We start from the raw sequence: 144179 nt of genomic DNA, 5'->3' as shown, positions 1-144179 counted from the left end.
TCTTTAACCAATTTTAGAACCCCACTTGAAAGTAGTCACAAAATTTCACCTCTATACATGGTGTTACTGCAAAAAGAAGACACACAGAGGAATCAGGCAGACACATTCATAAAACATAGAGAATTCAAGGGTTCCAATTTCAGTGGTTCATAGTCAGAGAAAAAAGGTTTGTAGAAACAACCAGAGGATGTACATGAAGGAAGTGGTTTGAGCAGTGCAAAGTTGCAATGATGTTGTAATGGGATGGCACAACGACGTCAAGCTAAGGGACAATGCAATGGCGGTGCAGCGGGATGGCGCAACAACGAGCAAAGGAACGGTGGTGAGTGTGCTATATAGGAGTTGGTGTGCATTTAGGTAGTGGTAGACCCACGTGTATCCCAGGGTGGGCAGGCGCACTCCCTGAATAAAAAAAGAGACTTATGGCTTCTATGTTGGTGATGATGATTAGTGAACTTTATTTGTTTCTCTTTCTTTATTATTATTTTTATCTAACCAAAGTAATTTGTTGTCTTTTTCTACCCTTTCATCCCTTCTCCCACACATTTCTTGTTTCTCTTTCATTATTTTAAATTATTTGTCTCTTCCACTTCTACTTTCACGTTTTCTAGTGAGTTATTCCGCTTTTACTTTAAACTCTCTCATATGTTTGCATAGCGGAGTTAGAAAAATGGAGAGCTCATGAGCAGATGAGGGTTATATGAGGCTGCAACTCTACAAGTCTACAAGAGCAAGGAAAATCACAACAATTCAACAAGCAAAGAAAGATTTAGGTACCAAATTACCGATAATTGTTATAACTTATAAACATGTCTCTCAAGTTATGCGTTTTTTCACAAATCCTTTTCTTTTTTCCCCTTAAGTTTGATATATAAATAATATAATTATATATTAATTATGTTTCATGAATTTATAGATTTTTAATTTTTATTAATATTTTAAATTTAGAATTATTAATTTCTTTTAAATTATAAATAGATCGTGGATAGATTTTTGAAGAGGAAATTACCATCAAATGAGCAATAATCTTCATCAAAATCTTGTGAATCAAGTCTCCAACATCAACGAATTGAAATTAATTTGGAAGACTTTCCATCAGATCTAGGAAAGCGAATTAAAATTTCAGTATATCATCCTAATGATCGAGATAAGATATGAAGAGCATATTTACAAAGAGGACCATGCCAACCTACTCAACATAATTTTCCCCAAAGAAAAATTGGAAAGTCTTTAAGAAGATTTTGTCCTTCTTGGTTTAATGAATTTGGCAACTGGTTGGAGTATAGCATAGAAAAAGATGTTGCATTTTGCTTGTGTTGTTATCTTTTTAGGCATGATTTTGGAAAGCAATCAGGTGGTGATACATTTGTGATAGAGGGATTCACAAATTGGAATAAGAAAGAAAGACTTTCATCTCATGTTGGAGGTCCTAATAGTGCTCATAACATTGCTTGGAGGAAGTGTCAAGATTTAATGAATCAAAATCAACATATTGAAGTTGTTATATCTAAGCAATCTGAATAAGTTCATGACTTGTATCGAAGGCGTTTGACAGCGTCAATTGATTGTATTCATTTTCTATTAAAGCAAGGATTAGCTTTCCGTGGTCATGATGAATCAACCAATTCTGCTAACCAAGGTAATTTCCTATAACTTCTTAGATTTCTTGTTGAACACAATGAATCAATAAATCATGTTGTCTTGGAAAATGCTTCTGAAAATCATCAATTAATTGCTCCAAAAATCCAAAAAGATATTGTTAATGCTGCTGCATTAGAAACCACTAATGTTATTATTACTGATCTTGGAGATGAATTATTTGCTATCATTGTTGATGAAGCACGTGACATATCAAACAAGGAGCAAATGACTATTGCTTTGCGTTATGTTAACAAAAAGGGAAGTATTGTTGAGCATTTTTTTGGTATGGTTCACGTTAAAGATACTACGGTTTTATTACTGAAAATGACAATTGATGAATTATTTTGTAAACATGGGCTTAGTATATCAAGAATTTGTGGACAAGGTTATGATGGTGCTAGCAACATGCAAGGGGAATTTTCTGGTCACAAAAGTTTGATCTTAAAGGAGAATTCATCTGTTTTTTATGTACATTGTTTTGCTCATCAATTACAACTCACAATAGTTGTTGTTGCAAAAAATCACATTCAGGTTGCCTCTCTTTTTAATTTGATGTCCACTTTATTAAATGTTGTTGGGGGATCTTGCAAACGACATGGCGTGCTTCGTGAAAAACAAATAAATTATGTTAGAGAGGCATTGGGAAAAGGAGAAATTCCTAGTGGACAAGGTTTGAATCAAGAAACTAGTCTTAAACGAGTTGTTGATACTCGTTGGGGTTCACATTATGCAACTTTGATCAATTTGATATTGATGTATTCTTCTATAATTGATGTTCTTGAAATTATAAAAGAAGATGGATCAAATGCACATCAAAGAGCTGAAGCAAATGGTCTTTTACATTTGCTAAAAGATTTTGATTTTGCATTCACATTGCATTTGATGAAAAATGTCTTGGGTATTTCAAATGAATTGTCACAAGCATTGCAAAGGAAAGATCAAGACATCATCAATGCTATGAACTTGGTTAACATCACAAAGCTACGATTGCAAACTATGAGGTATAATGGATGGGAGTCTTTACTGTAGGAAGTAAATTCATTTTGTGATAAGCATTTCATTAACATTCCTAATATGTAAGACATATTTTTTTCTAAGGGAAGATCACGACGTGGAGGTAAAGCTCAAGCTATCACAACTGAGCATCATTATCGTGTTGAATTATTTTATACTGTTGTGGACATGCAACTTCATGAACTTAATGATCATTTTATAGAGACAAATACTCAGTTGCTTCTTTGCATGAATTGTTTGAATTCAACCAATTTATTATCTACTTTTGATAAGACAAGGCTAATTGAATTTGCAAAGTAGATGCTTGATAATCAACTTGAGACTTACATCATTGATATGCGTAGCAATGTAGAATTTTTATCTTTGAAAGGAATCAAAAATCTTTCAGAGAAGTTGGTTGAAACTGGAAGACATATTGTTTATCCATTAGTTTACCTTCTTTTGAAGTTAGCAATGATTTTTCCTGTTGTCACATCAACTGTGGAAAAAGCCTTTTCTACCATGAAAATTGTGAAAAATAGGTTGTGTAATCGGTTGAGAGATGCATGGATGAATGATTGTCTAATAACTTATATTGAGAAAGATGTGTTCAATAAGATTGACAATGAACTGATCATTTAGCGATTTCAAAACATGAAATCACGTAGAGGACAACTATAAGGTATGTAATTTATTTGAATAAATACATTAAAATTTTATGATTTTGGTACTTATGTCTTTATCTTCATATGCATAATGATAATTATTATTAATTTATATTATTTGAAAAATAAATTGTCCCCATTAACCCAGGGTCTTAGATCTGCCACTGTGTTTAGGGTTGTGAAGAGAGAAGATAAGTGAAAACGCACGGGTAAATTGTGAGAGTTGTAAAATATAAATTGTTTTCAAGCACAAAAGCGTGAATGATCACGTTGGAGCAGTTACATCTTCAAGTGTAAAATAAGAAGAAGAAAAATGTGTAAAAGAGTTGCTTAGCAATTGATGGTAGGACCATGGAGGAGTTAAAAAAATGGAGAGGAAAAGATGGATATGCCCTTTCCCTCTTCATGTGTTTGATTACATCCATAGTTGTTAATATTTTGTTAATTAAGGGCATAATGGTCTAATAAAAGTGGAGACCAAAAGGTGGTTATCAAAAGAAGTATTTCCTTTATCTATTGGTATAGATATTCTAACAAGCTTTTCGTATATTATACAAATATTTTTAAAATTTCAAGTAAAATTTATACAAAAAAATAACTTAAAGAGATATTAGACATTAAAATTGCGAACTTTTTAAAAGTGAATGATAAAATATCTTAGTTAAAATATGGTGACTAAAATTGCATATTTGAGAAAATAGAGGGACGGAAATTATATTTTAGTCTATTTATTAATATGATGTATTAAAATTCAAATTGAAGAACTAAATTTAAATTTGAATTAATTAATAACATCGTAATTTTCAAATTTAGTTTATCTAAAAAAGAGACGTCTAAAAAAATTTCAATATTCAAAATTAATAAATAATTCTAATTTAAACTGAAATTGAATTTAAGTAATACTGTTTAAAAATATAAAAATATAAATAAAAATAAAATCAGATACAAAATACAAGAAAAGTCAATGACATAATGAGAAAGATTTTTCTAAAAAAAATTCAATTTTTAATATTTATTATATTATAATTAAAAGTTACAAATAATAAATATATTAAAATATAGATTATATTTTATATTTATAATTTTCAATTTAAATTAATCATGATATCAACTATAGAAAATTATTTTAGAAAAACTATTAACATTCAACTTAGTGATAGATATAAAGAAATTAAGGTAGATTGTTTATAATGTGACATAAGTTTATTTTTAATTATTAAAAATTTGTTTTAAAAATTAATTGAGAACAAGAAATATATTTTTTTAAAGAAATAAAAAAAGCTACATGTTTAATATATAGGATAGGATGAGACATGCGTTTCAATGAATGTAAAAATAATTCTTAAAAATAATTTTATTCAAGAATAACTTTTAAAAAATACTTTCATTGGAGTATAAAAGTTAATTGGCAGATAAAGTGGGAAAATGGATTAGTGGCTAGTGCTCTTTTAGGGATTTTTTTAAATAGAAAGAATGAAATCACTTATTCCTTTTACATGTTGCTTTTCTTGTTTTTTCAATTACCGAATAATATTTTCAAAAAATAAAATTTAATGCTTTAGTTAGGTGCCAATTTTTAAATCAGGGAGAGAGAACCAAAGGAAAAGGTGATTGAATCCTGAATCAAACTGATTTAGACAGTGTTAGGTTTTGAATATTTCCACTAAGTAGTGGTCATTAGATTCAAGAGGAGTATTATTGAATTGGAAACAAGATTCTATTTTACTGCTCAACATAGTCTTAATGGATTCCCCAACCCAAAAAATATTTGTACGGAACCTATCATATGTATCCGCATTCCATTTTATTGTAAAAGCTAATGTTTCATAAAAACAAAAGCAAAACAATTAAAATAGAAAAAGAAGTAAGAAAAATGTTAGCATGATACAAAATGATATTAGTTTATTACACTTTTTTAGGGTTAGTTGATTACACAAATTTAAAAATAAATTTATAACGATATATTTTTTAAATTTTTAATTAAGAGTCATCTACGTATATTATATATGAAATAAAATCATACACAAAAAAAATACTTATTAGGAATTTAGGCTTGTCTTTATAGTGAAATAGTTTTTGTTAAAAAAACTTTATTAATATAGACATAATGTGCCTATTCTAATTAACAATATGATATTAATTATATTAATAACAAGTTTGTTGACATTGATAAATTTATAGATGCCACTAGTATAGTATGTATGATATCATATTGGTAGTGTAAACTCACAATATCTATTAAATTTATGTTAGTTAAAGATTATATAATTTATATAATGACAATAAAACTAAACAATACTAACACTAACAGTTTTTTTTTTGTAAGTATATACTAACATTGTTTTATTGTCATATCAATCATTCACGGCTTTTTAATTGAATATTACAGTAGTTATGAACATTTCTAAAAGATAAATAAAAAAGGACAAAAAGAGAAGAAAGAAAATTGATGAATTCAATGCTAATGTTAGTTACATCAACCCAATGCAAATGTTCCAAGGCATGCGAGAGCTGTAATCTGTGCAACATGATCACATAAAGAGAAGTCTTACCTTATTGCTAAGATTCGTGGTGGCCAAGTTGCTTCCCACGTACTCGTCACACATGCTTGTTTGATTCCTTTCATCTTCACCTTCTTGTTTGTCTCTTGAAAAAAGAATTAACTAACGCATGCTTTATTAGGGTCAAAGAAGAAATAAGGAAGTTAAGCATGGCTTGTCCATAATAGCCTCTTACAACGACTTTTTGGAACGCGTTATGATTGTACTTATAAAAATAATGTTACTAACTTGGGTCCTAATCGTGATTATTTGGTCTGTGGATGGATGTTTTGGGTGAGCAAGCTGATTAATTGTCCCCTTGATAGATAGATGCGACACTTACTGGAATGTTTGGCAAATAATGAAATTTCCAAGGAGATAAGGGTATGGTTATTCGGTGAACCTCTGAAATACTAACAAATTTTCCTTTTAGATCTTTCAAAATTCCAATCACCAACATCCAAGAATATGCCCTAATTATAGTAAGATCTTGTATTGAGGTTCTTGTCGTTGGTGCATGTTTTGGAGTATCACGTAGATATAGGTACCTGTGCGTACGTGACAGCAATGCCTTCACAACAATCCAGTTGGGGGAAACAGCAAAATAGATGTATATTAAAGTTAGGATAAACTATGCTTTTTATAAATCAAAATACGTTTAAATTTAAATTTAATTTTTTTAAAAAAAATTAATATATTTTTAGTGTTTATATATATTTATTAAAAGGGACTTGATTTTAGTCCTTCACCGAGGACTGAAAACACATGTTTAGTAAGCTTTGACATTCTAACTTGTTTTGAAGGTTTGGTTAAACTTAAAAGTTTTTTTTTTATGGATAAATGCTTACGAGTCTACTTACATGATCTAGTTGATTTGAAGGCTTAATAATAATGAGATCATGATTTTTTATTTTTCTAAATATTCATTATAGACTTAATTTATGGTGTCATCTTTAACTTACCATCACTTATGACTATCACCCAAAAAATTATAACCAAGATTATATTACATATTACTTTTCATCAAATCATGTTTGACTTGAATAAGCCTCACTTGTTAAAAAAATCTAAAATCAAAGACCATCAAGTATTTATCATATATTTCACTTGTTAGGCTTGACTTAATCATTCTTAGCTTATATAGTTATGTATGTCAAACTACTTGTTAGGGGTTGGACTTTCAAATAGGACAAATCATTAAAGTAAGCTTTAACTTCCACTTGTCAAGAGTGAATTCCAATTGTTTTCATTATAAATATGATTATCAACACTAGTATCACTCAATATTATTGTTGTCACTACTAATGTCATTGTTATCACTGTTATTGTCACTACCACATCATTATATTATCATCAACATAATCTTGTCATTGTTACTGAAATCACTATTGATGTCATCACCACCTTTATTATCTCTATTGTAGTTGTTATCACCATCACAATTGTTATTTTTTACTATTATCATTATTATTGTTATTAGTGTCATTATCACTTGTTAAGGCAAAACAATTAAATAAACATGTCCTTAAACTAATTTTAACATGATAGGAAACTTTCAAAGTGAGTTTATTTTAAAATTAAAAATTAGAAGAAAGAAACTAGAGAAATGTTATAAACATACTTTTAGGCACACACTTTTTTAAACACATCATCTCTTAATTTAAATTTGTTGAAAATCACAAAAAATTGTGAGTACTTAATGAGCCTCTCTCTCCTAATTTTGTAATTGTAAATACTTGTAAGCTTGAACAATAATAGAGTGTGTTAAAAAGATAGTGACAAAAAATGTGTTCTTAGCACTGCTAAAAAAACTAAACTACAGTCATTTTTAAAAAAACTAAAAACAAATGTAATTCTTAATTTTTTGAAACTTACAACTAAAAACCAGTGCAAATAACTCACATTAAATTTAAGTTAATATGAATTATAAATATACAAATACATATCACATTACATTCCTCTCCCTCTCTTATCATCTCATCTCATTATTATACTTCTTCCATTTCAATTTTTTGGTTGTTTTACAATTTATGTTTCTGCAATTTTTTTTTTCAATTTTACTCTTATATTTTTTTGAGTAGTTAAGATTGTTTTTTTAGTAGAATTTTGATTTTTACAGGATACTTATAATTAAGTATTAGTGCTATTTCTTAGTACAAAATAGTTAAAAAATTGTTCCATGGGAATATAAATGAAGTAATTAGAAATAATATAAAAAAATAGTATAAAACAATAATTAAGTGAAGGTAATTTAATCTAAATTTATATAAATTAAGAATTTCTCAAATTTTGTGATATAACCTTAAACCCTTTAAAACATCAAAGTTTTGGAAGGGGAGACTAAAGATTTAGGGTATTTATAACTGGTGTCATTAAGATATTGATTAAGAAAATAAATTTTTTTATTATTAAAAATATCATAGAAAAATATAAAAAAATCATAAAAAATATAATTTTGCACATCTCAATTTGAGACCAAAGTGAGTAGTAATAAACTAAGCGATTTTTCTAAGTTGTGCAACTTTTCACAAGTTAAGCTTTATTAATAATCCACTTTCAATAAACTTTAATTAACTAATTAATTATACAATTCTTTGGAAAAAATAACTATCTCTCTTATTTATTTTATAAGACCCACTTCAATGTAATCTCTCTCTTCTCATTAAAAAAATAATAATCATTAACCGTATTTAAGTAAATTTACAAAATAAATAACAAATATAATTGTTTTAAAATAATCATGATTAATATTTGTTTGATAAAATGCAGAAAGCAAATTTTAGATAAATTATATATAGAATACTGCAATTATTAATCAAATTGTTATAAAAATTGTATAACAAAAAAATAGTATAACAGTGGTAGTATTATAAAAATCGAAAAAAAGATAGAAAGCATAACAATCGTAGTATATATTATCATCACTTCTTTTTTTTTTTGCTGGATTAAAACAAAATACTTTCTTGGTAAAAAAAAAAGACATTTTATGTAACAAATATTAATTGAGGCCTCTTATGCAATGGTTGCTACGTACACTTCGGTTGAGGCAAAAAAAATATTATATAAAATTTTTATTTAGAATTTGTTTTCTGCATTTTAAGTAACAAATATTAATAACGATTTATCATACAAAAATTAATTATTATTGTTATTTATTTTGTAAATTTACTTAAAAAATATTAGTAATTGTTATTAGTTTAATGGAAAGTGAGATTACAAACGGGTCTATAAAATAAATAGAAGAAAAATAATTACTGTTCCCTAAAAATTTAACCTGTACATGTGCAAGTTTACATTAGTTAGAAAAATTGTAAATTCTAAATACCGAACTCAGGATTTATGATCATTAAAACAGATTGATATGTTTAATGCAAAATGTACTATTGCATGATGTGACCACTTTACAGCCAAACAAACAAACAAGTATGGAGACATAGCAGAGTAGAGGCCAATACAAACGTGGAAAACCCACAAACCATTGTTTAGGTAATGGCCGACCAAGCACAAGTTAGTGGGAGACAATCAAAACTTTACCCAATTCTCTTTCCCTCTCTCACACACTCACCTTCTTTTCTTTGCCTTTCTTTTGCAAGATGTAGTTTGCCTTTGTCTTTGCATATATAAATACTACTACTAAAAAAGATGCTTTTATATGTGAAAGTGTATTGAATTTTAATTTAGTTTCAAATTGTAGTATATATTCTCATTTGTGCACTTTATATAATACATTCGCCTGCTAATTAACTAACGAGTGGTTAACTTATTAGTAGTTGTAATATTCAATTGTATTGAATCAAAAGTTTAAAATGTATCACTACATTAGTAATTATATCTTATTTTATATGTGTAATTTGGCAATTGTATGCATTAAGTAATTCATAAAGCTTCTTATTCCTATATATATATATCCTTCCATTTATAATTCATGTACTACATACTTTTTATTTTTAGTTTACGGCATATATGGGTACTCAGACTCTGTTCATACTTTATACTCCCAAGCGCATATATTTGTTTTCTTTTTTGTTTGTTATACTTTTGCAACTTTAATTTTATACTACACCTTTTTTTATTGATTCAAACAAAACTTCAGAAGAACTCTTCAAAATTTGGATATGGATTCTCTATATAATTGAAAAGCAAAAAAGGAAGAATAAGTGAATATATTGTACTTTCTGAAAAAAAGTGAGTTAAATGTTCTCTTCTTTTCTCTATATGACATGCTTGCAATTTACATCCAAACCTTTAAATCTTGATCATTATATATGTTTATATATGTGTTTGTCAAACTGAATAGATCGACTACCCTGAATTATGTTCAAATCATGTATTAGAGGCTACCAAAATTTCACCTTAAATAAATCATATATACACACACTTCATATTTAATTAGGCTACATTTGGCGATTGGAAAACTAATTTCTTTTTCTCCTATTCAAAACACAAAGAATTTAATAATAGAGGAAATATATAATTCTAGCTTAAATAGCAGAAACATTATTTTTCTTTCCTTATTTTTTCTTCCATATATATTACATTATATATATTACATTTATGAGAATATGATTTGATTCCATTTTATCCTCTTAGATTCTAGATCATTCTATTACTATAAATAATGTAATCATTGATATATTGAATAAAGAATTTTATACCAATTTTATTTGCCTCATTTCCTTTAGTTTTCTGTTACTTAATTTAATTTATTATTAGTTTAAATGATTATTTACATTATATATGATCATTTGCTTATTTGTTTCAAATGATCAACTGCTACTGTCTCTGCTAATAAAGTTTTTTCTCTATATGTACAGGAAAAGAACCAAATCCCTAGCAGCTATCTACCACGTATCTATCGGTTATATTGTACGTTGTTGGTATTAAATTAGCAGTTTAGAAATTATATTTACTAAAATATTTTTTTCTGGTCGTACAAAATTTATTCTTAAATTCAATCTATCGCTAGTCAGAAAATAATATTTTTCTTAATCAGCAAACAAAAGAAATATTACTATATATGGGCACAAAAGGGGTGCCCAAAACCCATTACAAAATGAGCGGCAGTGATAACAAAAAGGAGGCTTAATTACAAAACTTTAAAATTAGAATAACTTCATTTTAAAATTTTAAACTTTTATTGTGTAAGGGCTTAACTAAAGTTCTCTAAATAGTATAAGATATACAAATAATTTAACTTTTTCAAAACAAATTAAATTAGTTTTCACCTTTGATAAATAAATAAAAAATAAGCATTTGGAAAAAGCAAGATTAGTTATGGTAGTTAAATTATCTGAAGCGACCGAGTGTAGTGCTTCAAAACAATGATAATAATTTTAATTAAGATAACTAATAATTAAAAATATGTGGGACATACGATATTAATGACATTCATAATGACGTAATTAAAGTTGTTTCTTAGTGCCTATTGACAAAAGCTTAAGCATTTTAACTTGTTCCTTAAAAGTGAGAGATTTGGATGAAAAGAAATAATCACAACAGGAATGATAAAATATAATTAACATTGTCAAAAAAATAAAATATAATTAACCAAGTAAAATGAGAATCATCTGAAAGAAGAAAGTTATGTTACACGTATGTGTTATTCTTCTGCATGGATAGATCACTAGCTTCAAAACCTTTGTCGTTTTCTCATCAAGCCATTATATATATATATTTATATATATATGCCAGTGAAAAATAAAAGTTATCTACCATTCTGGCTTTATATGTACACATTTCTCTTTAATTTTTGTCGTCGTTCACATCTAGTGCGTATAGTTAATTAGTTCCCTTTAATTTCCCAAGTTTTAAGGTTTCTAATTAGTTCTGTTACATGTGGAATAATGGAAACAAATTTTATAATTATTTATGGGACACAGATTTTGAGTTCATTGCAAAATTAATAAACAAATACATGTAGCTAGCCAAGGTTGGTGGGTTTAGCTTAGCTAAAGAGAAGATATCAAAGTGTTATCCGTTATGCTATATTATTTATTTATTTGGTTATAGCCCACAATATCTCTGTTTGAAGGCATCGAAATAATATGATGATTTCAAAATAATGAAAGTCATAATAAATCATAGAGAAAAAGCCTTTTTGATCATACGAAACCATTAATTAGGAATACCCACTAAATATCAGGTGGACCACTACTCATCAGTCATCACTTTACTAATGGCACATCACTATACATATATAACATGATTCACTGCCAAAGAAAAAAAAATATTTATGGAAGTGCGTATTTTTTTTTCTTTTTGAAAATGAATATGGATAACTATAATTAATGTATTCATATACACACACAAAAAATTAACGCATTTTGACAATTTAAGAAAATAATTCTGTAATATAATTTTTAAGAATTTTTATAAGCCTATAATTTATCATTTAAAATATAATAAATCATTTTTAAAATATTCAATTAATGTAAAGTTTCTCAGACATATTTCTATAAACTAACTATCAATTAATTCAAGTGGTACATCTTTATTTTATTTTATTTATATAAAATAAGGCATTAATAAAATATGGTGTTTAGCGTGAATCACTCAATCAATCGTTACATCTTTTTTTTTATTTTAAAAAAGGCATTCTCATTAGTAATTTGAAAAGGCCAATCTCACCATATTACATGTTAAGAATAATAGAATATACAAATTTTTGATAAAAAAAATATTTCTAATGTATTTTTTTTTTGTGCAAATTTATAATGTAATTTAAAAAAGAATAAAATTGCCTGAATTCACATATTATATGGATGTGTTATGTATTATGATAAGCTTTTTACAGTATATCTCATTGATAAATGATTGATTCGAGGAAGCTGTTTTGGTGTGGAAACATTACATTCACATCTATACTACTTTTGTTTGCCTTCCTTTTTGTGCGCATGATTTACAAAGCCCAAACAAAACAAAATTATCGTAATTTTTTTTTACAATGCTGACAATAACGTATAATGAGTATTGTTGCTTAAAATTAGTAAATACTACGATTTTGTATATTACATTATATACTTATATAGACACAACCTAGCACATAACTTTTAGACACATCTAATTAGAAATTTATAAATCATTAAAATATAAAAAATAGTTAATATGATAATTAAAAATAAATTCTAAAAACACACTTCTATCCAAGAGTGAGTACCAAATTATAAAGAGGTGGATGTGTTTACCAAATATTCTAATGGCAAACCAATTATCCAACATCCTGAATTTCCTATTCAAACATGGTTTTAATTATGAAAAATTACTATATAATATAAAGTAAGTTTTATAATCTTCAAATGTAAATTTGGTGTTCCAAGTGTTATTGGTTTCATTGCGAAAATAAGGTCAACAAACAATATTAAAAAATTTATTTGTAGCAAACATAAATTAAAACTTATAACCAAGTTGCATTTTAACGTTGCTTAATTTCCCATAATACCCTACTGATAGTGTTTTGTATACATTATGCACAGTATTCTTCATAGCTTTAATTTCATTCAGTGCAGGGAATGACTGGTACAATAAATATACAAAGCATTATTAATTAATTTGGAATAGTTGATGGTTTTAGACTTTGGCTAATTTTCTTTGAAATAATTATTAGTATCTACTATGTAGATTCTATAAACCTAACCATGGAATCAAAATTTTGAGGCATGTGCTTGTTATTTTCCATCCCGACACGTTGTGTCACTATATATATCCAATACCTGGACCAGACAGACGTGTATCCATTGGAAGGCTCCTTTGATTAATTTTCTATCTTAAACTTGATACTTATTTTGATTTCTTACAAATTCGTCAAATGAATCATTAATAGTGCGCACTGCATGCTTTTACATGTTTACATGCCTGTGAAAATGTAGACTACTCATAAAAGTGACTGAATCTTGGGAGCTATATGTCAAATTCAATAAAAGCAAATTGCACCAATAATATTGTCTATGTACATGTGCTTCGCCATATCTAGTACTCATTTGATGGAAGATTTTAAAAAATGATGTGATTTTTTATTTTAGAAAGAAACTACCATATATATCTTATATGGCTTATATAAAATTTGATGTGAATCATCCTTATGTATATTGTTTCGGTAAATTAATTTCAGTTTTTTTTAATCTCTTTCCAAATAGTTTTTTGTTAAATAAAATCTCTTCATACCCCGATTCATCAATTTGTAAACTTTTATAATAGGGAATTTTATTTACTATAAGTAAAATTTGTTTATATATATTAACACCAGTTGACATAAGTTATAACAATTGATATAAATAATTAAGTCTTTTTACAAAATACTTAATGCAAATGCATATGCAAATTCAAATTTAATACATTGCCTCTTTCTCGTATCTTTTAATGTTTTAGTTTTTTATTTTTGTTTTCAAAATATTTGATGAATTTAAGTAATGTATTTTTCTCAAATATATCTTTATTTAATATTTACTAGTGGTACAAATATCAAAGATCAATATACTAAATAAAGTCATTTTAATCAAATATAACAATTTTTAGTTTCATTAAATATTTCTTAATTTATCTATAATAACTTTAAACGTGAAAAGATATGAGAAGAATGCATTACATTACATTATACATAAAAAAATCAATACATTATAGTACTAACATTTTTCTAATCAATATTTTTTATAACAGAGTAGTTAACAAAAACCATTTTGTTTTTGTTTTGAAAATCTTAGCTTAACAATATGTTGTGAGGAAGTTGAATAATAAGATTTAGGTAATTATATATATATGGAATGGCAATGGAGAGGGGTCTTGACTTTGATGGAATGGGAATATATTTGAGGAGATATGGTAGGGGACTAGGGAGGTGAAACAAAGGGACAAAAGCAATAATAATGCAGTGAGAAATGCACAAAGAAGGGGTGACATGGTTATAAATGCATGGTTCCACTCCACTCCCATGCTATTGGCAGCCGAGTCATCACCCCCATCAAAGAAGCTTCTATGTCTCTCCCAGTGGGGACTGTATTCGATCACCATTCAATTCTAACATGTCATTAGCCTCAGTAACTTAACATAACATAACATTAACAGCCACCAACTCATCAACACCATCCATCTCTCTCTCTCTCTCTCTCTTTGTGTGACATTAGCTTCGATATGACAGGTATTAATTCACATCTATTTGGCCATCATCCCGGTCAAAAAGAGAGAATAAATGACCCATTATCATTTATTATTTATTAATCTACTTTAATTCTATAGCAGTACTAGTATTCCTATAGAGCTCTCAACTTGATATTTAGAGAGCAACGTCACTGGTAAATCTTTTCCTTTATCAATTCTTTTTTGGGTGGGTAGGTATTTCTGGTGGAAAGTTAGACATTCATTTTTTAAATTACAGAAATTCTTCATAGAACTGGTTTTCTTAAAAGATATTATATAGTAATATGTATATATAAATTATATTTTACCCCACATATTTAAAAGATATAATTATTCGTCAATTATATTACACAATATATAAAAATATCTTTTCCTTTACCATGTTTGCAAATTGCAATAAGCTAATTTCAGCGAGGTTTTAAAGATACTTAGACCTCTAAAAGAAAGTGCGTAGTATGTACTGTAATATATAACTATTAGAGTGTTTCATCCAGGAGAATATTTTAATTTATGCAAGCACTATCATTTATTTTTAAAATAAAATAACATTTGTTATGTGTACACTTTTTTTTCAGTTTTTAAAGATAGGTGTACTTATGATACTATACTTTTTTTTGTTAACTTGTGCATGAATAGGAGCACGTGATAAGAAATAAAAATAAAAGAAAAATGTTGAAAAAGAAAATCTTTCTCTTATTATATATTAAAGTGTACACGTAACAAATGTTATTTTAATTTTCAAAACAAATAATAATTCTTTAACATTAGTAAAAAAATATAAAAAAATATTAAATATAGAAAATATATTAAATAAAATAATATAAAAAAATATAGATAATATTAAAAAAATATAGAAAATATATCAAATAAAATAATATAAAAAATATAGATAATATTAAAAAAATATAAAAAATATATCAAATAAAACAATATTAAAAAAATATAAAAATATATACAAAATATTAAATAAAATTAAAAAAGTATTTATTTATTAAATAATTAAATTAAAAAATTATTTACAATTTTTTTAAAAAAATATAAAAAATATAGAAGTCATAAATGAATTTATGACTTCTAAAAAAAAAAAAATGGCTTTAGACTTGTAAAAATAAAAAACAAAAAAATGACCTAGTACATAAAAGTCATAAAATATTATATGACTTCAGTTAAAAAAATAGAAGTTGTAATATCAATTACAACTCACCTTCTTTTAGATAATAATTCAAAATTAACCCTAATAATAATTAACAAAAAAATTATCATTTAATCGTTTAGCTGTGTCATATAAATGTTTCATGTGATTAAGAATTGACAATTATAAATAATTAATCCCCTAAAAAATCAAAATAAATAACAACTTTTAAATTGACAATTACCTTAACAGTAAGGGCCAAGGGGGTATTTATAGATAATAATTAAGAAGAGTTTAAATTTGCTGTACTTTTAATATACATATTTTTGCCTTATGATGAATGTTATCAATAATATTAACATACTTTTCTTTTATCGTTTTCCATCACACTATTCATTATTGGAAATGTCATGCATTTGTTCAATGATTAAAAAAAAAAAAAATTTAGTAACTGTGAAACGCGATTTTTTTAAAAAATGCACGAAATGCGCCTCAATGTGTTGAAAACATTATTAAAAACTATATTATTAATGTCTCGCTTTACACTATCATTTAAAAGAGTGGTGGTAATGTGATACATTATTAAAAATAAGTAGTTATCAAAGTAAAACTTTTTCAATGATTAGACCATAAAATATGATGATATAAAAATAACTTTATAGTTATAAAATGTATAAAAATTAAATCTAAAAATCAAGATTTGAAAAATGTCATTACTTAATAAGTAACCCAAGCTTTGTACTCTATTGGTTAGATTAGACGCCTCGTTTAACTAAATCCCATATTTAAACTCACACGTAACACTTTAATAACTGTAGTTTTTTTACCACACAATTTGAATTGCCTTTATTTTTTTTTCCGTATTCTTGCTTTACTTTCCTTTTATATCTAACTTTACAACTGTCCTAGGTCCTAACAAAACCCATGTGATTAATAACAACTCATTCCAATTCCCATTTTAAAGGAGAACTCACCCTCTTGACTTGTACAAACAAGTATTATACCAACTAGAATTAGTAGAAATTGGTTGAAATATGTTAACTGATTTATTGGGGGGGGGGCAGGGTTTGCTTGGGAACATCCCCTCATAGGCTTCCATTGTAGTTTACAGGGCTAGAAAAAGATGTCATGCAAAGGCAGCAAACAGAACCGATCAGTTAAAAGGAAAGGGGTGACAAAAAGGTAATGTGTGTAGAGCTAAAAGAATATAGATGAAGAAAGGAGCAAGAAGAAGAGAGTGAGAGAAAAGGGAGGAGAAACTTTGGATTATGAATGTTGTCTCCCAATATTCCAAAGCTGTCCATATCACATCAAACCCCTATCTTGTAACCAGGGGTCCCTTCTTGTACTACATCAATGTTTATATAGAAAGCATAAGATATTTAGCTTAAGTTTCATCCTCATTATGTTAATTTCACATTTATTTAGAACGAATTTACTGTTAAAAAAACTCTCAATTTGATCTTAAAAACTTTTATTTGATCTAATTTGTTCTTTACAAAAAAAGTATACTAAATAATTCTTTTCTATTTTTAATATATGGTTAGTTTCTTAAAAAGCAAATGTGTATCAATTTACTCTAAAAATTAATGACTTAAAAATATTATTTAAAATAAATGAAATGTCTAACAATTTTTGTCTTATAAAATAAATATGTATAGAGTTTCAAACCAAAAGATAAGGTGCATGCATATTGAAAATTGAATTGTTAGTGATAAAATTATTTTACTAAAATTATTTTACTAGATGAAGATTATTTGAATGGATGCATTGAAAATTATTTTTGTTTTAACTTCCAAGAAAATTTATTTATTATAATTGGTGACAATCTTTACTATAAATAGAGAAGATAATTAGTGGAGAAACAACACATGAAGATAAAGTGTGTGAGAAAAGAGATTGTGAAACAAAATCACTTTATTGAGAGAAAAGTGTCAACAAAGTGACTTTGTGTGAAAGTGTTATCATTTCTCGTAATCATTAAGTGGAGTACTCGGATTTGTAAAGTAATACGCTATTTGGGATGAGTTACAATCTTGTAATCATTTTTATGATAGTAAAATACTTTTTGAGACGATTTCGTGGACATAAGCAAGAGGTGTCGAACCACATTAAATTCTTATGTTTGATATTATTTATCCTACAATGTAATCTTTATTGTGTCTCATAATCCTTTGTTGATGTGCGTAATTTTATTCGTGGGAGAATGGACTATCCAACAATAGTTTATGTAATTTTTTCACAAATTGAATGAAATATTTATTCATAACAAATTAAATATGTTAATCAAGTACATCAAATCAATATTAAGAGTGTTTTATAAAATCATTCTAAAGATTAGAAGTTAGTTTCTATTAAGCTAATTCAAAGAAATATTAAAATTTTGTAGGGTCTTTCTATTTAGACTTAGTAGTCCGTATCTTCATAAACATATCTATTTTATCAAATCTTTCTTTGAGATAATGTCCAAATCATCTTTAGGGTGGATCAAAACTTATACGATAAGAGATTTTGCTACCTTAAGACCATTCCAAGAAACATTGAAATTTTGTAGGATCTTTTTGTTTAGATTTAGATAATTCGTATCTTCATAAACATATCTATTTTATCAAATCTTTCTTTGATATAGTATCCAGATCGTCTAAGGCCGGATCAAAACTTATACAATAAGAAATTTTGCTAGCTTAAGACTATTATAATTATGATCACCATTTATTGGAATTTCGGTCATTGGTTTCCTAGTCATCAAGTCACCAATTTTCTTAGTCTCTTCCGACAAGTGTTGACCTCCGTACATGGTCTTAGGGCTTTAAGAATACCTGTATAATCATCCGAGCCAACAGAAAAAAAAGGGGAAGTATTTTTAAGGATACCGTTTTTTTCCTCCTCTATTCTTTAAATAATCTATCTCTCAAATTTAACGAAAAACATCATTCCCTGACTTGAATCAACTTCGTCGTCGGAATCACCTTCTTTTATTTAGTTAGAAACTAGCATTATTATTATACTAACAAGATTAGTTTTTGTTGTTTGTTTAGTTTTTATAATTTTTAAATTTCAAGGTTTGGAGTTTAGCCTTCTTCTAAGCTAAACGTTTTTCCTTTTCACCATAACTTTGATGCTAATTGGTAAATAGTGAAAGAAAAAACCAATAGGAATTTTAATATTATATTGGGAAAAATGATCATAGCACTATCATTTTCATCAACTAAGTTTCCCATGCTTTCCTATCCTTCAATTGATGAGTGACATGGAATCCGAAGAAAAATAATCCCCCTAAAATACCTTTTCCACATTTAAATTTATTTTGTTTCAAATTATCTATCTATATAGATATCTATTTTATGTTTAGTATTTTAAAATAGAACTTTGATGCTAATTGGTAAATAGTGAAAGAAAAAGCAATATGAAGTTTAATATTATATTGGGAAAAATGATCATAGCACTACCATTTTCATCAACTAAGTTTCTCATGCTTTCTTATCCTTCAATTGATGAGTGACATGGAATCCGAGGTCATTATAATATAAAATTTTAACGAGATAATCATTTTGTAAATTAGCTACATCATGATTTTACATTAATTTTCACTAAGAAAGGGCAATTCATTCAAAAAAGAAAAAGAAAACAAATAAATAAAAAAAACTGATCCTGGGGTTCTTCTTCCTATCCAAATTCTCGTGATGCTTCTTTTCTATTGTTGCTTTATGACCTTTTTTTTCTCTCATTCTCAACAACCTCAACCAAGCTTTGCATGGATGCCACACGTGAATCTTCTGTATCATCCATCATTTCTTTCATTCACAACCCCAACAAGATGTAGTACACTAGAGTTATGGGCAAAGCAATCAGCATCCCAAAAATAACACTGCATTGGGTTAAAGAAGAAGCTCCATTGGTTAGGATTAAAAGAGAAAGTAATTGAATGAAAAGGAAAAAGGAATGGAGGGGAGAGAAAGTTCTAATTGAGCCATATAAGAATTAGATTTGAATACTCACGCTGTGCTGAGAATATCAGGATGTACATTATATTCCTTAGCAAAGACAAATGGGACAATTCCTTGGGGAAGAGCTGCCTATATTTTTTTGACATTCAGTTGCCAAACAAACAGGACAAGCAAACAAACAAACATGTCAACTGCAGTTTCAAATCCTTGTTGTACAATCACAAACATGATCATTTGAATCCTCACTACTAGTACTAAGATCTTCAATTTTTATATTATTCTTTTCAAACAGGACTTATAGTGAGTTTGTTAATTCTGTGTTCATAGCCAATTTAATGCTTCCTTTTCCACTCTATGAAACATTTTTATTATGGTTGTACTAGTAAAACTTAAATTCACCCAATTAGAATTTAGTTAGATCAATTATTCATCAACTAGACATCATCCTTAATATGATTTTTAGTGTAATTATTTTTATAAAAAATAATGATATACAAACATCTCATTATTTTAAATTTCTTTTCAAACATTTTCATTTCTCTTTATCTTTTTCTTCTTATCCATCATAAATTCCATCTTGTTTATATTTTTTTTCTCCTTTTTCTTCCTCTCTAGGTGTTAAATAGCCCCCTAAATGTGCATGTACCATTTTTCTTTTATAAATTAAAAATAATAATTTATAATTAAACGACATAAGTGCAAAAGACTATCTTGGGCCCTAGGCATAGGTGGATGTAAATGTTGTTGTAAATTTAAAATAAAGTAGTTTTTGGAACTTATGCAATGAATGATGTTGTATTGTAATTGTACTGGTGAGTGGCTTTGTGAGAAGGGAACAAAGAGAGAGACATACCTGAACAATGGCAACGTGTAGGAGAACACCTTTGAGTCCAACAGCAATGGAAGCAGCTGCCATGACAGCTGGACCTGTAAGGAATCTCACAGCCATGGCAAAAGCTGCTGTGGAATTTCCACATGCTATGACCCTCGGTTGCAAAGCCATGAAGAGACCTGTCACAAATTCATATAAAAAAAGCAAAGCATGCCCCCATCAGTATCACCACTACTACTACTACTAATCTCTCAGTCAATCACACCCCTTTGTGATGAATGACCATTCATCATCACCACCACCAACCCCACATCATCACAAAACTTGGCAAATAAAGTTATCATAAAAAGAGTGCAGACATTATCATAACATTACACAGTTTGCTTTCTTTGCTTTTTTCTCTAGTTATAACGCCTCCTCCTCCTTGTTGCTTGTTTAATTTAAAATAATAATCATTAATCAAAGTAAAGAACAGCAACATGGAATCACAAAAGTTTTTCTGCTTTTTCTTTTTTTCTCTCTCAAGTAAGCAAAGAAGATGTCAGAACAAGTTATTTTCTGAGCTAAAAAAAGCATTTTTTTTGTAAGGTAACAAGGAGAGAATTGTCCTGACCAAGACTGAACATGGCCATGCCAAGCCCTGCGTCTGACAATATGGAGATAGACTTTGCTATTATGGCAGGCATCTCAACATTCCACCTGCACACAAGGAACAACAACACAACACTCAACCACAAACCAATCAAAATGGAAAGGCAAAAAAAAAAAAAAAAAAACAACAAAGAGTGGTACAACTACATATGAAATGTTGCATAATAAAACATGGAGAAAGAATTTATTTATTTTCCTACTTGAATGAAACAAGAGACCAAGTGAGACCAATTAGGCTAGAGTAGGTGTTGGGGTTTCTGATGAGTTTTCTCCACACCATAATCAATATAAGCCTTGTCATCACACTTGCTGGAGGCATGGTTTTTGGTTTCCCATCTCCAACCTTCTCACCTTCAAGCTGATTCATCTCCCTGTCCATTTCTCTATTACCAAAGCTGAACTCATCTTTCTCTAGGTAGTCTTCTTGAGTGTCTCTATGATTATTCTCCACTGGTTACCAAACACCACAAGTAAACAAACAAATAAAGACTAATATTATTGTGTTTGGTTCTACATCTTAGATATAATTTTTCACATTTACTAAGAAGCTAGTAGTTTTAACTTACTTCTGAACAGATTTCTCAAAAAATCCAACCTAGAAAGAACAAAAACAAAAATAAAACCTTTTCCTGGAGATACATTCAATTTGACTTCTTTCTGATCATGACCTCCTCCATACTCATGGGCACCAAACACATCAGAAACTGGTGAAGCACTTGAACTCCAAACAAACATATGAAGGTCCCTATTCCCATCCTCAGGCTTCAGCTGAGCCTGCCCATTAGGCCTCTTGGCATTAGCATTAGCAGCAACACTTTTGGACCCATTAGAGGGAGAGAACATGCCAGGGTTAGGTGCAGGGTAGTGCCCAGTTCCACCAGCAGCATGGTAATGAAACTTTGGCTTCCCACCATCTTCATCATAGTTAGAAGGCCTTGGAGTTGGCCCTCTTGAAGCTGAAAGGCCATAAACATCAGAGGCACCAAAGTTTGAGTTCCTGCCACCAGCAGCCATCATGGAGTAGAAATCAGTGTGGTTGAAACTAGAGCCTCTCGGCGTAGGGTTCCTAGAGGATTGCAAAGAGTATATCTCAGCATTGGTAAGGTTGGAAGGGCGTGGAGTGGTGGAAGAGAGACCCTGAGACCTTCTAGAGAAGATGTCTGATCTTGAAGCATTGGATTTCCTCACAGTGACATGGAGTTTACCATCTTCCTTGATCTCAGCTTCAGTCTCAAGTGGTTGTCTTCCATCCAATGACATGACATCAGAGTCCACATGGATGGAGACAATGGAGGCAGCAGTGTCAGGGAACTGCTCAGAGATGAGCATTCTGGCACCTCTAAACTCAAACAAGAAGAGCATCAAGGTGTACCAAATGATGCACTGGAGGACCACAATTTGCACCATGAGGCTCCCTGAGAAGTCACCATACATCCCTTTGAGCAAAGGGATGCCCATAACCAAAGTGTTTGGGAGGGTGGAGAGAGAGAACAAGGTTATGGCCCATTCCAAACAACCCCTTTTGGTGATGTTGCTCCAAACTGCAAGGAGGACTAGTATTATGATCTTTTGAAGGGTGTCAGCAGCTAGGAACCTCAGGTTCATCTCATAAGGGTTGTTGGAGGCTATGAAGTGGAAGGAGAGAAGAGGCACTGCAAAGAGTGCCACAAAACGGTTGATGCCAGAGCATTGATCAGGGGAGAAAATCTTCCACCACTTCACTGAGCCATAGGCTAGTATCATGGCCACATAGAGTGGCACCATTGCAGTCATCACATGGTAGAAGTCTGTTAAGGTGATCATTTTTTGTGTGTCAACAAGCCTCTCAGAAAGATGATAGAAGCAGAAGAGAGTGAGGGAAGGAATATATAGGAAGGTTGAAGTGGCAGGTTTTGGAGAGTTTGAGTTGGAGTTGGTGGTGATGATGATGATTATGAAGATTGAAAAGATTTTATATAGGGATGTGGAAGAGCATGTGGTTTTGGGGCAGTGAGTGAGTGAATGGTGCTAATGTGCAGCAGAGAATACAGCAAATATTTTTTCAGCTTTGAGAGCTGCAAGCAAGGTTGCACTTGCAGTCTCCAAAGCACAAGGCAGAGTGGGGGGAGTTTTGTTGCCTTTTTATTTAGTTTTTTTTTCTTAGTTTTGTTTTTTTTTTCTTTTTTTGAAGTGTGTTTGGATTTGGGGTTTGGGAAGGGATTTGATGGCTTTGGAAACTTGGGTGGGTGGGTGTGTGAGGCTCTCTCCCTCCCTACCTTCTATTCTATGGGTCCTAAATTTGTCACAAAAAGCTTAGGAAAAGTATTTTGGGTTGAGGTGGGAATGTCTCCAAGAACACTTGTTTTGGGGGAGTGCTTTAAGCTTTGTAAAGGGACTCTTTCTCTCTGGATCCACGGTTTCTTTATGAAGGGTTTTAAGATAAAAAGAAACATATATAGAAGAAAAAAAATTGTGTTGTTTAATCATACTAGTTGAGCATAATATGTCTGTTTGAATAATTATGTCTAGTTCAATATTGTGTCTGTTGAAAGATTCAAATCTACTGGGTTTTTTTTTCCTTTGTTTTTCTAGTTAGCAATAACAAATAGATTTGGAATTTGAAATTTGCAATGCTGAAATTTGGAATTGAAAAAAAATAGATTTAACTTGCATATTTATTAAATAAGTTTAGTTTTGATATATTCTCTGTATAAAGATCATTATATTGTCAACAATTTAAATTATATGACAATTTATTATTTGATGATAGTGTAAATTTTCTTATAAAATATTCTAAATATATTCTTATTAAATTTTAGATTTAACATGTAATGAGGACAATGTAACAAAGTCTTTTACACCATTTTTTAATTACAAACTATATGTATTGTAAGTTAATTTATTAATTTTTATAACAATTTTTTTTACCTGAGCATGGAGTGACAACCGAAGACACCACTTTACTCCAAAATTGAATTGACCAGGTGGGAGGAAGAATACACATCTTAGTTATAAAAAAATAATGACTAAATTTTATATAAAAATAATTTATAATATATTAAAAATATAAAAAACTCTTCAATTAAACTCGCTTTCCAATTATATTCTTTTTTTTGTTTAACCCATTTCGAGGTAAAATTATATGTCTAATTGCGACTACATACGCTTAAGTTGGAAAACCTGAAATCTTAATTAAAAAACCCAAATTTCAAATCACTTATTTCAACAACTTTTCATATTATATTCTTATTACCTATACAAGATAATTGATTTATTCCTACTAGTATAATATTATTAAAATCAAATAAGTGGTTAGAGAAACATTTCAATAGGGTTAGATGAATTAAGATGGGAAACTCCTCGATCTAAGAAGATAGATAGATAAGGCTATACATGACTTCCAAGGAGTGGAGGATACAGAAAACAGAGGACAAATAGAAGAGATGAAGAGGGTGAAAACCAACACATAGACATATTGTCCTTTTCCCAACGATATCTAATAAGGCTTGCACTTCCAAGAGCTTCGGGTTCATTTTGTTAGGTGGGACCACACCACAAATCCACAATGCTAGGTTTAGTTAAAATAAAATAAAACAATTGAAATACAGACTAACTAAACTGTGTTCCATGTTCCAGGAGAAAGTAGAAACAATCAATATCAATATATTGTAGGAAATAAAAATAGTATGGAAAATAAAGCAGCTGAAGACAAGGCATCACTATCTTCTTGATTGCGAAAATTTAAAGAAAGATAGGAAGGTGTGCAGTAAAATCTCCAAAGTATTTGCAATTCTTATTATTTAGAGTTTCTCATATATTTCGATCATATTCTTAAACTATTTTTAGCATGTTACTCCAATTTTGATTGAGCGTTCAAGATGAATCAATTGTGCTAATTAGGAAGTCACAAACTATAGTTACACTTATTAAAGGACCAATTTAAGCAGTAAAGTCCATGCATTTCATTCAGAACCCAAGAATGTTTTAATTGATAAAATGTTCAAATTCATAGAATAAGGAATTGAGCCAACTTCCAATAATTTTTTTTTTATAATGGTGAAAATTCTAAAATTGTTTATTTGTAGAACATTGATCAAATCCATACAGATTAAATTTTATCCTAATTGTCACTCTACTCATATAAATGCAAGTTTATATGCCTGATCTGTTTAACTTCTTTTATATTATTTTAGTTTCGCAAGCTAGATCGCCAACTTGTAGTCAATGTAAACTAAACCAACCATTATGTTGACTCATTTATTTTGCATGTCGATCTAATTTAACTCATTTATGTGTAGACCTATGTAAACTGAGTTGACCTGTATATCTATAATCAAGACAAACCTAATGCATAACATGTCATATATTAAGCTTCCAAGTTCCAACTAAATTTGCTCGTAGAAATTGAATCATGTATTCTCGTTCCTCATTTGTCCTAGGAGACAGAGACATCAGACATGGAAACACTTGGCTTGAAATGTGGAGCAAGAAGGGTACCCACAATAAATTTTCACAATTGACCTTTTTCATCTGTATAATCTTCTCTTGTTTGCACATCTATATAATTTTCAAAATTCTTTTGTATCCTTTAACATTTTTTTGTTCTCTCTTTTGTGTCAATGATTATTCACAACAAATAGATTGAAAAATAAAGGAATTTTAATTATGAAAGTAAATTCAATAGTTGTTTAGGATACTGTGTATTGATTTTGATCACATTTGGAACAAATATACATTTAAAATTATTAATCATAAATTGGAATGTAAAAAATGAGGGGAAATGCTTCAAAAACATGCACTAATGTGTCACTGGAAAGTTTGTATTAGACAGTAAGTATGTAAAAACTAAAATGTAAGACGTTATTAGTTATAATTAAATGATAAAAATATATAAATATAAAATAACATGTATAAAAATATGCACGTGCAGCATTATTAAAAAAAAGTTCTGCTAACAAATTTTTTAATGCAATATTTTTTTAATATGGTATAAAGTTAAACAAAAAGGTTCACATTCCCGCAGAGTTGTTTACTTGAACCAATAAAGCTGTGAACACTGAACCGCATTGATAGTAATTTTATAACAGTACAAAACATCTTTTTTTGCTATGCATTGGGTGGCTTCTCAATTAATCAAATGGTAAAATATCAAGCATTTGCAAATTGCAGAACCTTGGAAGTTGGAACCAGTAAATTGATTGTTACTTCTGCTACGGAGTCTTAGGTGACGCCATATAGTAAGCAAGATTTTATGTTAAATTATCCCATTCAAACTCTCAAACCAATAAGATCAGATACTTTGGATAAATTAAGCAATAAACTTACTAAAACTTTTAATTAGAAAATGTACAAGGGCTAGCCAGTGGGCTGAACATTTGGACCTAATTACGTCACATTAGTTTTAATTTAACAAGTGACTAAGGTTTTATTTTTTAATTAAAGATATGAAACAACTGATGCATTTGTCAAATGATAATGTTTAAGTACGGAAAGTATTTGTGGGAGAATATTGGTCTGAAGCAGCATATGCTGAGTTACCATCATTGTGTTTCATGGTCTTTCCCCAAAGCATCATCACGGTAAAAAGAAAAATTGCATTACTTGATCACAGTTCATCCGAATATTTACACAAAGATGCCTCTGCAAAATTAGAATTTACAAAATCCGTTAACTGTCTTAGGGTAAGATATGAAGCATATGATTAAGAGTCATGCAATCAATTAAAATTGTTGGATTTGACAGAAACTGAAAACATTAAAAGAAATAAAAGATCAAGAGAAAGTAAAATTAAAAACTCATAGAAAGAGACTAAATGAATATTTAAACTAAAAATATTAATCTTTTACTTTGGTTCATTTCACAGCTATTTTATGCTCTAAAAGAGAGTAGTATACATTAGCATGCGAATGAATAATATCAAATGAAGTGTTCTTGATAGTAAATTAAAGGAAAAGATTACCAAGGTAATCTAGATCAACAGAGTTATTATAATTTTTTTTATAATTGACTTTTAATTTTACGAATATATAAAAAAAGAACAATTGTCATGCACTCCCTCTTTGGTTGCTTTAGCTATCAAAACTTTGGTTGTTTGGAATTTTAATATCTAATTGTGCAAATTTTAATTTTTGCAAGGTATTTAAAATATATGGTGGAACATTACTGTTATTTTTTAGTAAAATTTTCATTGAAAATAAAATAGTTGGAAATAGTATAGAAAATTGTAAATCAATAAATGAAAATAATTTAGTCTAAATTTATACGAGTTAAATATTTTTTAATTTCTGTAAAAAAAAAACCTTAAACAACTAAAGTTTTTTTGTTGGGTAGTTAAATAACTAAAGTTTTGGAATGAAGGAGGTAGAATCAAATTAAGATGATTGGAGCTATTGGATGACAAGTGTGTTTATTTTGTAGGGTTCCTTTTTTTTTTTTCTCTTCTTCTATTTTTTACTTGAGATAATTTCTTGGTGTTCGTTTTATAACCTGATACCGAGTATAATGAGAAATAGTACGAAAGCAGAATTAACATTGTGTTAGAACAAATAAGGCCATAAACGAGAACAGAAATGATCATGAATTCATCATAAGAAGCACCATAGTTGTAAAAGGAAAATGTTACCGAAAAAGAGGGTAATCTTTGCTCTGTTTTTTATGAGTGTTCAAACAAATGAATCAGCATTTACTAAAAGGAACTAATATAAAAAAAGAACCAGCAGTACCTTTCATGTTTCTCGTGGGTAAGGTGCTTATTAGGGTTTTTCCTAACACAATTCCGTGAGTGGACCGATCTAAACCTCCTTAGACCTTTGACCCATTTATTATTCTGCTTAGCAATAACTTCTATACTAGCAACTATATGAAACACAAAATTAAGATAAAATAGGGATAGGGGTGTGATGAAAATGGTAAAGAAACTTTTATCTTTTAACCTTCTAGCCCTAGGACTAAATCTAAAGCCAAAAAACCTATTAATTAAGACTAACTTGTGTGGTAAACAAATTTGAGCTCAGACATTGAAAGGCTTAGGCAACTTTAATGTTATGTTTAGATGAGAAAAAACAAAGGATTAATTAGGGGGTGTTTGGTTTGGTTGTTTTCTGTTTTCATTTTTACTGAAAATAGAAAATGGTGATGAAAATGCGTTTGGTTGGATTTTTGAAAGCATTTTCAGTGAACATATTTTCTCAAACAAACCAAAAACTGGAAACAATAAAATCTCGTTTTCAGTTGAAATCAAAAACTCATTTAGGGTAAAATGAAAACATGGTGGCAAAGAATTTAATTTTAAGAAATCTAAAAATACATTTCCTTTTGAAAACACATTTTCAGTGTTTTTATTTCTTGAAAGTAGAAAACAAGAAGTCAAACTAAACATGTTTTCAGAATTCTAATCTTTTGGAAATGAAAACAGTTTTCAGAAAATGAAAATGGAAATCAAACACACCCTTATATTTTTTGTCCTTAAAGTTTTTCAGTTTTCATTTTTAGTCCCTAAACAAAAAATTGATCAATCTTAGTCTTTGATGTTTTCATCCATCAACAATTTTAGTCATTATCGTCAAATCTTGTTAAGTGATTATGTGGCATGCATTTTCTAACGGTTTAAAAATTTCCAGAAAATATTTGGTTATCAAAGATTAAATAATTTTTGCGTTTTGTAAATTCTCCACTCCACTTCACAATAGAGATTTTTCCATAAATTGTTTCGTTAAACTTAATCATGTGAGCATTTCAACATTGTGCTTTGTTCATTGTTCTCTTTTTTTTTCTCACTTGATCTAATTAATAATTATATTTGTTCAATTGTTTATGCAACTGTGGCTAACGTCATCCACGCACCCAGATTGATGTCAAGCTCTTTAACCATTGGAGTCTAGACAATATTGTGGTACCAATTTCAATAAAATAAAAATAATTTTTTGTTTAGGGTTCCATACTTATTGATTAAAATCCTGAAAAATCTTATGTGGGGGTTGATGGAGTGGCTGCACCAGCACAAAAGTTCATTATGGGGGTTGACGGAGTGGCTGAAAAATCTTATGTTGGGGTTGTCAGGCGATTGCACCAATGACTCATTCGAGTTGCTCTCCGGTGAGTTCTTTGACGACAACAGAAACTTCTAGGTCAAGTTGTGTGAGGCTGATCATCAAAGGTGTCTTGTTCTTGTGCGAGGTGAAGGACGATCTTGTGCCTTCTAACCCAACGGTAAAGGTCTATATGGCGGTGTTCTCCCTTATGGCTGAAATGGTTGCCCCTAAAGTTATTGACTTCATTGGAGGATAAGACGAAGTTCAACTTGGTAATTGAGGATGTGTAAAGCAATGTTAGAACTGCAATGATTAAGAGGTGCAATGTAGGAGTTTCCAAGAAATCTTGTTCCTAAAGCTTTTTTTATGCTTCAAAGTTCTTGAAGATGAACAATCCTAATGAATCATATTACCTTTTTTTTATGTAAATTACTTTATCACTAAAATATATTATTGGTGTAGTTTTATTGGGTACTTATGTTTCCATGGCTTAGCAATTTATATATTGGGGTGGGGGGGGGGGGGGGGGTGGGGAGAGGGGTTATTAGCGGCTAAATTATTTAATATTTGATAATTAAACATTTTTTTAGTAATTTTTAAGTTGTCATAAATATATGTCACATCACTACTTAACAACAAGATTTGATGGCGAGAATTAAAATTGTTGATGGACGAAAAAATTAGGAACTAAGATCAATCAATATTTTGTCTAGGGTTAAAAGTAAAAACTAAAAAAAAAAAATCAAAAACTAAAAACATAATAGTTAATCCAAGAAATAATTCAACAAAAAATATAAATAACCATATAATTGTTTTGTTTAATTGAAGAAATAGTAAAAATAAAAAAAGCTAAAGATTCTTATATTTTTATATCAATAAATTTGTTCTTTTGAATAACATATGAAATTCCTTACAATATGAAAAATATGAAATTCCTTACAATATTGCTTCTTGTGCTTCCTAAGGAACAAGTTTGGTGCTTACATGGATCACATTCATTTATTTAATATTTGATAATTAAACATTTTAAATAATTTTTAAGTTGTCATGTAAAAAATATATGTCACATCACTACTTAACAACAAAATTTGATGGCAAAAATTAAAATTGTTGATGGATGAAAAGAATAAGAACTAAGATTGATCATTATTTTGTTCAGAGTTACAAGTAAAATCTCAAAAAAAATTCAAAAACTAAAAACATAATAGTTAACCCAAGAAATAATTAAAAAAATATAAATAACCATGCAATTGTTTTGTTTAATTGAAGAAAAAGTAAAAATAAAAAAAGTCAAGATTCTTATATTTTTATATCAATAAATTTGTTCTTTTAAATAACATGAATTTAGTCCTAGTTGATTATTTATGAAAATAAAAATATCTAAAATAGGAATTAAATTCACTTATATGTTAAATTTTGAGGATTAAATTTATTAATATGAAATCAGATTTTTTTTATTTTTTTTGCCTTTAAACTTTCCCCGTCCTTGGTAAAGCCATGGCATGTCGTGCCAAATTAACGGGCATGACATGTTTATCTGAATTGAAATGCAATTTTAATTTCTACGAAAAAGAAAAGAGTAGCATGCTTATAGAAAGAATCGGAGAGAATTTAAATTTCTGATATAGAAATGATAACAAAAACATCATGCGTTGAAGTCAATGATGATGGCCACTTAGATGAGCAGAGAATGAACGTAAAAGAAGGGGCTGGGAAACACTGATTGACATGTCAGTCAGTCATAAATCAAATTCTTAGCTATTCAAATCCAAATCCCAAACACCATGCTTGGTTGCACGCACTGCAACGGGTTTTTATGTTTCCTAAGACCTTTAAAATTTGGAATGCACGCATTTCATTTCTTTATTTCACTCTTCTTAAAAGATTTAAGTGTTTAATACTCAAATATTATCTATAAAAATTACTTATAAAGTTATTACGTCAACAGTGAAGATTAAACTCACATTATTTTTAAATAAATTAATTTCTTACCAACTTGATTACTATTTTTTCCTGTTTACCTTCCTTATATATCCATCCTCCCCCAAAAAACAATAAATAATTAAATGAAGACATGTTTTTGCAGGTGGTTGTTAGGGAAATTCGGTTGTAGATAGGGAAACCAACATTTTGGGAAAGAGAGGCAAAGATAAAATGCTACACGTAAAGCTCCTTTCATACGACAAAAGGTTTAAAATGGCATTGGTATAGAGAGATGATTAAAGCATATTTGTGTGGATTCACAAAGGATTTCAGACACATTATTCGATGCTGATTTTACTTAAGATTTTGTAAAAGATGCTTGAGAACTGCCAAGTCAATTTTATCAAACTTAACCAAGTTCCTTTTATTAGAAGTGTATTTAGGTTAATAACTTAATTAGTTAAATGCCTATTTATTTCATGTGAATATATGTATTGAGATAAACCAAAAAAATATTGAATTATTCTAAAGCATTTATTGAAATATGTTGAAAAAAACTTACAAGTATCATCAATTATTTTTATAAAATTAAATAAGATCTTTCATAAACTCAAAAGCTCACGGAAGAGATATGTAAGGATAAAAAAAATCTAAAACTAATATAACAAAGAAAGGAAGAGGGAGAGGCAGGAAAAAGAAAAGGAAAAGGACAAAGAACAAAGTTTTAAATTACCCTCGTATTCTTGGATTAATCCCAAACTTTTGCTTTATCATCATAGACATTATTTGATTTATTGCACCTTTACTTTAATTTTAACCCGTATTGAATATTTAATCGTTGACTAAGAAAAATTTAGAACATCTTTTATATCTTTAAACCCGTGTTGAATATTTAGTTTCTTTTTTACTATTCAATGGGCTATTTTTGTTTTTTAATCTCGCCTCTTTGTTTCTTTTTCTTTTCATTGTACCACAAAAACTAAAAGAACATCTTTTTCGTATCCTTGATTCAACGTAAAGAGGCTTTCCCCGTGTGCAACGGAAATGAGATAGAGTGGGAAGGTAAGTTATTCTATTGTTTAGATTTTATAAACTAAAATGAAACACATTTAAAAAGGATGGAATGAGATCCATTCCACTCCACTATTTATAGTCATTTTTCTTCCCCTAAATTTGGAAAGAATGTGGTGGAGCCAAAAAAAAACTTTATATTATTTATTCTTACTATCTTTGCTCAAACACTACGTAGCTTTGGATTGATAGGCTCTGTCCTTCACCATTAAAATGGATACACTCTCAGCTATGTGTGACGGTGCACTAACAAAACCTATTATCTTTAGCAGAAAACTACACGCATATGTTTTATACACACATATGTCCATGTATCGCTTGTCTTCAAAGAATAATAGTGCACGAAACATACTTTCAGTATATAAATCAAGTATGTCTACAGAAAAATAAAGATAATTTTTTTCTACGAAAGGAGATTAGAGCTAGGCAAATATATCAAGTAACTTGCTTGCTATCCATAAGGGTATGTATATTCATGAGATAAATGATGGAACACCTTAATTTGGCAATATGGGAGGGGCAAGATTTTGGCAATCGATGACTATTCGTGTATTTCCTTAGAAGCAGTAAATAATTTTTTTTTAAATTTTTTTTTACATAATATTATTTTAAATGTATGACATAAGATAAACAAAATACAAAATATTTTAAAAGTAAGTGTAATATGAGAATTAAAGTTATAACTCATTTTGTTTCTTTTAAAAAAAACAATGAAATAAAATATTTGTTCTATTTCATAATAAAATATCTAAATAATTGAATGGCATCCTTATTCCATTTCATTTCAATTCATTTTGGTCTATTATATTCTACTTTTTTTTTATCACCAATTCAAACAACCTAAATATAGTTGTTCAAGGAGCATATGGTTAGGCTCAGTCTGTTGAAGCCACTCATTGGGCTAAAGAGCCATTCGCAACATGAAGTTCTAGAATATTAAGTGGTTTAAATAATGTATCATGCAATGGTGGATATATATCCAGAAAATTATGGACAATTTTTCGCCAAGAGAAAAACCCTCCTACTAAATCCATATCCCGAAAATTTAGTGTTTAATGTGAGGGGTTTCTTAAGCATATTGACAGTTCCTGATCGAGTATAGCAAAATATTTATTAGGAGAAATTATACCCATTTTTGGATATCTGTCTCAAAATCGATTTTCAGTGTTCACCTTGTATATGACACTAAAATTTAGGACTATTGTTAAAATGAAAGATAGCAATGATTCACATAAAGTAACATATTCAATGTTGTAAGAGCAAGAGTAATGTCTTGTTCATGAACATACATTCACACTTATAGAGTACTCACATGAAATTCGGTTTATGTACATTGACACATTAACAAAGGATAATCTACAAAATAATAGTGCAGAATTTTTTAGAACGAGGAGGCCACTTCAAAAGTATCAAATAACCCTCCATATGTCCATTTAAACTTCTCTCTTCCGTGCCATTCCAAGTTCGATTGGAAGATATTCTCCAAACTTACCAAAAGTTTATTTATTGGTGTTAAGTTATAAACAGACCTGAAGCAACCATGATTGTAATAGGAATCAAATGAGAAAAGTAAATAGGACTTACGTTGAAAATCACTTTTGTCCCTGAATATAAATCAATATGATTGCAGAATCAAGTGGAAACATGGAAAAAAAGTAACTCACAACTCCAGGAGTACTTGCCCTCCTTTCCAACCAACAACACTCCAAATCCAATCTAACTCAATAGTTTTCCTCCTATTTATACCTTCTGACTTCTCCCTCTCTTTCAATTTGGTTAGGATGTTTAACTAAATCACAGTTAAATTTACCTGTTAACAACTTCAACTAACCCTAGTGTGAGCACACAGAAACCCACCTTGTGCTTGCTATTTTTCCTTCTAGGCTCTAGCATAACTTTTTTAATTTAATGTCTGCAAATGAAGTTGCTCTGATTGGAAGGCTTTGTATACATTGCATCAATTCCAACATCAAGCAAGCATGGTTGATTAGCAACAGCAAAGTAGAGCTGGTCATGGAAAGGTGCATCGATGATTCTAAGATCCGATGTTGTACCACTCTCAACAATGTAGATAGAGATAAACCCAAGAGATAGAGAATGGAACTTAAAAGCTCTTGCAGCAGTATAAAATAATGCTAACATATTAAGTTATTGATACTCAGCATATAGCAATGAAACTGACAAACAATCTTGTATGTAACATATCAGAATTAGAATTTGGGCTTAGGGTCAAACTCAACCCCAGAAAAACAGTTATGAAAGTATTAGCACACAAACGAAAAGGAACAAAAAATTCAGACTTTAGAAAATTGGCTTACACCCAGAGTCCATTAAAATTGCACGGTTACTAATATATGATTTTGAATTGGCCAGCCTTCTTTTCTTTGAGTTGTTGTGATTACCTAGTGCAGATATAATCCAGGAGAAATTAAAATGCCTTCATTAGGACATGTGAACAGAGGCCTAGGCAATCCATGTATGAAGAAAGCAAGAGAAACAATGGGTCTACTTCCATCCTTCACCAAGCTGTTTTGCCTATTCACCATGTGTTCACATCCTTTGTGCAAATTTAACATCCGAAGACTGTCATGTTTGTATCATACATGACAGCATAGTCGTATGCTTATTTTTTTCATTTTGTAAAAAGAGAACAAGAAGCAATCAGAAAAAAATAAAATTCAGTTTTAGTTTCTATGCTTTTAGGTAAACAAAGTCAACTATAAGAGATAAAGCATTTCAAATAATCATGTCAGTTTCAGATTAGTTTCACAACTAAAACACTAACAATGAGGAGCGACTGAGTAAATCATTAAAGCAAGCATCCACAATACATTGAAAAGGAAAAGGATGGTTAAATGAAGACAGTAATCATTTGGCTATTGTTATATTTATAACATAAAAAATGAAGCTAAGTACATATCACCTTTAATAAAAAGTAAAGTGATATTGAGCCCATTGCATTGTCCATCTTCTTTTTCACGGGTAACTAGAAAGTTCTCACATAGTTTTAGTCTTACAACAAGCCTCTAGCAATCATTTGTCGAAGAAGTTTCTCTGCCTTATCATTCTCATCTTTTTTAAAGAGAGCATTGATGATAATTTCAAAAGTAACAGCATTAGGGACGCAACCATTGTCTTCCATTTTTGACAGCATGGTCAATGCTTCCTCGAGCAGGCCCTGTTTACAATGCCCATTGATCATAACATTGTATGTGTAGACATTGAGATGATATCCTTTAGTCAAAAGATCTTGAAAAACCTCTTGTGCATCCTTAAGTCTTCCACCTTTACATAGTCCATCAAGAAGTATAGTGAATGTGAATGAACACGGTCGAATTCCCTGATCTTTCATTTTGTTGAACAATGCAATTGCCCTGTCAAGATGACCGTTTTTGCATAATCCATCTATTAAGGAATTGTAGGTGATTACATTTGCAGGTATACCTCTATCACGCATCTCATCAATAAGATCCCAAACATAAGATATTCTCCCTGATTTGCATAAACCATCAATAAGAGAACTGTATGTGACTATACCGGGAACCATATTTTTCTGATGCATTTCCTTAAAGAGATTTAATGCCTCGTCCACCATTTTATTCTTACAAAATCCGTTAACGAGGATCGTGTAAGTGTGAACGTCAGGAGTCACTCCCATTAGGGACATGGCATTGAATACATGTTGTGCCTTCCTCAATTCATAAAGTAAGACATATCCATCCATTAAAGTACTATACGTAATAACATCAGGTTCCACACATGCTTTCAGCATCACAGCTAACACACTTTTTGCTTCTTTCACCTTTCCTTCTTTACATAATGCATCAACCAGTATGGTATAGGTATAAACATCTGGGTTGATAGTTTTCAATACCATTTCATTTAACAAACCAATTGCTTCTTTCAACTTACCCACGATGCAGAAGCCATATATTAGAGTAGTATAAGTGACAACATCAGCAGAAATTCCCTTGGCAGTCATTTCAGAAAATAAACCATAAGCCTCACTTACAAGTTGATATTTGCACAGGGCGTCAATAATTGTGCTGTACATTACCACATCAGGTTTAGTCAGTCGTCCATCAATCTTTTTCAGCAACTTGATGGCAGCTCTTGTGTCTCCTATCTTACATACTCCATTGATCAAAGTCCCATAACCAACTTGGTCGAGTTGAAATCCTTGTGCTAATAGCTTGTCGTGAAAGTACAGTGCTTTCTTGACTTGTCCCTTAAGACAGAGACCATTGATGAGTGTTGTTAAGGTTACGGTGTCGGGATGGTAACCCATCTTGAGAATCTTGGTCAATAAAGAGAAGCCGAAATTGATTTGACCCATATGACAGAAACAATTAATGAGAATGTTCAAAGTAAAAAGGTCAGGCTGAATTCCCTTGAGTTCCAATCGGTGAGAAAGGGAAACAGCAGTGGAATAGTGCTTCATCTTTGCAAAGGAATCTAAAATCTTGTTAAATTGGATGATGGGTGGGGTATGACGCATACACAGCATGCGATTGAATTGGGAAACGGCATCGTCAACATTTTGAATGGATGGGGGCTGAAAGTGAAAGTGAGAATGTGAGGAGTTTTGAAGAAAAGAGGAACAATGGGGAATGGAAGGAGAGACAGAAAACCTTAACCTTCGTGAGAATGACATTGTTGAGAATGGATTGTGTTTGTTGGGGAGAAATCAAAGCTCGGTTTTCTGCGATTTCAGATCCCAGAACTTATGGAATGGAAGGCTTGTTACTTAGGGCTCTTGACCAGAATTGCATGGTAATTTACTAAATTAGTGTAACTCCATAGTCTTTTAAATCTACTTTGTTTATTATAAAAATTAAAGTTTCACATTTGTTTTATTTTGAATTATTAAGTTTGAAACATTTAATTTTCATCTTCTATATTTTTTAAATTTTCCATTAACATGATTTAATACTAATATTTTTAATTTAAAAATAATTCATTTAAAGTAACCATGATTAAAAATTATTAATATTTTTCTTTTAATTTTATTTTTCTCCACCATAAAATAGTATTTAACATTTTAAGAATTTTAAGTTTAAAAGTAATTAATTTAAAATATTTTTACTTTTCTATTGTTCTTTATTTTTTGTAAACTTTAATGTGATCTGTTGTATTTGAGAAAATTTCTATAGTTTTTTAAAATAAACAAAGGTTTGCAAAGTAGTAATGACAAAATTCAAGGAAGTTACGAGTAAATTATGGGTAATTTGTAGAAAAATATTTAGAAAGCAAAATTTTTTTGCTTGTCTTTATTTTTTTTTATTTTTTTTTTCTGAATAAACTTTGTAGTCATTTTTTTATATTTATCAATGTTACGAGCTTTTAAAATGAAAGATTTAGTTATCATCCAAAAATTAGTTTTGGAGCATTCTAAAACAAAATCTTGCTTCTAGTATATAATAATGGTAAGTCATGACCTCCTATTTCAATATATATATATATTTTTAGAAGAAGGTTTCAGACCATATTTGTTCAGGGTGCAACTATTTCCTAAAACTGGCTAAAGGAAGTAGGTCCCGATTTGATTTTTTTTTTTTTATGAAAACCAAGAAGAAAGGAGGTGAATCACAGTTTTAAGGGGTGTGAGGGACTGTGCTTGATGTGGAAGGACAATTTAGAGGTGTATATTTCATCTTTTTTTTTAAATGACTCAAAATAAGCAATTTCAACTCTCAGTCATATATGGTTTTCCTGGTTAAAAAAGTAGGAAGATGCATATCATGAACATCTTACAATCTTTAAAGACAAGAAGTGATACCTCGTGGCTATGCATAGAGGACTATAATATCATTTCCTCTCCAAAAGATAAAAGTAGGGGCCCCAATGTTTTGGTAATATTCCTAGGAAGATAAAAGAAAGGACTCAATCTGAATGTGTATTGACGAGTCCATTTCGGTAGAGAATGAGTTGGATGAACTACTATTGAAGAAAGAAATCATTTGGGAGCAAAGGTGGTGGAGGGATGGCGAATATAGTTGATAATAATACGTTGGAGGTGCTGAATACTCCATTCAAACACGAGGAAGTGAAAGAGCTTGTTCTACAAACATTTTTGGGAGGTAGTGGGTGATGATATCACATAGCTTGTTTTGGATATTCTCATAGGTCTCAACAACACCTATATATTGTTTTGATCCCTAAGACTAAAAAATCCAAAACGAGCAACTGAATTTAAGCCTTGTTTATGTCACTACTAAAAAATGACTACACAGTGACAAATTTGTTATTAGGAAAGTGAAATTTATTTTTTAAACATACTAAAATGAGTATAAGAATCATCTTAGAATGTAGTATGGTGAGAATTTCGTCTTTATAGGAAAAAAAACTAGAATAATTTTATGCAATAATTGTCTTTGATTTAATTTTCCCTATTTATGAAATTGTCATTGTGTCCCATTTGAAATCCCAAAGTTGTTAGCTCATTTGTCCCCTCTGTCATGCTCTCCGTAACCTAGCCTCCGTGGTGTCGCCTGTCAGCCTCTCTCCATCGTCCTCTCCCCAATCATTGTCAATCGTGCCCTCCATTATCGTCACGTCGTCTTCGTGTGCTACCATCGTCATACACGTAAGTACCCTTATTTGTAGCAATTATGAATTTCGTAAATTCTTCGACGCTCTTGCTCTATCATGAATCTCATCAATAAGATCCCAAAAATAAGAGATTCTCCTTAACTTGCACAAACCATTGATAAGAGAATTGCGTGTCACCATGTTAGGAACCATGTTTTTCTGATATCAGGTATCGCAAAAGATTTCATCATCACAATTATCATACTTTTGGCTTCTTTCACCTTCCCTTTTTTACATAATGCATCATTATAGGTATAAACACTTGGGTTGATGGTTTTCAATACAATTTCATTTAAGAAGTTAGTTGCTTCTTTCAGCTTACCAACAATGAAGCCACACAATCAAGAATTACAAGTGACAACATTAACAAAAATCCCTTTGACAACCATTTTAGGAAAAAAAAACCATACAAGTTTATGTTTACATAAACAGTCAATAATTGTGTTGTACATTATCACATTAGAGTCATCGATCTTTCTCATCAATAGGACGAGAGCTCTTGTGTCTCCTGTCTTGCATATCCCATTGATCAAAATACCATAACTAAAATCCTTGCGAGTGTTTTCTTGACGCGTCCCTTAAGACAGAAACCTTTGATGAGTGTGTTCAAGGTTATGGTGTTTGGCTGGTAACTCCTCTTGAGAATCGTAGGCCGCAATAAAGAGAAGCCAAACGTGATTTGACGCATATGATAGAAACAATTAATGAGAATGTTCAAAGTAACAAGGCTTGGAACACTTCCCTTGAGTTCTAATCGGTGAGAAAGGGAAGCGGCAGTGGGACACTGCATCATCTTTGCAAAGGAATCTAAAATCTTGTTAAATTCAATGATGGGTGTGGTATGATGCATGCACAACATGCGATTGAATTGGGAAAAATCATCATCAACATTTTCAAGGGATAGAGACTTAGAGTGAAAGTGATAATGGAGAGTTGGAAATGAGGGGTTTGGTAGAAAAAAAGGGAAATTGGGATTGAAAAAAGAGACAGAAAATCTTAACCTTTGGCAACAACATCGATGTTGTGTATTCGCATGATACTTGTTAATGTGAAATCGAAGTCTACCAACAAAAAAATAAAAAAAAGGGTTTAATTATGAATTAGTCGTTCAATTATTTTAAATAATTTAATTTGATTTTTAAATTTTAAAAGATTTAATTTGATCGTTAAATTTTCAAAAAATAAATTAATTCAGTCTTTAAATTTTTAAAAGCTTCAATTTAATATTCAAATTTTAAAAAATAAATCAATTTATTTTCCAAATTATTTTTAAATGATTCAATGTGATTCTAAATTTTTTGGACATTTTGTGGTTGCAAGGACATCTTGGTGCCTCTCCTCAAGAAGCCAAGCAATAGCTCTACAATCTATAGGATGTTGCATATGCATTTCAATAAGATTATTTTTTTAGATAGATTGTGAGACTATATCTAACTGTATCATTCCAAAGAAATTTCAAAACATTAAAGTTTATCATATCCTGAGAAAATTGTGCTGCAAGTTTATTTTCTTGAAATGTTGTTGGATACAGTTTGTAAGTACGGAAGCCAATGCAATTCTCATATGTTGACTAAGGCATCTAAATCTTATGAGCGTCCACAAATTTTTATGTTAGCCCTTCGGATATTGATTCTCTTATTTTCCAAGATTTAATATAAATTATTTATTCTCACAAAAAATATAATATTAATCAAATGTGATTCTTAAGAATGCAATGCATTAAGGAAGGATCAAGTTACTCCAAAAGTAACTAAAGAATTGACACTTCATTGGGTTTCTAAGGAGCCGTTAAAGGAAGAAGTTGATCAATGTCAACGGAGCACGTAAAATATAAAGTGAGAAAGGATCCAATGAGCACTATGGCGCCAGAGACTGATGTTGGGAAGGTGACCTCAAGTTTTGTGACACCCTTTACCCTATACATATATGTACTAATAATATATGGAATAATAAATTATAATTAATTAAAAAAGTTTAAACACACATTTAAATAAAAGTCTTTCAAAATGATAAAAGACTCACATTCAATTTTCTAACATCATAAAATGACTGTCAAATAAATACTAAAATCATCTCGGCTTAAAACAAGGTCGTTGAAGACTTCATGCAATTAATATAGAAACTTATGCCCCAATGTCACATCCTATCAAAGCATTGTGTCCCAACGTCCTTTAGCACAAGTTTCCTTAAAGTCATTCACCTAGTCATCTGCTCCCCGAAACACAAAGTTTGAGATTATCACAGGATCCAAAGACAAACAACACACAGAGAGTGAATCATCACATTCCTAACTAATAGAGGATCAAGACAACTAGATATACATGTCATATAAATGAGATACAACTTACTTAAACATAACTCACGTAATTCCACCACTGTCATTTAAAAATCACTTTTCAATCATCAATCATATTACACATGAATCACACACTTCGATCAAAACACAATAACACTCATCAATTTCATAATAAACAATTAGCAAACGTTATGCAACAGTTATACTAAGACTCAAGCCTATATGTAATGTGGTACCATGTCAACGAAATTGAGAGGAAGAGAAGGCTTAGAAGCTATCGTCAGTCTGAAAATTGACCTAACATTTCTCTATTTATAGCTAGAATACTCACAACCTATTATTTACTCTGTTTTTTTTAACTAATAATATCAATAAAATAGTTGTTGTACCATGCAAGTGCTAACTGTTTGAAAGCTTCTTGGATGACTTCGAAAAGGTTAAAGATATGGAATAGAGAAAGAGGCTTGTGATACAGAAACAAAACATTTCTCACATGATTTTTCTTTCCCTTGAAAATCCTAAGTAATAATTGAACCACCACAATTTTATCAAAAATTAGCAGATTGCTCACACCTAACGAAATTGGTGTAAGATCATTTTTATCCATACTGATGGAAAAAACAACTAAGAATGAGAAAATGGAAGATTAGTTTAATTTATAGGCACATGTAAAATTGTTTATATTATCAATTAATCAGAATAGTGATAAGTGTGACTTTTTTATAGTTATTAAAAAGTCAACAAACTTATAAACATAGCAATCTATGAATAGATGGCATTGTAAAAATCTTTTACACTATCAACAAATAGATTGTTTACTCTTTAAATATTTGTAAAAGATGTGATGCAAACTGCAGACTCAATTAAAAGTAACCCTCAGTAGAAATCATTTGTCTTTCCTCTTTGAATACATATAATTCCTTATCATGATTGCTTTACACAATACAATATTAATGTGGTTTTTAATCTTTCATCCCATTTACAAATTGAATACAACATAAAATTAAAACTTACATCAAGATGCAAACCACTGTCCTTTCAATTTTTATTAGGAAAGTAATAAGTACACCTAATTCACTTGTGAAAATAATTTAAACCACTTAAATACAGTTTCAAGTGAAACAAGTTTACAATCAAATGATGACAAAGATGATGCAGTTACTGTTTGATCTAGAGTGGAAGTGTGCAACATTATTCTTTTTATCATCTTTTGAAGCGTAAGTGACATGCAGATTTCATTTAGGAGATGGGACCAAATCAATGCCTCCATCCCCTTCCAAAACACACTGAGACCAGAACCAGAAGATAAATTTTTAAACATGAAAAATTACAAGTTCTAAACTGTACTAATACATCACATACATTCCGGGAATAAACACAAGTTCAGTAATTTGTTCCTCAACAAGTCTTAGATACCTTAGATAGTCCAAGGCAAAAGCCAGCTTATATGCATGAAGTTGTTAATACACAAACACCTCATAAGTCATAAGATCATAAAACCTTAGAACCAGGAAGATCAATCCACTGCAATTGGATTTCCACTTCACCACACTCCACATTTTGCAATCTAAGGATCATATCTTGGACAACCTTGCCATTGCTATAAGTTATGCAGCTCTCGTCTGCCAGGCAATTATGCTTGCTTGGTTGTATTCTTGTGACTACAGTACCATTTGGAAGGCCAGTTAAGTTCATCTTCAAGGCCTCTATAAAGGGAAAGATGTCAAATTCTGCATCTCCCATTTTGTCATCTTTGCTAAAAGTGTCATGGTCATACACAGTCTGCAAAATCAGAAAGGATCATCAACCAATGAGCAGTCTAATTATGATGAACCAAAATTGATGTATCCTAACATCATATATTAGAGAACAAATTAGAACCTACGTTTGAGGATTGCAAACAGGATTTTACTTTCCAAGGCATGGCAAATGTAGTGCAGAACAATTCATGAAATTTACTACAATTACTCAATCACAGATAACAATGTTCAGGGGTGTTGTGTAGATTGTGAACTCATTCTCACTTTTGTTATCATGAAATTTACTACAATTATTTGTTGAATCTTTTCAAAGGTATTTTGGGATAGATAAATAAAATAGGCTTGTCATCGTGAGACATAAAGGAGAAGTAAATGAATAGATATGATACAATAAATTCACTTGAATTGATAAAGAAAAATCATAAAATCATACATCCTAGGCAAACAAGGCATGCTAGGTCCTAACATTCGCATTCCATTGAATTCTCGATTTAATTCTTTTGCTTTTAATTCTTTTGCTCTCTACTATCTATAATTTCCTGTTATTATTTCTTATTCTTTCTTCCCCCCTCTCTTTAATTATTTCTTCTCTTATAAATTGAAAAGTATACAATAAAAAATACAACACAAAATTCCTGTGAAATCCGACACTCGGACTTTCGAGTTTTACTACTTAGACATTTGGTGCACTTTCCAAATTGTGAACAATGACCTTTCGAAAACTTGTGAAGAGTTGTGACTTTTCAGAGTTATATTTGAATTTTTTTTATTGATAATTGATTACATATCGTTGGTAATTGATTACATAATTATTTTGAGGGGTCATGTCTTTTCAGTTTGAATATCAAAACTCTCCTGTGACTAGTAATCGATTACACAACAATGATAATTCATTACAGCTTAAAAATTCAAATTCAAACTTTCTGAAAATTGTTTAAAAACATTTTTGCTTCTAGTAATCGATTACCATATAAAAATACATAATTTTCAAAGATGTAAAATTACTTAAAATTTTTATAAGAGATTTAAAAACTTAAGTCTTTTAAGGCCACACATTTGCAATTTTTTAAAAAAATTCTTTTAACATATAAAGGATTATTGTGAATCGTTTCTCTTGATTTTTTGATTTTGACTTGAATCAACATTGAATAACTTCAATCTTTTGGCATCATCAAAATCTTCATACATCATATGCACTTACAATAAAAAATTATCAACTCTCCACATCCAACATGGAACTAGGAAAGCATCAGCTGCAGTTAGGCCATGGTGTAGTGTAGCCTAACTCCTTTGATCCAACAAATAAATGATATACAAACCACTCGTGTAATTAAATTCAACAACAATAGAAATGTAACTTAATATATAACTGAGGCATGTCACTGCATATCCAATGTGGAATGCTAAAAACATCAGCAGCAGTGAGGCCACTGCATAATCCAACTACTCTGATCAAACAAATACAAAATTTACAAACCATTCATGTAAAGTCAAGAACAATAGAAATGTTATTTAATATGGAAATGAGGTGTGTGACCTTTTATCTTTTCACCAAGCCTCTTGAAACACACCGTTTAAATAAAGGAAAGAGAAAGAAAATAATAATACAATAATATAATAAAACCCACTCCCTGCAGTTTCTTTAAAACTCCCGAGAGCTCCCCATTTCCGTAAACTTCCTTTCTTTTTCTTCTTGCAGCAGCCACACCTCTCAACCCTAACCCTTTTGCCCCAAAAATTTAATCTTTTGATCTTTCACTCATCTCCTTCCATAATTCCGAAATTTGCAAGCTTATTACATCTTTGGGTTTTTTTTTCCAAGCACGAGAAGGTGACGGGAAAAAGGAGAAAACACTACGCGTTTCTTTGGTCTTTCTATTTGATCTCTTTAAGGTAAATGTTTATGACCCGTTATGCTAGATGAGTATGTTATAGCACTGATTAGTCATGGGCTGTGAGAAAGAGTTAAAAACTAAGTATTAGAGATTATTGTGATTTTCTCAAAACCCTAGGTTAGCTAAAATTGGAGATTTTGTCTAATCCCTTGTTCTATTATTTAAATGCTTAGGTTCTGTGGAAAATACTATGGTTGACCTTCCTAACAACGGTAGGAGTCAGTGATTGCGTTATTTAGGTGAGTAGCTAATATACTTAGCGATTTTCTCAAAGTTCATTTATAGAAAAGCAAGTATACTTCCGAACATATATATATATATATATTTTGGTGAGCTTTGAAAGTTATTTTGAGATCTTGATAATGGATAAGGATGAATGTTGAACTGTTTGTTTAATTTTATTTATGTTGAGTTCATGAATGATATGTGCCGTTTGCTACAACGAAGATATAATGTAGCCTATGGGATAATTTCTCATAGTATAATGATATGTGCCGTTTGCTACAACGAAGAGATAATGTAGCCTATGGGATAATTTCTCATAGTATAATGATATGTGCCGTTTGCTACAACGAAGAGATAATGTAGCCTATGAGATGATTTCTCATAGTATAATGATATATGCCGTTTGCTACAACGAAGAGATAATGTAGCCTATGAGTTGATCCCTCATAGTACAATGATATATGCCGTTTGCTACAACGAAGAGATAATGTAACCTATGAGTTGAATTCTCATAGTATAAATATATGTTCCGTTTGCTGCAATGAAGAGATAATGCAGCCTACGAGCTAAATGCCGTAGTTATATAATTACCGTTCACCACAACGAAGAAATAATGTGGTCTATGTGCACATAGTAGAATAAACGCTTGATTATTTAAAGTAATTATGTTGAATACCAGATTATGAGAAGTCCTTAAATGTATATTCTTTGCGTACAGTGATTTCGAAAAGCAAGTGCATTTACGTTCATTATTTATTTAAATGTCATGTTAATATCTTTTGGAAATGGAAAGATTTATGTTAAATGGTGCTCTCTTTCATGTCTGCTTAGTATATTATGCTCTCACTAAGTCCTTGTGACTTACCCCCTTATTTTACACTTCTTTTCTCAGATACCCAGTAGTGGAGTAACCGATTTCCTGAGATTTACTGACACACCCAGGAACTGGATTATCTTTTTGGTAGGTCCCCATTGTGTCTGATGGATCTTTTGGTTGTAACTCCAGTATAATGCAGCTATAGGGACCAAGGTAGTACTAGATTTAGAAGGGCCTCCTTTATTTTGGAAATGTAAATGACTCTCCTTTATAGATATGATGATGATGCACTTGTGATGTTTTGAGACACTTGATGATTAGTGGTTATAATCCACTTTGTTATTAAATGGATGAGATGAGATACCAGTACATGAAATTGTCCATATATATATATATATATATATATATATTGTGTTCTTTACAGGTTAGGTTGTATAGGATAGACTGGCCAAACTAAGGAAGACATAGTCTGTGCGCCGGCCATGATCAAGAGTGGGTCTTGACACCTCTAGTGATCATTTCACAAAGAAGTTTCTCTGCCTTATCAGCCTCACTTTTCAAAGAGAGCACACATAAATATTTGGAATGTTATTGCATTAGGGATGCAACCATTGTCTTCCATTTTTTACCGCAAAGTGAATGTCTCATCAAGCAAACATGCGATTGAATTCAGAGAAAACATTTTCAAAGGATGGAGGCTGAGAGTGAAAGTGAGAATGGAGGGTTGAGAGTGAGGGGTTTGGAAGAAAAGAGGGAAAATTGGGAATGGAAAGAGAGGCAGAAAACCTTAACCTTGTTGGCAGTGACATTTTGTTATGTTTATGTGTTGTGGCAACTGGCAAGTTTGACCTGATAATCTCATGCAACTTTTAACATGTTGGATGTCTACACTATGAATTCGAATAGCCACTGCAATCCTCTCTGCTCTGAGGAATCAAAGTGCTACATGATATATCTTCAATTTTTTATTTATTTTTTGCTCAGCAAAAATAGAATTATATATATCTAAAATTAGTACCAGTGGTACTATAGTTACAAATGTTTATGAACCTAGCTGGTTCCAGTTTTTACAACCACCAAGCTAGGAACAGAATTAATGTGTTACATAAGCCACCCACATCATTCCCTGCTAAGAGCAGAAATATAGATACTTGTATTTCTTAGCCCTGGTGTATTTTTACATTAAAAATCTAATATAAACAGACCTGAAGCAACCATGATTGTAATAGGAATCAAATGAGAAAAGTAAATAGCACTTACGTTGAAAATCACTTTTGTCCCTGAATCTAAATCAATATGATTGCAGAATCAAGCGGAAACATGGAAAAAAAGTAACTCACACAACTCCAGGAGTACTAGCCCTCCTTTCCAACCAACAACACTCCAAATCAAATCTAACTCAATAGTTTTCCTCCTATTTATACCTTCTGACTTCTCCCTCTCTTTCAGTTTGGTTGTCTAACTAAACCACTGTTAAATTTACATGTTAACAACTTCAACTAGCCCTTGTGTGAGCATACAGAAACCCACCTTGTGCTTGCTATTTTTCCTTCTAGGCTCTAGCATAACTTTTTTAATTTGATGTCTGCAAATGAAGTTGCTCTGATTGGAAGGCTTTGTATACATTGCATCAATTCGAACATCAAGCAAGCAAGGTTGATTAGCAACAGCAAAGTAGAGCTCGTCATGGAAAGGTGCATCGATGATTCTAAGCAACGATGTTGTACCACTCTCAACAATGTAGATAGAGATAAACCCAAGAGATAGAGAATGGAACTTAAAAAGCTCTTGCAGCAGTATAAAATAATGCTAACATATAAAGTTATTGATACTTAACATATAGCAATGAAACTGACAAACAATCTTGTCTGTAACATATCAGAATTAGAATTTGGGCTTAGGTTCAAACTCAACCCTAGAAATACAGTTTATAAGGTGAGAATTGTCTAAACTTTATAGCACTACTTAGCCCCCCCCCCCAAACACCCACCCACCCATCATCTAACATAACACATGTTAGCACACAAACGAAAAGGAACAAAAATTTCAGACTTTAGCAAATTGGCTTACACCCAGATTCATTAGAACATGTGAACAGAGGCTTAGGCAATCCATGTATGAAGAAAGCATGAGAAAAAATTCAGACTTTAGCAAATTGGCTTACACCCTAAACTCTCAACATATTATAATTAGAATTTGGGTTTAGGGTCTGAATCGACCCTAAAAAACTAGTTTGTAAGGTGAGAATTGCCTATGGTTTATAAGCACTACTTAGATCTTATCTCTGGTCAATGTGAGATTAAACACACCCTACACCCATCACAATGAAGGAGCTCCGAAGTGGCTGCTGCTGTTAAGGCAAGCCAAGGGTGGCCGCAATTTAGATGACTTTCTACCATAACACATGTTATGAAAGTATCAGCAGACAAATGAAAAGGAACAAAAATTTCAGACTTTGAAAAAGTTGGCTTATGCCCAGAGTCCATTAAAATTGCATGGTTACTAATATATGATTTCGAAATGATTAGCCTTCTTTTTTTGAGTTATTTTGATTACCTGATGCAGATAACCCAGGAGAAATTAAAGTTGTCAAATTATTTAACTGCCTTCGTTTGGACACGTGAATAGAGGTCCTGGCAATCTATGTATGAAGAATTTATTAGGAAAAATGGGTCTATTTCCATCCTTCACAAAGCTGTTTTTCCTATTTACCATATATTCATCTACTTCGTGCTCAGTTAAAATCTGAAAACTGCCATGTTTGTATCATATATGGCAGCATTGTCTTGAGCTTATGCTTTTTTAAATATAAAAAAAAAAGACAACAAGAAACAATCCAGAAAAAAAAATAACGTTTACTTTCTCTGGTTTTAGGAAAATAAAGTCAACTATAAGAGTCCATCTTCTTTTTCATGTGTAACAATAAAAAAGAGATAAAGATTGACTAGTTGTCTTCAAAATTCAAAATAATTTAATGTATAAATAAAAGGATGCTGAAGATTATCTGAGCATAAATCCATGAATCTATTATAACTCACATGTCTAGTGGTCCACCATTAAAAGCTGATATCAACTTTCCATTGGTTTAGAGTGAATAAATAAAAACCATGAGCAGCTTTTCACATCTCAATTAAACTGGCATGAGATTCACATGCAAAACATAAATCAACAATAAATGCTAATATAAAAAGGAATGAAGTATCCAAACTGTATTGAATGAATATCAGTATCTAATTCAGCAAACAGAGGATCAAATTAAAGCATGACAGACCCAGCAGACCAAAAGGAAAAAAAAATCAACATCCAAATCTGATTCATGCTCAAACAAGAGGTTGTGCGTGAGGGGTATTAGCTCATTCTCTATGGTGATCACTGGTCAAAGATTATCAGTGCTTCAGCCTCGATGAAGTAAACTCCTCGGAGTTATCAGTGCTTGATAATCTTGAAGCAGATGATGAGCAAAGCTTTATAGAGAAGTGGGATAGAGACAACAGCATTCTCCACCAACTCAAAGTCGCGCATGATTCAAGACTCAAAAATTGTCTGAGCCTGAGTGACAATGTGAGAGATTGGGAAACAAAACGTGAGGTGGCCATGAAAATGTATTAGATTGGCAAAAGGAGCAATTTCCCACACTTCCACCTATTCCACAAACAACTCAATACTGTAACTCCATTTAAAAACTGCCACTACATGGTCATGATTTTACTAGGAAAAAATTTATCATCTGAATCTGCAAAAAAAGTGCCACCACAAGCTATGAGCAACAAGTGAACCCCAAAAAAGACTTGAGAACAACTTGGAATAGAGTTTAGTGAAAAAGGTGATACCATCAATAGGAGGTTAAATTGGTTCTTTCTGATTTAAAAATAACGCTAAAGCAATTAATCATGTCAGTCAATCTAACACAATATAAGAATCATCATCTGCTTCTTTCCAAAATAAAGACGGCTTAATATACAAAACTGATCAGCACTACAACTCTATAAAGCTAACCAGTACCACAAATATTAAACTGTAAAATAAAATCTGAGCCTTCTAAAGAATCTCATTCCTTATATCTCTTTTCTTCATTAGAACACCCATTCCTTAAAAACCACCACCAAAATAAACCAGTGTTTGAAAAAGACTCAATTAGTTATGCCTCAATAATGACCTCCAGAAAAATATCAGCAAACACAAACAATTATGTTAGTTTCAGAAAACACAGACCATAATACTTGAGGTAAATGGAATCAACTACAAATGATAAAGAGTTCAAAATAAGTATGCTAGTTTCAGCATGGTCTGTGCTGTGAAACACAAAAATGAACAACTTAAAAATCATAAAAAGTAGATGAAACAGATGGACAATACATTCGTAAGAAATAACTTAATGTCAAACTAGAAAGCAACTCACCTAATTTAGTCTTACAACAAGCCTCTAGCAATCATTTCATGAAGAAGTTTCTCTGCCTTATCATTTCCATCTTTTTCAAAGAGAGCACAAATGAGTATTTCAAAAGTAACAGCATTAGGGATGCAACCTTTGTCTTCCATTTTTGACAGCATGGCCAATGCTTCATCAAGCAAGCCCTGATTACAAAGCCCATTAATCATAATAGTATACGTGTAGACATTTATACGATAGCCTTTAACCAAAAGATCTTGAAAAACCCCTTGTGCAATCTTAAGTCTTTTGCCTTTGCATAATCCATCAAGAAGTATATTTAATGTGTACACATCTGGTCGAATTCCCTGTTGAACAATGCAATTGCCTTGTCAAGCTGACTGTTTTTGCATAAACCATCTATTAAGGAATTGTAGTTGATTACATTTGCGGGTTTACCTCTATCATGCATCTCATCAATAAGATCCCAAACATAAGAGATTCTCCCTATCTTGCACAAACAATCGATAAGAGAATTGCATGTCACCATGTTAGGAACCATGTTTTTCTGATATCAGGTTTCACAAAAGATTTCATCATCACAGTTATCATACTTTTGGCTTCTTTCACCTTTCCTTTTTTTACATAATGCATCAACCAGTATATCATAGGTATAAACACTTGGGTTGATGGTTTTCAATACCATTTCATTTAAGAAATTAGTTGCTTCTTTCAGCTTACCAACAATGAAGCCACACAATAAAGTATTACAAGTGACAACATTAACAGAAATCCCTTTGACAGCCATTTCAGGAAATAAACCATACAAGTTTATGTTTACATAAACAGTCAATAATTGTGCTGTACATTACCACATTAGAGTCATCAATCTTTCTCAGCAACTGGACGAGAGCTCTTGTGTCTCCTGTCTTGCATATCCCATTGATCAAAATACCATAACTAAAGTCCTTGTCAGTGCTTTCTTGATGTGTCCCTTAAGACAGAAACCTTTGATGAGTGTGTTCAAGGTTATGGTGTCTGGCTGGTTCCTCTTGAGAATCTTAGGCCGAAATACAGAGAAGCCGAATGTGATTTGACCCATATGACAGAAACAATTAATGAGAATGTTCAAAGTAACAAGGCTTGGAACAATTCCCTTGAGTTCCAATCGGTGAGAAAGGGAAACGGCATTGGGATACTGCATCATCTTCGCAAAGGAATCTAAAATCTTGTTAAATTCGATGATGGGTGTGGTATGACGCACACACAACATGCGATTGAATTGGGATACAGCATCATCAACATTTTCAAAGGATGGAGGCTGAGAGTGAAAGTGAGAATGGAGAGTTGGGAATGAGGAGTTTGGTAGAAAAAAGGGGAAATTGGGAATGAAAAGAGAGACAAAAACTTAACCTTGTGTATTCACATGATAGTGTTTGGCTTGTTAATGTGAAATTGAAGTCTACCAACCAAAAAATAAAAAAAAAAGGTTTAATTATGAATTAGTGGTTCAATTATTTTAAATGATTTAATTTGATTTTTATATTTTAAAAGATTTAATTTGATTGTTAAATTTTTAAAAATAAATTAATTCAATCTTTAAATTTTTAAAAGGATCAATTAAATATTCCAATTTTAAAAAATAAATCAATTTAGTTTTCAAATTATTTTTAAATGATTCAAATTGATTTTAAATTTTTTGGACATTTTGTGGTTGCAAGGACATCTTCTTGGTGCCTCTCCTCAAGAAGTCAAGACAATAGCTCTATAATCTGCAGGATGTTGCATATGCATTTCAATAAAATTAATTTTGAGACAGATTGTGAGACTATTTGTGACTGTATTAATCCAAAGAAATTCCAAAACACTGAAGTTTATCGTATTTTGAGAGAAATTGTGCTGCAAGTTTATTTTCTTGAAAGGTTGTTGGAAACAATTTGTAAGTACGAAAGCCAGTGAAATTCTCATATGTTGACTAGGGCATCTAAATCTTATGTTTGTCCACAAATTTTTTATGTTAGTCCTTCAGATATTGATTCTCTTATTTTCCAAGATTTAATATAAATTATTTATTCTCACAAAAAATATAATATTCATCAAATGTGATTATTGAGAATGCAATGCATTAATGAGGGATCAAGTTACCCCAAAAGTAATTAGAGAATGGATGCCTTGTTGGGGTTTCTAAGGAGCCATCAAAAGAAGAGGTTGATCAATGTCAACGGAGCATGAAAAAATGTAAGGTGACAAAGGACCCATAGAGCACTATGGTGCCAGAGATTGATGTTGGGAAGGTGACCTCAGGTATTGTGCCTGGAGTAAAGTCTCATTCCTTTTTTATAACGACTACAAAGGCTATGTTAAAGAGACCCATTGTCTATTTATATGGATGTGGCTTTGGAGGTTAATGGTGCATTTAAGTCTAACCCAATCCAGGAGGACGCCTATGACTGGGTCATCAAGAGTGATTCGATGAGTAGTGGTGAGTACTAAAGCATAAGTGAATGAGACATTAAATGATCCTTTTCAACAATGGAACCGCACGTGTATACCAAACCGTCAAATAGTGTGTATATTTTACGACTTTATTTCTATAATAAGTAGCTTTATATATATGTCCCATGAATAAATTCTACTACTTTGAATTCGTGGTGAAGGAACATATGGTGGTGCTTGTGCTAGTCTTGTGAATGTTTTATATTTATAACTAGTGATAGAAAAAAAATTGAAACTCATGTCCTCAAACTAGGTATAAACTAAGAAAAACCCACATGATAGAACTATTGTTGCATAACACTATATACATCTATGAGGCGTTGGTAAGTTAATGGTGGGAGGTCAAGTGTTGTGCTAGGTGGAGGGGGAACAAAGACATGGGAAGAATTCCTAAATAGGAAATGGCCTCGATGGAAGCATGTTTCTTGCAAAGACTTTAGCAATTTCAGACTTATGCTATGAAAGTATTAGCACACAAACGAAAAGGAACAAAAAATTCAGACTTTAGCAAATTGGCTTATGCCCAAAGTCCATTAAAATTGCATGGTTACTAATATATGATTTTGAATTGGCCAGCCTTCTTTTCTTTGAGTTGTTGTGATTACCTAGTGCAGATATAATCCAGGAGAAATTAAAATGCCTTCATTAGGAAATGTGAACAGAGGCCTAGGCAATCCATGTATGAAGAAAGCATGAGAAACAATGGGTCTACTTCCATCCTTCACCAAGCTGTTTTGCCTATTCACCATATGTTCACATCCTTTGTGCTAATTTAACATCTGAAAACTGTCATGTTTGTATCATACATGACAGCATTGTCGTATGCTTATTTTTTTCATTTGGTAAAAAGAGAACAAGAAGCAATCAGAAAAAAATAAAATTCAGTTTTACTTTCTATGCTTTTAGGTAAACAAAGTCAACTATAAGAGATAAAGCATTTCAAATAATCATGTCAGTTTCATATTAGTTTCACAACTGAAACACTAACAATGAGGAGTGACTGAGTAAATCATTAAAGCAAGCATCCACAATACATTGAAAAGGAAAAGGATGGTTAAATCAAGACAGTAATCATTTGGCTATTGTTATATTTATAACATAAAAAATGAAGCTAAGTACATATCACCTTTAATCAAAACTAAAGTGATATTGAGCCCATTGCATTGTCCATCTTCTTTTTCACGTGTAACTAGAAAGTTCTCACATAGTTTTAGTCTTACAACAAGCCTCTAGCAATCATTTGTCGAAGAAGTTTCTCTGCCTTATCATTCTCATCTTTTTTAAAGAGAGCAATGATGATAGTTTCAAAAGTAAATGCATTAGGGATGCAACCATTGTCTTCCATTTTTGACAGCATGGTCAATGCTTCCTCGAGCAGGCCCTGTTTACAATGCCCATTGATCATAACATTGTATGTGTAGACATTGAGATGATATCCTTTAGTCAAAAGATCTTGAAAAACCTCTTGTGCATCCTTAAGTCTTCCACCTTTACATAGTCCATCAAGAAGTATAGTGAATGTGAATATATTCGGTCGAATTTCCTGATCTTTCATTTTGTTGAACAATGCAATTGCCCTGTCAAGATGACCGTTTTTGCATAATCCATCTATTAAAGAACTGTAGGTGATTACATCTGCGGGTTGACCTCTATCACGCATCTCATCAATAAGATCCCAAACATATGATATTCTCCCTGATTTGCATAAACCATCAATAAGAGAACCGTATGTCACTCTATTGGGAACCATATTTTTCTGATGCATTTCCTTAAAGAGATTTAATGCCTCGTCCACCATTTTACTCTTAAAAAATCCGTTAATGAGGATCGTGTAAGTGTGAACGTCAGGAGTCACTCCCATTAGGGACATAGCACTGAATACATGTTGTGCCTTCTTCACTTCATAAACTAAGAGGTATCCATCCATTAAAGTATTATACGTAAAAACATCAGGTTTCACACATGCTTTGAGCATCACAGCTAACACACTTTTTGCTTCTTTCACCTTTCCTTCTTTACCTAATGCATCAACCAGTATAGTATAGGTACGAACATTTGGGTTGATAGTTTTCAATACCATCTCATTTAACAAACCAATTGCTTCTTTCAACTTACCCACGATGCAGAAGCCATATATTAGAGTACTATAAGTGACAACATCAGCAGAAATTCCCTTGACAGTCATTTCAGAAAATAAACCATAAGCCTCACTTACAAGTTGATATTTGCACAGGGCGTCAATAATTGTGCTGTACATTTCCACGTTAGGTTTAGTCAGTCGTCCATCAATCTTTCTCAGCAACTTGATGGCACCTCTTGTGTCTCCTATCTTACATACTCCATTGATCAAAGTCGCGTAACTAACTTGGTTGAGTTGAAATCCTTGTGCTAATAGCTTGTCGTGAAAGTGCAGTGCTTTCTTGACTTGTCCCTTAAGACAGAGACCTTTGATCAGTGTATTCAAGGTTACGGTGCTGGGCGGGTAACCCCTCTTGAGAATCTTGGTCAATAAAGAGAAGCCGAAATTGATTTGACCCATGTGACAGAAACAATTAATGAGAATGTTCAAAGTAATAAGGTTAGGCTGAATTCCCTTGAGTTCCAATCGGTGAGAAAGGGAAACAGCAGTGGAACAGTGCTTCATCTTCACAAAGGAATCTAAAATCTTGTTAAATTGAATGATGGGTGGGGTATGACGCATACACAGCATGCGATTGAATTGGGAAACGGCATCGTCAACATTTTGAATGGATGGGGGCTGAGAGTGAAAGTGAGAATGTGAGGAGTTTTGAAGAAAAGAGGAAAAATTGGGAATGGAAAGAGAGACAGAAAACCTTAACCTTGTTGGCAGCGACATTTTATGTTTATGTGTTGGCAGCAAGCAATAGCAATAGCAATGGATTGTGTTTATGAGATAGAAATCAAAGTTCCGTTTTCTCCGATTTCAGCTTCGGCTGGTATTCATGAAATGGAAGGCTCGTTAGGTCGTTTATTTTTTTTAGTAGATACGTCTTTTTTTTCTTACTTTTTTTTAAAATTACTTACTAATTTAATTATATTATGTGCGACTTTTTATTTTTTATAATTTAAAATATTATAAAATGTAAATATTATATTATATAATTTTTTAATTTGTTTTAAAATTAATTATTTATTGAATTAAATTTTATAATTTTGTTTTTCATCTTTTTAAAGAAAAAGTATACAGATAAAGGAGGAAAATAAAAGAATTGGATAAAATTAGAATACAATTTTTTAGTTATTTTGTATGTGCTTTTTGTAGTTAAATTTATGTGATGTTGATATTTTTTTTTGTTATGTTTGTTAATTAAAAAATTAGAAAATTAATTAGTATTATTAAAATAAACTAAAAAATATAGTAAAAAAAATAATTGATATATCTACCTTATATAATAGACATAAAATTTCAAAGAGTAGTAACTGCTATATTGAAAATATCTTTAACAATATTTATTGAAAATATCTTTAAAAATATTTATTTAGCAGTTTTTTTTGTTAAGTGATAAGAAATGATGTTTTTATTAGTTATGACTTGTTGAAAAGAAAAGATTAAAATATCCAAAAGATACTTATAATTGCTAAATATGAGTTATTTTTTTATAATAAAAATATATTGAAAATATCTTGAAAGATATTTAATTAGCAATGTAGCAAGAATATGAATGAGATGGACAACAACATTAACTGGACGCCAAAGGCTTGTCCCGTTCATCACAAAAAGAATTATCCTAACATGTCTCTATCTTAAGTTTTTGTTTATAATTCTTCAAGTATTTTATTGATAATGTAATATAATGTTCTTCTATACATAAGTTGTTAAACAAAAAGTCTTCTCATTTTTTAATTAAATCTAATGACATAAACAAACTAATTATATTAGTAATATAATTATATTAAAAATAACTATATTAGAAAATTCAGATTTTAAATAAAAATATTCACCTAAAAAATATGTTAAGTAAATTAAATAATAAAACAAAAATAATTATATTTAATAATATCATTTTCTTTAAAAAAATTAAAAAAAATTATAAAATTTAATTTAATAAATAAGTAATTTTAAAACCTATTAAAAAAATTATATAATATAATATTTATATTTTATAATATTTTAAATAAAAAAAAAACAAAAAGGAGAGAGAAAGTCCCAAGTAGTGTATATTAAAAATTAAATTATAAAGTAGTCTAAATTGAGAAAAAATAGAAGAAAGAAAGTGTGTTTACGAAGAAAAAAAACCCGCGTTAGGTCATCCATCTACCATGTATGTCGGTAGATTTGATTAGATAAAAATTATTTTACCTCATTGTTTTTGTTTTAATTTATTATCAACTTGGTTTAATTTAAATTTTTAATTTGATCTCATTTAATCTAATTTAAAACAGTTTAGATAGGATTAATCATAAGTTTTAATCTTATTTATAACTTTTCTAAATATTAAATAAAAAATAATATATGTGATAAAAATAATTTAAAATATTAAATATTTTATTTATATGTCATTATATAACAAATAATAGAATAATTGGGCATCTTAATTCAAATAATTAGTAAAAATATCTTTAATGAAATATATTTTCATAAATAGATATAAGTTATATGATAATTTTATAAAAATATAAGAAATAAAAATGAGTGATATTATTAATTTATATATATATATATATATATATATATATATATATATATATATATATATATATATATATATATAAAAGTTTAGTTTGAATCTGTTTCTAAAATTAAATATGAAATTATTCTAATAAAAATTTTGGTTTTACAATTTTTTTTGTCCATTTAATTATTTTTTTTATCAGTTTTTTTGAATGGGTTTATGAACACTCACATCCCTAACTACTTTATTGAGGACAAAACTTATTCATTTATTTTAAGTTTTAATTTTATTTTACTTAAATAACATCATAAATACACATAAAGTCTAATGTGACTTTGATAGCCGGAAAGTTTTTATTTTCTTAGGAATCATGAATATTATGAAAAATTATGTTTCTCAAGTTTGGTATATAATTAATAAAAAAAACATTGTTTTTTACAATTACAACAAATTAGAATCTATCAAGATTGTTGTTTATGTAAAAGCTTGAGTCTCCACCATTGTTGTATTATGTTACTCTTGCAATGTCTTGAACTACTTTATGGTAGTGTTTATGGTAAGTTTTAATTTTTATATTTCTACACTTTCCTCTGTTTCTCATCATCTAAATTTTTTATATTTAACATTGTTCTTGTTAAGCATTATGTGATATAAATCACTTGTGTTTTTTTATTTTTCTATTTTCATATCAATTTTGACAACAAGAGTCTATCATTGGCTTTCATAATGTGTTTCTATGAATACAAACCCAAAAAAAGTAATGAAAAAACATCAAAGTTGTTGAGGAGATAATTCAATCATTATGATACATTTTTTCAATGAAGGATATATTTGTAAAAAACTCTTATATACCCAAAAATGTTATAATGTAACCAAACACATGAATATTTATTTTTCAAGAAATATATATTAAGATTAATTAAACATATTTTACAAATTTTTCGGAATTATGATTTTCAGTAATTGAATTTTTAAGAATCATGATTTTCGTATATATAAAACGTCTTGACTACCAAACTCCCCCTAAAAGTTAAGTTAATCTTTTAACTTTTTTTTTACATAATTTTAAATAATTTTGCACATTTTACCAATACGGTAAATGTGTAATAAAATGTCAACATGTCCCTAAGAAAACATAGTTTTCTCACTTATCCGCCGGTCGCAACCAATAACCAGTGGTCCTTGTGATTCGTTTGAACCACTGGGTAACGTCGCACCCCGTGCGTAATTGTCTCCGCTGTTTGAGGTCATGTCTTCCCATCGCGGGCCATAAGAGTTTGGTCGTTCCTGTCGCCTCCCCATATCTTCTATCTCCGGCAGCTCTGTTTCCTCCGAAGTCGGCGACCCCATGTAGCTACCATCGGAGTCGATTTCTTCCGAGGATGGTGCGACGCTGCTTCTCCTCCATTGATACCTGTCTACGTTACCACCTCGTTCCTCCAGAATACGTACCTCGTACACCTCTGCACCTATGTGTACTTCGGCAATGTGCTGTATGGCCGGTTTCCATGGTATTTCCCATATCATTTTTGCTTCCTGCTCCTTGTTTTCCGCTACACGTGGCATGTCTACAGCCCCTTGGTCTATTGGCTCTCCTCTTTGCTCAGCTTTGTGTTGGGTGAGCAGATTTTCATCCTCATTATCCTAAATCTACTCTTGCTGAGGGATTATTACAGCTTCTTGCACCTGGGTATTTGGTCTTTGAATTGCTGGGCCATTTGTTTGGGCTTCAGATGTACCTCTCCCCCCTTCATTTGCTTTTGGCACATCATTTTCCTAGAGTACACCTAGTATGTTGTCGCTTCCACTGTTTTTTTATATTTTGGGGCCTGTGGTGTTGGGGTTGGGGGGGGGGGGGTGTGTGGATATGAAAAGCCATTTGATTTGCAGTTTCGTCCTATGGTGTTTAGGCTTGCGGCATGTGGTATTGTGGTTGTTGGGGGGCTGTAGCCTTTTCTTTTTCTTTATATTTTGGGCTTTGGTGGTCCTCTTTGTCATCACTTTTTTTTTTCTTCAAACTACTCTCCCCTGCCACGTCCGCGCTTCCCCTTACCGACCCATGCTCTTGTACAAAGCTCGCAAACTTGCCCGCTTTATCACTGTCCCTTTCGACAACCTTCGAGGTACCCACTAGGTTCCTTTCCGCTAATAGCCTATGTTCCCTTGTCCCCCTCGATTTTCCCCCCGCCCGTTCTGCACCTCCTGCTCCGACCTCCTCGGCAGTGCCTTTTGTGCACTTCGAAATTATCCGCCAGTCGCAACCAATAACCAGTGGTCCTTGTGGTTCGTTTGAACCAGTGGGTAACGTCGCACCCCGTGCGTAATTGTCTTCGCCGTTTGAGGTCATGTCGTCCCATCGCGGACCATAAGAGTTTGGTCATTCCTGTCGCCTCCCCATATCTTCTATCTCCGACGGCTTTGTTTCCTCCGACGTCGGCGACCCCATGTAGCTACCATCGGAGTCGATTTCTTCCGAGGATGGCACGACGCTGCTTCTCCTCCATTGATACCTGTCTACGTTACCACCTCGTTCCTCCAGAATGCGTACCTCATACACCTCTGCACCTATGTGTACTTCGACAATGTGCTGTATGGCCGGTTTCCATGGTGTTTTCACAAGCGCCCGCCCTCTATCCAACTGCCAACGTTCGTCGATATCGTCATTGATCTCCACCAGATCACCCAGCACCCCCACTATCTTCTTGATGGAGATCGCATCCCAGACTATCACCGGGATTGCCCAACACTGCACCCAGGCCAACCTGTAGCCTGGCCGCAAGTTGGGCATCCATTTTTGAATTGAATAGAACAGAGGTGGCATTCCATGGAAATCTTCATGCAACAAATTTTCTGCTCTTGCATCATTCAGTCCAAGCAACAGTACCATGTCGTCCCCCAGGTACTTAGCTGAGATATCCACCCCATAATCTCACCTCAATTCATCTTCCACCTTATCAAACATCGCCGGGTTCAACAATCTCCCTACCCACGTGTCTTTAAACCACTTCAACATTTTTTCGGAGGGCTCGAGGTATATGGAGGATGACCCCCCTTCGCGGCTCTTTGCTGCAATTCTTTTCCCTGCTACCACCTCCGCGTAAGATGGTTGGTTTGCTCCTTCACCTATCTGTTTATGGCTCCATGCTTCAATTTTGTTCACCTGTTGTTGCTCTTGCCGTTTGACATCTAGATTTCTATTTCCTCCCCTTCGCCTCCCAAATCGTGGAAGATTGACATATAGCTTCATTCCTCCAATCACTATACTGTCCAGTTGCCTCTCCAGCATGTATTCGTTGTTTACGTCTTTGTAACGCATGAAACCGGACCTTCTACCATTCTTGTTGGTTTGCTTGGAGATGAACACCTCTCTGACGTCTCCCCACCTCTTAAATTGCTGTCACAAATCCTTCTTAGTGATGTCGTCAGAGAATCTTGTGAAATAATAGGATGATATCCCTCTTCGATCTCGCCAGTTTGTCTGGTTGTTGTGGTGATGTTGTCCATCCCTCGTCCTGGTGCCTATCCGTTGAGGGCCCGCTCGGAATCTCTCTCTATGCCTAACTCTCTCCCACCCCCTGTGTCTCTCTCCTCTCTCGCCTCTCATTCTAACTAGGTCGAAGCATAGTTGCTTCACAAATAATCCAAAACTCTTCATGAAATAAGAAAATTATGGATAAAAGGACTTTGGTTATAGTGAATAGTATTAGTCAGGTTCCCACTATTTTCTGAAACTGGTTTGATAATGGAGATTGGAGGAGTTAAACAATGATAGGCTGACGAAATAAATTTAACATGGTTCAACGTATTCAAGGAATATTGTGCTAGGTTATTGCACTATTATTAGAAAATTTACATTTCCTCTCATTTAAGAGACCTTTCATTATTTTTAGGGATTTTACCTTTATATGTTAAACCTCCTTAGAGAAAAATATTATCATGTTAAGATTTCTAATTTAATCTTATACAATTAGGATTTCATATTTTAAGGCAACCACGGTAGGTTAGATGGCCCACAATTAAGGCTGCTTTCCGACAACAACTTTTCCCCCCTCGTTTTTGTGCTACACAATAAAGAAAAGGGATACATACAAATCAATATTTTGAACTGACTGTTCCTGACCTGTAATATAGCAGGACTTTCTTCTTCCTCTGCAGCTGAAACAACAGCCTCAACTCCTTCCAAATTATAGACATTAAATGCTCCAACAGCATATCCACCCTTTTCTGCATTCTTTGTGCCAAAACAAAAAACAGTATTAAAATTTAAAAGAGAATCAGTTGCACAACCGTGAACCAGGTGATCCTTACGTTGATAATTTCTTTTGTTGATGTAAGTCTGATTGGACTAGTCCAGGACTTTACAACTTCTGCAAATGCTGTGCTGTTACCAACATTACCTACCAGAAGCAAATTATCTTTGATAAGATGAAATATATTGAAGAATACGGGAAGATATAGATTTTACGGCACCAGATACTCAGATTTGGTAAGAAACTGTAATTAAGTAAAAGTAAAAAAGGAAAATTACAAAAATTTACCAGGGAAGACAATGTAAGGAACTCCAGGATGTCTACTTTCAGGGCCTAATTGCCACAACGGAATACCAGCAAGTGCTTGTCCAACTATCTTCGCATATCTTGCACCAAGGGCTTTTGTAGCAAGGTCTGAAGATGTAATACCACCCCAGAAAATGTACTATATTTGTCGGTGTATGATTAAAAACTCAGGACACAATCAAAGAGGAAGAATATGCGGCTCAGTTTTCTGGCTTTGATTTGCACGAAACTATTTTATTTCAGTTGTAAAATGGAGATGGAAAAATACAATGAAGTTTTATAAGATCTCTAGTAACAAATTAAACAGCAAAAATGATTTTGAAAAAATTTCTTGCTTTCTTGAGCATGAAACCTAAGTGTCAAATTGTACTTCTGAGCCTCTAAATTTTGTAATGAAGTTATTCAGTAACAATAAATTTCTCATGTCAATCAACCTTATGTGAAATCATAGCTAAAAAATGATCTTGATAAAAGTGTGCCTGGAATGCCTGGATGATCAGCCCCAAAAGGTCTGATCAGTGTGTCTATGCTGGTAATATATGCAATATTGACCCATAAAGTAGTGATTATATTTCAAAATAAAATGAAAGGACAATAGGCCAAAGGAAATAACACATTACCCATACCAAAATGCACGTTCACTGGGTTCATTAAACATGGAGTACCTTTGCAATTACATAGCGAGGTTTTGTAGTTATTCTTTTCACTATTTCCACCAAAGCAGAGCCCACTTTAAACTTAATGTCCAAACTCTCAGTGGCAGCTGCATATTTGAAAATAAATAGGAAGATTAGATTAAGGGACATAAAATTATATTTCTCCCATTTAAATGCGATATAATTCGCTTTGAACTTCAATGACTTGATCTTCAATACAAAAACAGTTTTAGTCTCTAATTAAGCAAGAGATGGAAAGAAAAGAAAAACAAGCAAAAGGAGAAAGACAAACTTCTTCCAGTTATGAGATTTCGGCTGGTCATTATTAGAGTGTCTTTATGAGCTTTAAGATATACATCTGCTAATTCAGCTGTTCTACTGATTTCCTCCTCCCTCTCCTCAATAGGACTCATTGCAAGTTTTTCAGCTGATACCTATTACAAAAAAAAAAAACCTTATTAGGCATAAAAATTAATGTCTTTGCTAAACAAACTTTCTTTATCATTCTCTCCGTGAGAGAATCAACAATGGAAAATGTTGTAAAGAAATTTGGAATGTTGATCCCCTCAGTGCTTTTTAAGAACTGACCACACTGTAATTTGAGCTCTTCAACCTGTGGATTACAACTTACAAGCATAAGCCTAAGTGAGAAAATGGGCATGCTTGAGAGATTAGATATCAATCTTAATCTCATTTATCACCTGCTTTGTTGTTTTCGGAATATAGGATCCCACAACTATCAAACCACCATTCCTTTCTCTATCTATTCCTATATCATTTGGCAATATTGGAGGCTTAGAGATGATTCCCATAAGTGTAGAAACAAAACTAGCAGCAGTGCGACACAAGAAACGTTTTCCCATCAATCCTGCCTGTTAATAAGACAAAACAGTCCAATTACATTTGCATTAGTAACAAAACGAGCAAAAAGGGACAAAAAAGCATGAACGAGAAGAAAGTTTTGCCTTGATCATTCCAAGTGCAAATACAGTCATGTCTCTTTCACTAGCTGCATTAACTATGCATATTGACCCCTGCTTAATACAATAGATACAGACATAGTGAGTGAATTCAATATACCTTCGTATTTGTAATTTCTTACCTAGACAAAGTAAAGCCACGTGTTCTTTTTTAGAACTTAAAAATGTACAAACAAAGATGCATTAACTATATCTCTTATCTCTTATCTGTATACCTTCTGCAAACTGCATAGATGCCGACAAACTGCGTCTGGACCACCTTTCCTCAAAAGTTGGATAGAAATCGATGCAACCCTACTTCCAAGTATTCGGCCATTTGTTTTCTCCTCTCCCACTAAATTTGGAAAAAAAGCATCTCAAAATTAAGAATTTGTCCAAATTATGAAAAATAAAAAAACTACAATGTTTAGTCAATAAAGGGATTAGAGGTTTTACATCACACAGGTTTGAAGATTTGTAGCCAAAGGAAGCATCTTTGGCAAACTCAGTGTCCCCGGCAGGAACAAGCCTGCAGACAAAAAGTTAAACACTCAGGACTCTAATTTTGGATCCATTCATAATTGCTTATAGCTAGATCATGAGTGGCAAGACATAGGTATCAGAATCATCAACATAGTGTATGTTTTCAATAGTGTAACGACCTCCTTGAAGGAAAAAGGGGCAAATTATCCATGCATCCATATCACCCAATACTGAAACAACATCTGCTTCCTGTACATAACAATTTATTGTCATTTAGAAAATTGAAGAGTGTCAATATTGTTGATCAAAATATGCTTATTGAGCTAAAACATCAAAATGGCCACGTAAAGTTGAATCTCCCCTCAAAACTACGGTATAGTCAATGTTGTCAACTGATTTTGCTGCAGCGTCCAGATTTCTGCAAATCTCTTTTATCAATGCACTGGCCTGCCAAAGATCAACTATAAACATATGAACTTGATAGAATTTGATATTGCTGGTTATTGAAATATCCAGTAGCTTGAACTCCAGCTCCTTAGGTGATTTATGGTATGTTACTTACTTATAATTAAAGTGTTGCCTCTATTACAGTTCAAAACTTTATTCAGCTCAAATATTGCATGCCACTAATGAAGACACTTTTTCTTTGTACTTCAATAGCTTGCTTTTCCGTTTGCAGAGCAACGATGGGACAAATGGTGGAGCTAGGTTTATTTAATTGTTGTGGCCAAATACAAATAGCATCATTAAAGTAAGTAATTCAATTTAATTGTGATGGCCAAATACAAATAGCATCATTAAAGTAATTAATTAAAAAATATTAACTTTTTCTTTAAAAATGTTACAAATAAAATAAAGAAAATTTGACCCCCACCCCACCTCTTCCTATTTGTAACTCAAACACTTGGCCTATTTTACCTATAAATAGAGTTCTTCAAAATTTCATCCATGGTTATAAGTGGATTTCTTACAGAAGAGAGATCAAAATAGCAGTATATTTTCCTGTTTAACTGGATAAAAAATCCTGGATTGGTTGGTGAATGTGGGCTAAGATTTTTTACCTTGTCAGAACTCAGTGACCTGGAATTTTTCAAAATGAAAAAGCATTTTGGACTTTTTCTAAACTGCTCAATCAGTGACTCAATGGTCCTGTATGGAAACATAAAACTTGAGATTTTCTTCAGGAAGATCTTGCTTTCAATTCCAATCTCATGATGAAAAATTATTATTAAATGAGAAATTGACTAAAAATAAAACTAATTAAAAGAAAAACCAGTGCTTTGGTAGTTTGGTTTGAGATAGTACTGTATGAAATATGATATGCATTGATTCTGCCAAGAAATTGGAAATAACTGAAGAAAATGAAATAAACTTACCATTCTGTCAAATATTCAATATCATGAACAGTTTGTTTTCCTGTCGGATCATCATGCAAAACAACTAAAATCTTTGAATTGCTTTCCTGTCGTGACAATTTTTCACATGTTGTGGCAACTGGCAAGTTTGACCTGATAATCTCATGCAACTTTTAACATGTTCGATGTCTACACTATAAATTCAAATTGCCGCTGCAATCCTCTCTGAGGAATCAAAGTGCTACATGATATATCTTCAATTTTATTAAGATTTAGAATATCAATATAAATATTAGAAGAAATATAGATGCTTGTATTTCTTAGCCCTGGTGTAGTTTTACATTAAAAATCTAATATATACAGACCAGAAGCAACCATGACTGTAATAGGAATCAAATGAGAAAAGTAAAGAATCGGACTTATGTTGAAAATCACTTTTGTCCCTGAATCTAAATCAATATGATTGCAGAATCAAGTGGGAACATGGAAAAAAAGTAACTCACAGACCTCCAGGAGTACTATCTCTCCTTTCCAACCAACAACACTCCAAATCCAATCTAATTAACCCTCTCTTATTTATACCTTCTGGCTTCTCCCTCTCTTTCAATTTGGTTAGGATCTCTAACTAAATCACTGTTAAATTTATCTGTTAACAACTTCAACTAACCCTAGTGTGAGAATACAGAAACCAACCTTGTGCTTGCTATTTTTCCTTCTAGCATAACTTTTTTAATTTGATGTCTGCAAATGAAGTGGCTGTAATTGAAAGGCTTTGTATACATTGCATCAATTAGAACATCAAGCAAGGTTGATTAGCAACAGCGAAGTAGAGCTCGTGATGGAAAGGTGCATTGATGATTCTAAGCAATGATGTTGTACCACTCTCAACAATGTAGATAGCTAGAGATAAACCCAAGAGATAGAGAATGGCATTCAAAAGCTCCTGCAGCAGTATAAAATCATGCTAACATATAAAGTTATTGATACTTAGCATATAGCAATAAAACTGACACAAACAATCTTGTATGTAACATATTAGAATTAGAATTTGGGCTTAGGGTCAAACTCAACCCTAGAAAAACTGTTTATAAGGTGAGAATTGCCTAAACTTTATAACCACCCCCCCACTTCACGCCCATCATAGTGTAGGTGCTCCAAAGAGGCTGCAATTAAGATGACTTTCTAACATAACACATATGCTATGAAAGTATTAGCACACAAACAAAAAGGAACAAAAAATTCAGACTTTAGCAAATTGGCTTATGCCCAAAGTCCATTAAAATTGCATGGTTACTAATATATGATTTTGAATTGACCAGCCTTCTTTTCTTTGAGTTGTTGTGATTACCTAGTGCGGATATAATCCAGGAGAAATTAAAATGCCTTCATTTGGACATGTGAATAGAGGCCTAGGCAATCCATGTATGAAGAAACCATTAGAAACAATGGGTCTACTTCCATCATTCACCAAACTGTTTGGCCTATTCACCATATGTTCGCCTCCTTTGTGCAAATTTAACATCTGAAGACTGTCATGTTTGTATCATACATGACAGCATTGTCTTATGCTTATGTTTTTTCTTTCTATGCTTTTAGGTAAACAAAGTCAACTATAAGAGATAAAGCATTTCAAACAATTATGTCAGTTTCAGATTAGTTTGACAACTTAAACACTAACAATGAGGAGTGACTGAGTAAATCATTAAAGCAAGCATCCACAATACATTGAGAAGGAAAAGGATGGTTAAATCAAGACAATACTCATTTGACTATTGCTATATTTATAACATAAAAAATGAAGCTAAGTACATATCACCTTTAATCAAAAGTAAAGTGATATTGAGCCCATTGCATTGTTCATCTTCTTTTTCACGTGTAACTAGAAAGTTCTCGCATAGTTTAGTCTTACAACAAGCCTCTAGCAATCATTTCATGAAGAAGTTTTTCTGCCTTATCATTCTCATCTTTTTCAAAGAGAGCACTGATGATAATTTCAAAAGTTACTGCATTAGCCTTGCATCCATTGTCTTCCATTTTTGACAGCATGGACAATGCTTCATCAAGCAGGTCCTGTTTACAATGCCCATTGATCATAACATTATTGTTGGAGTATAAGTGTGAGGTGAAGTCCCACATTGGGTAGAAGTGAAAAGGTTGAGCACCATATAAGTGAGGAGAAGACCCATAAACTTGAGCCTTAAGGTTTTGGGTTAGAATGTGGTGTCAGGTTTCCTTATGTGATGACTCGCGGTCCCCAGGTGTACCCCTCAAATCTCTCCAACAATTGATATCAGAGCCAACTCGTGGATGACTTCCCCTCAAGGGGGAGGCTACCATGTGGAAGAGGTGAAGTCCCACATTGGGTAGAAGTAGAAAAGTTAAGCACCATATAAGTGAGGAGAAGACCCATAAACCTGAGCCTTAAGGTTTTGGGTTAGAATGTGGTGTCAGGCTTCTTTATGTGGTGGCTCGTGAAAGCTAAAACATTTTTGGCTTCTTTCACCCTTCCTTCTTTAAATAATGCATCAACCAGTATATTATAGGTACGGACATTTGGGTTGATAGTTTTCAATACCATTTTATTTAACAAACCAATTGCTTCTTTCAACTTACCCACGATGCAGAAGCCATATATTAGAGTATTATAAGTGACAACATCAGCAGAAATTCCCTTGACAGTCATTTCAGAAAATAAACCATAAGCCTCACTTACAAGTTGATGTTTGCACAGGGCGTCAATAATTGTGTTGTACATTACCACGTTAGGTTTAGTCAGTCGTCCATCAATCTTTCTCAGCAACTTGATGGCAGCTCTTGTGTCTCCTATCTTGCATACTCCATTGATCAAAGTCCCATAACTAACTTGGTTGAGTTGAAATCCTTGTGCTAATAGCTTGTCGTGAAAGTGCAGTGCTTTCTTGACTTGTCCCTTAAGGCACAGACCTTTGATCAGTGTTGTGAAGGTTATGGTGTCGGGATGGTAACCCCTCTTGAGAATCTTGGCCAATATAGAGAAATTGAAAGTAATTTGACCCATATGACAGAAACAATTAATGAGAATATTCAAAGTAAAAAGGTCAAGCTGAATTCCCTTGAGTTCCAATCGGTGAGAAAGGGAAATAGCAGTGGAATAGTGCTTCATCTTCGCAAAGGAATCTAAAATCTTGTTAAATTGGATGATGGGTGGGGTATGACGCATACACAGCATGCGATTGAATTGGGAAACGGCATCGTCAACATTTTGAATGGATGGGGGCTGAGAGTGAAAGTGAGAATGTAAGGAGTTTCAAAGAAAAGAGGAAAAATTGGGAATGGAAGGAGAGACAGAAAACCTTAACCTTGTTGGCAGTGACATTTTGTTATGTTTATGTGTTGGCAGCAAGCAATAGCAATACATGACAATTCAAAATAAGCTGCCCTTTCTTATTTAACAGATAGTAGTTGGAGATGTGTGCCCTTTTCTATTTCGGCGAATTCTAGGGTGCAAAAGTGAAACTCCTTTGGCATCCTACGTAAGTTTACAAAAAAGGTAGCAGTTATTCGGATCCATCTGATTTAATAATAAAAATATTAAATGGACCAGATATGATGATGGCAACCGGATTGTGAGGTATTCAGATGTACGCTCCTATGCTTGTGACCCCTCCTTCCGCCAGCGCTAACCCGCCGCGCACTACGCCACCTGATCCAAATCGGCCTCACCGTCTCCGACAACGCGGGAAACCTTCCCACCCTCGATGCAGTTATTTTTATCGCATGCTCGAAGTGAAGTCTTTGAAATTTTTGCTTTCTCTGTGTTCTTCAATTTTGGATTTGGCTTCGGTCGAATTGAATTAGGGTTTGTATGGCTAGAAGAAGCAACAGCGAGTCGAGTAAGGAAGACATGAGGAAGCGCAGTGGCAACGAATCTGAGGATGAGGAGAGGTATAGGTATCGACGGCGCGGTGCTGGGAATGGTAAGAAGAGTTCCGGTCACCGTGCTCCTCACCTCCATGCCATCTATCGCCATGATGCAATCTATGACTCTCCTTCTTCCCCCACCTTTCACCCTGGTTATTCCCTGGACGAGAATCCCTACCACCCCAACCATCTCCTTCATCTTCTCTCCCTCCACGCCGCAATCTCTCATCCTCTCCCTTCTCTTCCCTAACCCTTTCTTTGTTCACAATCTGACCCTCCTCCTCAGAGCTCTCAGACATTTCATCAGGCTGGTTGGCACGGCGTAGTGCACGGCGGGTTGTTCTGAAGAAATCTCCTAATCTCCTGTTACAACCGGTTGCCCTGAAGCAATCTCGACCATTTCATTTTTTTATTTTTAATTCAGACGGATGCGATTCATTCTAATTTTTTTTCAAAAACTTACATTGGGTGCGTAAGAAATTTACTTACGCACCCTAGTCTTCGTCTTCTATTTCATGTAACTAAAATATAATATTATTGTTATCTTAATTAATTCTAATTTCAATTCAGTTTTTAAATTTCGATGTGCTATGTTAATAAAGATAATTCTTAATTTTAAAACTTAATGTAACTTTTTACTTAGTAGTAAAAATCTTATTTCTTTAGTTTATTTCAATTGAATATTATAGAATATTTATTTTTATCATTAGGCTACCAGGAACAAAAACGTCACGTAATGGATGATGACGTCTCAATTTGTTAACAATGTTAGTAGTTAGCCTAACGAGTAGGGATGGGTAGGCGGGCCGGCCCATCCCGCGTAAGGTTCGCCCGCATAAGTTCGCATTGGCAGCGGACCAGGCCAGTCCGCCCCGCATTCTTACACGGACCAAATAAATTGGCCCACCCCGCCCCGCGGACCCTGCGGGTCAAACGGGCCGATTCACGGGCCTAGTTTTAAAATAATTTCAATTTCAATAAAAATACAACACAATCAAATTAAATTCAATACAAATGTAAATAAAATCTCAACAATTAGTCAATTATATCAATAAAATAAATAATGTCTTAACAAAAGAAAATCCAAGCAATAAATCTAAAATATGAAACTTAAACATCTCCAACAACAAATGATTTCATATTTGAAGTAGCTTGAGCCTTCTTCATCTCCACATCTTTATCTTCTTTTCCTAAAACTTAAAATAATAATAAATATTAGAATAAAGTCAAGTTAAGTGATTAAAAGACGACAATTATTACACATTATTTACCTTGCATATCAAATCCTAGTAATCAATTTTTAGTACATATCAAGGCGTGTATGTTGTCAACAAGAAGCCTAGTTCGATATTTGTTAAGCACCCGTGAGCCAATACTAAATGCTGATTCGGAAGCCACCGTTGTAATTTGGATGCTTAAAATATCACAAGTCAATAATGAAAGATCTGGAAACCAAGTTTTATTGTCCTTTCAATATTGCAAAACATCAAGATTGGGATGATATTTATTTGAAACGTTTGCCTCTTCCAAATATGTATCTAGTTGAGATTTACCCACTTGTGACATATCTTCATCTTCAAATTGTATAAACTCCTACATTAATTCCACAAAAATAAAAAATAGTTAGTCAAAGTAAATAAGAATAAATGATTGGTAGTTAAAAAAATTAAGAGAAACCTTGACTTACATCCATAACATCAACTTGAGCAATACTAATAGTACTAGTAGTAGTTATAGTCTCTTGTGATGAACCTTGACTTAAACCAACATCGCTTCTTGTTTCTTTGGAATACATTTGAACATACTCATTATATAAAGATATTTTTATTGGCTTAAATGATAATAATTAATATTTTTATTATTTATGACTTGTAATTATGAAAAAGATAGATTAAAAGAGAAAAAGATCTAAAAAATATCAAAAAGGAAGATTTTTATCTTTAAATCTTTATCTTATCTAATATATTTCTTAATCTATTTTTTTTAAATTCTAATATCTTGCTTGTAACTTGGTCACACAAATCAAACCTAATATGGGCAACCCGCGGGACCAAACCCACATAGTCCGCCGGTTAAGCAAGACGAACCCAAAAATATGACATAACTATTGACCGTTTAAAAAATTGGTTTGTTACACGCACGGACCACGGGACCTGTAGGCTAGTCCATGGACCTGGGTCAGTTTACCCACCCTACTAACGAGGGAAGAAAACGAGTCAATTGATTATAGACAAAAAGTTCAATTCTAAACGTACGGGATGAAAAATCAATTTTGCCTCCATATGTTTTTTATTATAGTTTTACTTGTATTGAATCACTCATTTTACATAAAATAATATAAGATTGATCTGATACCAATTTTTGGAAAGATTATAAAAAAACGTGACACCAAATTTTAACTCAAAACCTTAAGGTTCAGGTTAAGACTTCTCCTCACTTATATTATTTTCAACTTTTTCACTTATACCCGATGTGAAACTTCATCTCACACTTGTATTCCAACAACTTTTTAGTCTTTTACTAAAAAAGATATAAAAATAATTAGTTACAAATTAGTTATAAATTATCAATAATTTTTTTGTTTACAAATTATCTTGTGATAAATTATTTATGAATTACATATTAATATTTTTGTAGTTAATTGTAATTGATAATATTATTCATATTTTGATGATAAGAACTAAAAGTGAATTAAAATATAAAGTATAAGGACTAAAAAGATTACTTTCAAACTATATGAACTAAAAGAAAATTAAAATGTAAATTATAAAAACTAAAAAAACTACTTTCAAACTACGGAAACTAAAAAAGAATTAAAATGTAAACGATATGAACTAAAAAAATCACTTTAAAACTATAAGGACTAAAAAGTATAAATGATTAAACTACAATGACCAAATGAGTAATTAAACTATATATATAACACCTCCTTTTCATATATAGCACCTGTATCTCGAGACATAACCTGGCATGCTTTCCATATATAGCACCTCCTTTTCCTTGAACACCATTCACATAGTTTGTAGTGTAAAATTGCACACCAGGGGCATTTGTCCACAAGTTAAGTACTCTTGAACTTGATGGATCCCTCACTTTTGCAGTATGTCTCAAACCCTCTTTCTCTTCCCCACAATCAAGCACATAATTGTCGTCATATCCCAGTCCAACCTGACTAATGGTGCTGCCTATTCTATTAAAGGATGTAAAATCAAAAGGGGTACCCTTCACTAGCATGATTTCACCGGTTGGCACCGTATTCTCGTCCACAGGCGTGATATGATTAGCCCATAAGTGAATTGAATGGTCAAGTATATTCCCTGAGTTGTGGCCAGCTAAGTTCCAGTAGGTATGCTGAGCTAAGTTAACTATGGTGGGCTTGTCCTTTGGCACTTCTTCCATGTCAAGCCTCAGAGTTGTGCTTGAGGTGAGTGTGTAAGTGGCAGTAACGGTGATATCCCCAGGATAACCTTATATAACAGAAAACAAAAGCCAAATAAAGGGAAAGGAATAGCATAATGATACTTAAAAGTGAGGGAGAAAAACAGAATAGACACTACCTTCCTCTCCATCATGACTGTGGCACTTAAAAGTGATTGAGGGGGTTTCGCCTTTCTTATGTTCAACTATCTCCCATACCTTCTTATCAAACCCAACATTTCCACCTGAAATTTGGAGAGGGGACAGTGGATCAGGAAAACAGCAAACAAAATTCATACTTCATAGATTATTGTGTGATTTTCTTTCTTTAGAAAACACTAACTTAATGTCATTTCAAATTCCATTTCAGAATCACATTATTAGTGAAAACAACACACTATAACATCTAAAACATTATAATTAGGTAGTCTATCATTCTTGAGAATAACAGGTAATGTTGTATTAGCCAAGTCCATGACAAATCCATATGTGCTTCGCCTTTATTTTCAAAGTCAATTTTCATGGAATGGAAGAAATAGTCAAATAGATATGTTAAAATAAGAGTTCACATTTTCATAACCATTATAATCAGATCCTAGTTCGCATGCACATGTTAAAATAATCAAAAGGATTGATGATAGGAAGAAGGTATTGCAGAAGGAAGAAACAGGCCTGCTAAGGCCCAAAAGGAAAACTGATTCGAGGCTGAACTGACAGTGGGACCTTGCTGTGTAGTGCTGCTAGGAGACAAGTTTAACCACTTTCTGTTATTGTAATATTCCCTAGCATGATTTGGTGCAATTCTGTTAGCAAGAATTGCTATATATATGGCTATGTAATAATCAGCAAGGATATGAATAAAAATACAGAACTATTCCCTCTAGCACACATCCATCACTCCAAGGACTTGACATCTCGATTATATATATGGCTATGTTATACCTTCTGACTTCTCCCTCTCTTTCAATTTGGTTAGGATGTCTAACAAAATCACTACTAAATTTACTTGTTAACAACTTCAACTAACCCTAGTGTGAGCATACAGAAACCCACCTTGTGCTTGCTATTTTTCCTTCTAGGCTCTAGCATAACTTTTTTAATTTGATGTCTGCAAATGAAGTTGCTCTGATTGGAAGGCTTTGTATACATTGCATCAATTCGAACATCAAGCAAGCAAGGTTGATTAGCAACAGCAAAGTAGAGCACGTCATGGAAAGGTGCATCGATGATTCTAAGCAACGATGTTGTACCACTCTCAACAATGTAGATAGAGATAAACCCAAGAGATAGAAAATGAAACTTAAAAGCTCTTGCAGCAGTATAAAATAATGCTAACATATAAAGTTATTGATACTTAGCATATAGCAATGAAACTGACAAACAATCTTGTATGTAACATATCAGAATTAGAATTTGGACTTAGGGTCAAACTCAACCCCAGAAAAACAGTTATGAAAGTATTAGCACACAAACGAAAAGGAACAAAAAATTCAGACTTAGAAAATTGGCTTACACCCAGAGTCCATTAAAATTGCATGGTTAATATATGATTTTGAATTGGCCAGCCTTCTTTTCTTTGAGTTGTTGTGATTACCTAGTGCAGATATAATCCATGAGAAATTAAAATGCCTTCATTAGGACATGTGAACAGAGGCCTAGGCAATCCATGTATGAAGAAAGCATGAGAAACAATGGGTCTACTTCCATCCTTCACCAAGCTGTTTTGCCTATTCACCATATGTTCACATCCTTTGTGCTGACTTAACATCTGAAAATTGTCCTGTTTGTATCATACATGACAGCATTGTCGTATGCTTATTTTTTTCGTTTTGTAAAAAGAGAACAAGAAGCAATCAGAAAAAAATAAAATCCAGTTTTACTTTCTATGCTTTTAGGTAAACAAAGTCAACTATAAGAGATAAAGCATTTCAAATAATCATGTCAGTTTCAGATTAGTTTCACAACTGAAACACTAACAATGAGGAGTGACTAAGTAAATCATTAAAGCAAGCATCCACAATACATTGAGAAGGAAAAGGATGGTTAAATCAAGACAGTAATCATTTGGCTATTGTTATATTTATAACATAAAAAATGAAGCTAAGTACATATCACCTTTGATAAAAAGTAAAGTGATATTGAGCCCATTGCATTGTCCATCTTCTTTTTCACGTGTAACTAGAAAGTTCTCACATAGTTTTAGTCTTACAACAAGCCTCTAGCAATCATTTGTTGAAGAAGTTTCTCTGCCTTATCATTCTCATCTTTTTTAAAGAGAGCGTTGATGATAATGTCAAAAGTAAATGTATTAGGGATGCAACCATTGTCTTCCATTTTTGACAGCATGGTCAATGCTTCCTCGAGCAGGCCCTGTTTACAATGCCCATTGATCATAACATTGTATGTGTAGACATTGAGATGATATCCTTTAGTCAAAAGATCTTGAAAAACCTCTTGTGCATCCTTAAGTCTTCCACCTTTACATAGTCCATCAAGAAGTATAGTGAATGTGAACATATTCGGTCGAATTCCCTGATCTTTCATTTTGTTGAACAATGCAATTGCCCTGTCAAGATGACCGTTTTTGCATAATCCATCTATTAAAGAACTGTAGGTGATTACATTTGTAGGTTGACCTCTATCACGCATCTCATCAATAAGATTCCAAACATAAGATATTCTCCCGGATTTGCATAAACCATCAATAAGAGAACAGTATGTCACTATGTCGGGAACCATATTTTTCTGATGCATTTCCTTAAAGTGATTTAATGCCTCGTCCACCATTTTATTCTTACAAAATCCGTTAATGAGGATCGTGTAAGTGTGAACGTCAGGAGTCACTCCCATTAGGGACATAGCATTGAATACATGTTGTGCCTTCCTCACTTCATAAAGTAAGACATATCCATCCATTAAAGTATTATAAGTAATAACATTAGGTTCCACACATGCTTTCAGCATCACAGCTAACACACTTTTTGCTTCTTTCACCTTTCCTTCTTTACATAACGCATCAACCAGTATGGTATAGGTACGAACATCTGGGTTGATAGTTTTCAATACAATCTCATTTAACAAACCAATTGCTTCTTTCAACTTACCCACGATGCAGAAGCCATATATTAGAGTATTATAAGTGACAACATCAGCAGAAATTCCCTTGACAGTCATTTCAGAAAATAAACCATAAGCCTCACTTACAAGTTGATATTTGCACAGGGCGTCAATAATTGTGTTGTACATTACCACGTTAGGTTTAGTCAGTCGTCCATCAATCTTTCTCAGCAACTTGATGGCAGCTCTTGTGTCTCCTATCTTGCATACTCCATTGATCAAAGTCCCATAACTAACTTGGTTGAGTTGAAATCCTTGTGCTAATAGCTTGTCGTGAAAGTGCAGTGCTTTCTTGACTTGTCCCTTAAGACAGAGACCTTTGATGAGTGTTGTGAAGGTTATGGTGTCGGGATGGTAACCCCTCTTGAGAATCTTGGTCAATACAGAGAAGCCGAAAGTGATTTGACCCATATGACAGAAACAATTAATGAGAATGTTCAAAGTAATAAGGTTAGGCTGAATTCCCTTGAGTTCCAATCGGTGAGAAAGGGAAACAGCAGTGGAATAGTGCTTCATCTTCGCAAAGGAATCTAAAATCTTGTTAAATTGGATGATGGGTGGGGTATGACGCATACACAGCATGCGATTGAATTGGGAAACGGCATCGTCAACATTTTGAATGGATGGGGGCTGAGAGTGAAAGTGAGAATGTGAGGAGTTTTGAAGAAAAGAGGAAAAATTGGGAATGGAAAGAGAGACAGAAAACCTTAACCTTCGTGAGAATGACATTGTTGAGAATGGTTTGTGTTTGTTGGGGAGAAATCAAAGCTCGGTTTTCTCCGATTTCAGATGCCAGAACTTATGGAATGGAAGGCTTGTTACTTAGGGCTCTTGACCAGAATTGCATGGTAATTTACTAAATTAGTGTAACTCCATAGTCTTTTAAATCTACTTTGTTTAATATAAAAATTAAAGTTTCACATTTGTTTTATTTTGAATTATTAAGTTTGAAATATTTAATTTTCATCTTCTATATTTTTTAAATTTTCCATTAACTTGATTTAATATTAATATTTTTAATTTTTAAAAATTAATTTAAATTAATGACGATTAAAAATTATTAATATTTTTCTTTTAATTTTATTCTTTTTTTTCATAAAACACCATTTAAAACTATAAGTATTTTAAGTTTAAAAGTAATTAATTTAAAATATTTCTATTTTTTTATTGTTCTTTATTTTTTGTAAACTTTATTGTGGCATGCTCTCTTTGAGGGAATTTGTATAGGTTTTCAAAATAAACAAAAAGTTTTCAAAGTAATGACAAAATTCAAGGGAGTTAGGAGTAAACTATGGACAATTTGTAGAAAAATATTTAGAAAATAAAAATATTTTGCTTGCTTTTATTTTATTTTATTTTTTTCACTTTTTTGTGAATAAACTTTGTAGTCATTTTTTATATTTACCAATGTTACGAGCTTTTAAAATGAAAGATTTAGTTATCACCCAAAAATTAATTTTGGAGCATTCTAAAACAAAACATTGCTTCTAGTATATAATAATAGTAAGTTATGGCCTCCTATTTCAATATATATATATATATATATATATATATATATATATATATATATATATATATATATATATATATATATATATATATATATATTGAGAAGAAGGTTCCATACCATATTTAAAACATGGTGGACTCACTATTCAGGGTGCAAACTATCCCCTAAAACTGGTTGAAGGAAGTAGGTCTCGATTTGATTTATTTTTATGGAAACCAAGAAGAAAGGAGGTAAATTACAGTCTTTAAGGAGTATGAGGGACTGTGCTTGATGAGGAGGGACAATTTAGAGGTGTATATTTCATCTTTGTTTCTAAATGGCTCAAAATAAGCATTTTTAACTCTCGGCCATATATGGTTTTCCTGATGAAAAAAGTAGGAAAATGCATACCATGGACATCTTACAATCTTTGAAGACAGGAAGTGATACCTCGTGGCTATGCGTAGGGGACTATAATATAATTTCCTCTTCAGAAGATAAAAACAGGGGCACCAATGTTTTGGCAATATTCCTAGGAAGATAAAAGAAAGGACTCAATCTGAAAGTGTATTGACGAGTCCATTTCAGTAGAGAATGAGTTGGATGAACTACTATTGAAGGAAGAAATCTTTTAGGAGCAAAAGTCAAGGGTGACAATCCTGAGGTAGTGGAGGGGGTGGCGAATATAGTTGATAATAATATGTTGGAGGTGCTGAATACTCCATTCAAGCACGAGGAAGTGAAAGAGCTTGTTCTACAATCAGTTTTGGGAGGTAGTGGGTGATGATGTCACAGAGCTTGTTTTGGATATTCTTATAGGTCTCAACAACACCTATATATTGTTTTGATCCCTAAGACTAAAAATCCAAAACGGGCAATTGAATTTATGCCTACTTGTTTATGTCACTACTAAAAAATGACTACACAGTGACAATTTTGTTATTAGAAAAGTGAAATTTATTTTTTACGACTTATGTTCTAAGATGTTCTAAGATGAGTATAAGAATCGTCTTAGAATGTACCGTGGTGACAATTTCGTCTTTAGAGGGAAAAAAAACAAGGACAATTTTATGCAATAATTGTCTTCATTTTAATTTCCTCTATTTACGAAATTGTCATCACATCCCATTTGAAATCCCAAAGTTGTTAGCTCATTTGTCCCTCACATCTGTCATGCTCTCCGTCACCTAGCCTCCGTGGTGTCGCCTGTCGGCCTCTCTCCATCGTCCTCTCTCCCCAATCACTGTCAGTCATGCCCCTCCATCATCGTCATGCCGTCTTCGTGTGCTGCCATTGTCATACATGTAAGTACCCTTATTTGTAGCAATTATGAATTTTGTATATTCTTCGAACTTCGTTCTTGCTCTATCATGCATCTCATCAATAAGATCCCAAACATAAGAGATTCTCCCTAACTTGCACAAACCATCGATAAGAGAATTGTGTGTCACCATGTTAGGAACCATGTTTTTCTGATATCAGGTATCACAAAAGATTTCATCATCACAGTTATCATACTTTTAGCTTCTTTCACCTTCCCTTTTTTACATAATGCATCATTATAGGTATAAACACTTGGGTTGATGGTTTTCAATACCATTTCATTTAAGAAGTTAGCTGCTTCTTTCAGCTTACCAACAATGAAGCCACACAATAAAGTATTACAAGTGACAACATTAACAAAAATCCCTTTGACAGCCATTTCAGGAAAAAAACCATACAAGTTTATGTTTACATAAATAGTCAATAATTGTGTTGTACATTATCACATTAGAGTCATCGATCCTTCAAGTTAATTTATTATCAACTTGGTTTAATTTAAATTTTTAATTTGATCTCATTTAATCTAATTTAAAAAGGTTTAGATTGGATTAATCTTAAGTTTTAATCTTATTTGTAACTTTTAAAAAAATTAAAGAAAAAATAAGATATATAATAAAAATAATTTAAAATATTAAATATTTTATTTATATGTTATTATATAACTAATAATAGAATTATTATGCATCTTAATTCAAATAATTAGTAAAAATCTCTTTAATGAAATATATTTTCATAAATAGATATAAGTTATATGATAATTTTATAAAAATATAAGAAATAAAATGAGTGATACAATTAATTTATATATATATATATATATATATATATAAAAGTTTGGTACCATCAACAATCCCCTCATGCAATTCCTCCATTGACAACAAAAATGAACTTCATTTCTTTTTCTTCAATTTCATAAGTTTTAGGAGGAAGATAAATAAAAAGAAGATGATAAACACGTGTACGATCAAGAATGACATTTATTTTCTTAAAAGCTTAATAATAAAAGAAATGATGAGAATCCAAACTCATTAGCAACACCTCCAACTATAGTTCATCCACTCGCCATTATCCAACTGTTTATATATCGTATAATATAATATGAAATATTCTCATTTTGGATCATTCATTACATAACTCTTTTGATACGAATTAAATAAGACAAGTCTCACATATAAATAATCACCTAAAACACAAAAATCATTATACATATAGAATAGATGGCCAACCATTATTATCATTATTATAATTTCAAGTGTTATATTGTATTGGATTTATTATGGTTAGAGTGGGTTAAATTTTCAAATGTTTCCACCCCATTCGTGGCCAACCCTCAGATCATACTAAACCCATATTATGGTCAACCTTGTTGTTGCTACTTGTTAATTAACACCTTCTCACCTTAATTGTAATTTTGAATAAAATAACTTTGTATTTCGAATTTTCAGAAACTCTCCATCCGAACAAAAGCTTAACTTTCTTAACGCAGAAAAGCACTTCATATAAAGGAAAAACTATTTAGACAGAGGTTCAAGCTGGTAAACTGCCATCTATTGACTTATCGTTGCATTAGGACTGTAACTGGATTAAGAAAAAAAAAACAAGTTTAAAAGGGAAAACAATCCCTCTTCATGGCATGAACAATAGACTAGTGCAACAAACACTTCAATCAATAATATATCCTCTTACCGATGGCTGCTTTAATGGCGAAACATATGCGTTTCAGCATTTAAAAAAGAGCTGCATAAAATGGGTAGGCACCAAGCAGTGAAGATAAAATACTGTGTAAGAAGCTACTCAATTGACATACTTTGTTGCGTGATAAAAAGGGTTAATATATATATATATATATATATATATATATATATATATATATATATATATATATATATAATTTTTCTATTATTAATACATCTTAAACACGATCCCCATGAGCATGTAGCAAGCCATGAATGAGTTGGAAGATCCTAACGGAAGATGAATAAAAACCACCTCAAGATTCAAAATGTCAACCAACAACCCAACATCAAAATCAATTAAAAACAGGTTAATATAAACTTGACAGGTAATGAGGTCACTGCTTTCAACTCCTCTACTAATCATTTAAAACGAATTTTACAATGCATATGGAATTTCAGAGGGAACTTAAGAGTTTCAACTTCTATACTTTTAATATGACAGGCAATGAGGTCACTGCTTTCAACTCCTCTACTGATCATTTAATAAACCCAAAGGATTGGTGCAATAGTGTAAGGTTTCGTTGCATTTACAAGAGTGAAAGCAATGTATTTAGCGAGAGAACTCGTGTTCAATTTCCCTTGGACCAATGATAGTCACGCACCGCGAGCGGGTTTAATTTCTGACCCAGTGAGTTAGGGAACACTTGTGGTCTCTGACCCAGAATAAAAAAAAAAACATGACTAATCCACTATAACAATCAAAATGAAGAGAAGAAATAAAAAATTATCAACTCTTCACATCCAACATGGAAATAGGAAAGCATCAGCTGCAGATAGGCCACTGTGTAGTGTAGCCTAACTCCTCTGATCCAACAGATAAAAAGATATACAAACCAGTCATGTAATTAAATTCAACAACAATAGAAATGTAACTTATATATAACTGAGGCGTGTCACTGCATATCCAATGTTGAATGCTTAAAACATCAGCAGCTGTGTGGCCACTGCATAATCCAACTCCTCTGATAAAAAAAAAAACTACGTACTCCATTGCCCAGAGGCTCTTCGCTATGCGAAGGTATGGAGGAGGGATATTGTATGCAGCCTTACCCTTGCATATGCAAAGAGGCTGTTTCCGGATTCGAACCCATGACCAACAAGTCACCAAGGCACAACTTTACCGCTGCACCAGGGCTCGCCCTCAACTCCTCTGATCAAACAAATACAAAATTTGCAAACCATTCATGTAAAGTCAAGAACAATGGAAATGTCATTTAATATGGAAATGAGGTGTGTGACCTTTTATCTTTTCACCAAGCCTCTAGTGATCATTTCACAAATAAGTTTCTCTGCCTTATCAGCCTCACTTTTCAAAGAGAGCACACATAATTAATTATTTGGAATGTTATAGCATTAGGGATGCAACCATTGTCTTCCATTTTTTACCGCAAAGTGAATGTCTCATCAAGCAAACATGCGATTGAATTCAGAGAAAACATTTTCAAAGGATGGAGGCTGAGAGTGAAAGTGAGAATGGAGGGTTGAGAGTGAGGGGTTTGGAAGAAAAGAGGGAAAATTGAGAATGGAAAGAGAGGCAGAAAACCTTAACCTTGTTGGCAGTGACATTTTGTTATGTTTGAGTTGTGGCAATTGGCAAGTTTGACCTGATAATCTCATGCAACTTTTAACATGTTGGATGTCTACACTATAAATTCGAATTGCCACTGCAATCCTCTCTGCTCTGAGGAATCAAAGTGCTACATGATATATATTCAATTTTTTTAAGATTTAGAATATCAATATCAATATTAAAAGAAATATAGATGCTTGTATTTCTTAGCCCTGGTGTATTTTTACATTAAAAATCTAATATAAACAGACCTGAAGCAACCATGATTGTAATAGGAATCAAATGAGAAAAGAAAATAGGACTTACGTTGAAAATCACTGTTGTTCCTGAATCTAAATCAATATGATTGCAGAATCAAGCGGAAACATGGAAAAAAAGTAACTCACAACTCCAGGAGTACTAGCCCTCCTTTCCAACCAACAACACTCCAAATCCAATCTAACTCAATAGTTTTCCTCCTATTTATACCTTCTGACTTCTCCCACTCTTTCAATTTGGTTAGGATGTCTAACTAAATCACTGTTAAATTTAACTGTTAACAACTTCAACTAACCCTAGTGTGAGCATACAGAAACCCACCTTGTGCTTGCTATTTTTCCTTCTAGGCTCTAGCATAACTTTTTTAATTTGATGTCTGCAAATGAAGTTGCTCTGATTGGAAGGCTTTGTATACATTGCATCAATTCGAACATCAAGCAAGCAAGGTTGATTAGCAACAGCAAAGCAGAGCTCATCATGGAAAGGTGCATCGATGATTCTAAGCAACGATGTTGTACCACTCTCAACAATGTAGATAGAGATAAACCCAAGAGATAGAGAATGGAACTTAAAAGCTCTTGCAGCAGTATAAAATAATGTTAACATAAAAAGTTATTGATACTTAACATATAGCAATGAAACTGACCAACAATCTTGTATGTAACATATCAGAATTAGAATTTGGGCTTAGGGTCAAACTCCACCCCAGAAAAACAGTTTATAAGGTGAGAATTGCCTAAACTTTATAGCACTACTTAGCCCCCCCCCCAAAAAAAAACACCCACCCACTCATCATCTAACATAACACATGTTATGAAAGTATTAGCACACAAACGAAAAGGAACAAAAAATTCAGACTTTAGCAAATTGGCTTACACCCAGAGTCCATTAAAATTGCATGGTTACTAATATATGATTTTGAATTGGCCAGCCTTCTTTTCTTTGAGTTGTTGTGATTACCTAGTGCAGATATAATCCAGGAGAAATTTAAATGCCTTCATTAGGACATGTGAACAGATGCCTAGGCAATCCAGTTTTACTTTCTATGCTTTTAGGTAAACAAAGTCAACTATAAGAGATAAAGCATTTCAAATAATCATGTCAGTTTCAGATTAGTTTAACAACTGAAACACTAACAATGAGGAGTGACTGAGTAAATCATTAAAGCAAGCATCCACAATACATTGAAAAGGAAAAGGATGGTTAAATCAAGACAGTAATCATTTGGCTATTGTTATATTTATAACATAAAAAATGAAGCTAAGTACATATCACCTTTAATAAAAAGTAAAGTGATATTGAGCCCATTGCATTGTCCATCTTCTTTTTCACCAGTAACTAGAAACTTCTCACATAGTTTTAGTCTTACAACAAGCCTCTAGCAATCATTTGTCGAAGAAGTTTCTCTGCCTTATCATTCTCATCTTTTTTAAAGAGAGCAATGATGATAATGTCAAAAGTAACAGCATTAGGGATGCAACCATTGTCTTCCATTTTTGACAGCATGGTCAATGCTTCCTCGAGCAGGCCCTGTTTACAATGTCCATTGATCATAACATTGTATGTGTAGATATTGAGATGATATCCTTTAGTCAAAAGATCTTGAAAAACCTCTTGTGCATCCTTAAGTCTTCCACCTTTACATAGTCCATCAAGAAGTATAGTGAATGTGAATGTATTCGGTCGAATTCCCTGATCTTTCATTTTGTTGAACAATGCAATTGCCCTGTCAAGATGACCGTTTTTGCATAATCCATCTATTAAAGAACTGTAGGTGATTACATTTGCAGGTTGACCTCTATCACGCATCTCATCAATAAGATCCCAAACATAAGGTATTCTCCCTGATTTGCATAAACCATCAATAAGAGAACCGTATGTCACTATATTGGGAATCATATTTTTCTGATGCATTTCCTTAAAGAGATTTAATGCCTCGTCCACCATTTTACTCTTACAAAATCCGTTAATGAGGATTGTGTAAGTGTGAACGTCAGGAGTCACTCCCATTAGGGACATGGCATTGAATACATGTTGTGCCTTCCTCATTTCATAAAGTAAGACATATCCATCCATTAAAGTATTATAAGTAATAACATTAGGTTCCACACATGCTTTCAGCATCACAGCTAACACACTTTTTGCTTCTTTCACCTTTCCTTCTTTACATAATGCATCAACCAGTATGGTATAGGTATGAACATTTGGGTTGATAGTTTTCAATACCATCTCATTTAATAAACCAATTGCTTCTTCCAACTTACCCACTATGCAGGAGCCATATATTAGAGTAGTATAAGTAACAACATTAGCAGAAATTCCCTTGACAGTCATTTCAGAAAATAAACCATAAGCCTCACTTACAAGTTGATATTTGCACATGGCGTCAATAATTGTGTTGTACATTACCACATCAGGTTTAGTCAGTCGTCCATCAATCTTTCTCAGAAACTTGATGGCAGCTCTTGTGTCTCCTATTTTACATACTCCATTGATCAAAGTCGCGTAACTAACTTGGTTGAGTTGAAATCCTTGTGCTAATAGCTTGTCGTGAAAGTGAAGTGCTTCCTTGACTTGTCCCTTAAGACAGAGACCTTTGATGAGTGTTGTGAAGGTTATGGTGTCGGGCGGGTAACCCCTCTTGAGAATCTTGGCCAATAGAGAGAAGCCGAAAGTGATTTGACCCATATGACAGAAACAATTAATGAGAATGTTCAAAGTAAAAAGGTCAGGCTGAATTCCCTTGAGTTCCAATCGATGAGAAAGGGAAACAGCAGTGGAATAGTGCTTGATCTTCGCAAAGGAATCTAAAATCTTGTTAAATTGGATGATGGGTGGGGTATGACGCATACACAGCATGCGATTGAATTGGGAAACGGCATCGTCAACATTTTGAATGGATGGGGGCTGAGAGTGAAAGTGAGAATGTGAGGAGTTTTGAAGAAAAGAGGAAAAATTGGGAATGGAAAGAGAGACAGAAAACCTTAACCTTGTTGGCAGCGACATTTTGTTATGTTTATGTGTTGGCAGCAAGCAATAGCAATAGCAATGGATTGTGTTTATGAGATAGAAATCAAAGTTCGGTTTTCTCCGATTTCAGCTTCGGCTGTTTTTCATGAAATGGAAGGCTCGTTAGGTCATCCATCTTTTGTTAATTTATTATTAAATTGGTTTAATTTAAATTTTTAATTTAATCTTATTCAATTTAATTTAAAACGGTCTAGATTGGATTCATCCTAAATTTTAATCTTATCAGATATATATAAAAATAATTTAAAATATTAAATATTTTATTTATATATCATTATATAACTAATAATTGATTAATTATCTATTTTAATTCAAATAATTAGTAAAAAATTCTTTATTGAAATATATTTTCATAAATAGATATGATAATTTTATAAAAATATAAGAAATAAAAATGAGTGATATTATTAATTTATATATATATATATATATATATATATATATATATATATATATATATATATATATATATATATATATATATATATAAAGTTTAGTTTGAATTGTTTCTAAAATTAAATATGAAATTAATCTAATAAAAATTTTGGTTTTACAATTTTTTGATCCATTTAATTTTTTATTTTTTTATCGGTTTTTTCAAATCAATTTATGAACACCCACATCTCTAACAATACTTTTACCGATGACAAAACTTATTCATCTACTTTAACTTTTAATTTTATTTCACTTAACTAGCATCATAAACACACATAAAGTCTAATGTGACTTTGATGGTTGAAATTTTTTTATTTTCTTAGGAATGAGGAATACTATGAAAAACTATGTTTCGCAAGTTTGGTATATAATTAATAGAATAAAAGCTTGAGTCTCCACCATTGTTGTATTATGTTACTCCTATTCAGTCTTGCAATGTCTTCGACTATTTTATGATAGTGTTTATGATAAGTTTTGCTTTGTATATTTCTATACTTTCGGGTGTTTCTCATTATCTAAATTTTTTATATTTGACATTGTCCTTGTTAAGCATTATGTGATATAAATTACTTGTGTTTTTTATTTTTCTACTATCATATACATTTTGACACAATAGTTCATCATTGGCTTTCATAATGTGTTTCTATGAATACAAATCCAAAGAAAGTAATGAAAAAACATCAAAGTTGTTGATGAGATGTGATAACGGCTAAATATGAACAATTTTTTATAATAAAAATATATTGAAAATATCCTTAAAAATATTTATTTAGTAGTTATTTTTGAATTAAATGATAATAATTGATATTTTTCTTATTTATGTATAAAAAGGAAAACAAATTCAAAATATATCAAAAATATAAATAAGGAAGATTTTTTAGATACAGACACCACTACAAAATCCCCTTTAGGGAAATCATTTACTCTATTTCTTTCACCCCTCTTATTCTATCACTTCTTGTACCCATTCAATCCAGTGTAAAGTCCTCAATGGCCATGAGAGGTATTTTTTTTCTATTATCCTTTCTTACTTTTAATTTCATGTATTATTCATCCTTGCATCATCTTTGAGGATTAGATCCTCGAGAGATGATAATTCTTAATAGAAAACAAGGAAGATTTTGCATGCATATGTTTTTAGAACTTCTTATTGAGTCTTTGCAAATGCAATTGGGAGATAAATAGGTAAAATAGATTTGTCATCATGAGACATTAGGGACAAGTATTCTAACATATGTGGGTAGAAAAAATTTTACTAAATTGATAGAGAAAAATCTAAAATAATATATCTTAGGAAAATAAGGTAGGTCAGGTCCCAATATTATCACGTTCTGATTTTATTTCTTTTATCTTTTATTTTTCCTATCTTATCTTATATTTTCTTATATTTATCTTAATCTTTTATTTTTTTCTAATTTTTTACTTTTCTTATCTTATTTTTATCTTCTATTTTTATCTTTAAATCTTTATATTATCTACTATATCTTTATTTTAAATTCTTTATCTATTGTTTTTAATTTGGGTTTGCATTAATCTAAGTACAAACAAAGTTCATGTGAATTTGACATTCGGACTTTCGAGTACTTTACTATTTGTGATATATTTCCATGGGAGACATTTCAAAGATGGAAGATATTTATAAGAGATGGACTGAGTATCTTGACAGCACGCGATCAAGGGTCAATCACCCACCATCAGTAAATTGTGATTTTTGTGGAGAAGAGCATTTCAATGATAACTGTCATCTCTATTCCATGAAAAATTCTTGGTGGGGACAGGAGATACACCCTTACAATCAATATGAAGAAGAAAAGACTCATACTCTTGAAAGTGTGTTCACGTAATTCACGACATACCATGCTACCTCTACAGCCAACCAAAACTCGATACAAAACCAGGAAATTCAGGTTGGCAAGAGCTACTCCATGAAAAATTATCAGTGGGAGCAAGAGTTACAACCCTACAACCAATATGAAGAAGAAAGAACTTCTAATATGGATAATTTGTTGATGCAATACAAGGAAGTCACTGAATCTACTCAACAAGCAATTAAAAGTCTAGAAATTCAAGTTAGTAAGCTAACAGAAGAAGTGACTAAATTTGTGGCCAGAAGAGAAGAAAACTTTGTAGAGGTTGAAGCTCATGAGGAAATCCTTGTAGAAGAACACGATTCAAAAGAAAAATAAGAAGAGAAAAGTGAGAAGAAAGCACAACAATGGGAGAAGTACTCACAAGTAGAAATTCAACAAGAAAGTATTCTCCAAGTCAATACCCCTCTTCATCAACTGATTGTCAAGGAAGAAAGACATGGAGAACATGAGAAAACCTTAAGTGTCATTCTTTCCTTGATCGCTACCACTTCTCTTGCAATGATATGGAAGGTGCTTTTAGAATATACGAGTTTCATGGCGTCTCTAGCTAAGAGACGAAAATGCAAGGAGGATGTGTTTTATGTGACCTTCATGCCACCTTGAAGGCATTTGACTCGTCAAGCTAATGATGTTAAAGAAGTGCTTACTGAGAGGTAACCCAGGATTTTTTTACCCTATCTCTCTTTTAATTAATTGCATTATGTTTTTTTAGGATAGTCGTGTTATTTCTTTTCTTTATTTTGATTTCTTGCAATACCAATTTTTGAGAAAATGCTGGTTCCATGAAGGCAAACGTCAGTTCAAGTAATGGAGTATGAATCACAACAAAGAGAGGAAAAAGTTAGTCTATCGAAAAGAAATCATGGTAAGGTAAGCCAACAACTTTGTCTTGTCCCGGTGAGTTGTGTGAAACCTACTTGTGAGAGAACGTCTATTTTTAATTTCTTGCTTTTGCATCATTCTTAGATTGTTTGATTAATTACATGAGGTGGAAATGATCAAGGTCATGTTTCTTCTTATTTTCAGCCACTTAGCCAAAAAGCCAACCTTTGATGATAATTTATCCCTTGTACCTTATTTGAGCCAAAAATGATAATCATGTTTTTTTTAAAACCCCTAAGCCTACTTTAATTATAAAAAAATGTCTCAAAAAGGTAAAGCAACACACAGTAAGGAACCCTAAAAAGAGAGAGAGAAAGAGAAGAATAATAAGGGCAGAAAATAAATTGGTGCCATAAGTGTTGCTAGAACAATAAATTGAAGTTTTTCTAGTATAAATGCTCTCTTATAACCCTAATTTTTGAAATCCCAGAAAAATCATAATTTCTTTGATTAGCCAGGCCACATTACAAGCCACTAAAAGTCCTTATTGATCCACCAAGTGTAAGCAAGATAACTTTAATTGAGATGAAGTAAAAAATTGAGAACATTAATTGCAGGTCGTAGAAATTTAAACATTCATCCAATACACTTGTGCTCAGAGAGAAACACTAAAGCCTTGTGAGGAAAAGTGAGACAAATCGACCTGATTTATTTTTGCTACTGACCACTCTCATTTTTGTTTTTTTTTTCTTGAGGACAAACAAAGTTTTTAATTTGGGGGATTTTGATAACGACTAAATATGTACTATTTTTTATAATAAAAATATATTGAAAATATCTTTAAAAATATTTATTTAATAATTATTTTTGAATTAAATGATAAGAATTGATACAGTTACCAACGAGATAACAAGATGATTCAATCATTAGGATATATTTTTTCAATGAAAGATATATTTGTAAAAAACTCTTATATACCCAAGAATGTTATAATGTAATCAAATATAGAAATATTTATTTTTCAAAAAATATAGATTGAGATTAACTTAACATATTTTACACATTTTTCAGAATTATGACATGATTCTGATGTATATAAAAACTTGTTGGCTACGAAAATTCCCGTGAAGTAAGTTAATCTTTTAACTTTTTAAACATAATGATTTTAAATATTTTTTACATTTTACCAATATGATAAATGTGTAATAAAATGTCGACATGTCCATAAGAAAACATAGTTTTGTCACTTATTTTTTAGGGGGATTATTAACCAGCTAGAATCAATTTTTTAGAGTAATAATAATCACGGTTGGAAATCTATGCACTCAAGGATAAGGCAGGTAAATAAGAAATTCAGAAACAAATTTTTAGAAATTATGCCCTTCCTGCTGAACCAAAGAGATGCATCTTTTCTGCAACCACAGCTTTCATGGCTTCCTTTGCAGAGGTCATAACATGAACTAGATCGTTCTTCAGGGTAACGAGGGAGTCCACGTATGCTTTCCTTATCTCAGTGTTGACATTGAACTTTCTAACGCCAAGATTTATGCTTTCCTGTCAGAAATCAAGAAGCTCTTATGAGGTTACCAATATAAAGTGCAAAAGCTACTAGAATTCACTGTACATCACAAAATAAATGTTATTCTGAGGGATCAGAAGTTGAACATAAAAGATAAGTTAGAAAATCTGAGACGACTTACTACTGTACCTTCAACTCAATGCTCATAACAGGTTTGTGTTACTTTGACGTATAAAAACTTAAAGCAACTTCCAAAATCCATTATTTATGCAACTGTACCTTAACAAGTTCTTTGCTCAAACCAGATGCACCATGAAGCACCAGAAAAACTCCTTTCTTCAGGCTCAAAGCAAGCAGCTCCTAAACATGGTAGATGTCCAAATTAAGCAATCGAAAAGAAAACCTCAAGTATGGGTTAAATTAAATTATTTTCGCTGAAGAATATTGAAAAAACCATGCAAAAGAAGTATTCTCCAAATGCTTATAGGTCTCAAAATCTAGAATATGAAACCACGATGCAAACCTTAAAAGTGTTTACAATAGCACACACACATATTGTGAGAAACATGCTGGAAATATACACAAATAAGTAGTTACACCATATTCCTGAACACCAATCTTCGAACATTTTTAACTAGTTGTTCTTAAATTGGAAGTATTCAACCTAGAAGTCTGGTTTTTGCAATATTCACAAAATTCATCACATGGAAGATCAGCTAAGGTCTGGACTTTTCATTTTTGTTTTTCGGCAAAGAATTTACTAATAAAAGCATAAAGAATACAAACAGAAATGTATTCTCACCTTAAGCAGATCAAATCTGAGATTTGGACCGCTTGCAGGGTATACTTTCCATGCACATTACCAATACACACTGCCAAAGCATTTATGCCAGTCTCATCAATGAATTTTGATGCCTGAAATTAATGCAACAAGCAGAAATGAATAATTAATGCAACAAGCAGAAATGAATTTACCACAAGCACAGAAGAAAATTTTGATTAGCACATAGGAGAGGTAGCAACCACATTAACACCTGTTAGTCTGGCTTTATATTCTTCTACAATCAAATCATCTTCTGCCCCTGACAATCTTCCTAGCTCAGCTTCTACCAACATATTTTTTGGATGAGCCAGCAATGTTATGAATTGTGTATGCAGCATTTTCATTGAAAGAAAGATGTGAGCCATCAACCATCACAGAACCGAATCCCTGGAATCATTACATTCACATAGCAGCTGAGATAACAGAGCAATAACTAACCACAAGGATGATGCATCATCTTTGAGATTTAAATGGTTCTGTAAGCATGATTGTTATGCAAGAAAAAAATCAAATTACCAGGTCTTGCTTCCACAAGATCCTGCTTTGAAGTTCCATGATCAAAGTGAACAGTAATGGGAACCTGTCACACATGAAACATGAATAAGCAGTGAAATATAAAGAAACTCTAACTAATGGTTAATCGGTTACTTAACCTAAATACAGGCCTCTATGCTCTCCTCACCCACAGGTGTTGAGTGCAACTATTCAATGGGGTTACTAAAGGTCTAAAACAATTCTTTAAAAAATACACTCATTAAGTAAAGCAGTTTTGTTTCAAAATGATGGTCATTAGTTTCACTCATTAAGTAATAATGTGATTAACCGTTATGACAACATAATAACGTCACAAGTATCATATCATTAGGGACTAAAATAAAAACATATTTACAAATGAAAATTTAAATTGATAATGACTTAAAAAGACCCGTTTGTAATGACTAAGAATAATGGTGTAATATTTTCATTACTTTATTATTAATTACATTTTTATATTAATAATAGAATAACTTAAAGTCATGTTTGCAATGACTAATAAGGGTAAAGTAATATGAAGCACAAAGCATTTAAAAGAAATGTTATATCTTCTACTACTTTTATTGATGAAAATTGGAAAAAAAATGAGATTTTTAATAAGATAATAAATTGGCAGAAATTGTGATGAACTAAAATGTGTGGTCAAAATTTAAAATATTGCCATTATTTTATTATTAATTACCTTTTTGAATGTGCGTCGAAATTTTTTTCACTATTTTTGTATTATTAGTTTTTTTTATTCTGCCATTTTTTTATTCACTGTATTTAACTTCTTTTTTATTTAAAAAATTAGAAAGAATACATAATGTATCTCTTTTTCTACTAAGGTTATATTTGACAAAACTAATTGAAAAATTAATTTATCAATTATAAGTGTTTGATAAAACTAGTTGTTGAGTAAATAAAAAAATGTAAAAGGACTAAAAAAATAATAAAATCATAATTTATTTAATAAAAAAATAACAAAAAGATGAATAAATATATTAAGAATAAAAGTAAAAGAAATATAAAAAAAAATTTAAAAGTTAAAAGCTAATATTTAAAAAAATATTATTTTAAGTAATGTTTCAAAAAACACTAAAAATTACTAGTGTTCAATCGATTTCATATTAATCAATATTTTAAATTATCAATAAAAAAGATTTGTCTAAGTCATTTTGTTTCTTTTTGTCCAAATTACTTCTTTTTTGTCCAAATTTCTTCTCTTTTTGTCTAACTCACTTCCTTCTTTTTTTTTCTTTGTGAGTTTTGGGGTATCCCCATTCATAAGTCTCATATCCACTCTCTAATTAGTTGTTAAAATCAATAGGTCTTCAAATCTTTCATTTGAAAAAATGGAAATACTTATTATTGGATGATCAATATACTTTCCAAAAATCAAATTTCTTGATCAATGAAGTGACAATATTACCATTTTTGTTTAATAAGATATCAAAGTTGATGATTGATTCATTCGGTACTTGAAAAGATCACAGAAAATCAATATAGATTAATCTAAAATCTAATTTAAATCCAACATGACATCCCATAATTACATAAGAAAGATATTGAATCGATTCAATTATAACTTTAAATATAAAATTTATAAATATCGAATAAGAAATGATACTTTAAATTATTGAACTATAATAAAATACATGATCAATCAACATTTATTTATAAAAGATAATAAAAAAACTAACTAAAATAAAACATGTCAGGAAAGATAGTCTACATATAACCACAAGAAGCAGTGAAATAACATATTTATTTGTTCACTATTTACATTTAATATTTGATTAATATCCTACATTATATTCCCAGGAATACTTATTAAATATCACTACTTTATAAAAAGTATTAAACGTAACGTGTACTGCTCTATGTTATATTCTTTTTATAAATACTCCAAAGAAATTCCACTATTTTATAAAAAAAATATTAAATAGAAAATAATTATATTTAATATCTTAAAGTATTTCATAGTTAATATTTATCATATAAAAAATATGAAAAGTTAAAAACCAATAAAAGAAAAGAAATCACAAGAAGATTTAAGGCTATTGCTGATTTTTTTTTTATAAAAATAAAAATGCCAACAACTATTCAACTAACATGTTAACAAATCTATGCATTGTCTTTTTCGCTGAGTCATTTTTTGATAATTCCATATAAGGTATAGACCAATTCCAATTTTCGAAGTCGTCCCATATCGGTATGAGACTAAAGGGTGTTTGGTGTGATTGTTTTTCTGTTTTCATTTTTACTAAAAAAAATGGTGATCTAAATGTGTTTGGTTGAATTTTAAAAATATTTTCCCAAACGAACTAAAAAATGGAAACAATAAAATCTTGTTTTGTTTTTAGTTAAAAATTGAAAAAAAAAACCTCATTTTAGATAAATTGAAAACGCGGTGATCAGGAATGTAATTTTAAGCAAATAGACAAACCGTCAATATATCATAAATTTTCACTATTTTTGTCCTGAAAACAGAAAACAAGAAGTTGAAGTAAACATGTTTTTAGAATTCTAATCTTTTGAAAATGAAAATTAGGGGTGTTTGCGATGCGTTTTGGGCGGTTTTATCTCAAAATTACATCTGAACCAAATAATAACTTAACATGCGGTTTGATTCGGTTTGGATTTTTAAAAAAATAAAATCCAAACCAAACCAATCTATATAGTGTGGTTTGGGCGGTTTTTTTGGGTTTTTTAAATTATAAAATCTTGTTTATAATCATAATAAAAAATTAACATGTGGATCTAAATATTCCTTAAGAAAATAAAGTATAAAAACATAAAACAGTCAAATAATTCAAGTAATTCATAAAAATCTACTACAACAATTATTCAAGTAAAACAATCAAAGAATTAATATTTCTTTTAACACTCAATCAGTACTAGTACTATTATCTTTGAATTGAAAATGTAAATGAGATGTGTCATCCAAATCCAAATCTATTCATGCTTCCTAAAATAACTCTGACTAGAATAACAAATCATGTCATACATACACCTTTACATACTAATCAAACATAAATTTTTACAAATCTTCCCTACAATAATTTTTTCTTGAAAATCTCCCCTAACCAGCAACATATATATAGTTATATACTACATGACACAACCAATCCTTAGTAAGTTGATTGGTAATCTTATCATCAAGATCAAAGGCAACAATCCAATTATCCAAACCCAAGAAAAAGATCATATTTCAGCATCTCCCACTGTTCAATTGGTAATGGTAAGTGAAACGTGAATTGTGTAGACAGTAGTGTGTAAGTAAAATGCAACACAGATATAAGTGAAACACAAATAGTGAAAGCAATCCGCACTTAATGAGTAATGTCACACGTACTAAAATAAAAATTTTAAATATATATATATATATATATATATATATATATATAATATGTAAATATGTGGTTTGGTTTAGATTTTCAATTAGAAACCAAAACCAAACCAAACTGCGCTCAGTTTCTATAAGAAAAATCAAACTAATCTGAAAACTTGTGGTTTGGTTTAGATTTCAATTTTTTTTTTTTCGGTTTGTGGTTTTTCGTTTGGGTTGGTTCGGTTTTGAACACCCCTAATGAAAATAATCTCAGAAAATAAAAACAGAAAATGAAAATACAAGTCAAACATACCTTAAATTGACATCTTTTTTTGTTTGGTAATCCTAAATTTACATCTCTAAACTAAATGTTTTTTGGAAATTATTAATTATTTTGACTAAAAATCTAAAATAGAAGGAACCCTTTTATACCATTAAATGCATAAGAACTTCATGCAATTAACAACTCAGCTTTCAGTAATAATAATAAAAAAAACTCAGCTATTTACGCCACCTTAAACAATTTGACGAGTCTTGGTTAATGTGACACGGGCACGGGTTATAGTTTTAGTCTTTTAGAAATTATAATATATGGGATGTTTTATGAAAATAGATTTTAGTTATATTTTGGATTGTTTCAATTCAACATAGTATTTTACATTTTTAAAAATAATTATATAATATTGATAAAAATTAATAAATAATATTTCATATAACAAAATATTAATATTATTTATTTTTAAATATATCTTAATCAATATTTTGTATTTCTAATGATATAAATATAAATTTTATTTTTATAATTTAGCGATTTTAGCTTTTAGTTATTTAAAAAAATGGCTTTTGGCCCAATAATATTCAAATTGTTTGGGACATTTGTTTCGTGGATGAAATCATATTCCTAAGAATGATATTTTTGGGAGTAGTAAATGATTTCCTTAAAAAATGTTTGATAAATACTTGTCATTCTTTAGAATTATTTTTTTAATTTATTTTAATTCAAAAATAAAATAAAAACATTAGTTTTTTTTAAAAAAATGAAGTAAGTTAAGGTGAAAGTGGACAGTTGTGTTGGAAAATAACTTTCATTCCTACGATGATATATGATTTCCACTCCTTCACATTTGACATGAAAATTGAAAGAGGAAAAACATGTGTAATACCATAGATTCTTAGAAATAAGTAATGTCCGTAATATTTTTTATAATTTGTAGTAAATATTGGATTGTTATATTCTAAAAATTAATTCCCGATAATAATTTGTAAGACTTAAAAATAAATATTTTTTATTCTGTTGTTATTTTTCGTCTTTGTTACAAAAAAATGACATGATTAATGCATTTAATGACATCATCACCTAGATAATTAAAATATTTAAAAATTCAATTAAATATTCAAATAAACAAAGACTTGATTATTAAAATAGTTCATTCTTCCTCTTCACATATTCAATATTTTCATTATTGTGACACATTCTTTTAAGTTTCTCTAATAAATTTTTACCATGAATGATAAACAATTTACATAACAACAACAACACCATTAACAACAAGTTATTATAGTGGTAGCAAGGTGATAATAATGATTACAACGACAATGATAATAACAATCATGAAGGTGATAGTAGTAACATGGTTAGCCCAGAGGTAAAACAACAAAAACTCAAGTTTTAGGTATGTAAAAAAAATTATGTAATTAGTTTTTACAAAGTGAAAAAGCCTCTTATTTTGCCAAGAAATTCATTTATGTTGGTGCTATCACATTATAAAGTAAAATTTTTCTTTTAAAATTTTCTTTAGGTCTCATTTATAGTTGGTGCGTCCTAGATAATAATGATAGTAGTAGTGACAATATTGGTGTTAGTGGCGATAATAATGAGTGATTACAATGTTGGCTGAAGTTGTGCTAATGGTAGCAAGAGTTTGTTTTTATTTATTTATAAAGAAACACTAAAAATCAAATTTATAATTTTTTTTTGTTTTGAAAATGAATATACAAATATTTTGATATCAGTTTCAAATATGAGTCTATTCTTATTTATTGGATCAATCTTTGTTGACACCTTAGTCCTCTCTTTCATTTGTTATTTTGTAATTGAGCATTACAATTATAATTGTATAATATTCTTACCGAATTATAAAATAATTAGTTTGAATTAGTTCTAAATAATAACCAATACTCTAATAATTAATAATTTCAGCCCTTTTCTTTTAGAGGAATAATTTCAATTTTTTTTTGCAAAAGAATCAAAGGTAACATGACAATGCAAACTGGGAATTGATTAATTCAACTTAACTTGAAAGATAAAAAATGATTTGGATTTTGTGGAAAAAGGAAACATGTATAGTATCTAAAATAGGAATGAAAATATCATTTTTTTTCCTTCTAGAGTACTAATATAGTACTATTCTTTTAATAATCTACTTTTTTTTTTTTTGTGGTGGGTAATAAATTATGATTTGTTTCTCTTTATTGGATCAAACGTAATTTGTATGATTGTTATTAGTCTAAGAAATTTTTTATTGATAATGTAAATTAAACATGAATGTTTTTTTGCAAAATATTTTTTTTTTCATGAATGCAGCCCAACCATACACATTGAACTTTTGAAGAAGCTACACTATTTAACCCAACTTTTATTTATACAAAAATAATATAATGTGTAATTTTGTTATTGGTCAATTTACACACCGTTTCGTTACGCAGCTATTATATCAAATTTTGGATTCGTTCGACTTCGACTCCAAAAGACGAAGACGACGTCGTCTCTCTGGTCAGGTAGTCATTATTCACTCTCAACAAGTAACTTTTTTTTTTCCTGCTTGGTTGCTGAGAAAATTTTCCAAATATTTCCCCTTTCGATTTTCTCCCCTTTCCGGGATTGCGAAAAACGACGCTAATTCGTGTAGCTGCATTTAGAATCGCCGTAAGCATTTCTATTAGGTGTAAATTCGCGGTAATTGTTTGTTTGTAACAAGAATATGTGAATGTTACTACTGTCTTTGCATTTGGTTTCTGCATTACACAAACCTGTTGTTTTCCCCGTTGTGTGAGGGCAATGTTTTAATTTGCGCTTGCGGTTTCGTTGTATTTTTTTATATTGCTGTAAATTGCGAACAAATGCGGTCATGTTGTGGTCGCTGACACCCCAAAAACCTTGATGTTGGGGCCGAAATCGTGGTCGTTGACTGTTTTTAAAAAATACTGTGTGAGGGTGAGGATATTCTTGTTTGTAATGTGTGCATATTGATGATGTTTACTTTGGGATTGTGTGAAAATGAAACCATCCTAGTTGAACAGGTGGGGCTTGTTTGTGCATTCTAAAATTTTCAGTTTGAGGAGTGCCTATTTATTTAAAATTATAAAATCACGAGTGATGTTCATTAAATAAGAAATGAGACCTATATATAAATTAGTTGTTCCCAACAAATTTCAGCCGGTGTTTGAGTGTATTCAAAAAAGTGTATTGTTACGGCCTCTGAATTAGTCAGGATTTCTTTTCCTTGATGAATAATAGGAGGATTAAGACTAAAAAAAAGAGCATATTGTTAGCGGTTCTCTTTCTTGTCAATTTTTTTAATTTGTGTGCTCATGTTTGTTTAATGACAAATTCATGTTGCATGCCTATTACCGCTTCATAGTTACTGTTTAGATGTACTTACTTGATATTGTATTTTACAATTCCTTCCACAAATATACCTTTTTCTCTGCATGAATTGATTTACAATTAAATGCATGTTTGGAAGAGCGTCATCTGACCATGTCTAACACAAAAACCACATCAAGTATACGAAAACGGCACGGAAGCTATAATCATACACATATAAAGGATGTGGATTGGTACGACGCAATGCCAGAGCAAAAACACGCTAAGTGGCTCACTTACGTGTACACTCCCTTCTTTGTCTGTTCAGTATCTCTCGTCTACTAGGACCATTACTGGACTATTTTGAATTGTCGAAGGAAATTTTTTGGAAGAACTGCATAAACTTCATGGTTTCATTTTCTGGCTTTAAATGCAATAGAATACTTGGGGACTTAATGCAAATTGCAAAAAATGGTGTATGAGAGAAGTTGAGTAGATGCTTACCATTTTTGTGTGCCTTCCCTGCGTTGTTGTCTCTGCATTTTGTGACTGTGTGTGTTTCTTGCCTGCTTTGTTTTTGTTTAATAAATGAAGCTTCTATTTCAGAACCTGCTGGGAGTGGGGGTGGCATTGTAGGTTTTCTTGAGGGCGTATATTGATGTTAAAAATAACTAAAATGCAACTAAGTTCTGTTTGCAACTAGGCCTTAGTTGCCAAAATTATGAAACTTTACTTGTCTATCTTTTTTGTCTCACATGTGTAAAAGAGATAGGGAGGAAGGGGTTGAAAAGGGATAAATGACTGTCCATTTTATTTACATTTTCATGGTACAACAAATTTCATTTCCATATTTGTATTTGCTGACATACATCATCTGTCAGAACTCAGAAGCAGTCCTAATTCCTCAATGGAGAGTTCTGAAGAGGAAACTGATGGAGTCTCTGGTAATCATGCTCCTAAGGAACTGATTCGTTTGGCATCAAATGGTGCAAAATTTATAGATGAAGTACTCAATGGTCAAAATGAATGCTGTCTGGATAATTTTCGCATGGATAAACATGTATTCTATAAGTTGTGTGATATCCTGCAAGCCAAGGGTTTATTGCGTCACACAAATCGAATCAAAATTGAGGAGCAACTGGGCATATTTATGTTCATTATTGGGCATAATCTACGGACAAGGGCGGTTCAAGAGTTATTCCGTTATTCTGGAGAAACTATTAGTCGTCACTTTAACAATGTTTTGAATGCTATAATGTCAATTTCTCTGGATCTCTTTCAGCCTCCCGGCTCTGGTGTTCCTTCAGAAATCATTGAAGATCCTAGATTCTATCCATATTTTAAAGTAAGATTTCTAGAAATGAGTTTGATTGGTTTCTTTTATGGATTGATTCTATCTTACTTTTTGAATATTCTTGCATAGGATTGTGTCGGAGTAATAGATGGTATACATGTACCAGTAACGGTAGGTGTAGATGAGCAAGGACCATTCCGCAATAAGAATGGTTTGCTTTCACAGAATATTCTGGCAGCTTGCTCATTTGACCTCAAGTTTCATTATGTTTTGGCTGGATGGGAAGGATCTGCCACAGACTTACTAGTTTTTAATTCAGCAATCACAAGGAGGAACAAATTGCAGGTCCCCGAAGGTAAATATTCTGTGATTTGGGTAAATATATGTAAGATGAAGTTACGATTTAGGTAGTAATACTGTTGGAACTCTGTATCTTGAATTGCACCAACTTTTAAGTTCTAGCTATAGGAAGTTAAAGTGATTTTATTTTCATTTGTATGATATGGTTAGAAAGAACTAAACTTTTTGTCCAAAAGTTCACATCAAATTTCAATCTTGTACCAAAAGTATTATGTTTCAAATATGCCCTAAATAAATGAGACTAATAAGTTGTAATGTATTTTGGTTGAGCCTTTCAACTAGCTACCGTCTTTCATTTTTGGATAAAAACTAGTTAATGAAAATTCATTGTGTATTTTCTATGTAGCAATCCCTTCGAATCTAACTGTTGATATGGAAAAAGTAACTTCCTACTCAGAAAAAGTTTTTGGTTCATTATTATAAAATTAGGCATGGTATGATTCATCACTTCATACTGAAAGAATTTTTTTTAAAAAAAAATCTTTATTTATTCATTTTCCTATCTTTTTTGTTTCTCTAACTTCCTTCACTGTTTGAACTGGATTCTTCTTTCTCCCCGAAAAAATGAAGATGCAAGCCCCCACGGTGAAAATACTACACATCAATCCTGTCAAGTCATCAATCTTAATGATATTTCTGTTCAATTCACAAATTTCGCTGAATATTTCTCCCTGAAGCATCTTCAGTCCAATGTTCATATCCTCAACAAATTCATTTGACTCATTTTGTTCCGTCCATTTCTCACATGCTCAATGAATCCTTTTGACTCATTGGCAGTGCCTTTAGTTGAGCAGCCAAGTCGAAAAAATTCACCATCACTCATTTTTGGGTTTTCAGGATGTTTTGTTCTCTCCACAAATGTCCATTAATTTGGTTTGGAAAATAAAAAATCACGGTGTATTCGGTTAGAGGGGAAATACTGGGAGAGGAGGATTTTTTTACCTCTTTTGGTTCAGAAATTTGAGGGCTGAAATCCCCCTTACATTCTTGTCCTCCCTCTGAAATTGGGTGAATTTGGAGGAGAGGAAAAGTAATTTATAATGATATTACAGTATATTATTCTTGTTTTCCCTTCCCTCCCTTGTAAGCAAACAAGGGGACCTTCCCTCCTATTTCATTCCCTTTTCTTGAACCAAACCAAAGAAGGGGACTCTCTTTCCCTTTTCTCATTTGAACCAAAGGCATTGGAATTTTTTATTATCTATTCTTTAACTGCATCAAATTGAAGTTGATCAAGATAACATATTTTTCATTAGTTTAGCTGATTTCAGCTTTTGTGTAGTTGTGAGAGATTGATAGTTTGGAGATGACAATGCCAAATGCCACCTTAGGTGATTGGTGATGTATTCCTATTTTCATAGAGCAACTCACCTTGGGTGATTGGTGATGTATTCCTATTTTCATAGAGCAACTCAAGGAAAACATTCCAACTTCTTTTTTATACAAGACTTAACCGAAACATATAAAACTTGTACCACAAAAATGAAAGTTGATGCAAACTTAAGGGACAAATTATTCCCGACGATTACCATACACTTATAACATTTTCTTCAAATATTAGATTAAAACACCTGTTTATGATACAGGTAAATACTACATCGTAGACAGCAAGTACCCAAATGTGCCAGGTTTCATTGCTCCATATTCCAGTACTCCCTACTACTCCAAGGAATTTCTCAGCGATTACCACCCACAAGATGCCAGTGAACTGTTCAATCAACGACATTCATTATTACGACATGTTACAGATCGAACTTTTGGGATCTTAAAGGCACGGTTTCCTATATTGATGTCTGCTCCTTCTTATCCATTACAAACACAAGTGAAGTTAGTGGTGGCTGCATGTGCGTTGCACAATTACATTCGCAGAGAGAAGCCAGATGATTGGCTTTTCAAGATGTATGAAGAAGGGTCATTTCCAATGGAGGAACCACAACCCCCATTGGAGATGGAAGTACCTCCAAAGATGGATGTTGAGACCCAGACCCAGCCATCTGTTCATACTTTTGATTCAGAAGAAATTGGACTTGCTTCACAGTTAAGGGACTCCATTGCTACTGAAATGTGGAATGATTTTATCCACGATTTCCCCCCCATGTAAATTTCTTTAGTTAAGCTTATATATGATCATATTAGGTTTGAATTTTTCTCAGTATCTACAGTATATCAGACTATGTTACCATAGTTTACATTGGCATTTTGTTTATAAAATAGAAGTATGCCTGTAGATCATATCTCATCACATAAGCTTTTGCTTTTAATTCTTATAAGATGGTTTATACGCTTCAATATAGCGACAGATGAATACAAGGATATTACCTATTGCTATAAAGGGTTTATACTTTATACAAAACTCAAAAGTGATTCAGAAAAAAAATGATTTTAGTAAAAGAAAATCTTTAGAACCTGCCAACTTCTATTATCCAAATTTCATAAAATTATTTGGAAGGTGCTTTTTTACTCTGTACTTCCTCTTGTCGGCAAGTGATGTCGTGTGGGAGAGCTTAGACTTTCATATTTCATACTATGGTTGAAGCCGAAATGATATAGTTACAGGTTGTGTACAGTATACTCAAATGTTCATGGGACCATACGGAATACACTGGCATAGTGACATGGAATTGGGAGAGTGAAAGTACATAGTCAGGGAAGTGACTTAGCTTGAAAGGCTAAATATGTTATTGCCATATCATGGAGTTTTGGCACATGATTCAGTATTTCATAAGGTATTACGATATTCCTCTATTTCTTCTGTGTAAATATTTTTCTGTCAAGCAATGAACTTCAAAACATTTTCAACATGAAATTGAAGGTCCGTTCCATCTCAACGACTCGTAAGAGTTGCTAAAATTTATTTTATATTTTTTTTTCACTTTCGTAATGTCATAGTAGTAATACTTTTATTACACTAGACAATCCAGTTAATTTTTTTAACTTTAATTTGACAACTCTAAAAAATTTATTAAATATACTTCACAACATAGTCCAAACTTCTATATTTTATTATTCACCTCTTTTAATTTAATATATTTTAAAACAATGAATGAATATATAGTAGTTGAATAGATACTATTTCAACATGTTCTAACTTGATTTTTTAAGGTGGAATTAAAACAAGAAAAGAGTGAAAGATTTTGTTATTTTTTTTCTTATACAATTTTTTAAAAGTAAGAAATAAGGTAACATTAAGTCAGTGTTTTAAAATTTATTTATAAAAACAAAAAAATAGAAATAGAAGATGAGCCAACTATTCCCATGAATCCCCCTCCCCCCCTCAAATTGAACTGTAAAGTTAAAGAAAACTCAAGCTCCACGTGAGTTTAGTATGAGTCATGAAGTGCTAAACCTCCCGCGCCATTTATGATAATATAGCCTTTTCCCATTTTATGCAATGCCCTTGTGATTTAATATCATATGACCCTCTTATGCACTATGTTGCTAATTCCACAATGTTAAACGAGTTATAAACAACTCACAATGTCTTATGATCACTATACAAGTGATATTTTCTTTTTTTATTTATTCTAGTTCAATTATAAAGATGTTTAATTCATTTAATTGAGTACGGTATGTGAATTATTATAAATTTTTTTATATATGTATTTGATTTCATATATTAACACAAAATCCCAAAGGTATCTTATGGCTGCTTGGAGTTGAGATGATGATGCAAAGATCATTAAGCATTAATTCACCTTTTTGTTGGGGATATAGATAGATTTATACTACTAGTTGGGACATTACATCATATGGTAGTCCCTTTCAAGCTGGCTTTGGCTTAAATTGAAGATTTGAACCATCATTTTCTTGTAATTTACTTAGACTTTTATGTTTGATTCCATGCCACATAGATGATTAGAAAATTTCGAATGAAAATGAATCCAAGCTTGTTCGGCACACTCAGATTTTAAATTCTTAGCTCCTCTCAAATGAAAATTAATTACTATGTTGTTTTTTTCCTCAACCAAACAACAGATGATTTTTTTGGTTATATTTTCCCTCTTGGGTTTTCACTTTTCTATTTCCCACCTATTCAAACAGGTAAAACTTTGACCTTTGTTACAACTTTCAAGTGTCATTATCTGACCATACCTTTTTCCATTCAAATTCTCCACTACGCTACAATAGATCTTAATGTTTTAATTACCGTGCCAGATCAGTTTTGACATATTTTATTATATCAATGTTTCTTGTGGACAGAAGTTATAATATTTTAGAGTTTGATATTTAATTGATCTCCTTAACCTTTTCCTAAAGCCTATTATAATTGATCTTTTGCAGGTTAAAAATCATTATCTCCCTGCACCCATTGAAAACTGTATTATATGCTAATATATCTTAATCTTTCAGTTATTGTTTCTTCCTCATTTTCAGGCTTTAATCACATCAATATTTCTTATTGGACAGAAGTTACAATGTTTCAGAGTTTAATATTAAATTAATCTCCTTAATCATTTTCTAGAGCATATTATGATGTGATTGTATTCTTCTAGCTGAATTATTGGAGCCCTTTTCAACGGATGTGACTCTAGTTGAATTCTTAAAATGTTTTCACCCCTATATTCACCTAAGATTACTAAAGGATATTAAATTATTTAAAAGAACAACGTTATTTTATAGGGAATTACATAAAAAAAATGTGTTGTTTCTTGTTATTGACAAAGCTAATAGTTTACTTCTTCAGTCTGCATCTTCAGCTCAAAAAAGCATCTCAAAACAGTCTATCAAGGAACTCGTTTCCTGCTAAGAAATAAGAAAAACAAAACTAGAGAGTCAAGTGAAGAAATCACACGTATGATAAACATTTTCCTTTATACCTCACACAGTTATCATATACTGCATTCAACTATTACTATTCTGTACAAGAGTAAGGAGTAAAGAAAATTTTGTTCTGAACAGAGAAAAGAAGAAAACTCAAAAGACATTGACAATAATTGAGGCATCTTACCAATGCATTTTGACTTATCCCTCAATCTTTTAATATATATAACCCGTAAGAATCTAAAAAAGTTGAGAGAGACCAGGGTAGAAGAAAATTAGGCAATCAGAAAAAGCACTACCATTAGGTGCTAGCTTGGTCCATTATTATTACCATTATCAAATAGGAAATTCTATGACTCCCTTTGTAACTTTGTTTCTATATAGATTGTACTCTAGTTAATTATAAGATTATTGTTGTGTGCATTTCAATACAGAAAGCAAACAAGGCTATGAACCCCCAAAAAAAGCAAATAAGGCATAAAACATTCCGTAACTTTTTTCATTATGGATAAAATATGTGCAGAAAGGTTAAATTAACTGTATTAACATGGTTCAGACAAGTTAAAAAAGAAAAAACGTACAGTATCAATGTAATTTCCAACTTTCAATCTACTACCTAACTCTTTATGTTGATATCAAAGAAAAGTCAAAATTCAAAAAAAAAAAAAAAAAAAAAAAAACTGTGGCTGTGAAGTTTTGCTGGGATTTAACCTTAACCCACCATTGATAGTGATAAACTGATAATCACCCCAAGCAACAATCATTTCAAACACATCCGATTCCTTTTTCTTTGATCCCCCAACATGCCTTTTCATCCATTCCTCATAGTGCATATAAACCAACAAAGCTCAACGCATTACTAGTTGCCTCAAGCTACTTTTTTTCCACAACACCTCAGAGAGTTTCTCTGCTTTCCTCTCTAATCCTCCATTCACCACAACACAAGTCACAATACAACAATGCTAGATCCAGCCTCTGAATTGGTGCCACCACCATCTTCACCCACAATTTCTTCCATTTCTTCCTCTGATCTTGACACTGAGGTACCATCAAATTCACATTCTCAACATTCACATTCACATTCACAACTCCCCACACCCGTTTCAAATTTCTGAAAAAAAATCTCTAATTTTTTCCACACCCCAGAATTTTTTTCCTCTAAATTTTTCCTTTTTCCACGAGAAATTAATCAAAAGTTTAATTTTTTATTTTTGGGGTTTTTGAATGATAGTCCACCGGATCATTCTTCCATGACAGAAGCACCACATTGGGGACACTAATGGGAGTGAACTTCCCAACCATTGCATTCAGAGTCCCATCGCAGCACCGGAACCCTAATTCCGCCGCCGAGGACACCGGCGGCGCAAGGAGGGCCGCCGCCGCAGTCAAAAAGAAGAAAAAGGCTACCTCCATCGCGACGGTGGCGGAGAGGCGGCGGAGGTGGTGGCAGCTCTGCCGCGACGGCGACGCCAGGCCAGCGTCTCTCGGGGAGTTTCTGGAGGTGGAGCGGAGGTTCGGCGACGGCGCGTTCTACGGCACGGCGGCGGAGCTCGAGGGAGTGGTCGCCGGCCACCAGCAGAGGAACGGCAGCAGGGTGCTCTTCGCCGACGGGAGGGTTCTTCCGCCGCCGGAAGACGTCGACGATCGAGCACCGCCGACGGAGAGCCTCTGTAATCGGTTTCCGGTTTCGCTTGCCGGAATTTGTAGCGGCGGTGCGGCGTAGTGTTGTCATAATAAGGGTTTTCAATTTTTTTTAAAGAAAGTAAAATTTTGTGGTTTTATTTTAATTTTTTATATTAATTTTTGGGGGTTGTTTGGTTGTTACCTAATTGGAAGATTAGGATTCTTTTTGTCCGTGGTTTACGTGCAAAACGCAAGCTTTGCCCTTTGCCTTTTTCCTTTTGGGCTTTTTACTTTTTCTCCTTTTGTTCTTCTTCTTTTGATAATTATGCTTATGGTGGTCCACATAATAATTATATATCATTCATATTATAAATACACAAATATTAGTGGGTGATTGGTCGTAATCATATATTCATATGCTTCATTTAGGCAAAAAAAATTAGAAGAATATGGATTACAGAAAGTTTTGTGTTGTTGGTAAAATCAATTTCCCAGAGTAAGTTTATTATCATTGCTTGTATTAGCGACACACAATTCAAGTTGGTGTTTTACTATTAAGCAAGGCAATGGAAAAAAATGTGATAGAAGTGCTTTATTTTATTTATATAAATAATATTTATACAAGTAAATGAAAGATAAAAAGAAAAATTAAAAATTATAATTTTATAATTATTTATAACAATATCTTTATATCTTTATTAGAAAAACTTAAATAAGATCTAATAAATAATAAATATTTAAAAAATAATATTTGTGTTCTTATTTATAAGACTCAATTAATTAATTCATCAAAATTAAAAATAATTAATTGATTAATTTAGTTGATAATAATAAATTAATCCTAAATTTATGTACTATTTCAAAAATATTATTATCATTAATGCTAATCTCTTTCTTCTAAGTGTATGTTAATATAATCACTCTCTTATTTAATTAAAGGTATGTTAATCTAAAAATAATTAATACACCAAATAATAGATTGAGTTTTTTTATAAAGGACAACTTTTAAAAGTTGAGCCCTATAAATATAACCAGAGACATGTAATAATGTTAATGATAGTCAATTCAATATTACTAATATAACAACTAATTCTTCATTGTTTTCTACCTAAAATGGATATTTGTTCACATTTGATAACTTGTAATCAAGATGAAGCTTTATTCTTAAATCATTTGTTTGAAATTTTATTTGTGATTCACTCCTTTTGAGAGCTCTTCAAAAGTTTTGATAATATTCAAGTCAACAACATAAATAGTTATAACAATTTTTTTTGTGTGGGGAAATATATGAACATTCAACATAGAAGGTCATACCACATGTACAAATTGCTTCAATCTAATAAATCCATGAAGAGATTTACTCATTTTAGTTGAATAAATCTACTCAAGAACATATATTACTTCAAACAAACTAATTTGTTCAAAGAGTTTCGCACAAGTATCATTATCAAGTGAATCACTACAAGTCTAAAAACTCACTTCACAAACATGTTTTTTACTTCAATTACATCTTTCTATTTTGATCCATCATACGTGTCTACGTTCCTTAGTAAACTTTGAGTCAGGATCCTTATTATCATTCCTCAACTACATCAATTTAACCAGAAATAGATTCATGTCAGTGAATCATTTGATAAAAGATGCATAGCCTAAATCTTAAACCATTATATTATTTTATTTTTTAATATATAAAAACACCTTTTCTTCTGATCCCAGTGTTGGATAATATTAGCAATTGTTGTCCATGTTAAGTACTCTAACATTACATTTACATTGAACAATGAAATCAACACATCTACCAGCAGGTAGAAATAAGAAAGAAAGTAAATTCAATACAGAAAAATCGTGTCTAAATTTTCAACCCTCGTGGTCGAATCTCAACTTTATGTTTTCTTTTTTAAACAAGGAAACCAGAATAAGAAGTTATTAAAACAGTAGAATTACAATTACCCCCAGCTCAGGATTTTACAAAAATATATTACTGGAGAACAAATTCTGGGTTCAGGTCCTTCCATACTATCTGTTATCATTTGTATGCTCAACAACTACCCTTTTTCTGTAGTTCATTTTAGCTTCAGTTTCTTTGACAACTGCATTTTCCAACTCCCTTAACTGATCTTGGTCATTCAGCATATTCGAAGATAGCAAAGGAGAACCTGGCAGAAAGATTAGAACAGTCTTAATGATTTCATCAAGAATTAAGAATAAACTGACAATTGGCATCTCCAATGACAAACCAGACATTCATTGAAAATTAAACCGCAATACAATATGCTTATATTTTATACATAACAATCCAAATTATTCCTCCGGCAACAAGAAAGTAGAGTTCATTAATTAAAAGCTTCAAAGATTTTATTCTAAAATAATACAGTAATTAACTGGAAATGACCCATAACATAACAAACATACACACAAAAATGAAAATAAAAAATAAATCTGGTGATACTTAAAGTTACTACAGAAGTTAAACTGAAAATTACCATTCTGGTAGTGTCTCATCCTTAAGAACAGATTCTGCCATTTCTCGATCTCTTCTTCCAACCTATTGTAATATGTTTAGAATTCCAAACCTAATAAGGTATGCACCATATCTCCTGCAGTAAAACAATTGGGAAAATTTCGCTTATTAAAACACAATTATACAAAAGAAACATTGGGTTGTAGGTATGCTACATCTTTAGCAATAGGCACACGCACATCTCTTCCTCCATGAAAAACATCTGAGGGGTATTAAAAAGTTTAAACTTTCCCAAATAAATTGAGGGTGGCACTAATAATTTGGAGATCTACTAGAGTTTTATTTAGGATAATGATATTTCACTAGGATCATGTAGTACAGCATGGCAAAGCAATATAATCTGATGTAATAGTATTTAAGAGAAGGAGAGCAAGAAAACCTTCATAGAAGCAAAAAATAAGAATATAAAATCAAGAGGTATAATGGCCATTTTCACCATATGTGCCTCTGAAGGAAGAGTTTGATCACTTAGACAATATACCATTAAAGAACCTGTTTAATTTTATATGGAGAAAAAGGTCTCTTGTTAATTACATGTGAATTTTATAATCCAAATCTTGCAGGCACTACCCATTTAAATTACAATTGTTCTGTTGGACCAGATGGGACAGATTTTAATTTTTTTCCTATAAGCTTAGCAACTCAAAGGCACAGCTGCTCCACTAACAACTAAAATATCATTCAAACTCCACTAAAGCTAAAATGCAACTCATGCCACTTCATAGAAAGTATTTAAACCACCATATCATAAATAGCTTCACTAGTGCAGGCAGGTATTACATACAACTATTATTCATTTAAGATACAGACAACCAAAAATATTCACGCAGAACATTGATTACCTCCAGAAAGTGCTACCTTTCACAAAATTTACTTTTGGAGATGGCCATGCAAGGCTAAATGCAACAACACATTTTCCATGGGGTTCAACACTTAAACCCATATTAAAGCTGCAACAATGCATTTGCTAAGCATTCAGCCAAACCCATCTTTAGATATAGTAAATCGTGAGTGATAGATGGCCATCCATTATCATGTATATCATCAATAAGCTCCCATTTAGATGAGATTCTCCTGGATTCCTGAGCCATTAATAGCAGAAATATGAGTTTACAGTATCAAGAATCAAACTGTTGCAAGACAAATCTCTGAAGAGATCCATGGCTTCTTTCATCCTTTTACCCGGGCAAAATTCATCAATCAAGATGCAATGACTAAAACCATAAGAAGCCAATCCCCTTTCAAACATTAGGTTTAAAAATCAATTGCCTAGATGACATGTTGTATTTTGGAAAAAGCATCGAATAAGATATTATAAGTGATAACATCAACCGGCGGACCACCATCATGCATCACATTGAAAAGCTCCCATGCATGAGAGATTCTCCCAGACTTGCACAGGCCATCAATGAGACAATTATAAGTTACAGAGTCAGGAACCAAATTTCTGCGATGCATTTCTTCGAAAAGGTTCATGGCTTCATCAATCCTCTTGCTCTTGCAATACCCATTAATCAAGATGTTATAACTAGAAACATTTGGAGTCAGTCCCCTTTCAAACATTAGATTAAATAATTCAATTGCCTTGTCGACAAGTTGGATTTTACAAAGAGCATCTAACATGATATTGTAAGTGATAACATTAGGGGACGGACCACCATCATGAATTGCACTAAAAAGTTCCCACGCATAAGAAATTCTCCCAGATTTGCACAAACCATCAATAAGAGAACTGTAAGTTACAATATTAGGAGCCAACTTTTTGTAATTCATTTTATTGAAGAGGCTCAATGCTTCATCAATCCTATTATTTTTGCAATACCCAATAATAAGGATGTTATAACTCCAGACGTCAGGCGTAATACCACATTCAGCAAATGTATCAAATAATTTTCTCGCCTCAACCACATCATTGTATAAGCAATATCCACTCATCAAAGTGTTAAAAGTAACTAAATCTGGTCGCTGACCTCTTTCAATCATCAAATTACGCATATCATGAGCTTTTCCAAGCATTCCTTTTTTACATAATGCATCAATTAATATATTGTAGGTATAAACATTCAGGTTGACGTTTCTATCAACCATATCACACAACAACCGAGTAACTTCTCTCCACTGCCCCAAACCACAAAAACCATGAATTAGACAAGTGTAAGTAAAAACATCAGGGTCTATTCCCCGGCCAACAACATCCGAATATAAATCCCTCGCCTCAGTTACAAGTCCATCTTTGCACAAACCATCAACAATCATGTTGTAGATTACTACATTCGGCCTAACCACTTGCCCTTCCATCTTGTGCAGCAACTCAAAGGCCTCTCTTGTCAGTCCTATCTTACACAACCCATTGATCAAGGTCCCGTAAGTAACTTCATCCAACAGAAACCCCTGTGCCACCACACTGTCATGAAATTCCAATGCTTTCCTAACCTCACCATTGATACAAAGCCCTTTCATGATTGTGGTCAAGGTTATGGCATTGAGCTGATATCCCCTCTTGAGAACCATGCCCAACACAGAAAAAGCAAAACCCATGTGACCCAAGTGGCAGTAACAATTGATCAAGATACTCAAAGTCACTATGGACGGTGTGATTCCTCTCAACCCCATTTGTTTAGAAAGTGATATAGCAGTTGGGTAATGCTTCATCTTCACTATTGACCCTAAAATCATGTTAAATTCTACAACAGATGGAAGAGGGTGCATAGTAATCAAGCGAGTGAATAAGGCCACGGCATCATCGATAGCATCAAACCCAGATTTTTTTTTCGCATTTTGTTTTTGGGAATCAGAAAAGAACCTCAGAAAGACACTAAATTTGGAAATCGCATACCTTAATCTTGTTGTCGTAGCAGCGTACAACATGGCGGCCTTCCTTCCAAAGTTGAAGAAAAAGATTGGATTTTTCGGTGATTCCATTCAATGTCTCTTCCCAAACTTCGAATGAAGAATGGGTTCGTGTGAATTTTGCAAGTGAATCCCTGATTTTTTTTTTTCGTTTTTTCTAAATTTTAAAATTTTACTATCAATTTTTATTTTTTAAAACTATGTACTATCAATTTTAGTTCTTAGAAAGTGTTTTATATAAGGATAAAATTGATTTAGATAATTCTTAAAACAAAATAAAAAATATTTTTAAATTAAAAGAAACAAAATAATATTCTTTTAGAAAAACCAAATTCAAATATTAGTAATTTTAAAAGAACCTAAAATATATTATATCCTAAATTTAAATAGAGATTCGGTTGGTGGTGATCCTAATGTTTATATTTACTCAATTTTAAAAGTATTTAAATTAAGTTGTAATTTTGGTTCCACTAACTTTAAATTTATGATTTTGATTTTTTGAATTTTAATTATAATATTTGATAAATTAGTGATTTTGATTCTTCTGATAAATTATTAATAAATAATTATAACTAATTAAATTATTAAGTTAATTGTAAATTAATCAAAATCTTAAGAATTAATAGTATTTTATTAAAAAAATTTAATGATTAATAATTTTTATTTAATTTATAATTGATTTAATATCTCTAATAATCACAACTATTAATTAATAATCTATACGGGTCATAATCATAAATTTATAAAATTAAAAAAATTAAATTAAGTATTTATTAGTATTCCTTAACAAAAGTTGGATGAGATCTTTGAAATATCCGCATATAATAATATCAGAATATTAAGAGAGAAAAAAAAAAAGAAGCAATTTTAGTTGCTTGTTTTTTCATTGGATTTAGTTACTTGTTTAACAAATAATTATTTAAAAAATCGACGTTAAAGTTTGGAAAGTCCTTTGAAATTTTTAATCAAAAGCTTCTTTAACAGCAAGATATTAATGGAGTCCACATATTTGCGTAATAATAAAAGAAGATATTAATAACAATCCTGGACAAAGATAGCCTTCTATTACAATATTTAGGAGTCGATTACTTTTTACTACAAATAGTTAGTTACCCGTATCTACGCAAGGGTGTTTCGCTATATTTTTTTGTTTTGGTACTGTAATTGTGTTTAGATTTAAAAGTTAATTTTTTTAATGTTTGAAAAATGAGAATTTAAGATAAATGAATAATCAAAATTAATAATACAAAGTAAAGTCCATCATAGTTGAGGTGTATTAAAGTTTTAATGAATATAAGAATAACAATAATTTAAACGTAAATATGTAATTTAAATATAGTTATTATCATATTTTATTGTTTATAACGTTATAATATATAATCAAAAGTGCACGATAAGAGTTGTATAACTTAATTATAGAAATACCAATCAAAATATCCATGAAATTTGGTGTTAAACTTTAGCTCAATAAATATAACCTACATTAAAGAATACTATTTATCTATGTAGATGCACTAATAAGCTACAAAATTAAATGTATAATACAATTGTATATATTTAGTTGTAAGTGTGTAAAACTTAATAAATGAGAATCAAAACTAATAAGATTGAGATATGTAATATATTTTATAAAATAATAATGTCTATTTAGTTTGGATGATATTTATGGTTACTCATGTTTTAAAATTTTATAAACAATAAAATGCATAATTTTTGTCTAATTTTAAATCTAAAACTAATTTTAAATATAATTAAATTGTTATTGTAAATTGTAGTAGACAATATATATTTATAAAAAAAGAAAATCTTTGACAAGAAGAACAAATAATTTTCTATATTTAAATCAGATGATAATATTTTTTACTTGAACTATAGTTCTACATAAATTCTAACTAACAACTAAAGAAGTAGTTCAAGTCGTTGTACCTAAGAAAAAAAATAACAAAAAAATTACACTTTACCCATGATATTATATATGAGTAAACTTGATATTAAATTGTTATAGAACATGTTGAATCATTTTGTTAGCAAAAGACTTACATATAGTTTGAGTGTGTCTATTAAAATTATTCTCAATAATAATAATAATAATTTACAGCAGTAGCGGAAAAAGGAGGAATCACTTAATGAAAATTGGGCTTTTCTAGGTATGTGCAACACAACCTTTGGATGATAACATTGGCTGCTTAACACCCAGACGCATTCTTCAATGGGCTTCTGCTTGACCAATTGTGAAAGAAATCCTCCCACAAAAGCATCTCCTACAAAAACAAAAGAATATAAGTATCTAACATTAACAATTTTTTAAGTTTCCACAAACATTTAAAATAGACAAAATCAGAATCTAACTTGCCAGTATCATCAACTATATATTGGTCGCATGACTATGATTTACTACTCAAAGCATTTTATGAGCACACCAATTACCCATAAACTTAACTACACATATAACTTTAACATTTAAATACTAAAAGCAATAGGTTAGTACCTACTCTATTTGTATCAACTAATTTGTCTTTAGATAATATCATCATAGGGTATAATTTCATTTTCCCATCCTCAGCAACACAAACAGGATTTGCAACTTGGGTGATAACGATAATTCTTTTATGTTTTTCTTATGCTTTTGGCAAGTGAGAAATCTTCAAAGCTACTTCCTCAACATTATCATCTGCTCAATAGGACAATAAGAAAAGAGTCAAAATACATGACAAATTAAAACTTCAACAAAAACGACAAGCCTTTAAACCTGCTAATTAATGATTACTTTCTAGCCTTGAGCTTTAGAAAATGTTCTTGCTTCAGTCTCATTTCCAAAAATTTAGTCCATACATCTAAATCCCAAAATGAACATTATTAAGATCAATATGAAAAATTTTTCTTTCTTTGAATTTACCAGAGAAGGATCCTTATGGCATAACTTTGTCTGGTGCACCCTTGAAGAACTCAAGGATAAAGGTAGCAGAAAGGTTCATCATGAAGATCTACATATAGGAATAGAATGCTTAATCTGCAAAATGCTACAAATCGACCATATTTCTTTCAAATATACTACAGTATGGGAGGGGGAAATACACACCAAGTTTGCTCCTTATACCATATTGTAAATCCTTTAATTTCAACTACTCAATCACTCAATTATTTACAAATAACTCCCCAAAAGACAACTAAAATTATCTTCTAGGATTGAAGAACAATGAAGTCACTTGTTAAAAGAACTCCAATAAATAAATCTCTCATTTCAATCTAAAATATTACAGTAATAACATTCAATATTTTGAGTACATTGCCACTTTGAAATGTTAGTCATTCCTCTAATTTGGATATTGGGTTGATAAATATTTTTCAAGTGTAAATTGTCAAATGAAGCTAAAGCCCATGTTTGTTCTTAATGCTGATATGGTCTTTGAACCACATTTACGAATATAAAGAAATCAGTAATTTACAATTTTAATTTTTTCTTCAGTATAAAAAAATATGTACTTAAAAATATTGGCAAAATGCATATCCTTATCGAGAAAGTAATAATAAGAATTTGCTTACACCAATCTTCCAGCTTTGCTAGTTTCTCTAATTGTTCTGCCTTCATATCTTCTATGTAGTTTTCTGTTGAGGGGCTGCCAAAAAATTCAATCCAAACTTCTACAACATCTTTCATACCTAAGCTTCAAAGAAAAGAAAATAAAATAACTGAGAAATAAAATGCATATAATAGAGTCCAAAAATCACACATCATTCTAAACTTGTCTACTAAAAAAAGTTAAACTATATTTTGAATGTAGCGTGATAGTGAGTATGCACTAAATGTAACATCAATATTTAAAAAACCAACCAATAAAGCTTACCAATGAAAATTTCAAAGTTCATTTGGGTATTAGATCAAACACATAACTTGCAACTCATAAATCAGTCCAAAACAAATAAAAAGTAGAATATCATCCAAACAAAATGTACAAAGACTCGTATAACATTATCCAGATAAAATATTAAAAGAACAAATGAATAGAAATCTTTTCTACATAGCCAAAGAAAATCTCAAAGTACATTTGGGCATTTAACCAAACACGTAGCTTCCAACCCGCAAAGTAGTACAAAATAAAATCAAATAAATATTTAGCTATTTCTCCATAACCCATCAATAAAGTCACACCAAAATCCATGGAACAAAAACAACTAATAAAATCATATGAATGAAACATTAAAAGAAAAAAATAGATGGAAAAAAAGGAATAAAGGAGAAAAGATGAATGAATCGTGTATATAGAGAACAAGATATTCATCTTTATATATGAATTTATTTTGTACTACCAAATAGTTGGGAAGAGAAATGGGAAGACTTACCAAGAGTAGAGAACTCTTAAGTTGTTAGCGTCGAACTTCAAATTGATACCAATGTTTCGCTGAATAAATCGTGTTTTTTCATCTTCCTTTACCACCAAATACAAAAACGGATTCAGAAAACAAATGGGAAGAGAAAGATAAAGCGAAATGAGAAATGGGAGAAACTTGGTACTAATTTTTAAAATATTAAGAAAGTGGAAGCCAGGAACACCCAACTTAGACAAACACAACGTAAGCTCAATTGAATTTAATCTTCATACCAAACAGAACCATATGTAGAAATATATATTGAACAAAATAAATGAAGAACATGTATGGAAGATTTTTGAAGAACAAAAAACAAACACAAAGTGACATCACACAAAGAAAAAAAGGTAAAAACTTTTCAAAACTCATTCGATGATACAATTGTATCATGTGAAGCATAAAACTCACATAGACCAAAAATCCCATCATCACAACAAAGTTTTTGATGCAATCCTACCCCCAAGAGTATTGGATAGAAGACTCCAAGAGGATTGAGCTAGAGTTGCTAAAGAAGGCCCTAGGTTTCTCAGATTTATGAGCACATGGGCCAAGGCTAGGTCCATTCTTCTTTGTAAATATTAGAATAGGTTTTTGTTTCTTTTGGGCCTTGTATTTTGGCCATTTTATTAGTATAGGATTTTAGCCTTGTATTTTAGGGCATTTTGAGTAGTCTTTGTAGTAGGAATGTTTTTGTATTTTCATGTATTTTGGCATGGGAGTGAACTTAGCTATTATAGGAGGTGTATAGCTAACTTCTAGCTTCTCATCTCAAGGAGGTGAAGTTAGCTATTAGAGGGGTGTGTGTACCTAAGCTCTAACTTCTCTAGGAATATTCTCAAGGAAGCTTCTCAAGGAAGTTTTTCAAGGAAGCTTCTCAAGGAAGTTTCTCAAGGAACCTTCTCAAGGAGGTGAGCTTAGTTATTAGAGGGGTGTGTAACTAAGCTCTAGCTTCTCAATGAAGTTTCTCAAAGAAGTTTCTCAAGAAAGTTTCTCAAGCAAGCTTGTCAAGGAAGCTTCTCAAGGAAGCTAGCTAACCTATTCTAATATTTACAAAGAAGAGTGGACCTAACCTTGGCCCATGTGCTCATAAATCTATCCTGAGGTTCATGAGAATCCTAGAGCCTTCTTTAGCAACTCTAATTCAATCCTCTTAGAGTCTTCTATCCAATACCCTTGGGGGGTAGGATTGCATCAATTTTGCGGTTGAATTAAAAGACCTTAAGCTAGAACCTACATAATAATAATAATAACAATAATTAAACAACCAAAAAATCACACAATTTTTTTTAAAAAATATGCCCATAATACCTTACAAAATTGAACTTCAATTACAACGATGCATACCTATCTCATAGTCATATATAGAAAAGAAAAATCTTTCATAAGCTACCCAATGTTACATGTATATATATAAACTATCACAAGACTTGCTAAGGAACTAACCCAATACTTTCAAAGAGATGTACGGTTTTACCAAAAGCAACACCTCTAAATTCAACGATTAAAGTTGGACATTTAGGTAAATTCTTCCCATTAGAAGTATTGATAACTTTCATTTGAATTTCATCCAATTGCTCTAACCTTGATTCCTTGACACCTAACTCGCATAAATAGAAACTCATAATCAGTGACAATAGCATCATTTGTTGCATCCTTCATAAAAAAGAAATTTCACACTAAAACCATCATGACTTGATTCTTCTAGAAATCATAATGGAATTTGGGTGAGATAGTTTGTCAAACACCTCATAAGCAAGATAGATTTCAACATTTCATCAATGGTGTTCTACAATAACCAAATGCTGAGATAGTGTATGAGAGCTTGAAAATTTTTGGTCTGTCAATTAATGGTCATTGTTGCTTTTGTAACCTAAGACTTGTTAGAAATCATAATGGAATTTGGGTGAGACATTTTGTTAAACACCTCATAAGCAAAACAATTTTTAACAATTTTAAGTAGAATTTGTTTTTATGATATAAGAAGAAAAAACAAGATTAAAAAATATCAACAAAAATTTGGAACGTATATCAAATAAAAAGTTCATATCTAATGAGAAGAAAGAAACAATAAAAGACAAATATTTCAAACTTGATCTATCACATTGAAATACTTGTTACTGCGGCGAGTCGGTGGTGGTGTAGCAATGTTGTTTGGTGGTGGTCGGAGTTTGGTCATGGTGGATGAAGGGTAGAGAAGATGGATATGATGAGGTGCGACGATGTTGTCGGTGTCAAATGAGTGGAGAATATTTTCAAAATGAAGGCAAAATTGTGCAAATTTGTTCAACAATATCCATTAGGTGAGATGGTGGAGAGAGGATTTTGAAATTCAAACGGCTGAACAAAAATGGACAAGTGTCAATTTTTTATATTGTCCAATTTTGTAAAATGAACAACCTATTATTTGCTCATAATAAAAGTAGAAGCTACAATTTAGAAGTAAATTATAAATAGAGAGAATACAAATTTAAAGAATAAATGTAAATCAAAATTTAGATTAATCGTAATCTTTGTTGTCTTATGAATCTAAGGAGATTAAGAGAAAAAATGTAAAAGAGAAACATAGTAGAATATTTGTGTTATTTGAATATTTTTATTTAAAAAAAAGTGGAAAAATTTCCCTCCATTAGTTAAAATAAGTGAAAGGGGAATGAAAATTGAAAATAAATACATAAATGGTATTTTTTATACCAATTAAAAAAATAAATTTAACTCAAAATTTTCAAATTTTATTATGTTATTTTTCTTTACGTCAAAATATTTATTAATCTTATGTTTAAATATCCGTGTTACAAAAAGAATATAAATTTAAATATCACCTAATCAGTATTACAAAAACTACTAAAAAAGCATTACAAAAAATATATATGAAAATAAAAGCAATCCGCAAATATCGATTAAAAGTATTAGATAAAAGAAAACGATCTTTTTTTGGGAGAGGAAAAAAAACAATATCGGTTAGTTGGCCATTAAAAAATGGATCTTGGTCGTTACAACATTATATCTATCATATATATTCATAACCATTAGAAAGAGAATATTGTTAATGCAATTTTAAAGTTAGATTTTATCTTTTAGTTGGCTCAGAGTAAACATTAAATGCAATGGTTTTAAATCAAACTAGACTATAGAGACTCTTTTGGAATTGAAACCTCACTTTTTTATAAAAGAAACCCACTTTTCTGTGTTTATATATCATGGATGTGATTGAAGTGAAGAAACTGATGGAGGCAGAAGGTGGTGTTGGGAGTGGAATAACAACCGCATCGTCGTCCAAAATAAGCAAATATTGACTGTGACACGGTGGTGGAAGCTGAGTTATGGGCAATTAAGATTGGAATGGAAATAGCCATCCATGTCTTTGGGATTCAAAAATCTTGTCATCGAAAGCGATTCTCATACAAATTCAGCATTACGCATAGGTGATATCATCTCTTTAATCATTTCTCTTAGTAAAGATGGTCTTGCCAAACATGGGTTGTCGTTGTCTCCTTACTCTTTGTGGGCGGATAAAGTGGGGAAAGTCAAGGGTTTATGTACTCTCGCATGTCATTTTGCCTTAAAAATAGACTTATGCAGTTCGCATTAAGTGCCACTTTACTCTTAATCATTGTACCAGTTCATTGTATGGATAACTGTTTATAGTTTGTTCAAATATCATTAATGAAGGAAAATATAATTTCATGGATGTGAGTTATTATTATTCTTATGTGGCAATTACAACAATGTCAATATAAAATATAAAAAAACCATCAATTCATAAAAAGCTTTAACTATGTATACGGCCACCTCAACCATAAGATTAGCAAAGCCTTTGTATTTTTATTGTGTAACAAAAAAAATAAGGTTTTATTATAATACTCAAATTTCTTTAATTAATATTATATTTAATAATTTATTGGTAAATCATAATCAAAATTATATTTTATTGATTAAAATAGTTTTCCCATTTTTAAAATTTAAAGTTTTAAATCTATATGCTTTAATATTTTATGTACTTTTTATCATTAAAATTAATGTATGTGGATTAAATTAAATTTACCCAATAATTTCATAAACATATTCTTCCTAACTAGTGGAACCATTAGTTGACAAGCGTTGCAGTATACTCGCAAGTCACAACTTCCTAACCTTACAAACAATCCAAATATAACTACTAACACTAGTTGCTTTTCCAACAAAAATTCGACCTTCTAGACAATAAATAGCATCTTCATCCCCTTGACATCAAAATTCTAAACATGGTTTTGTTGCACAAAAAATATCACCCCACATTCATTTCATCAGTGTTTTTGAGGTGAGGATAACTTGCAAGGAGGACTTCACTCCAACGACTAAAGTTGCTCGAAAACTGAGATTTGAAGAAAATATTTGGAAGACAATGCTCCAAGGAGATAGATAGATGTATCAAGATGCCCAAATGAGGGAGTATGTGTCATAAATTTCAACTATAACAGGCAACAGCAAAATGACTTTGCTATCTCCACTTATTTTTCTGTCTAAGCCTCTTAAAAGCCATAAATGTAACTGCTGCAGAAAGAGAACACCTGACCAAAATACAAATGAAAATTTGTTAGAAGGATGCTTCAACCTCATCATTAGAGGCTCAGTTCAACAGAAAGCTGCTTATTTTCATTGAAAACCTTATTTCTTATGTTAAGCTTAATTTCCACAGGTAAATTCTAGTTATAAGTGGGACAAAAGGCCCTACCGAAAAAGAGAAGAATACAATTATACAACAAACTATGACATTGAACAGATAACAATGAACAGAACAGCTGATAGGGAGAGAAGAAAACTAAGTTTGAATGGGCCAACTTATCTGAATCTCTTAAATAATGACAGAATAATAGTTTATGTCACCAGATAAGCATTGAAAAATCATAATTAATATCACTTACAATCAAGAAAGGATGGATGAGGTTTTGCTTTGATTAATATTTAATTGATTTTCAATCATACACTGTTACTCTATTAGTGGTATCATTCAGTGGCAAACTAAGTATTATTGCAAAACCCATGATCTTGTAATCAAATATACAAAAGCTGGGAGGCACCAATAATAAATCAATTTTTAATTAGACCCAAAAATGCATCAATATTCAGCAAGAGAAAAGTAAGTTGCATACCATGTCAATGTATAGTTTAGGTGGTCCCTAGGCATGACTGAACTTCGAATCAAGGTATTCACATCCTTGGGCACAGGGTAAGGATTACTTGGATTCACATCTTCGTTAATATCTTCAACATAGATGGTATTTTCTGGAAGGCCGCAAGCACGAGCAATGCCTGGAACATCAACATAGAACCACTGGGAAGCCTTGGGATCATTTGCCGGAACAAATATGCTTGGCTTCTCACTTTCACGAACTACGCCAACAACTTCTATAGGTGTAACAGATGCAACCTGATCCTGTAAGTTGCAGAGAGAAGTTTGAATTTAAATTTTTTTTCTGCATTAAACAATATATGGATATGGTTGTGGGGAGAGGCAACCTCAATAACAGGCTTTCTAGACCAAAATCTCCACCAAGATTTAGTTCCATCATCGTGAGAAGGGGAAGGAAGAGCATCTTCCAAATCTTCATCTTCTGAAGCCTCTAAAAATTTGTCTTTCCAACTACGTGGAACCCACCCTCTGTTGACTAAAATTGGAAAACTCACACTGGAAGAAACATACACAATAAAAAAATTGAAGAAACTCAGAACAAATAATATAAATTATCTATTAAACCAGTTGCAGGGTAGTATTCAAAACTAGCAATTGATTGCTTATGATCAAGAGAAAAAAAACTACGGTTGACTTGATAATATGATAGACATGTTAACTTACAAAAATTAGGACTTAAAGCTTATGAAGTGATGAAATAAATCCAAGATATCCAAAGCCCTCAAAAGCTCAAAAAGTTTAGCCAGACACAGTAGACAACACATTGCACATGGATAATTATATTGATGAAAAGAAAAGACACCGACATGAAACATACATAATGATCAGCAATAAGTTAATAATCTTTACCAAAAGTAAAATCTTAAAGTTCATTCAGGACATGAAGATTTTGAATCAAAATAATAAAAAACTGTTATAAGAGAAAATTAGTAAGTCGTACATAGCATAACAAGCATCCATTTTAGAATAAAGAATTAGTTAATCTAATGCAAGAGGGCGCACTTTAGAAAATAAAGTACAATTGTAGCTCTTAAATAAAAAATCAATGATTGAAATTACAATAAAACACAGACACACGCATATAACAAACTATCAAGTTATTAAATATCAACTGTCAATTTTCTAATCAACGGATATAACAGCACTTTGTCCTCTAAAGTGCATCCCCCTCACTTTAGGAAGCCAAATCCTTTTTATGCTTAGTAATGTTGAATATAATGAGCAACACTTTCAATATCAAGTAACATTAGTTTGACAGAAAACTCATCCTTTATCAAATGGTGTCAAAAACAGAAGGTAACGATGAGGGAAATTTTCAATCCAGAATGTGTATATAGTTTTACAGTACAAATGACAGTGCAGTGCAATCTATTTAGAAGACTAAATGAAAGCCTTAACTACTCTAATTAATGATGCTTGACCTTCTACTTTCTTGTTCTGTATAGAATTTTACACTCACATTTGATGAAATTTAAGCTGTAAAAATAAACAAAAAGGGTAATGCAAGAGACTAAAAGTTTCTCGTGACTTAATCTATTACTTTCATTGACAAAGCTATTAATGTTTATATTTTACCTGTCAGGACAATTGGGAACTGGCATAAGAGGTGTTATGATATAGTAACCATTTTCAGTGATTCCTGAAATACTTCTTGAACGTGGTCCCACATAGATTGATTTTTTATCATCAAAATATCCTTTGCACACCACCTTCCTAAATTCCAGAGAATCTAATTCCTCATTTGATGAATAAGCACTACTGAATTTTAATGGTTCCATTTGCAACCTGTTCTCTCGATATTCCAACATTTTAATCTGCAACATTGAAGATGGAAGAAATTTTCAATTAGCTAATATGCATAGCAAATATCCAAACATGAAATCTCATGAGTTCATATAAAATAAACTCAATCCACAAAACTTTTTTCCAAATATTTACAACAGAATACTCTATCTATTAGTAAACTATTAATGTTTGATAGTAATGAAATTCTTAAAACATCGTGTATTCAAATCATCCATGTATCATGGAGATGGAAATTAAGGCAATAATCCATTCCACAATATAATCAATAAGCCTACGATTAGAAATCTCCTAAATGGGTTAAGACTTAAGAAATAAGTGACATGCACAGATGAAATAATACTAAATTCAAAACATGATGAGGAAAATGAGAAAATATTATATCACCTCGATGCATCATATTTATTAAAGTTACCTAGATCAATAATGTCAACAAAAATTGATTCAAAGTCTCACAATCTTGACAGTCACAAATAATAATACACGTTTTCAGCCATGGTAGTTCAGACAAAGTTCACAACTTGTTACACATATAAAAAAAAAGTTTACAATAGCACAACAGATCACATTTTAACTTTTAAGACCACAATCCACCAAGCTTGTAGAGTGGAGTTCTTTTACTTGATCCTCATCACAAAGCACATTGTTATATCCCCCCTCCCCCAATTCACTTACAAACACCTCATTCCAAAAGCAATACAAGTATAATTATTAGGGTGGTGTTACTTTCACATTTTACATAATCTTCTATTAGATTCAATCACATTTCTTTCGGCCCTCCTATTCATTCCCCTTTATCATCAAAATCAATGGTTCAAAATTCTATAATTGAGATTATGAGAAGAAAACATTAAGTGAAGAAAAACAAAACAATTTCCTAATTATTATGAATTCAATGCCAAAAAAGACACACCTTTTCTTCTCTTCTAATAATCTGCCAAGTCCCGAGGCCAAATGTGATTGCCCCAGGTAGAAACAGCAACCATCTAGATGCTTTTCCTTACATATACCCAAAACAAAATACAAATACAAAAAAAAAAAAAAATCAATGACAATAAAATAAAAGATTGAATTTTTATGAAGAGGGACTTAAGCATTGCAAAAACCAACATTAACCCAGATGGAGAATCGATCGAAGGAACAGGAATCAGCACATACTCTGTGATTCGGAAGAAGAGGGAAGTGTTGGGTCGGAATCAGACACAGAGGAAACGGCGGCGGCGGCGGCGGAGCTGAACTGCCTGAGGACGAGGAAATGTTTGGAGGTGGCACCACCGCATGCGGCGGGGGTGCGGCGGAGATGAGTTAGCATTCTTGCGAGGGAAGGCGACGAAGCCACTGAGACATGTGAAGTGAGAGAAGAAAAGAGGCACGAAGAAGAACAAAGGGTTTATGGAGGTAAAATCTGCTGCGCGCGTGTGGAAGCACCTTTAGCTTCGGTAGGCATTAGGTTGCATTGCATACTTGCATTTGCATTGTATTTGAAAATATTAAAAAAAAATATTGTGAAAAAATGTATTCCTTGAATTTTTTTCGATTAGAGAAATGCCATACTAAACTTAATAATTTATGTTGTGTAATAAGTGTTAAACAATGCAGTAATAATTTATATTGTGTCTATGCTTTTGTCTTTTTAAGATAAGGTGGTGTAAAAAAAAGTGTGAAAAAATTATTTGCAATATTAAATTTTTGCCTTTGTGATTGGAGACTTATTTTTGGATCAAAGTGTAATTTTGACAATTTTCCCTTTCTTATTTGTTGGAGCATAAGGTAGCTTTTTTACCAATGTTTCGTCTGATGTCTGGAAAAGGCTATTTAAAAAAATATCTTTTAATTCTCACATAAAAGTGATAAAACTATTTATAAAAAATAATATTTTTTAAAATAAAATAATCCAAATATGCACATTATTGCTCCTCTTTGAATACAAGAGTCCAAAAATATTATTTTACATCTTCTTTTTTCTTTTTTATTTAATGATTAATTTCCAAACCTTCTCATAAGAAATATACTCCACTCTTTTCTTATTGTGGCTTGGTTTTAAGAAAATGGTGAGAAACTATATATGTTGTCATGTAATTATAATTAAAATACCAATCGGATGGATTAAGAAAAAAAAACATTATAAAATGAGATCATCATGCTCTTTAAAGATGTGATTAGAATCTTGATTCCCTAGTTCGTATGTATGGCATAATGAATATCAATATTTAAAAGGATTAATCACTCATGAGATAAATCTATATGGCATTGTTTTATATTTTGTTCCTCCCTATATTTCTCTCTTCTTTATTTTTACATACATCATATTTCTCTCTATTATATTACTTGAGTTTCTCTCTCTTTTTTATTTAAGTTCTAAAAACAATTATGAAAAAGCGCTCTACAAATTAAATAAAATTCCTCTCTAGAGAAAAGTTGTGCTTTGACAATTGACACTGCATCAGTGATATAATATCACCATTCAACTCAGATATAGAGCCAAAGAAAAAAAAATAAAGGATATATATATATATATAAGAATGAACAAACCTTCCAAAAGAATTTACTCAATATAATAAATTGAATTTGATTTTTTTAGGCAAATATAATTATATTAAGGTGAGTATGACTAAATAAGATCAACCCAAACACCAGTTCCAATTTTAAAACATCAAATGGCTAAATAGAAACAATGAGAACAAAACAATGTGATATCAATCTTGTTCCCTACCATTATTTCTATTGCAGCCACTGCAAAATTAAAATTCAAAATGCGTTGCACTATAGACAGAGTTCTGCTGGTACATGTTCTTTACTCATTCTGTATTCATGATCACATGAAAATTCGCAGAACCAAGACAGAAATTTCAACAGTAAGCAGACTCTCGTACATAGGCCTAGTATGAAGAAAATACTAGAGCTGTCAACAATGCAACAAAGCCAGGTACACCAAAATAAACGATTCCATGTGGGGTAATCATATTTGTAGAACTTGTTGATTCAGAAGACTCCTCTTCAGATGCAGCATATTCACCTAGAAGCAGTAAATACATATAGTATTAGTTATTACAATATTTATAGCTTGTTCATAAAAATATTGCTTCAAGTATAACTAGCTTCTTATTGACAGATGAATTTATTCGGAATTAATTTCATTTAACTTATTGAATGAAATTCTTCATATTTTCAATGTTTTATGAGTTCTTATTAATTTAAAAATTTTATCCTATGTTAACGTAAGCACACATGGGTGGGCGATGATTTACCTTCTGATGCCGGTGATGAGCTTGATTCTACAATGAAAATAAACAAAACAAGTTGAAAGTTAATTAGAACCAGAACATTGACAAGCAATTCAAATGCAAAATTTTAAAGAAAGGTAAAGATATTGAAATTTAGTAAGCATATATATTCTGTTAATTAAACCTATAATTACATATCATCATTATATAACTATTAAAATAATTAATATAAAAATCAACAAAGGTGTCATCATATATAAAAACTATCATCGTGTACATATACAAAGCACAAGAAATAAAGAAATAATCAATGGCATGGAAATAAATCATTAATTTATGATTATTAATTACCTTGGGATGATCCTCCTCCTGCTGTTGTGTTGTTGCACTTAGAAAGTTCAACATCGATGCCACAAGCTTGAGGGAGCTTCAAGATCTCATCCTTGGAAGCACCAAGGGACTGAAACAACGGAGTGTTGTTAACGAAATTGCAAAGACATTGTGTGTTATTTTCATGCATCTCCTTCAATGGTTCACAACAAGCCGGAGAAGGGTTGTTTGGAGATTTCAGGAATTCTTGGCATGGAAGAAGCCTTTGCATGCATTTTGCATCTTGTAGAAAATCACCTTGTGCTAGGCCAGGTAGAAGCTGATCAAGAGAAGCTGCACTATCACACATACCAAGGTGAAGAAGAGATGAAGAGAAGAACATGACAAAGAGGAAGAAGACCTTGTTATTGGAATAATAGGCCATGTTCTTCATCATGATGAGAGAGAAATGAAAATGAAACAACATCAACCAAACTCTTGATGTAGTTGTTGTTGTTTTTGGTTTTCCTCTATTATCCCCCTCTAGAGCCTCATTGTGGTGGATGGTAGTTATATATAAACCAAAGAAAATTTCTATTTTTAAAAAAGGGTTGTTTTGAAAAGGAAAACTAAATTGAGCCAGCCATCTCTTCATAGCCATATTTATGCAACTCACCAGGTTGTTCTATTTTGAAATTACACCTTTTTTTCTTCTATCTTTTTCTAGTTTGGGATATCTGTATTCTGTATTATATATTTTTTAAACTTCATTAATTTTATCTACATGTACAATATATTGGAATTTGCAAAATTCAAGTGTAGATGTTTTTAGGTATTCTTATCTGGATTTTTTTGGAAAAGTGTAATGCATGCTATATGTTAGGAAAGTATTTTGCACTACCTGATTACGAAATCCAAATTTTTGTGTTATTGTGTATTATTAGAAAATATTAAAATAAAAATATAAAAAATAACAACTTTGACGGAAATTAAAAGTGGTTGTTCTTATATATAGATTTTGTGCCACACGAATTTTGTACATACCAAGCATTTGTCATTTTGGAATACTAATAATGTAATTTTTCACACATTATTTTTTATTATTAGGTTAAATTCTTGTGATAGTCAATAAATCACCGAGTCTCGCTTTTTGTCTTGAGATAAAAATAAATGTTTAAATCATATCATTTCGATGGACAGTCCTTAATATTTTGAGCTCAAAACACATATTCATGACACAATAATAATAAAAACATTTTTAATTTTGTGTTGTGAAAGTTGCTGAAAAAGGAAAAGTAGGAAGAGAGAAGAGAAATAACAAGTGCTAACAGAATAAGAAAAGAAATAAGAAACAAGGAGAAGTGAAAGCAAAAGGAAAAGGAAAAATATTTAAATGGTGAAAAGAATAAATTGAGATACATTTAGTAACTATCGTGAACCAATTAACTTGAGTTCACAGTATAAATGGGCCTATGACCTATATCATTTAAGCCCGCATAAGTTTATAAGTTATAGACACTTTTTAGATAATTACTTAACGCACTCAGTTTTTGCTTGATGCATCTCCTAAATTTGAAAAGTTCCCATCTTATGCTTCTCACACCTCACTCTCTTCTCTCCGTCTTGCTCTTCCCTGTCCGCAGTGTGAAAGCCGTGGCTGAAGAGCATGAGACAGTTGACTATCGATTTGAGTCCAAGGAGCTTGGAGATGTAGCAGGACCAGCTTAAGGCCCAAGTAGTCCAAGCAAGGGCTTTAAGTCCCAAAAAAAAGACCCCAAAAATTTGTTTTAGTACTAATATTCCTCAAAAAAAAGTTTATTGTAAAATTATATTTGAAAATAAATTTTAATTAAAATACTATAAGTAACTGTTAATCTTTTTATTGGTAATTTTAAATAAAATAATAATAATTTTAATAAACTATTTTATGAGTAAATAAATACTTCATTTTTAAATTTATTTTAGATCTCTCAAGTCTTTGAACCGTCCCTGAGAGGTAATGGTCGAAGTCAGGAACAATGTTGAAGCAAGAAGTGGTGTGTATTACGAATTACTAAATTCATAACTATATTATGGTAATTTGGCGCGATGTTGAGTTTAGAGCAACATGAAGGCTCATGATTGACAGTGATGCATGTGACAGTGGTGGGTTGGGGCGCAATGGTGTGTTTGGTGTGGTGTGGAGGCGTCAAGTGGTTGTAGGGGTGGTGTTTAGGTGCAACTGCAATGGTGTTGGGTGGAGCTGTGGAGTTGCAGTGCGGTCATGGAGGTTTGGAAGAGAGGTAGCTAGGGTTTTTTTTGGAAGAAGAAGGGTGAAAGGGGATATTAAAAAATGTGGAGGTGCACCAAGCAAGAAATAATGTGCGGTAAGTAATTTCCCACTTTTTATTTTTGTTTGGAATTTAAAGGCCTTTCTTTTTTGCAACATTTGAAGGCCTTTCATAATTCATTATATATACTTTATGAATTACACACAAATAAATATAATTTTCTTTAAGTTATTTTTTTACTTATATCTATTAGTGTTGATTTTATTAATATTTGAAAGAAAAGTTGTTACTGACTGAATTTTTGGAAAGGAAAAAAATGCCAAACGTGTACATTTGTAATATATATATATATATATATATATATATTCTGATTAAAGAAAACAAGCCAAATCATACACAAATACCAATCTGGTTTGGTTCTCTAATTAAAAGTAAACTTGTCTCTCAATATATTTTTTTGGGAATGTGTTTCAAGTCCCTCTATTTTGTTATACTTGGTTTTGTCTTTTGTAGTTTCAAATCAATGAAATCATTTTTTAAAATATTTGATTTTTGTTCCTCCTCACTAACTTTATTGGTGATTGAATTACATATTGAAAAGATGAAAATTACATATTTCCAAAAGCTATTGAAGGACTGATTTCATTAACTTTAAAGTACAAAAACTAAAACTAAAATTTAATTAAAAATATAGGGACTAAAACATTTTTTTCTTTTTCTTCAAAATTAAATCAAACCTAAGACGATGATTAGAATAGAGCTGTACATAAATCTTTCTTTCAACATTTATCTTGTGGAGAGAGAAGAGGAATAGTTCGATAAATGGCAATGCTTTGCCATGGGAGTTGTAATTTTTGGTTTTGGGTAGTGTTGTTTAATTTGTTTTGAAGAAGAATGATAAATTGCAGTTTTCTAAGTCAATTACAAGTCATTATATTAAGATACTAATACATCTAACTATGAATGCACACTTGTGTATACTACACCATTTTTCAATTTGCGTAGATTTTGGGTCCTCTAAAAGTCTAAAGTGAGGAGGTAAAGTCAGTTGCCAATGAAAAAAATTGAATTAATATTTTTTTTCAACAAACATTAATTATTAATTTATTCATTAATTATCAATATTACATCTACATAATAAAATTATGGATGTGTTAGAATATCAATAACTGATTCCTTTATCAACAAATGAGATTATTTTATGTTTAGTCTTTACTCACTTTAGAGGAGTGAAATAATCTAGTCATGTACTCATTGAATTTACAAAAAGGAGGATCAATAATTACAATGCACTTTGGTATAAAGGACTTGCCTTTTAGTCCCTTAAAAGGATAAGCATCATAAAATGTCAGCATATAAAACAAGAAATAAGCTTTTGAAGTGCACAACTACACGTCTTTTGCTTCAAAATTGCCCGTCGTTACCCATGTGGATTTTGGACAAGAATTTTTTTCTAAAACGCTTCCTTGATGCATTACCATCCATACATAAGGGTAGAACATAATCTAAACTAGAAAGAACCAACAACTTCAACTGATATACAGAATCAATGCTCCTTTATTATGTCCTCTCATTTGAGGAACAAATGCTATTCCATAAAACGTGCACGTTTTTATGTTCGTTTTGAAAATAGAGTAGCAATACATGTAGTCCTGTCACGTGTATGTGTCTCGCTCTTGATCAACAAAACATATTTGAAAATCAACAATTATTGAGGCATATTCTAATAAATAAAAAATAGATTCTCTATAACCTAATGTTAGTATTACCACACCAAGTACGATCCAACCATTGAAGTTCCATCCTCGTTATAGTCTAAAAATGACAATGATACTTTTTTTTTTCCGCCGTAAGATTCTTATAAACATAGGTCAACAACAAAAAACTTTGGCCTAATTAGCATTTAAACTTACGTATATTAGGTGTAAAAGCTTTTGCGATCCAACGAGGGATTTTTATACATTTGTCATTAGGTGTACGTAAAAGCTTTGTCTTAAGAATATTTAAGTTGATTTTTTTTGTTATTTATTGGTTTGTTAATTTTTGTTAACAAAGAAATTAAACTCATAACGTTTTCCTTTTTTATTTCTGAAGCATCCAATCAACTTTATATATATTGTACATTTAAGTTGTGTTTGAATTGATTAAAGATATAGATAAAGTATAATGAAAAATAAAATTCTACTAAATTTCATTTTTTAAAAATTCCTAAATTTCATAATTTCCAACATGTAAAATAGAATGGAATAAAATGCATTTCATTTCTTTTCATCTAACCCCTCTTTTTATTTTCAATATTCAATCATACTATCATAATATCAATCAATTTTTACATTACACATAACTGATTTTTTTTTAAAAAAACTTAATTATAAATCACATAAAAATTATTATTCACCATCATGACTACATAATGGTCCATGATCATATAATGATCCACTATTAAAAAAATTTAACTCAATTGATTGAACAATATACATAAATTATTATAAATTCTTAATATCTTAATTCGATTCGAGTCATTTTTCCAACCATATAATTTCTCCGGTTTAAGAGTATGAGTTGGAATTTAAGAGTATGAGTTGAAACATTTTTCCCATTGTAAAAATATTCAAACATGGGAATATTAACTTCGTTCCATATACCACATTATATATTGTCCAAAGAAACTAAGCTAATTGTATAATAATTGGCCACGTAATTTGACATGTAACAGCTGAAAAGATATTAATCATCGATCAATGATCAATCCAATAGCCATAATAAATCTGAAGATTATTCACTGTAATATATGTATAAAAGAAATAATTATACATCATGATGAAAGTAAAAAAAAAAAAAAAAATCATATATGACGATTTGGAAAAATCTTCACAGTGAAGTAAAATACTGCAAAAAGTAATAATTGTAAAAAAAAAAAAACTCGGGAACCAAAACAATATTTAGGACAAAAATGCCTACGAAATTTCTCTACCAATGACAAAAAAAAAATGATCTTACAATTACAGAAGTATATAAATCTAAACTTCCATTCATGTAGGGCTAGTTGGTGGCTGGTAGTGAACAGGATCCAGAGAAGTTCAAGGAGAAACTGACACTGTCTGATCCAGAAGAGCTGCATTCAGGTGATTTCTTGCTCATATATAAGTATGGCGATGTTCTCATCATCCTGAGTCAGTACAACAAACATATGCTTCAGCCTCATAAACTCACTTTACAAGAGAATTGAATAAAATGTTATTATGTCACATGCTTCTTCATATGTGTGCGCGCATGTAATTACTAACAACAGAAGGTTGAATTGACACCATCATAGTTGGCCAAACATCTACAGTGAATAACATGTGGAGACAAGTATTCAATGAAAGAAAAAGTTTATAAATGTTATATATATACCTTTAGTTATAATCAAAGAGTTTAATTTATATAACATGTTGGTGAATATTATATGACTGCAGAAAAACATCTTAGGCTCGCAGTGTATATAAGTTAAACTCTTCGATAAGATCTAGAATATTTATATACTTTTTCTTTCATTGAATGTTTCACATTGACAGTGCAAATTAAACAATGTAATCAAAACAATAAGTGATAGGGAAAACTTAAAATTGACCAGCTGCATCAATTACCTTCCCTTTCTCTTCTCCAAAAACCGAGCCAAGGATGCTTTACGTGCCTGAGGCAAGCAAACTGTAAACACAAAAAAACTTTGTTGTTCATCACAGTGTCTTACATAAACTAGTGAAAGATACTAGTTACTAAAAGTTGAGGAATGCTAGCAAGTAGGAACAATTCTTTAACACTTTATTCTTAGGTGAAATCCATGCTAGCTCCACTATCTACCGGCGAGACCAACATGATTTATCTGAATAAATAAAAAGTTTAAATATGTTTTTGATTCATTGAATTCTTAATAAAATAATAATTTTATTTTTTGTCTTTGATATTTTGTTTTAGTCCTAATAAATTAACTAATTTTTTGTTTACTTCTTGATAAATTAACAAATTTTATTTTAGTCCAGAATAATTACAAAATGAAACAAAATTTATCAGGAACCAACACAAAATTTGTTAATTTGAGGAATGCTAGCGAGTATGAACACTTGGTTAACACTTTATTCTTAAGTAAGATCCACATGGATTTATCTGAATAATAAGAAAAGTATAAGTATAAAAGAGACTAGGCATAAAGGTACCTGGCTGAGCCTTTTCTTTAGATGCAGATCCTATAGAACCAATAATGGGTGATCCCAAATGGTTAGTAGGAGCAGTTGAAGGTCCTACTTGTCTTATTATTGAAATTTCTTTGTTGCTAGAAGATCCTCCTCCTGGCTGAGAATTGACATGAGAGGTCAATGGGAGAGGGGTGGGAAAGGTTGAGGGTGGATAGGATTGGCTTATCATGAAACCATCATCTTTGGAGGGAATAGAAATTGCTGGCTGTAATTTCACCGTGGGAAGTTCCATTTTCTCAGTTGGAGTATAACCATTTCCGGCCATTAACATGATAGCCTTGGCCTAATGGTCATGTAAAGTAAAAATCAGCAAACTAAAAATATAAATATTGAATACAAAAGCTTTGCTAACCATCGCCTCAAGGACACCAGTTAGGAAATAAATAAATAGAAAATATGTATTGATAATCATGGCTTCTAATGCGTTGAAAATATGTTACAAATTTCTAATAAAACCTTTTATTACTTTTGATTCCTTAATAATGGTCAGCAAAAGTGATATACAAAAAGAAGCAATTTGAAATTTTAACTGAATTAAGACAGCAACATCAATAAAAAAAGTTTTATCCCACCAAGTGAGGTAAACTACATGTATCAAGCAAAATTAGTTGACTTGGTTAAAAAATGTTTAGAATTTAACAGGATTAATAAAACTAACAGAAAACATACCTTCTCAGGAGAAATGTCATCATAAACACACACAGAACCAGCATAGAAAATCGTAAGCTGAGTAGGCATGGTGGAGTTTTTGGAATAATTCCTGCAGAAAAACAACAATTTAGTTGTACCACTTTACATTGCTCAACAAGATCACACCAGGCTTCAATATATCTTAGCAAGTATTTTCAGTGAAATGGAAAATTACAATTTTTTAGATTTGTAAATGTATATAATACCTTAAGTCAGTAGATCCAACAATGGAACCTATTGATGGAAGAATAGATAGAGGTGTGCCAGAGGATTTGGAACCAAAAGGTTGTGGTTTTATGACTGAATTGACCATGTTCAGTCCGGTAGAGGCAAGATTAGATTGAAGAACAGGACTCACTTGATTTGATTGGTTGGACACTGAAAATATTCTTGCTTCCTCTGACTGTGCATCACAACATTGTAGAGGATAAACTGTCATTCCTTGTTTGTTCCCTGCAGCATGCTTGCTTATGGACAAATTTCTCTACAAAATATCAAAGAAATAAATAAAGAAAGATTAGCTTTAGAAAAAAAATTACAAAAACCAATGTGAAAAAAATAATAAGATAAAAGTAAATGGTATATACACTCATAGTGTAAAGAGTTTTAGGTTTATCATCTAATCACAAACTGTCATATATAATAAGTTTGTTAATTTTTACTGTAACTACCTTAAAAAGTCATACCAACTGTAATTTCTTATTGATTTATAGTGTAAACTTTTTTATACCGATAATTCTTAGAAATTACACTCATAAGATAGAGTAAATAGTGTATGTACGGATAGTTCTATTTCTATGCTATGTGAGATTAGGTCATTTGTAGACATAAGAAGTTTAAAGCATCTTTTTATAAGAAGAAGCATACGTTGGTCAAACCCAAGAATGATTTTTGGTTAGAGTCAAAAGCATATTGAGTTGACATGGCCATATATCCAGATGAAGCTAGTGGCTCAAGAATAGTCTTTCTAGGCTTGTCTTCCTGATTGGTCTTGAAAGACAGGAATTGAGGAAGGGCAGAGACCTTGTTTGGGAATGACCACTGCATTCCTGAACTCCTCACTGAAACAAAATAAGGACAGAAAAAAAAAGTGGAACATCAGATCAAGCTCATGAGTATTGAAAACATGTAAAAGAAAATCCATCTCTAAGTAAAGATGATAATACATTCAAAGATACCTCAAAAATGAAGAAGTTTAGCAATTTGAATGATATATACAAGTAACTAATAAAAAGAATAGGTTAATTTGCTTTCCTAATTCAAACTATAAGAAACAGGAGAATGATGATGGTCTTGATGATGATTTAAACTATTGAGAAAGTAAACTAAACAAAGACATAACATATCCACAAGAAAAACTCTCGGCCTCTTACAAAGTGAGAAGATACCCCCACAAACTATATTTGAAGTCTATTACCCCACAGAAAAAATAAATAAGGTAGGAAATAATGAAGGTACAACTAATAACCTGAATGGCCCAGAACAACTTCAGCCACAGCAATGAAACAATTACTCTACAAAAACAAAATTATTTTCATAGAAGCTCCAAAAGCACTTTTATCATAATAAGCCAGAGTCCTTGTATTATTACGCACATATTTTAATTATTTCACATGTGAGGATGTGACCATGTTAGTTTATTTTAAATGTCGGCAGCCTCTGGACAGGCACAGTTTAGAAATACAAATTTATAAACCAAAGAAAAAAAGGAAATATATATTAACTCCTTATGAAGTTTAGCATTATTTAATCATAGTCCACCGTTTGATAAAAGGTGTACTTTATTAAATGCTATGTTATTATATTATGTTACAATATTTTATGCTGTGGCTCTATGTTTATTTTATGAAAATGCTTCCTTCCATAAGTATATTTTATGTAAACCTTGTTGCTAACAGCTAGTCACTACCATCGAAGATAGTTCTTTATTTATCTATGCTATTCAATATTGTAGCATCACGCATGCCCATGTTAACCTAGGATATATAATATTAAAAAATGATTAATATATGTGAAAAAATATACACATGTTTATCCTCTTTAAATGCTTTTCATACACATCAGAATCCATAATATTAATATTTAAATGCATCTGATTGCTAATAACCAAATAAAATAATGCATGCATCTGATTGCTAGTAACCAAATAAAATAATGCACATCATTACATCAATATGAAAGCGAGAAAAAGAAGTAGCACATTGTAGAATATAAAATATAGAAGAAATAGCACCAGAGACAACCAAGGCCACGTCTCTACCGTGTACCAAACACACCTAATAAATGAATAATGTTTGTTTGATGTGCCTTTTACTTTACAGTTTCTACACTAGTTATTCTTTGTAAAATGTGTAATAAGACAGCACAAAGAAGCTTGCTTCTAATGAATATAAAAGTAAGTATTAAAATATTATAATCAACCTTTAAATAATTATTTTAAATGTCTAAAATATAACCAAAAAAAAGACATTTCTTTGAGAGAGAGATAATAAATTATAACATCCAACGTAGGAAATGCTTTCTTCTTTGAAAAAAATAATTGCACTTTTAAATGCTTATAATATGAATCTCAAAGGCTTTGTGTCTCGGAAAAAAATTATGACAAATATCAAGAATTTCCAACTGAAATTTTTATTATTAGTTTTGTTAGAATTAGTTTTAAAAATTGATAATAATTAAAATTTATTATTAGAAGTGAATTTTCATGCACTGTTAATATAATTTTATTTTTTTACAATATCAATCAATCACAAATAATCTTAGATCTAATTTTTAAAATAATTGTTATACAAGATAATAACTTTACCATATATATAGCAATTAGATAATAGTGTCACTCCATTCTAATTAAATCAATTTATTATACTTTTATATTTATAATATAATAAGAGTAAGTAATTTATACATTTACAATGTAAAAAAAAGGTTAAGTTTCTTAATTTTTATAATAATTGTATTAAATATCATAGTACCTACAATAATTTTTTTATTAACTAATGGTATAAAAAAATAATATTAATAATACATAAAATTAAACTCATATAATCATTTTTTTGAGTGAAATACTTTCACTTTTAGTTGTTCATCTACATGATTTAATGAGTCACACAAGTGCCTCTCTCTCTCTCTCTCTCCTCTTAAAAAAGAGTGTCTCCTACGTTTGGTTTGACTGACCATCTCACAACACACTGCCACACGAGGAAGAAGGCAACTGTATACAGCTTACCATTCCCCACCATTTCCATTTATCAAACATCTACTTTAAAACATAAATACCAAATGGGCCCATGTCCAGTGCTTGGACCACTTATCAGTATTTTTCTTGCATAGTAGCTGCATATGTGACTATCATAGATATTTCACCTAATTAATCCAGTTTTGCATTACAATAGCCTACTAGTTAGATTGCAACTTGCAGGTAAAATGCCTTCACTTTATAGCCTCATGTTTCAATAGGTTAACTTCCCCCTTATGCCTAAAAGAGTAGTTAGAACTTAGAATTAGAAACCTTAAAATTAATGGTCTACTAGTTCTTATCAATTATTAAGATTAAAGGGTAAAACCAAGACCAAAAAAAAAAAAAAAAAGCAAACCAACAAAGACCCCGACAATAAATATTTTTCTGTGGCATATTATGGATACTAAAGCATTCTCTTTTCCTTTGTTCTTCGATGTTTTATCCTTTTCTGGAAGGAATACGTGTTCTTTCCTTTTTCTTATTTCTGAGAAAATAAACAGCAATTCACTAATAGCATATCAAGTTAAACTGAAAAAAAGGGGTCCCATAAATGGAACTGAAAAATATTGCCAGCATAGAATCACACCACTCGAAAACTCTCTTGATTTTATTTGTTTTTCTCCTCTTGCATAACAAAAAAATCCAAATAATATTAATAATTAAAAATTCCAAATAATTAAAACCCCAAAAAAAAAAGAGAGGCTCTAGCCATTTAAGCTAATGCAAAACTTTCAAGTTCATATGAACGCGAGAAGTGCAAAGTTTTTTTTTTTATATAAAAACAAAATAATAATAATAAAAATGGTGGAAAAATGCTACCTTGGTCTCTTGATTTGTTGACAGCATCATCTTTCATAGTAGTCCATGCACCATTTTTGGAACTCAAGCCAAAAAATTCCCTCTCCATGTGGTGAAAAAAAATCAGAGACCCTCAAGAAATTTTCTGTTGATAGCTACACAAAGAACAAGACTTTGAGAAAAGAAAAGAAAATCTGAAGTGTCTAGTGCGTGCAGTGTGTGGTTGGATTTTGAGCAGGGACAAGAGTAGAAGAAGAAGAAACAGAGAGAGAGAGAACAAAAGAGAGATATAAACAAGAAGAAGAAAAAAATGAATGTGAGCACTGCAAAATAAAAAGCTCGTGTACACGGTTCGAATCATTATATCTGAACCGTTGGATTAAATGAGATTCGGCTTTCTGGCGTGTTGGTCCGTACTGATTGTCCGATTGAACCGGTCTGAAAATGGGTCTTGGCATTCGGTGAGACACTGACCACGTATGCACCTAAGGATGCCAATTGAAGTCAAACCTAACACGTACTGAAAAAAAAAATTAATAATTATAGCCATTGTAGTATTTATTCATTAGATGAATATATATTTGAGTACATTATATTAAAAGCGTGAGAAATGAGCTGAGAGGGTGAGTTTGTAGGAAAAGGTTTATGCTCGGTTTGGTTGAATGGAAGGAAAATAAAAAAGAAATGAAAATTTTAAAATTTGAATTGAAAAAAATAAAAAGAAAGAAAAATCTTTGATGATCTTTGATGAAAAATATGATCTAAATCAAATGAAAATGTTATTTTTATATAACATGTTTATTTTTTACTGCTATATGACATATAACATGTCTTTAGAACTATAAATGAAAAAAGTATTCATTAACATATTATATTTAACCAAAAACAAAAAAAAAAGTGATAGATGATTAATAAAAAAATTAAAAATTAAGTGAGCACATTTTGTTAGCAATTGATAAGAAAAAAAGTCAATAATAAATTAAGGATATTATTCATCAAATATAAATATATGCATTAGCTGATATAAAATTATTTGAATTAAATAAATCATTTAAGATTCTAGTATTTATGTACGTAAATAAAAAATTAATAATATTAAAACATAAAAGATGCCTTAATTATTTTTAATCAGTAGTAACTAATCATAAATGATGCCTTAATTATTTTTAATTAAAATATTTTGTCAAACATAATGTTTCAAAACTTTTAGGTTAAGATGTAATTTTTGTATGGTGTTTTCAGTTTGTTGAGATCTTTTACTTTCCACTTTTAAATTTTTTTTTATTTTAGTTTCTCATTTTTCAATTAAAGATATTTCGTTTTTTACTTTTAAAAAAAATTTGAAGTTTTTGTGATCAATTTTAAATATTAATTTATGTGCTCTCTAAACATTGATTTATAAGTATTTGTTTATTATGTGTATGACAAATATTTTTAAAAATTATTTAACTATTAAAAAACTTAATTTATCAAAAAATAATTAAGAAAAATACAGTTAATAAGTTTGAAATTCATTAAAGAAACTAAAATTACATATTTTTTGAAAGTGAAAAACAAAAATTTTTAATTAAAAAATAAAATGAATAAAATCAAGGATTTTAAAAAATAAAGAGAGAAAAATTACATTGCCAAATTTTTATCAATTTAGGGTATTGGTACAATATAAAATCAGGTACTACATCATTATTCAATAACTACAAATTTTTAGAGAATTGGCTAGATGCGATGGAAGATTGAATCGAGTATTTTTTATATTCGTTAAAAATAACTTTATTTACTATTTTATATTCAATAATAATAATAATAATAACAAAAAAACATTAGGCAAACTCCATCCGACACGTGGTGCCGCTGCTCCCCATCTTCTGTAAGAAAATCTATTCATAAGAAATATTAATTAAGTACTGTACTATATTTTCTGACTTTGGGCTCACATGTATGGATATTAATTAATCTTTCATTCACCAAAACTTTTTGTATTATATTATTTGGTAAACATTTCACGAGAAAAAGTTGATGGATTCGATTTGTCTGTGGGTTGTGGCAGCCTGGGGTCATATGATAGCATTCAAAACTTTGTATATTTTAATTATTTGGTTGGTCGAGGTTGTTCTTTTCTTTAATTATCAAATCATGCAAACGTTGGTTTAATTTAATTTTTTGCGTGCTTCTTTTCTTGGCTAATCTAGTTCCATGCTTTAATCATGACAATCATTTTAAGTCATTATCTGTTTTTGTTGTCAATAAAGAAAAGACAAAATCAACTTTTAACCGTAGGTTTTGAAATTAAGAAAATAATAATAAGTCAATCTGTTGTTTTCTGTATTTAAAACATTTATATTTGAATCCAAAAAAAGTTAAAAATCATAGTCCAGATCGATTGTGAGCTATGTACTCTTAAAATATCATTAGAAATTTATAGTAGCAATATAATTCTATAGCAAGGATTATATTTATTTAGAAAGCCTTAATATATAAAGACTTAATTACAAACTTGTTAAAGCACTAGGTTTGTTTTTTTATAAGATCTCCCGGCTTAACCTAAAAACAATAAATTTATAAGTAGTCGACGGATGGCAAGGTGGTTATGAATTTTTTAAAAATTAAAATATATTTTTCATTCCTATAAATATCCATATCTTTAGAATATGTTGTTACTAAATTTTGAATATATTTTTTTGTCCTCACACATAATAAATATGTGATAGTTTAATTCAGAGCTCAATTAAAAAATTTAATCTTACTTTTTAATATCAGTTTCCATGTGTCAATTAAAATTACTTGACGTGTTGACCTTTTTATATTAACATCTCATATTTATATTTTTGGGATGATGAAAAATATATAAATTTTAACATGCAATTATCTCATTAAAAATGTAATTATAAAAAATAATGTGAACAATTCCTTCAAATTATTGGACTTACAAATTAACTTCACAAAAAAGACGTATTACTAACAATTTTCTCGCGCCTGATATTTTATTATCGACTCTGCTTCATGAATTTAAAATAAATAAATAAATAAAAGGTGATCATGGATGCAAATATAGATATGTATAAACTAGATAAATACAAGTCAATTCAAATAAAAAAATACAACTCATTAGTCATTATCAAATTGAATATCAAAATATGCTCCTTTTCAAAGTCTGATATAATCCAGTTCTCATTATTTATTTTAAATATTTCTGCTTCTCTCATTTTTTTTTAAATATATATATATATATATATATATATATATATATATATATATATATATATATGAACATACATAATCCAAAACTTATCGTTTTCTCTTTTAAATTTATTTATAACTATTTTATTGAAAAAATACATTATATACAGTTGCACATCCCAGTGATCTAACCAACCTAATTTAAGTTTAATCAAATCAGTTTGATTTGTTAGTTCAATTTTTTTAATTCAACTCAATCCAAACTCTATTAATTAGTTTGGACATTTTTTTTCTCTGTCAAATCGGCCCACCCCCAATCAATACATAACCCAAATAACTAGACATTGTTACATTAAGTTTTATTGATAACTAAAATAGGAATTCAATGGTTTAATTTTAATTAATTTAATGAATTAATCTAAAATATAAGGGAGTAACTCAAGTCCTATTAACTATTAAGCAGCCTAAAAATAGTTAAACTCAAAGAATTACATGTTAAAAACAATTATCAATATACTAGTTTTTTTTATTGGATTTTATATAGGATTTGTTAAATTAAAATATCCACGTTCAGTGAGAAAAGAGAAACTAGTTTTTTTTTTTTTATATATATATATATATAAACAACATGCGCTTTCCATGTTCATGTTCTAGTTTAAGTCTTTTCAGTCTAAAGGTTCACATGACTTACATTAGATCAATAACAAAAATGATGAAGATGATTCAGAAAGAGGCAAATAGACTATAGTACTATACCTATAAAGGTATTGCTGACATCCAAGTTAATATTGTAACAATATAATGATAATTCTATCTGATAATATTGGGTGTGCTTTATTTATTGCGTTCAAATGTGAGTAAGGACCAATCATGCCATTCAAATATAATTATGAGATATCTTGTAAAAAAAAAAAAAAAAAAACTCTTATAACAGTTGGATATTAATACGACCCCTTCAATGTGAGGGTGTGAACGTGTGATGGAGATTCTTTGGAGTATAGTGAGTGTCATGTGGTGTAAACTTTAAAAGGTGTATTAAATCTCATAATTTTTGAGTGATTATGACCATCTTAATCTTGTGTTGAACTAAATAACTTACTTAGAGTAACTTACACTTCAATTCCCTCGATTGGATAAACCTTTATTGATTTGGTAGCTTATTTTTAAATTATTCATTATACATCAATCGCTATTTTTTTAATAGAACACCAAGTATTACTTAAGCTTTCATAATATAATTAAAAATTTAAACTCACGAAGTAGGAGAACCTGGTAGTTTAAGTTTAACCCATTGAAATGCAAATTTAAGTAAGCAAGTGCAATTGTTTCTATGAAATAAGAATAAAAAAACGTATGGGGGAGGGTGTTGGTACTGCCAAATTGAAGCAAGAAAAGGAAAGAAACAATGTTAGTTAAGGTGTGAATTTTGATGTAGATAACATAGAATTAAATGAAAATAAAGAAATGGCACATGGGTGAGGAAAATATAAAAAAATGAAAGAGAAGGAAGAGAATAAGAGAAAGAGAAGGAAGCATGTGGAGAAGGAAAAGTATGGACAGACAGAGCAGAGGGAGCATGTGATTGGTGAGTCTATTTGGCACGCGATGTGAACGTCCTTGGTCCCCACGTGCCAATAATATCTATCTCTATATATATATATATATTATGATATGTGTCAATAATATATATATATATATATATTGGTGTGTCCTCAATTATTATTATTTTATTTTGTCACTCTTGATCATAACCCCACACCTACCTATTGTGCTATTTGTCATTTGGTTTTTGGTATCACATCCACATGACTGCACGAGTGACGTAGCTAAAATTAGAAAATAAATTTATATTTTGGGTCATAGAGCTAAAATTAGAAAATTATAACGAGACCTTCACAAATCATAAAAAAAAAAAAATGAGACCTTCACACTTAAGACAGTAAATAAGAAACAATTATCATCCTATCAATTATTCTTTTTGTTTTATTATAATTATCCTATAAAAAAATTATTTTAAAATAATTGTTATTTTAACTTTTCAGTGTAACATTAATTTTTTTCATTAATCATTTATAATGTTAATGAGATAAAAAAATATAAAAAAATTAATAATGATATAAAATTATTTTTATAAAATTATTATTTTATTTATATATTTATTATTATTATTGAATCATATAAAATAACTTAAAATAATAATTATTTTGAGACAGATAATATACTAGTTTTAAAATTGAGTTAAACTAAAATTAATTTTTAGGATTATATTAAAACTTACCAACTACTAGTTATTCTTAATCCTATTTTATCATTTTGTTATCGAGTTATCAAACTATTTGCATACATATTGTCCTATAACTTATGTTCAAAATGTTTAATTCTCCTGATCAATGTGTGTTGAAAATCTCAAAACTAATATTGTATCCAAAACATTAAAAGAGTTACTCCAAACAAACTAGCGGCTTATAATGAATATTGAATCAAAATTCTAACAAGGAAGAAAATAAAAGTACAGTATCATGGCTTACCACAACTCAGACCATATACATCAAAAGCCCAAAATTGTATCATATGAGTGGTTTTGTAGAACCTTGTAAAACTAGTTTCCCCATCCACATAGTTGCATAATTAATAGCAAAGTATTGCCACAACGAAATGTAATTAGTGACATGACATATCCCAAAAATTAGTTTGATAGACTCTCTCTGCTCACCTCATGATAGTTACAAGTTACAAACCTGTTCTCAATGGAACAGTATAATTAATATCTCAAGACTATCACACTCACTATAAATAATATCAAAGCCCCAGAAAAGTATAAATAATTGCCTAACCACAATTAATAAGATTTAAGAGAAATGATCACAATATATTTTCTATCACATCTCCTTAAATATATTTTTTTATTGGTTGAAATTTATTAAAAATAATAAATTTGGTGGATTTTATATTATATTTAATGACTTCTTTATTTTCTAATTTTAATAAATTTTAATTAAATTAGAGAAAATATCTTTAAAGGAGTATGGTAAAGAATATGCTAAAAAATATATTCTTAATACTCCTCTGATTTAATTGTACTATCAAATACTCCGTATATTCTATTAAATACTTTTAACT

The 144179-nt window shown here is 31.2% G+C and overlaps 13 protein-coding genes, 1 long non-coding RNA gene and 2 pseudogenes across 19 annotated transcripts; 3 read left to right on the top strand and 13 right to left on the bottom strand.

Annotated features, from left to right (window-relative positions):
• Positions 1-19551: 19551 nt before the first annotated feature.
• Positions 19552-23919, bottom strand: LOC114368771 (auxin efflux carrier component 1-like). The gene is made up of 6 exons (XM_028326025.1): positions 22154-23919; positions 21731-21980; positions 21493-21578; positions 20901-21058; positions 20100-20176; positions 19552-19968 (listed from the first exon to the last, which is right to left on the bottom strand). The coding sequence occupies exons 1-6, from the start codon at positions 23331-23333 to the stop codon at positions 19902-19904; spliced, it is 1818 nt and encodes a 605-aa protein (XP_028181826.1). The 5' UTR covers positions 23334-23919; the 3' UTR covers positions 19552-19901.
• Positions 23920-35306: 11387 nt separating this feature from the next.
• LOC114368765 (putative pentatricopeptide repeat-containing protein At1g12700, mitochondrial) lies at positions 35307-37304 on the bottom strand. 2 transcript variants are annotated; one of them, XM_028326018.1, is made up of 2 exons: positions 37171-37298; positions 35307-37088 (listed from the first exon to the last, which is right to left on the bottom strand). In XM_028326018.1, exon 2 carries the CDS (start codon positions 37038-37040, stop codon positions 35547-35549), a length of 1494 nt encoding a protein of 497 aa, XP_028181819.1. In that variant the 5' UTR covers positions 37041-37088; positions 37171-37298; the 3' UTR covers positions 35307-35546. The 2 variants fall into 2 exon arrangements, with proteins under 2 accessions (XP_028181819.1, XP_028181818.1); XM_028326017.1 differs by having other exon boundaries at positions 35307-37304.
• A 7495-nt stretch (positions 37305-44799) lies between these two features.
• Positions 44800-47234, top strand: LOC114368770. Its single transcript, XR_003657410.1, has 3 exons — positions 44800-45073; positions 45249-45314; positions 46193-47234. It is a non-coding gene; the product is annotated as an uncharacterized LOC114368770 (long non-coding RNA).
• Positions 47235-49122: 1888 nt separating this feature from the next.
• LOC114368466 lies at positions 49123-67117 on the bottom strand. The gene is made up of 19 exons (XM_028325725.1): positions 67094-67117; positions 66446-66568; positions 65647-65795; positions 65332-65419; positions 64601-64717; positions 64407-64519; positions 64249-64319; positions 64024-64142; positions 63794-63862; positions 63530-63700; positions 63396-63441; positions 63121-63264; positions 62838-62935; positions 62155-62311; positions 61925-62013; positions 61737-61847; positions 50946-50993; positions 50517-50854; positions 49123-49850 (listed from the first exon to the last, which is right to left on the bottom strand). Exons 1-18 carry the CDS (start codon positions 67115-67117, stop codon positions 50528-50530), a joined length of 2064 nt encoding a protein of 687 aa, XP_028181526.1. The 3' UTR covers positions 49123-49850; positions 50517-50527.
• A 176-nt stretch (positions 67118-67293) lies between these two features.
• Positions 67294-68911, bottom strand: LOC114368465 (putative pentatricopeptide repeat-containing protein At1g12700, mitochondrial; the record flags this gene model as incomplete). The annotated part of the gene is made up of 2 exons (XM_028325724.1): positions 67294-67830; positions 68063-68911. Coding segments are annotated over 2 exons (1149 nt in total), but the record flags the coding sequence as incomplete, so codon positions are not given.
• A 3444-nt stretch (positions 68912-72355) lies between these two features.
• LOC114368767 (aldose 1-epimerase-like) lies at positions 72356-74870 on the bottom strand. Its single transcript, XM_028326023.1, has 2 exons — positions 73083-74870; positions 72356-72992 (listed from the first exon to the last, which is right to left on the bottom strand). The coding sequence occupies exons 1-2, from the start codon at positions 73237-73239 to the stop codon at positions 72406-72408; spliced, it is 744 nt and encodes a 247-aa protein (XP_028181824.1). The 5' UTR covers positions 73240-74870; the 3' UTR covers positions 72356-72405.
• LOC114368763 (putative pentatricopeptide repeat-containing protein At1g12700, mitochondrial) lies at positions 73087-85545 on the bottom strand. Its single transcript, XM_028326016.1, has 2 exons — positions 83711-85545; positions 73087-73187 (listed from the first exon to the last, which is right to left on the bottom strand). Exon 1 carries the CDS (start codon positions 85439-85441, stop codon positions 83801-83803), a length of 1641 nt encoding a protein of 546 aa, XP_028181817.1. The 5' UTR covers positions 85442-85545; the 3' UTR covers positions 73087-73187; positions 83711-83800.
• On the bottom strand, positions 74983-76895 carry LOC114368762 (putative pentatricopeptide repeat-containing protein At1g12700, mitochondrial). Its single transcript, XM_028326015.1, has one exon. The coding sequence runs from the start codon at positions 76786-76788 to the stop codon at positions 75148-75150; it is 1641 nt and encodes a 546-aa protein (XP_028181816.1). The 5' UTR covers positions 76789-76895; the 3' UTR covers positions 74983-75147.
• A 4422-nt stretch (positions 85546-89967) lies between the features above and the next one.
• LOC114368463 lies at positions 89968-93659 on the bottom strand (annotated as a pseudogene).
• A 3819-nt stretch (positions 93660-97478) lies between these two features.
• Positions 97479-102311, top strand: LOC114368766 (putative nuclease HARBI1). 4 transcript variants are annotated; one of them, XM_028326020.1, is made up of 4 exons: positions 97479-97560; positions 99250-99713; positions 99792-100017; positions 101609-102311. In XM_028326020.1, exons 2-4 carry the CDS (start codon positions 99276-99278, stop codon positions 102121-102123), a joined length of 1179 nt encoding a protein of 392 aa, XP_028181821.1. In that variant the 5' UTR covers positions 97479-97560; positions 99250-99275; the 3' UTR covers positions 102124-102311. The 4 variants fall into 4 exon arrangements, with proteins under 4 accessions (XP_028181821.1, XP_028181823.1, XP_028181820.1 ...); XM_028326022.1 differs by having other exon boundaries at positions 97480-97555; XM_028326019.1 differs by lacking the exon at positions 97479-97560 and adding an exon at positions 97569-97708.
• Positions 102312-105473: 3162 nt separating this feature from the next.
• Positions 105474-106701, top strand: LOC114368768 (uncharacterized protein At3g17950-like). The gene is made up of 2 exons (XM_028326024.1): positions 105474-105826; positions 106015-106701. Exons 1-2 carry the CDS (start codon positions 105743-105745, stop codon positions 106504-106506), a joined length of 576 nt encoding a protein of 191 aa, XP_028181825.1. The 5' UTR covers positions 105474-105742; the 3' UTR covers positions 106507-106701.
• A 1404-nt stretch (positions 106702-108105) lies between these two features.
• LOC114368761 (pentatricopeptide repeat-containing protein At1g12300, mitochondrial-like) lies at positions 108106-111926 on the bottom strand. Of its 2 annotated transcripts, none has more exons than XM_028326013.1 (3): positions 109770-111926; positions 108890-109003; positions 108106-108562 (listed from the first exon to the last, which is right to left on the bottom strand). In XM_028326013.1, exon 1 carries the CDS (start codon positions 111847-111849, stop codon positions 110197-110199), a length of 1653 nt encoding a protein of 550 aa, XP_028181814.1. In that variant the 5' UTR covers positions 111850-111926; the 3' UTR covers positions 108106-108562; positions 108890-109003; positions 109770-110196. The 2 variants fall into 2 exon arrangements, with proteins under 2 accessions (XP_028181814.1, XP_028181815.1); XM_028326014.1 differs by having other exon boundaries at positions 109786-111926.
• Positions 111927-113900: 1974 nt separating this feature from the next.
• Positions 113901-114755, bottom strand: LOC114367590 (annotated as a pseudogene).
• Positions 114756-120177: 5422 nt separating this feature from the next.
• On the bottom strand, positions 120178-124569 carry LOC114425935 (surfeit locus protein 1-like). The gene is made up of 6 exons (XM_028392910.1): positions 124277-124569; positions 124032-124117; positions 122891-123129; positions 121642-121810; positions 121275-121558; positions 120178-120692 (listed from the first exon to the last, which is right to left on the bottom strand). The coding sequence occupies exons 1-6, from the start codon at positions 124428-124430 to the stop codon at positions 120623-120625; spliced, it is 1002 nt and encodes a 333-aa protein (XP_028248711.1). The 5' UTR covers positions 124431-124569; the 3' UTR covers positions 120178-120622.
• Positions 124570-125809: 1240 nt separating this feature from the next.
• On the bottom strand, positions 125810-127190 carry LOC114425656. Its single transcript, XM_028392600.1, has 3 exons — positions 126694-127190; positions 126367-126393; positions 125810-126134 (listed from the first exon to the last, which is right to left on the bottom strand). The coding sequence occupies exons 1-3, from the start codon at positions 127136-127138 to the stop codon at positions 125998-126000; spliced, it is 609 nt and encodes a 202-aa protein (XP_028248401.1). The 5' UTR covers positions 127139-127190; the 3' UTR covers positions 125810-125997.
• A 4462-nt stretch (positions 127191-131652) lies between these two features.
• LOC114368759 (protein TIFY 6B-like) lies at positions 131653-138188 on the bottom strand. The gene is made up of 7 exons (XM_028326012.1): positions 137904-138188; positions 134714-134907; positions 134053-134330; positions 133826-133916; positions 133118-133439; positions 132551-132611; positions 131653-132090 (listed from the first exon to the last, which is right to left on the bottom strand). The coding sequence occupies exons 1-7, from the start codon at positions 137989-137991 to the stop codon at positions 131964-131966; spliced, it is 1161 nt and encodes a 386-aa protein (XP_028181813.1). The 5' UTR covers positions 137992-138188; the 3' UTR covers positions 131653-131963.
• Positions 138189-144179: the final 5991 nt, after the last annotated feature.

The sequence above is a fragment of the Glycine soja genome, chromosome 9, assembly GCF_004193775.1.
Source record: "Glycine soja cultivar W05 chromosome 9, ASM419377v2, whole genome shotgun sequence".
NCBI lineage: Eukaryota > Viridiplantae > Streptophyta > Magnoliopsida > Fabales > Fabaceae > Glycine > Glycine soja.
Note: the sequence above shows the minus strand (reverse complement) of the source record. Positions and strands in the feature narration are given on the sequence as shown.

Bases quoted from the DNA above. Each gene is read 5' to 3' on its own strand.
- LOC114368771 (XM_028326025.1), bottom strand. From the start codon at position 23,333: ATGATCACCTTAACAGACTTCTACCATGTGATGACTGCAATGGTGCCA. The intron at 21,981-22,153 runs GTTTTATTTTTG...TTTGGTAACCAG, and splicing joins GAATGTATCTCCAGGAAAAG to TGGAGAATAATCATAGAGAC. The intron at 21,579-21,730 runs GTAGGAAAATAA...CCTTGTGTGCAG, and splicing joins TGGTCTCTTGTTTCATTCAA to GTGGAATGTTGAGATGCCTG.
- LOC114368759 (XM_028326012.1), bottom strand. From the start codon at position 137,991: ATGGAGAGGGAATTTTTTGGCTTGAGTTCCAAAAATGGTGCATGGACT. The intron at 133,917-134,052 runs GTATTATATACA...GTTTTTCTGCAG, and splicing joins GTTGGATCTACTGACTTAAG to GAATTATTCCAAAAACTCCA. The intron at 132,612-133,117 runs GTACCTTTATGC...TTGTGTTTACAG, and splicing joins TAAAGAAAAGGCTCAGCCAG to TTTGCTTGCCTCAGGCACGT.
- LOC114368466 (XM_028325725.1), bottom strand. From the start codon at position 67,117: ATGGTGAATAGGCCAAACAGTTTG. The intron at 64,320-64,406 runs TACCTATGTCTT...ACTTTTTGTCTG, and splicing joins CACTATGTTGATGATTCTGA to CAGGCTTGTTCCTGCCGGGG. The intron at 61,848-61,924 runs GTAAGGATCACC...TTTGGCACAAAG, and splicing joins CAACAAAAGAAATTATCAAC to AATGCAGAAAAGGGTGGATA.
- LOC114368766 (XM_028326020.1), top strand. From the start codon at position 99,276: ATGGAGAGTTCTGAAGAGGAAACTGATGGAGTCTCTGGTAATCATGCT. The intron at 99,714-99,791 runs GTAAGATTTCTA...ATTCTTGCATAG, and splicing joins GATTCTATCCATATTTTAAA to GATTGTGTCGGAGTAATAGA. The intron at 100,018-101,608 runs GTAAATATTCTG...TTTATGATACAG, and splicing joins CAAATTGCAGGTCCCCGAAG to GTAAATACTACATCGTAGAC.
- LOC114368762 (XM_028326015.1), bottom strand. From the start codon at position 76,788: ATGTCATTCTCACGAAGGTTAAGGTTTTCTGTCTCTCTTTCCATTCCC.
- LOC114425935 (XM_028392910.1), bottom strand. From the start codon at position 124,430: ATGCTAACTCATCTCCGCCGCACCCCCGCCGCATGCGGTGGTGCCACC. The intron at 121,811-122,890 runs GTAAAATATAAA...TGTTTCTTCCAG, and splicing joins GTTCCCAATTGTCCTGACAG to TGTGAGTTTTCCAATTTTAG. The intron at 120,693-121,274 runs GTATGCAACTTA...TATTTTGGTCAG, and splicing joins CTAAACTATACATTGACATG to GTGTTCTCTTTCTGCAGCAG.
- LOC114368765 (XM_028326017.1), bottom strand. From the start codon at position 37,187: ATGTCATTCTCACGAAGGTTAAGGTTTTCTGTCTCTCCTTCCATTCCC.
- LOC114425656 (XM_028392600.1), bottom strand. From the start codon at position 127,138: ATGTTGTTTCATTTTCATTTCTCTCTCATCATGATGAAGAACATGGCC. The intron at 126,394-126,693 runs GTAATTAATAAT...TTTTCATTGTAG, and splicing joins AGGAGGAGGATCATCCCAAG to AATCAAGCTCATCACCGGCA. The intron at 126,135-126,366 runs GTAAATCATCGC...TACTGCTTCTAG, and splicing joins CTCATCACCGGCATCAGAAG to GTGAATATGCTGCATCTGAA.
- LOC114368761 (XM_028326013.1), bottom strand. From the start codon at position 111,849: ATGGAATCACCGAAAAATCCAATCTTTTTCTTCAACTTTGGAAGGAAG.
- LOC114368768 (XM_028326024.1), top strand. From the start codon at position 105,743: ATGCTAGATCCAGCCTCTGAATTGGTGCCACCACCATCTTCACCCACA. The intron at 105,827-106,014 runs GTACCATCAAAT...TTTGAATGATAG, and splicing joins CCTCTGATCTTGACACTGAG to TCCACCGGATCATTCTTCCA.
- LOC114368763 (XM_028326016.1), bottom strand. From the start codon at position 85,441: ATGTCGCTGCCAACAAGGTTAAGGTTTTCTGTCTCTCTTTCCATTCCC.
- LOC114368767 (XM_028326023.1), bottom strand. From the start codon at position 73,239: ATGAATTTTGTTTGCTGTTTTCCTGATCCACTGTCCCCTCTCCAAATT. The intron at 72,993-73,082 runs GTAGTGTCTATT...CTGTTATATAAG, and splicing joins CAGTCATGATGGAGAGGAAG to GTTATCCTGGGGATATCACC.